Source organism: Ammospiza nelsoni, chromosome 1 (genome assembly GCF_027579445.1).
Source record: "Ammospiza nelsoni isolate bAmmNel1 chromosome 1, bAmmNel1.pri, whole genome shotgun sequence".
Lineage (NCBI taxonomy): Eukaryota > Metazoa > Chordata > Aves > Passeriformes > Passerellidae > Ammospiza > Ammospiza nelsoni.
The window spans coordinates 151,042,545-151,186,723 of NC_080633.1; positions in this window are offsets into that span (position 1 = coordinate 151,042,545).

Genomic DNA, 144,179 nt, shown 5'->3' on the forward strand with positions numbered 1-144,179 from the left:
TGATATAGACCTACACACAAATATGTTTATATATAAATATACAGACATATTGCTCTGCTGCAGGCCTGAAAAGTGAATGACACTGGTTTAAAGCTGTCACTGTTGCAACTCGAAGCTGTCACTGATTAGGAAGTTCTTTTCTACTCAGAGAGAGCAGAATGACTTCTTACTGGAAAAACAGGGCACCAAAATGAGGCCTTTCCCTGTGTATAATGACTTTTGTCTCTGTAAAGCAGGTTGCTATTTCTGTCCTCCTGCTACATTGGAAGCCAAAAGTATTGCCAGGCATTGGGCTTGGTGTTTTTTGTGTGTCCCCTCCAACTGTGGATATTCTATCCTCTGATTAAATGATCTTCTCTTTTGGAAGGCTGACAAGTGGAGCATCACAAAACCCAGAGAAAGATATACAGCCAAGGGTCAGACACCAGAACACAAGATATTTGCTGCGCTCTGGAAGCAGAACACAGAGAAAACCAGCCAAGTCATTGAGGGAAGGACTTTGTCATGGCTTGAGATGTTGAACTGGTGGTTCCTCCATTTTAGTCTTATTTAGCTGTGCAAGAGCATGTCACAATTGCCAATGGATGCAAAAATTACAAAAAGAATGTAGAATCACAATGGAGGTTGCCCTGGTGCTGTTTCTGTTGGTGGGTACCTCATACTTTTTCCTTTAGGACTTGCCACCAGTTTTCACATTTTTATTTCCCTCCTGGGGCACAACCCCAAACTTTTGCTGCCACCAGATCCAGGTTTGTTTGTGCTGCTGAGCAACTCTGATCTGTAAACAGCTCAGTCTGGGGAGAATCCAAGCTCAGCTGTGGTACCAGGCAGCCAAACCTCCACCAGAGGAACATGGCAGGTCGTGGTGGAAGATCTCAAGAGCAGGACAGGGCAGGGAAGTGAAGCAGTGGCTTTGAGTAGGCCAGCACTGCAGGACTGACAGACCTTTGGGAATATGCTGACTCACAGGATTGTGGTTTTACAAGGTCTTTTAGTTGCTCTCATCACTCTCACTTCCAGGAGATTCATGGATTTGTCCTCACAAACTCTCAGTGAAGGCTGTGGCATGTGCTGCTACCCCTATTCAGCAGGGGCACCAGGAGAGGCATTTTGTGGTGGAGAGATTTAACTGAGGTCACAAAATTCATTAAAGCCAAGCCCTGAGATAGAAGATGACGTTTTTGCATCCTTTTAAAATGATTCCTATAGGCTGACCCTGCAGAATGTGTTATCAAGGTTGTAAAATTATATATTTAAACTTTGTACTGAAATGTTCCTTAAAAAAGAGAATTGTCACCAATAAATAAATCATCTTTCACATCAAGACATGCACGGCTGAAGACACGGAGCTAGTGCAAACATCAGGTGCCCAGAATTTTGCAAATATAGGTACTTTAATAAACTGAAAAATATGTTCTCATTATAAACCTAGGTGTCTAAGAGTTTCAATGTACAAAATATTTCCTTTTGGGCAAAAAGAAATTTTATGAACAAAACCCCTTCCATTTTCAAGGCAGAATCTGATAGAGTTATGAGCAGGACAAAATGACCTGATGGCAGATTCAGTGGGCAAGGAGAACATTTCCACTTGGAATGATTCCTGTATCTGTGCATGCCTCCTACTGTTTCTGTGATTTGCAGAAAAATAAGGAGAGGTACTTATCCATTGGCACCCCAGTGCCTCCATTCTTAAAGATGAAAAAAAGAAAAAAATTTTGGAACCTTTAAAAAATGTATTGTGAAAAGTTGAGATTCACTTCTGTCTATTTTTTCATTCAGCTAATTTAGATGTTGGAAATTTCTGAGAAAAAAGCAGTTGTATGTGAATCCTATTCTAAAATAAAAATAAAAATAAAAATTTTAAAAGTACAGAATAGTGCACTTATTTCACTAGAAAAACACAAATTGTTTTAAAAGTAGTACTTTTTTTGAGTGTGTGTCAGCTTGAAGATGAGAAATGGAGAAATCTTTCCTCTTTCTTCTTTTGGGTAGCATGGAAAGCTCAACTCAACAAGACTGAGTGCAGTTCCCAGCTTTGTGCATCTTTTGACTCATCCCTTAGCACTTCTGGGTGTCTTTTCCCATCTAGGGAATTAGAAAAATACCCCCTACCCTTCTTTCCTTGATGTATTTTATCTGTAACCTCCTCCAGGCAGGAATTTTTCTTACTTCTGTGGTTAAGTAGGAAATGGGTGGAGTTGCTTTCCCAAAGAGACATTTTTAACCCAAAGATTTACCTTCCATTTTGTACATTTCAACTCTTTTATATAATTATTTGATGATATAATTCAAATATAAGTCCATGGGAGGAAAAGTCTGTGGTGGATGAGCCAGGCTGTAGCTGGAATTTGAGGGTATATTTACCAGTCTGTCCCAGCATGGCAGCACCAACTTTCTCCCAGTCCAAGATGTCAGGCATGAAATGGGCATTAACAATTTGAAGATGAAAAGCAGACAAAGCAAACCAACCAAAAATGTGGAATGAACACGGAACAGCCGGGTTACACTCCAGACTAAAATAAAATTTCACCTGCTTTTCAATGAATTACAAAGTCAAGCCATTCCAGTAGCAGTCAGGAGTGACAAAGAGAGAGCATCTCATGTTTGTCCAGCAATCTTGAATTTTATGACCACAGCAAATTTTTTTTTTTTTCCAGATGGAAAATGAATGTTTTTCCATAGAGCTGATGGGACCCATCCTTCCTGCAGAGATGCTGGGGGTGCACAAGAGGCTCTGAACACAACCATTCCCTGCTGATATACCCTCTGCTTCTTGCCATGCAGTGACTCACGCTGGGATTTGCACTCATCAGTCCTGGCTGGTTTCACATCCATCTCTGGATGGGAGAGGGAGGGATCCCTCTGACAGGTTGATTTTGAATTGCTTCCACAGCCTGGGCTGACACCCAGTTCCTGAGCTGATTTATACAGTAGCTCAGTGAGTGGAAGCAGGTTTATAATGCAATGTGGTCTAAAATGATTTTGCTGCATCTTGAGGTGAGCACCTGTCCATCAATGCACTCAGAGTCACTCTGCTGGCCACTAAAAGTGCTCCTGGCAGGTGTCTTTGCTATGAGGCTTCTCCATCCTGTTCATACATATTTTTTCTAAACTGTTGAACTAGAATTACTTAGAATGCCAAGTTTTCAGTTGAAAAAGCTCATCACAAAGGAGCTTGGCCTCTGAATCCTTCTGGAGATGCATATTTTCTTCTATGGAAATCACTGGAATGATATTTTTTTGAAGTGTTTTAAGATATCAAGGTGCCTCATGTTTGTACTAATTTCTCAGATGTTCTCACAGGGAGAGATGGGCACAGAGTGAGAGTGAGCAGGGACCTGGCTCTCAGAAGTGTTAAAACTTCTGCAAAGCCCAATGGATGTTTAACACTCGAGTCTATATTACATCTGAATGCATTTTTTACAGACTTCTCTTATATTTTTCTTCTTTCAAAGAAAGATAAAAGTGAAATCAATATGTCTGAGCATGAAGATTGTAAGGTTACTTCAAAATCAACCAATTTAGAGTGTGGTTGTTCTGCAATGATTACTGCCTGATGGAGTTCTTGTTGGCCATTGCTTTCAAGTAATTTGTGAGCATTTTCAAACTGAGTGTTTTCTAGGAAGGCATTGTCATGACAGAACATTGTCCTTGAACAGAATGACTTAGAGTTTAAAAAACAGTGATTAAAGGAGATGGAATAAAACAATAAATAAATATTCTCACTGTAAAGGCATCTTGTTTGAGCAAGTCCTGAGACTATAAAGATTAGAGGGGTCGAATTCCTTTCCCATGAGGAAAGACTCAGAGGTTTGGGGTTGTTCAGCCTGAAAAGGAAAAGGCTGTGGGGAGACCTTGGAACCCATTTCAGTGCCCAAAGGGTTTCGAGAGCTGGAGAGGCACTTTGGACAAGGGTCTGGAGTGACGGGAAAAGGGGCAATGGCTTTAAACTGACAGAGGACAGGTTTGGAATAAATATTGGGAAGAATTTCTCCCCTGTGAGAGTTGTGAGGCCCTGGCACAGGTTTCACAGAGAAGCTGTGTCTGCTCCATCCATGGAATTTTTCAGGGCTGGGTTGGATGGGGCTTGGAGCAACCTGGGATAGTGGAAGGTGTCCCTGTCCATGGCACGGGGTTGGAAATGGATGATCTTGAATGTCCCTTCCAACCCAAACCATTCTGTGACTCTGTTATTTCTATGGGACACCTGCCCTGCCAATGCTCATCTCACTGGTACGGGATGCAATGGAATTTCTCTTTCTATCACCAAGATCTGCACATGGCTCCAACCACAAATATCACAGATTCCTGTCATCCTCACTGGATTTCTCATGCCCACTGAAGACTGGCATGACTTTCTGATTCTTTGGGATCAAAATGCTCCTCCATACTTGGCACTGAGCACACTGAAACTCCACACTTTAACTTCAGTTTAAAATGTGATGGTGAAAAGGTGAGAGGGAACCTGGATAGTGTGAGATGAGTAGGAGAAAATTGTGCAGTATCTCAGTTTACCAAGAATTGTGGATGGGAGGAAATACAGATTAAAGCAAATATTTTTATAGTGCTTGAGAAATGTTAAAGCCCTTGTTGAGGCAGGTACTAATTTGCTGTGCGAGGCTCTAGTTAGGGCAGAATTACATCCTCTGACTGTGTGGAGAAGAAAGTCACTTTTCATGCTTGTGCATCAAGGGTTTCAGACTTGTGTGAGTAAGCACAGGAGGTTTACCTCTCTCACAGAGCTTATTTTGCACACAGAAATCCCTGGCTGGGGCTCAGTGCCTCCCTCCATTGTTACCTCAATGGGAAGAATCAGGGAAATATCCTTGTTCAGTTTTGTAGAGACTTTCACCAGATTGTAAGAAAACCTTTCTCAGGCCCTTTCTGAGCACTGTGGCTGTTCAGAGAGTTGATGATTCTTCCTGAGAGATGCTGCTCAGTTTATTTTGAAGATGAGGGGCATTTTATCTTTTATTTTTTACATTATTAGATATTGTTGGCTGGGGGCTATGTACAAATCATGAACAGGATGGGATTGCTGAGGAATGTGCCTTGAGCTGTTTTATTTTCTAGCATCAGTCTCATTACATGGTTATGACAATGGGAAGATGCCATCAGCTCACATCCCAGGCAGCAGACAAAGAACTTAATGTTATAACTTACTTTATAAGTTTTTTGACCAAATCACACAGAGCAAAAGCACATTGACAGTAGTTCTATCCAACCACTATAAGCACATGTACCTTTGGTTAAAACAATGCTTGCTTATTTCAAATATAATACCTGCTTGTAAGCCTTAAAACACCATGCACAGAGCTCTATTATTAAGCTTAGAACTTCCTAATATCTCACTAGATAAACTGTTCTGCACCCTAGGGATTTGTTCTAGACAAGCATTAATACACAGACCATTGTTCTATTTGTCCTTACTTTTCTACTTTTTAAATAATTTTTCTGCTGACCTATCTCATGGCTACTGCCTTAGCTCTAATCACAGTTCTGCTGTCTCTGAGTCCTGCCTTTTGCAGCTTTCCCAAAACCCTCTAATTTTATGGACTCTCACATTAGGAAGACTGGTGTCCATTCACACTTACAGGAGATAGTTTAATCAGCTGTTGTTGGCTGGGTAGGTAAGATTGACCAGGGTGTCTGGATGTCTTTCCCTAAATAAACTCAGATCCAGGGGAGGATGTGGCACAGTCACATTTTTCTCACTTCAGTGTTTCTGAATATAAGGTCACTGACCCCTTTAATTTATCTGTATTCTCCAAGGTGGGTAACCCCAGGGAGCTGTTTGTACTTCCCACAGACTGAACACACAACTGGAAATAGAAAAGACAAAAAAAAAAAAAAAAGGAAAAAGGAATAAACATCTCCCCACCAACACAACAAGACAGTCAGGAAAAGAAAAGTCAGGAACTCAAATTCATATGGCTAAAGCTCAGAGTCAGGACCATGTGTGGGAACAGACAAAATACTCAACTGCCTTGAGAAAACACTGCCAGAATGGCAGTGAAAATGAAATCTCTCCCTTTTTCTCCCTTGTGGGTGTCTGAAGGGGCCATTTCTGCAGCAGATGTCTTTTTAGTCTTCATAATTTATCCTGTTCCTGGTCCCTGTGTGGACACAGCTGGGAGGAAGCTGAGCTCAGTCCAGTTCCAGGGTAGAAAGGGCAGCTGTCACTTGGGATGATGCCTGCAATTATTCCTACCTCCACAGCTCTGTTTGCTCATGAAGAACTTGCTTGAAAAATAATTTGTAATTATTCTTCTCCTGGCTGCTTGCGCTGTAATTATTAATCAATCTTCATTTTTATGTGATCTGTTCTTGCTTCCTCGTTAATATTTTAAATTGATATTGTGTTGTTTTTGTAATTATTAATAATGATATTGTTATTTGAGCATGATGATTGTGAATAGAGGTAAATGCAATTTCCCAATGGAAAACTATTAGGCTAAAAATACCAGCTTCATCAATTTCTATAATTTACAGTGACATCTTTGCAATTAATTCAGAAAGCAATACTTCAGATTAAAATACAGAATTTATGTTCCAGCATTTTTCCAAGCACAAACCTCCCAATATATTCATAAAATCTGGAGGAATGGTTAAGTGCACTGTTTTAAAATCAGTTAATTGGTCAAACTTTGACTCACTGTTGTTAACTGATGTGCCTAATCATATTTCTTCTTCAACAAAATAAGTTTCTAAAAGAAGGATCAGCATAGAGAGCAGAAAACTTTGGTGCACACAGCTCAGGCTCCGCCTTCTTTCAAATTTTTTACCGCACTCTGGACCATCTCTGTGACACTCAGCATCAGGCAGTGACATCTCGTGTCTAGAACATGTACTGCAAACAAACCTCCGACAAATGTCTGCCCAGGACATCTGGAAAAGACCAGAATAATCACGAATCACAGGATGGTTTGGGTTGGAAGGGATTCCTTCAACAGAATCTTCTTCTATCTCTCTGTCATGGGCAGGGACAACTTCCACCATCCAGGTTGCTCCAAGCCCTGTCCAACCTGGCCTTGGACACTTCCAGGGATGGGGCAGCCACAGCTTCTCTAGGAAAGCTGTGCCAGAGCTTCCCCACCCTCACAGGGAAGAATTTTTTTCTATTATCTTACTTAACCCACTCTAATTTTAATGCTATTCCCCCTTATCCTTCCAGTTTGCATCAAACTTGCCATGAAAAAGGAGAAAAGCTCAGAGCTCAATGCTCTAAATTAATGTTGCCTCCTAATACTTCAAAACTTTTTGTAAAATACCTTCCACCCATTGCAGATGCTATTTCAGGTGCAATGATTTACTCACCTCTAAGTCTCTGAGATACACAAAATATGCTTCACATTTTTGGGTTAAAGTACCCAAAGCTGTGGACAGCCCACACTTGGAGGAGTAATTAAAAGTAATTTTGAAGAACCTTTCTGGGTTGCTTGGAAAAATGTGATTTAAAAGGAAGAAGAGATGCAATATCACAAAATTATGGAATCACAGAATCATTTAAATTGGAAAAGACCTCCAAGACCATCAAGTCCAACCTTGGACTGAACACTGTCAAAGCCCACTAAACCATACTGTGAAGTGCCACATTGTCACCATCGTATTTTCTGAAAAATCCTTTCACCAGGATTTCTTCTCCTGGGAAGCTGAGAAACCTCAGAGAAAAATGGAAACAATAATGATCCGATCTGCTTCTCCTGTGTTTTGCTGCTTTGGAATGTGGTTTGGACATTGTTTACCAACCGGTCATTGTTTGATTGGTTTAATGTGAATTGTTTTGACTTAATGACCAATCACTGTCCAGCTGTGTTGAGGCTCTGGAGACTCACGAGTTTTTCATTAATATCTTGTTAAGCCTTCTGTATGTATCCTTTCTCTATTCTTTAGTATAACTTTAGTATAATATAATGTAATATAATATAATAATAAATTAGCCTTCTAAGAACATGGAGTCAAATTCATTATTTCCTTCCTGCCACAGAGGACTCTGAAAATACCGCACCTCATCTACTCTTTTTTTGAATATTTCCAGAGTTGGTGACTTCACCACTTCCCTGTTCCAATGTTTAAATGTGGGATCTCAGCACCTCAGGACTGAGGTGCAGAATGACCGAGACCACCCTTGGGGGGCTCGGGAGTCCTGGAATGTTGCCAGAAGTGTCTGGTGGCTGGACTTTGATCCTACACGGGAGACGACACCTGTATGAGGATGGGAGGATTTCACTGGGGTGAATGGTGAAGGGATAAGTTAGTTAGAGTGAAACACAGGGTTTAAGATTTCTGTACAGGGGGGTCTAAAGAAGTAAGATGGAGGAATTGGGGTGTGTCCTGTCCTTCTTCTTCTTCTTCTTCTTGGCCTCCATCTTCTGTGGTGATGTTGGCACTTTGGGATTGGTTATTACTAAAAGTGCACTGGTTAATAAGGGTAAAAGGTATTGGGGAAAATTGATAAATATTGTATACGTAACTTCGAGTATAAAGATAGGTGACCGCCCCGGGGGCGCTCAGTGTGCTCATGGCTGGCTGCTGTGCAGACCTCTGTCAGGCCAAGAGAAAATCTTTTAGATAAACAATTAATAAACACCGAGAAAGAGAAAAGATCTGAAGCCTCTTCTCGTCCTTTGAAGCGTGGGCTGTCCAAGGCCACCCCGGGCCTTTCCAGGTCACCTAAACAGCCGAGAAACCAACATTTAAACACTTTTTCAGTGAAGAAAATGTTCCTAATAGCCAACTTGGACTTCCCCTGAAATATGTACACCCGTGAATATAATTTAAATATTTAGAAAGTAGCAAAGACATCTGGCTGTTCTTTATATTGTGGAGTAGTTCTGCTGCAATATGAAACAAAGATGAGGACTCACTTGGGACCTCTTGCGGAGACAACTACATGAGTACAATGTGCAGCTTTTCACATTCTCAGAGGAGTTTGGAATTGAAATGGTGAGACTTAATTAGTAGGCAAAGAGAAATCATGGTTCACAGCATAAATTATGTGCCACATATAGAACGGGCAGATTGTTTTTATCATTTGTGTGTAAAGATTAAAGTTTAGTTGATGTTTACTGGTAATTAGACTTAAAAAATTCTTACATATTTCAGATTTTGTGGTGTCTTTCATAACTCCCAGGCTCTAAGTGGCTATCTTGGCCCATTCCAGAGATCTGGTTCACTTGAAGATAATCCTTGTTCTCTTCTCCTTCTACTTCCATATTTGTGTTTAATATTTTACAACAATTGACTGTGAGCAAGTTTAATATTTCCCCCTGCCACCAGCAGAATATATTGTGTTTTCATTTAATGTGTCAATTAGCCAATTCTTTGCTTCATCAATATGCATTTGTCATCAGGGACGTTCATTGAGCCAGACCAAAACACAAGGACACCAAATGTCTAGAGAGTCTTTCAGCCTTGCAGCTGCTTGGGTTTTTTTTTTTTTTTTCAATTCCCCTGTAGGAAGCTTAGACAACATATTAGAGAAATTGGTTAATTAAAACATAATTCCCAGATCCATGGCAATAGATACTCAGCCTTGCTGTGCTACTTGTGCTCGTTGGGTTAATAAATCACTAAAATGATATAATTGTTTTCCTCAGCATGTGCAGAGCTGAAATGACTTCTGTGGTAGATTTGCTGAGAATTATTGCAGCAGAACACAACTCGCTTCCTTCAAATCCCAGGAACTTCCATTTCCAGGCACTGAACAGGAATAAAGGAAATTATGAATCTCATTTGGTCTTGTGAATGGAGGCAATATCTTGGAGAGGGGTTGAGGTTGAATTTATTGTGTATAACCGATTGTGTGATGCAACTACTGACACAATTGCTTTTTGTCAGGAGAGGGTGGTCTGGCTTTATCCACCTAATCTTCATTCAGAAACCTGCTGGAAGGATCCCCAGGATGCACAAGTAGCTTTTTACATGACACTTTCAATGTTTAAATCACTCATTTACAATTTATCATCTCCTTAACCCCCCCCAACAAGTGAGTAAAGACAACGTCCACCCTTACAGATGAGAGAAATTAGGGCATAGGAGGCAAAACAAGGACCCTAAAGTTGTTCACTGCTTAAGCAGGAGAAAAGAAAGCAACTTATTTTTCTTGCTAAAAAGTAAATTCTCCAAAACCCCCCACCTTTTGTGGTGACCATAATTATTAGTGAACAGATTGACTTCGGCAAACATTACAGCATTCAAAATGTCTAAGGAGTAAAATAGATAATACAAATAGATAATACATGTAATTTTCACAGCTCCTGAAAGAATCTTTACTCTTACTTTTTAGTCAAAAATTATGTTTTCTCTTAGGAATTGATTATTTTCTCTTAGAAAGAAAGGAAAACAGTAAAAAATAGTCTGAACATAAAATGCCATATTCCAATTTTGATCAAAAGGAACATCTTGTTCCTTCTGGCAGAAGAATATGTCATTTCATTTAGATTTTGTTAAGAAACAAAACAAAAGCTTTCTTATCCCTAAACATCAGCTTGAAAACAACATTTCATTATTTTTCTTCTTGTAACAACTCTTGCTCCATCAAAAGGATTGCTGAATTACAAGTTCAATGCTTGCTGCTAACAGCTGAAAAACAGATAATTCTCTTTTTATTGTAATCTTCAGCTTGCATCATAGAATCAGAGAATCATTAATGATGAAAAACCTCTAAGAGCACCGAGTCCAACCATTGACCCAGCACTGCCAAGCCCACCTCCAAATCATGTCCCCAAGTGCTGCATTTACATATTTTGTGAATGTTTCCAGGGATTGTGGTTCTGCCACTTCCCTGGTCAGCCTATTCCAATGTCTGACCAAACTTTAAGGGAAAAAAATTATCCTGATATCAAGAGAAGAAATTTTTTCTAATATCCCAAAGTTGAAATCTTCCATTGATGCAACTTGAGGCCATTTCCTCTTATCCTATTACTTGCTGCTTGAAAGAAAATACCAATTACCTGGCTAAAACCTCCTTTCAGGGAGTTGTAGAGAGCAATAAGATGCCCTCCAAGACTCCTTTTCTCCAGGCTGAACCCTCCCAGCTCCCTCAGTTGCTCCTCATCAAACTTGTGCTCCAGACCCTTTCCTGACTTTCCCCATTCTGAAATGCAGAAGTGGATAAATTATTTCCACCTCTATCCTGTCCAGATTATCAGTTTATAGAGATGGATAATTCCAAGTCCTTCCTCTTGGGTTGCTAACCCCTTAATTGCAAGCCATGTTTTTGTGTGCTGCCCTCACCAACCCCATTCCTGCCCTAGTCCACAGCAAGGTCTGTAATTCACAGATAAAGGTGTTCCATAATTCAGAGATAAAGATGTTCTATAATTCAGAGATAAAGGTGTTCAGCTGAGTTAATATCCATGAAGGAGGCAGCGGGCAGATATTCATCTTGGCACTGACCAAGTGTGCAGCTGGGCCTGGCTGATCCAGCAGCATGACACTTTATTATTATGGATGAAACATGAATTATCCATCTTTCCCCTTCCTTCTGGTTCACAATGCAGTAACAAGGCTAGTAATGTACTAGAAGGGCTTGTAATATTTGCATGACCAGATGCCTTAATAGCATTGTGTGCACCTGCCTGGATTTTATGTTCATCCTCTTTCCTCTGTGCACCTCTGGGGTATTGACCTAAAAATATATATCTTTCTCCATCTTCTTTTCACCCTTTCTTTCACCCATGCTTGGTTCTGCAAGAATGTGATTGTATGGGGAGATCTCTCCTGTAGATTAGTAAAGCTTTTCCAACATTTATTTATTGCCTATGACTAGAAGTTTCACAGATTAACCATGTGAAAAGCTATGTGTTGTTGTTGGATTTTTTATATGTATTTTTTTAAATCTTCCATTTACTATCTAAATTGGATGCTTCCTGTTGCTTTTACTGAAAAGAAAAGTGAACATCTCATCCTTGCTCTCCCTCCCCATGTCACCCCTGATTTGAGGGGCCTGCAAGCTGGTTGATTAGGAAAATAAGATTGGGTCTGTGTTGTTCTACACACAAGTGGTGTGTAATAGACCTATCATCCCAGGAGTGTGGATCTTACACCTCTAAACATCCTTTTAACCGTCGACATAAATAATGCAAAGCCTCAGAAGCTGCAGCCTGCTAAAGGAACAGCACAAGAAACTCTGTAAATACATTAATTACTGAGCTGTTTTGCTGATGTTATTCTTGACAGTGTGTTTTTTTCTGGGAGTTGCCACACGAGTGTGGCTGTGGCAGGGAGATGTACAGAATCCCTGCTAACCTGATTAATCTACCACGATTTTGTTGACAGGAGGTTTAGTTGATGCATTTCCTGTTTCTTCCTTTTCCATTCCCCAAAATGATAGATATAGAACTAACCCCATAGACTGATGGATGCTGTAACTATGGAGTGACCGTTGTTCATTTTGACAGACTTATTCTCAGTTTATTTTTATAAACTCACATTTCAAACCCATCAATTAAAACCTGCTCTGCCCAGGGAGCCCAGGTTTAGCACAGTGGGTTCAGATTTACCAGCCAGGCAAAAGGAGATGCAAGATGAAGAAAATGTTCCACAGATGAGCAGTGGCTTTGTGTGGTCAGAAGTTATAACAAACTTTGAGCAGCCATGCACAGCAGAGCTCCTTCACAGAAGCTAAGGGTGTAAAAAAGCCTCATGACTATGTTACAGATTACTGAGGGACAGGAGAGTTTTGAGCATTGGCCCAGTCCTCCCATATAAAAGATGGACTCTGGTTGTGATTTGCTCCTTTCTTGCCTTTGGGCATCACTTTTCTCTTCCTTGTAAGCTCTTCTTAGTTGTCAGAAGTTTTAGTCAAAACAGTTTCTGTATGATTTTGATTTTATATATCCCTTGCCTGCAATTTTCTCTGGGAGATTAAAAAAGGCCCATGGGAAATAACAATTCTGGTCACAGGCAGAGTGGTGGGGGAATTGCCAATATGAAGCTTCACCTTGAGTATGCAGATGACTAGGGGAGACATCACACTCTGTCTTACTACACAGAGTTTCAAAAGAACAGCAAAACTCCTTCTAAAATGAGGGAAATCCAGCAAATGGTTTTCTTTGGGCTAGGTGACATTTTCCAAAACAATGAAAAACTTCATGTTTGTGTTGTGCAAATGAGCCTCCATAGTGTTTCATTCTGAAGCAGCTCTTTTTCATGTGAAAATATATTGAAAAAAGAAAACAAAAGAAAGGGGAGGAGAAAAAAAGGAAGTGGCGGAAGGAAGTGGCGGAAGGAAGTGGAGGAAGGAAGTGGCGGAAGTGGCGGAAGTGGCAGAAGGAAGGAAGTGTCGGAAGGAAGGAAGTGTCGGAAGGAAGGAAGGAAGGAAGTGGCGAAAGGAAGGAAGGAAGTGGCGGAAGGAAGTGGCGGAAGGAAGTGGCGGAAGGAAGTGGCGGAAGGAAGTGGCGGAAGGAAGGAAGGAAGGAAGTGTCGGAAGGAAGGAAGGAAGTGTCGGAAGGAAGGAAGTGTCGGAAGGAAGGAAGGAAGGAAGGAAGGAAGGAAGGAAGGAAGGAAGGAAGGAAGGAAGTGTCGGAAAGAAGTGTCGGAAGGAAGTGTCGGAAGGAAGTGTCGGAAGGAAGGAAGGAAGGAAGGAAGGAAGGAAGGAAGGAAGGAAGGAAGGAAGGAAGGAAGGAAGGAAGGAAGTGTCGGAAGGAAGTGTCGGAAGGAAGTGTCGGAAGGAAGGAAGGAAGGAAGGAAGGAAGGAAGGAAGGAAGGAAGGAAGGAAGGAAGGAAGGAAGGAAGAGGAAGGAAGTGTCGGAAGGAAGTGTCGGAAGGAAGGAAGTGTCGGAAGGAAGTGTCGGAAGGAAGGAAGGAAGGAAGGAAGGAAGGAAGGAAGGAAGGAAGGAAGGAAGGAAGGAAGGAAGGAAGGAAGGAAGGAAGGGATTAGATGGGAAGGTGAAAATTTTGAAAGAGAATTGAATGAACTGAAAATTTTACTGTGAATGAATCAAAGAAGGACAGATCAGGTCTCTAAGCTGTCCATTGTCCCTTATTTTTCATTTGGCTCAATGAATTGCCCTTTCTCTTCTGCATCATCCTTTGCTCTTGGCCAAGGATCATGACATTGTTTCCATTCCTGCATGGCAGTGTGAAGACCCAGAACAGGACACAGAACTCAGCTAAAAAGCAAGACTCTGTGCATGATTTTGAGCTACAAACTTCTGTCTTTTTCTCCACTGTAACTCAGTGAGCCACCAGAGAATCTGATATCCAATATCAGCATATGATCTGACATTTGGCATCCCACCCACTGGAACTCCAGGAAGCTGAGAGGCATTTCCAGCTCTTCATTCTTCTCAAAAAGAGGTGCTAAAATCATAAATATGTGGTAAAGTCAGGGAAAATACAACCATGAAATGGCTGGGTTTGGGTTTGTAAGCCTGGGGGAAGGGTCATAACTTAATCCTGGAACATGATGCATATTGGAAGGTCCCCCAGATCCATCAGCAGAAAACACTCATGATGTTAATAAACTCCTGTTTTCTCCTTGTCAATATGGCTTCAGCAAAACCAACAGCATGGGGCATGGAGCTCCAACTGTAGTGTGTAATATGGGGGTTGTACATTGCATAAACATTATGATTTATTTTCAAAAGGAGAGAGATGCCACAGATCCTTGTGCTCTCAGGGACTCTAATTTATTGCCTAATTAAACACTTGCTGCCAAATTGTCCATCCTGTCATTTTTAATTCCTGGTCTAATATCCCAGACAAGAGAACACTTAAGGAGGCTCCCTTCTACAAGTGAGGCTTTAATGAGGAAAGATGTTGATGTGTGTTTCCTAATCAAAGTCAATAGGCTATCAGGAGCAATTATTCTTCAGCAGGTCTGTTCTTCTGACACCATGCAATGTGCATGAGTCTGCCAAGGTCTGGTGACACTTTATCCCCTTGCTGTGGAGGCAGAAGGCAAAGCCAGCAACTCAAAACTGAGAGAAACCCTTGGGAAGACATGAAGGCAACAGGGACAAGCAGAACATGCTTCTTTTTAGCCTAAAACTAGATTTTCTTCCTTCTAGAAGTGTTATTTGGAATGAATGCCAAAGCATCTTGTGGCAAGGGAGACCTGAGGACATTTTATCTTAGACTACCAAGTGCTCTCACTGCCTTGTACATTTTTCCCTTTCCTCATTCCTCTGAGATGGGAATGCTGGGCCCTGTTGCTGGTAAAATGGGGCCTAACCCTGAGTTTTACAGATTCACAGGTCTTCTCAAGGTCTGTCCTAGAAGTCTTACACAGGACTACAAAAAAGTAAAATTTGAGAGAGAAATAGATTTGAGAAATTCAGCCTCTCTTGATTGGAACCCCAGCTTTGTCCCTGTAGGTTGCTGACATGCTGCTTTTAAGTCCCCTCAAAGTCTTGATTTCTCCAGGATAAACCATCCCAGCTCTCTCACCCTCTCCTTAGCAGCATATGAAGATCTTTTCCTTTTGGTGCCTGGAAATAAATTATATGAAGCTTTATTAAGGAAATAATGCTGATCATCTTGTAATTCCCCGCATCCTCCTTCTTGCCTGTTTTGAAGGTGGACATAAGATTTGACAGCCTCTGGTCTTGGCCTTCCCTTCACTGCACATCCCTTTGCCTGGTGTCTCAGTGAGTAATTGGGTTGGATTTGCCATGGTTTTGGTGGGAGGGTGGCTGCTGTGGTGTCCTCCTTGAGAACCTTGCAGAAGCTTCCCTTTTGTCTGACATGGCCATGGAGAAAGGAGCCCATGCCAGGTTTGCTGGCAGAACTTGTGAATTTGTGATGGATCTGTGCTCCTGAAGGACTGATCCCATGGGAGGGACCCACAGGGCAGCAGTTTGGGAAGAACTGAAGCCCATGGAGAGGGCGTGTGTTGGAGAAGTTCCTGGAGGACTTTGTCCCATGGGAGGAACCCCACATGAGGCAGAGGAAGAGTGTGAGAAGTTCTCCCTCTGAGGAGGAAGCAATGGCAGAGAAAATGGGATGCGCTGACCATAACCCCCCTTTCCTTTCCTCTACAGCACTGAGGTGAGGTTAGGTAGAGAAATCAGGAGTGAAGCTAAGTCTGGGGAGAAGGGAGAGATAGGGGGAAGGAATTTTTAAGGTTTGGTTATACTCCTCTGCTCTGACTGATAATAAATTCAATTTCCTTGAGTGGACTCTGTTTTGCCCATGACAACAATTGCTGAGTGATCTCTGCCTGTCCTTAATCTGATCCAAAAGTCTTTGTTATAATTTCTCTCCCCTGTCGACCTGAAGAGGGAAGAGAGAGAAGTTTTGGTGAGTACCTGGCATCCAGCCAGGGTTCACCCAGCACAATACTGCCTCGAGGGTGTTGGAAAATGTGTGCTGAGTTTCTGTGCCTCCTGATGTTGGTTATCCACTGTGAAAACCTCTTCACAGATTCTCCCACCTGAGCAGGAAAGTCTGGCAAGGTCATGGCCATGGCCTCATTTCTGTTTGGATCCAGCAGAACGCAGCAACAGGGAAAAAAAAAATTGCAATGCTTATGAAACTGTCAGCAAGTTCAAGGACAGCAGAGTTGCAGGTAACTACTCAAATGTTAGGTTTTTGTGGGGCATTCATCTCCTCTCTCTTTTTTCTTATTCATTCCTCCCTTCCTATTTAGCTTTTGCTGTTTTATCCCCCAAATTAGTGACATGATGCTTCCTGTCTCTGCCTGACAAGCCAGCATGAAAGCTGAGAATATGTAGATGTGGTGTAAGCTGTTATTATCACCTTTAGATAATCACATGTCAGAATTTATATCCCTTTATAACCAATGTCTTTTCATAGTACCTCTTAGCAATTGCTGTCTGTAGATTTTTTTGTCAAAAAGGTAAGCAAAGGCATATTTATATATATATATATTTATATATGACACATATATAAATATATATATTTGTGTCTGTCTATGAATTGCATATGTGCACATAAATACAAGTTATTTATCAGGTTTTTCTTTCCTGTAATGACAATTCATTATATAATAAATTACCCCTAATATTTATGCTATTCTTTGTGACTTTCCCAATAAAAAATAGTCTCTTTTTTTAATCTTTTTTTTAAAGCAGTATCAGGAAAAGTCAATACCACCATTACCTTCCTCACTAATGTCATACAAGGAATTTTTGAAATAATTTTTCTTTAGCTGAGAACTTTGGACATCCCTTTAGGTTGTCAGTCTTGGTGGTCTCTTTCTGGAGTAGAACTCTGCAGTTTGTCCTGGCCCATCCTGTTACCCCACAACTCTCTCCACCCCTACAATATTTAGATACAGACCCTTGTGTTTGGACCTCTGTTTTATTTATGGATATAAGGTTTATGATTATGATGTTCTGTTCTACAGAGCTGTGGCACAGCAGAGCCTTGACTTTAGGTGACATTTCTGAAATAGACACTTCTGTGCCCAACTGAGTGTTTGTTCTTGCCTGTGTCTTCTCTGTCTCAGTGCAAGCTCCTCTGTTTACAATGAGGAGATCATGAAACAAGACTTGACTTTTCTGCCTTGGGGACAAAAAGGGTCTATTGAATGAAAAATAGATTTTCACAGGGAATTTGTTTTAGCTTACTTTGGGTCAAGTGAATAAAAAAAACCCAAACAAAAACTCTTTTCCCTCAGCCCTGAGGACCTCATCCAGCAAGTTATGGAGAGAGACCAACTCTAAGGACATGCAGAGGAATTAACTGGGGAATTGTAAGGGTCAAGGTGAAAGAAGGGGTGCACATGGGGTTGGAGATAACCAGAGGAAGGTTACTCTGTCACTGTGTGACTTTATAGGAGCATTTCCCTTTGGATCAGCCTGCCATTCATTGAAATTTCAGTAGCTGAGTGCTCTGTATGGTTTGATTGAACCATTGCCTGTGCATCCCAACCAGCCCCTTGGCAAATGCTCCCAAAGACACCTGTGAAGTTCAGATGTTTCCTTCTCACTCCTTTTTCATGATTGTTGCTGAGAAATGCACTGAGCAGACACAGAGGTCCAGCCCTAGGATGGATGGATGGATGGATGGATGGATGGATGGATGGATGGATGGATGGATGGACAGAAGACTTCTGTGCCAATTTTTGCATCTTGCTGAAATTCCAAGCTGCCTTTAAAGCTGTTCCTTTTCCCACAGATGGTTGTCTCTGTGTTTCCACTTGCTGTGACCTTCCTGCCTTCATCCTTCCCAAAAAGAGGTGGTAAAATCATAAATATATGGTAAAGTCAGGGAAAATACACCATGAAATGGCTGGGTAAGAATATTTGAGCAACCCCATCTGTGTCTGAAAGGTGCTGCATTACTCCATGAACACGAAGATGTGAATGTGATGACATTTATGTTCCCCAAATTCAGGTGCTTCCAAAGTGTACATCACATCATCCTAAATTGCCAGGGCTCCTGTTATAGTCAATAAAAGGACAGTTAAAATACTGAGTGGAGTTTACCAAAAAGTGTGTCAGTGTGAGGATCAGGGCTGATGTTACTCACTCTGCTGGATCTGTTGATTTGCTGTCAGATTTCCTCAGGTGGAGGAGCCAGCATTGCAGATCCCTGCTTTTAATCAGTCACATCTTTCATAATGAGCACACCCTGAGATTTGATTTAGAAGGTGATGAAGACGTGAATTCACCTGGAAAAGCCAGATGAATTTTCCTGATACCTGGATAAACCCTCACAAGAGGGCTTTTCCTTCCCTTTATTGCCAGGTTGTGCTGGAAGGCCAAGAAGATCTGCTCCTGCTGTGCAGTCCCTGGAGCAGAAAGAAATCCTTGCAGTGCACTGAGAAAACCATCTTTCTTCAATTTAGCCAACTCTTTATGGTGTAACTGTCTTTTTTCTTCATTCCTCAGACACAGCAGCTGGAAAAGGAATGCCTAAATTGCCACTAGAGCCTGAAGTTTGTTTTTGTCTGTGCAGAGACAGGGAATGCTGCAGGCACCAGTTTCACTGTCTTATAAATGATCACTATTGAGAACTACACATTTTCCCTTGATATTTTTACCTAAATGATGGTCTTGAGGATAGGGACAACAGTTAATATTCTGGTCTGTTCCTCTAATGGCAGAAACGATGCTCCATAGACTTACAAGAAATAGGATAACATGAATTTTATAAAACAGCCAGAGTGCATGAAAGAACTGTGAAAACAGGTACATTAGGAGTTGTGAGGTACTCAGGAAAGCAGCCATAGAAAGCCCCAAAGAAAGAAGGAGGAGGCTAAATTAGAATTGTGGTGAAACCTTTTTTTTATTTCAGGAACCCAACTGCCTAACAGTGAGAAAACTGGAGTTATTAGTTTAACTTACTTTTGTTTTATCTGTCCAAAGGCAATTCTTTTGTGCTAACAGATTGTTTACATTCGGGGCTGCTACAATAATTCACAAAAGTTTTAAGTATTAAAAAGTGATGATATAAATGAGATAATCAGAAATATTAATGGGGTCTAGAGATAGACATACAAAAGCAGGAAGGAAGGACTCAAGAGACAGAAATGTGACTGGAGAAATTAAGCAAGGGTATGGAAGTCTGCAGAAAGGGTAGAAAAGAAATTTGAAGCATTTGATTTAAGATGCAGAGTGAGTAGCAGTAAGTTAAAAAAAACAAAACAAAACAAAACAAAACCAAAACTGTGTGTAATTGATAATTTTCCTTGGGAAATGCTGATTCTCTGAGCCACCCCAAAGACTCTCTCCCTCCTTCCAGTGCACATTGAAGTCCATCATCATTGACATCTCCTCTCCTCCCCATGGAGTTTCTCTTTCAGGATTCCTTCCTGATCTATTTCTTCCCAACAGTTTGAATCACTTGGCCTTTAGAACTTGGTTCCATGCAGACTTTGGGGTGAATTTTTAAGGATGTAAGAATGGCACTCTCACACACTTCACATCTTTGCAGTGACATTTTTAGACAGAGCCTCTCCAGGAGCTTGGCCAGGCACACTTGCAGGGGTAATTAGCTGATAGCCAGGCTGGAGAGCTCAGGTGCTCATAAACTCTGTGCTGACACAGTTTTGCCTCTTCAAGTCTGGAGTTAATTGGCCAGACCTTTCCCAGTGTCCTTTGGATCCCAAGGCTCAGACATCTCTGCAGATTCCTTTGCAATTGAAATGACTGCATGGTGAAGATCTATTCCATCCCTTTTTCTTTGGTAGGAAACATCAGAGTGTGAGAAGTACCAGACTGGGCTTAAGGCAGTGGTAGTTTGTGCTGTGTCCTAGACACAGATTTCCTCCTAATTTCTAAACCAGGAGGTGGCCTTGTGTAGGCTCTTGATTTGTGGGCATTAATGATGATGATTTTCACTCATTAATTGAAGGACTCCTGAAGTACCTCCCAGAGTACTGCTAAGACAATAGAAAAACTTACATTTATTGTTTACAAATCAATGTAGAGAAATTTGAAACCTCAACTGGCACTGCAAGAGGAACAAAAAAGGCCTTCTGGCACTTTTCCTCCTGACTGGCAAGTGCAACTTTATGATTCTCCACACAATAACTCTGGATTTCTCAGTTTTAGCAAATTCTCAGTGAGATCTTTTTTTCCACCATGGACTTTTTCAGGTCACTCTTGAGCAGTGTTATATGAAGATCCTGACTTAAGAAAAAAATCTCTTTGTCAGTCTATTATGGAAGGAAAGCAGGTTTTGAGGCTTGTGGATTCAAACCACATCCTACCTTCACCTGAAAGCCCCATTTGGGAAAGCACCAGCTTGGCTCCCAGCAGCCCTGGGTGCAAGCAGCCTTTTGGACCTCTCCTGACAAGTGGAGGAGAGCAGATTTCTCAGGTCTAAACCCCATTTCTCTGAAATCACTGACACGACAGCCCTGTGATAGCTGAAATGATGGCTAACCCCAATTTTGCCATGAAAATGCCACTCATTACACTCTACCAACTTCAATTTTGTGCTTTGTTCTCAGAGGCACCATGTGCCAGGGTGCATCTCTGCTGTGAAGAGCAAACAGTGCCATTACCTCCTGGCTGAAAATGAGAAGAAAATGAATAGAGGCTGAAATATGAAGTGCCATTATAGGAAATTGGTTGGTTATTAGACTGTATTTGCTGCTGCAGTTGCAGAGCTCAGTTCTGTACAAAAACAAAACCGACAAAGCCCAGAAACAGCTCGTGGCTCGATTTTCAGATGCATGCTGGCCGCCTTTGGTACCCCTGTCATTGTCAGCCATGTCCCTGTGGACTTCCAGCCTTGGACTTCCTTGGCAATAACTTGGCTGACCTGCAGGCACTGTGGGTTGACTTTGATTTATGTGACTCTGGTTCAATCCTTAACTTCGTAAAATAAACATTTTCTTTCTTTTTCCTGCAAAGTTAAAAAGAAGCTCCCTCTTTTTTTCAGAAGTTTTTTGGGACAAAGAGTATTTCTCATTGTGTACTGAGTGCCACAGGCATTGATCTCAGATGCTGACTTGCTTTAATACAGTAATTAATGAAACAGTAACGATATTTCCTTTGTGCTGAGATCTGTGAGCAGGTTTCCCTGGCAACAGCCCATGCACAAGCTTCTTGCCTGTAGCAAATGTGAAGTTATTTGAATCATTCACATTTTTTTAAAGAAAGAGGGCTGCTGTGACTCAAATTAACTCAGATTTACTGCAAGATGAAAGTACACACAGGGGCAGCTACCTCAGGTCAGCTGATGCACAGGAACATTTTGCCCTGCACTAACTCACTCATGTGTTTGAACCTTCCATGCTACCATAGGAGCTTTTATCTCAGAATCATAAAATAGTTTTGGCTGGAATAAACTTTCAAGGTCATCAAGTGCAGTGCAGGAAATATATGTATTTTCACTAACTTTGTTTTTCTCTCTCCAGCCATTTTCTGCCAACAGAATCCGTTCCATTTTATACTAGGATAGCATCAGATCTTCGTCTTTATAGTCCTAAAGGGAAGGAGAACATATTCTGGCCTGTATTCTTTTACAGCCTTTATTTCCCATAGCCAGCTCCAGTGATAACAACCAGTGATGGAGGTTAGGGATGTGTCTGTGGTGATGGATCCAGCTCAGAGTGGCTTTGAGAGACACAGATAACAACACAACAGCCAAGGATTGGCAATGCTCCATCACCCTCCCAAACATTGTGCTGGTCAAGGTCTGGCTCAAGGCAAGCGTGGGAGAAACTAAATTCTGTAGTCAGTGTGCAAATGTGTAAATCAGTTATTTTCTGCCACAAATAGTGGACAGCTCAGAGCTTTTGGGGCTCTCCTGCACATCAGCAGGGTGCATGTCTTGACTTTCTCTTGAACAGGGACTCTTCTCAAGGTTACTCCCCCAAACTGGAGAATCTTAATTTTGTGAGACACTCAGTGAGTTCAAAATAAAAGCACTGAAACTTTGAAATCTTAGCTGAGTGATGTGAAGGCCTGATTATGCACAGGTAGTTCTTCAAATGTAAACAACTGATCCTTCTAGAACATAAGGGAGTCCTCTCTGAACCTCATGGTCCAAGGAGAGAGTGTCTCTCACAGTTTTGTCTGACCTTGTCCTCTGTGCTGTAAAAAATCAAGAATACCTCTTCGCCCAGTCTTGTTAAACCACCATCCCATTTACTATCAAGCTCTGTTAAATTTCTGGTTTATAAAGATAAATATATTGCTATTCCTGTTAGTGATGTGTGTCACAGCATCCATGACAAGGACACAGGACCCCAAGCAGCATGATCCTTTTTGGTTGCTGGTCCCACATTTCTCTTCTGCCAAAAGAGATGATCCTTTTGAGCACATGGTGGGGCAGTTCCAAAGGAGAAAGTTTGGAATGGAGAGAAAATATTCTAGACCAAAGCTTTTTATAATTTATTTGCTGTATCAGTGAATCCTTGAATAGTAAAAGAGAGTCAAAGAAGCAAAAGCCTTCTGGAGCAAAGGAAAAGTATTATTAATCTTGCAAATCTTTTAGGTTTGTTCTTTCTAATACAGGAGGAGGTGCCTCAGCAAATCAGGAGACAGACAATATCAATAATCCCTTGCCTTCCTTTCCAGGGGGAAGTTGTGGTGAATTAATCTTTAAAAGGCTTTGCTACCAATTTTTAAGGAAAAAGACTAGAGAAAATATTTTATTCCAATGATATTTGGAATATCAAGCAACACCCTAGAGCTGTTGCTTGGTTTTATGTTTAAGGCCTGTATGGACTTTACGTGATTCTTTGTGCAAATCCAAACTGCAAGGATGTGAAACATATTGGAAGTGGAATATTAACAAAATTCATAATTGGGACCTGGTCTGAAATAGAATATTAGACTTGGACAGTCTAATACTTTTCATTGGTATCTAAAACAATAATGTTGGTTTAACACCTCAGCAACTTGGTGGAAGAAGGTAGGGACATCTTCAGCTAGGTATTGAATTTAAAGACAGATTTAGAAGGGATCAGAGTGGGACTTTTGAGAGTATCAGTTGATTTCTCCTCTGTGAACTGTCAATGTCTCTTTTACACCTCTGTTGTCCCAATGTTTGAGTTCAGATCACTCCTAGGGACAAGGCAGTGGGATATAGAAGGACAGTGAAGCCAAACTATTGGTTTCCTTCTTCACCTATGCAGTCTGGAAATGTGGCCTACTAAATCTAGGCCTGGAGAAGATCCATGCTGCGGAACCCCTAAAAACCCCAGAAACCTGAGTTACTAAAAAGCTCAAGCATTCTTTGTTTTTCCAGTCTAAAAATACTTCTATATAAAAGACTTCAAACTGTTTTCTGTGCTAAACACACAAATGGAAATCTCACTGCACTGCACACATTATATCACTAAAATAAATATTGTTGTCTTTAATATTTAAAGAGATTTTTGAAACAGCCACTGAGGATGAAAAATACAAGCCAGCAAAACCTTTCTGTGTCTCGGCGCCCTACAGAGGCGTTATTTCAATTCTCCTGCTTTAATTTCTTTAGCTCTCAAGGAATTCCAAGGCCTCTGAAATGGCATGCTGGCCAGGGAAACAGAGCTGTTCTCCCCAGGGTTCCTGTGGCTCTTTATTATTCACCATCACAGGAATTTTTCTCCAGTATGGGTTGAGGACCTGCATCATGCCCACCTCAAAGCTGTTGGAGTGACAAATACACAGAGCCCAGTGCATCCCAAACACCATCAGGTACCTAACGTAGAACAGGGGACATGGGGTTTCCTTAATTCTGACCGTGCTACCAGGGCTGAGTTCAGCCTCTTTGGAAGTTTTAGTAGGAACTTTGCTGTTGGTTTTTTGGGATGAGGAGAATTGACGTGAGCAGAAACTCTTCCCTCTGATTCCAGATGAAGTTCCTTGCCTTGTCCCTGTCCCAGAGCTGCGTGTCTGACCCTGTTCCTCCATTACACTCAGGACGAAGTCCTGCCATAAACAGCAAACTTGTGTTCCAAACATCCCTCCCTCCTTCTAGGTGGATTCCCTGGGACACTCAGATTTTCTGAGTGTTGAATTTTACAGGTGCACGATGAGTTTAGAAAGTTGTGAAGGAAAAACACAAACTAATTCTCAAGCTGGAGATGTCAGGCCAAATCCAGAGTGATACCAAGTGCTTTTGGTCACAGTTAGTGGGACCAGAAGTATGAGGAGAAAAGCAGTCACTTGTTCTCTGTTGGATGCTTTTAATTCATTTAACCTCAGTAATTCTTTTGCCTGCAGTAAAGGGAGGGAGAAATTACCTAATGATGATTCTGGAGAGGGACTTATTGCAAGGACATGCAGTGACAGGACAAGGGGGAATGGTTTTAAGCTGGAAGAGGGTAGATGTGGCATTCACATTCTCTGAAAAATCCCTTCACCCAGGATTTTTCTCCTGGGAAGCTAAGAGGCCTCAGAGAAAAAGGAAAATAATTCTTATCTCATTTGCTTCTCCTGAGTTTTGCTCATGCGGGAGTGTGTTTGGAGATTGTCTACCCAAAGGTGATTGACTGAGTGGATTCTGGTGTGAGTTGTTTTGACTCTTCGGCCAATTGGGGCCAAACTGTGTTGAGACTCTGGAAAGACTCATGACATTTCATTATTATCTTTTTAGCATTCAGTAAGTATCCTTTCTGTATTATTTAGTTTAGTATAATATAGTATTCTTTAATATAATATAGTATCATAAAGTAATAAATTAGCCTTCTGAGAACATGGAGTCAGGTGCATCATTCCTGCCTTCATCATGGCATTTCCCTGCAAATACAATAGATAGATTTAGATTTGATATTAGGAAGAAATTCTTGCCTGTGAGGGTGGTGAGGCCCTGGCACAGAGAAGCTGTGGCTGCCCCATCCCTGGAATTGTCCAAAGTCACTCTGGATAGGTCTTGGAGAAATCTGATCAAGTGGGAAGTGTCCCTGCCCATGTCAAGGGTTTGGAACAACATGGTCTTGAAGATCCCTTCCAGCTAAAACAATTCTATGATTCTGAATAGGTGAACTATAACAGCTTCTAGCATCAGAAAAAATCTGTTATATTGGAGACTCATCAAGTCAGGAATACTCACATGGCTCAAGTTCATGGATACATCCACATTTCTACATGTGCCTGGCCATTTCTGAATTCTGCATTTCTGGATTAATATTTTGAGATCTGACTTTTCTCCTGCAGGTATCCCAATATAACACTGGAGTCATGCTGGGATCAATCAGATCCTTTCTGTGCACAACACACACAATCAAACATAATTCAGGTGTCATATCCAGTGGACTTAGGGCTGCAGTTCAATGCCCATTTAAAGCAGAATTCAGATGCCAGATGTTTATTCCCCAATTTTTGCATTTAATTGTAGCAGAGATTATGTATATTTCCTATGTCTGCCATCACAGTCATTCCTAAGGGTCATTTTGTATTTTCCTCTCCTATTCAACTGGGAAAGTTTTACTCTGTAGACCAGAGGAAAGATTGTCAACAAAGGCTCATGGGGACTGTTCTCCTTTATTTTCAGTGGATTTACACTTTTACAAAATCTTATCTTACAGCCAGAGAAAAGAGGGTTGACAGGCTCCCTCTGGCATGATTATCTGCTCCATCACCCTGCCCTAGGGCAGGGAAGACTCTTTATGGACTGGTTAACCACCCTTTAGTGTAAATTTTTCATAGAGCTTCATCACATGGAGCCAAGAGTGCCAAGCACACACTCCCTAAGTCATTCCACAGACACCTTCACCCTTTCCAACCCTTTGTAGGAGCTCCAGGCTACAGGAACACTCAGAAATCACACCTACCCTTCTAAAAGCACAGCTGGGCAATGGCTGATACCCTCACCATGACCTGTCCTGCTGCCCAAAACAGGGTTGATGCAGCCAAGCTGCCTGTTGGGAACACAGTCCCTGTCTTGTGCCAGTGCTTCTGAGCTGTTTGGGAATTGTGCAGGATAATGAGCTGCTCCAGCTGCAGCAGCACCAGGGGCTGGTTTAGCAGAATAGGTAATTAACTTCGAGTGTTTAGCAGTGGCTCTGCCACTATCTATTGCTAGTAGAGGTCCAGCTTTGGAATTTTCCTTCATTACATGCTGAGCTTGGTCCTCACATCATCATGCTTGGAGCAGTGCTGAGCTCACCCATATTAAGTCAGTGTGTGGCTTGGAAATGCTCAGATTTGATGGCTTCTCAGCTAATTTATGTTAAGAAATGCTAGTTTTCTTTATAGTTCTGGCCACGTTCAGCTGATCTGATTTTTGTTGTGGGGAAAAAAGGAGAGGTGTTCACTGTAAAGCACTGCTTGAAAGGAAATTCTGTGGTTAAAAATCTCCTGTTTATTGAGCTAATTGTGGCTGCCCTGTTCAATGGTACAACACAAAGTCTGATCTGATTACCCTGCAAAGGAGTATTTTTACTGAAGATGTGACAGAAAACCTGGCCTTTTTAGGGCTGGAGATGTCCAGGCTCTGTCCCTTGTGCTGCAGCAGCAGCAGCAGCAGCTCTCTGGCATGCAGGGTGCTCACTGAACCCTTTCTCAGTGCTTCCTGTATTACTATTTATGCTTTACTATTTATACAGCAGGCATGGCCCTGTCTCCTTGCCATTCTTCAATCCTGCTGCCACAAAATAATGCCAGAGTGGGGCTCAACTGGTTATTAAAAATCCACTTCCCAGTTTTTTCTTTCCCAGCCTTCACCTTTCGTGTTAAAGGGGCCCCTCTGCTCTTGCTGAAATGCAATTAAACCTCCTCAGCCATCTCCTGACTGGCCTCTTGGTGGTACTCTTAACTCAGCATATTCACCAGCTGCTCTGGCTGCCTTTAAAGGCGTCAATCCCCACCCTGCTCTAGGGAAGGTTTTTAAGTAGATACTAAATATATACAAACTTTATGGACACAAAGCAAGATTTTTTAAAGGATTTGCCAGAGATACAGAAGCTCAATTCACTGATCCACGCTGACCTACTTCAGGGGTTCACCTGTTACACAAAGCCCAGTGCTGAGATCTGATATCCCTGGAGCACAGATGTTTGGATCCAGTGCTTACACTGGGCAATGAAGGCAAAATGAAAAGGGAGGTTGTCATTTGCATTCCCAGCAGTTTTTCTGGTGCCAGGCAAAAGAAAAGGGTCTCACTGCTGTCAGGAATGTGCTACAGTGAATATTGAGGCAGGTTTAATTCAGTGTCCGTGCTCCCAAATGGCCAAGGAACATCCCCACAGAGGGAAACACTGTGTGGAGTCTGAGAAATTCAAGGTGCATGAGCTTTCCTGCAAAGAGTGACAAAACAGGGTTAAAACCTATCATCATATTTAGAAAATCCCCAAGAAGCACTTAATTAGGGGGAAACTAAGGATACTTTCAACTGGAGTGGTTAGAGTCTAAATCTAAGCCTGGGATCAAAAGTAAGAATCCCAGAATCATTAAGGGTGGAAAAGAGCTCTGAGATCATCCAGTCCATCCAATAACCCAGCACTGCCAAGCCACCACTAAACCCTGTTCAAAAGTGCCACATTTACACATCTTTTAAATACCTCCAAGGATGGTGATTCCTCCCCTCCCCTGTGCAGCCTGTTCCAACACTTGTCAAAAATTTAGATGCAGAATTTTCCCCCAATATCCAACCTAACTCTTCTTTGGCTTTATACAACTGACCCAAGCTTGGGCTCTCGATCACCAAGAAATTATTGGCAGATAAGCTGACCTCAAAGGTTAGTTCATTTGATCAGAAATAAGTAGAATTATGCATTGAAAATTAAATTTTCTAGTAGTCAGAATGAATTAATTTTCCCACTGTAGATCAGCCAATAAATTATCCTGCAAATAATTTATTTTGGTTTTGTCAATGGCTTTAGAGCCAATTCATAGCATGGATCTGCTGACAGCTCTCTTTGCTGACTGCCTTGGGTGCTCAGACTATACACAGATTCTGCTCTGCACTGGGTTGAATGAAGGATTTTTGAAACAGGAAACAGTTACTAAGGAGATAGCACATAAAAAAATATATACAGATATATTTGCTAAATACTTATCATGTACTGAAGATATTTATTGTAGCTGCATTTAGGCAAAGGGAAGAAGAATAAAAAGAAAGACAAGGTGGTGGCAAGAGAGAAAGGAATGAAGTAAAACATGACTGTAATGAAATAAAGTCTTCACAATTACAGAATTAGAAGCAGAGAACACTACAAATATACTGCAGTTATGTCCAACCCCTTCTCTATTCCCACTGTCCCCATCAGGCAGAGGTTTAAATGAAGATAAGTGGTTTTTATATCCTTTGCCATTCTCTGAGACCACTAAAAGAGAAAATGTCCAACACCTGCTGCAAGCATATTAATAATCAGATGAAAAATTAATGCCTGCAAATCCTCAGAGTTAACTCTTCCCTTCAGCCATCAGCAGTTAATAAGAAAAAAGAATGCTGCAGGAAGGAAACAGATACAAAATACCTGCTCTGGGAGGTCCCCTTAGGGATCAAAATTGCTGGGTAATGATTAGGACAGGTAGGGTAGTTAATAGGACATAAGGATTTTTGCTGGCTCCTCAGTGGAGCTTGGAGTGCTGTGTGTGAAAACACTGCCCTGTCCCTAGGAGAGGGACCAGAAGTGCAAAGGGGCTGCAGAGGGGCTGCAAAACCCCTTCTTCTTGGTGCATGGGAGGATAGGCCACCTCAGTGGCCCAGACATCACAAGGGGAAGCCAGGTGACCTGGTTCTTGTCCTTGTTTTGTCCCTGGCTGGGTCAGGTTGATCGGTTTGTCATTTTGTCACCTGGGTCAGGTTGATCAGTTGTCACATCCCATGTCTGTGCCTCAATTTCTTTTGCTGTAAATGCCTCAACGAGGACATAATTTACTGTAAATGTCTTGAGTAAGGGAGATTAAAACTGCTGTCTCTGAGGCTTTGCCTCTATTGTTTATCATAATCTATAAAAAGAAAATCAATATTTTTGCTGGTCTTCTGTTGATTCTTCATTCTTCAGCCCATCTGAGCTCACTCTTCAAGTCTGCAATGCTTTAGCATGAGGCCAGCCCAGAGAGTGGCTGTGCTGGTTCCAGGGAGGATCAGGCTCTGTCCCCCAGGTCTGTTGGACACAGCAGAACCCCAAACATCACCTCCCCGCTCAGGATCCTCTTTCCTTCCTCCCACATGATCGCTGGCTGCCCACATTTCCCCTTGGAGAGAGAAAGAACCATGGTGAGGAAGGAACAAAGCCACCAGGATTCCCCAAGGACCCTTCCTTATCTGCGGCCTGCAGTCTGCCTCTCCTGCCTTGGCACACCTCAGGCTGTCCAGAAATCAACAATGGCAGCAGGAGAAGGTGCCAGGGAGGCCTTAGAGCCCTTTCCCATTCCTGAAGAGATTCCAAGAGAGCTGGAGAGGGATCTTTTACAAGGGCATGGAGTGACAGAGCAAGGGGTATGGCTTCAAACTGTCAGAGGGGAGATTTAGATTGGATATTAGGAACAAATTCTTCCCTCAGAGGGTGGTGAGGAGCAGGCACAGGTTTCCCAGAAAAGCTGTGGCTGCTTCATCCTTGGAAATGTTCAAGGCCAGGTTGGAAGGGGCTTGGAGCAACCTGGGATGGTGAAAAGTGTCCCTGCCCATGGCAAGGGAGTGGATTAGATGGCCTTGAAGTTCCCGTCCAACCCAAACAATTCTAGGATTCTGTGATCCCATTGGAGAAAAAGAATAATTTTGACTCCATTTTTTTCTGAGATAAATCTCTTATTATCCTTTCTATGTCTCTGAAGCATAGAAACAGTTTGGAGAGGAGTTTAAAAGTACAGCCCAGCTTTCTTGGCTTTTCCCTTGCAAGGACAACAGGGCAGCAACTCTCTGGGGCATCACTGGGAGTGAGAAAGGGCCTTTTGCAGAACTGGTTTGTGAGCAATATGGGACAGGATGAAATCCAGGGACTTTGTCCAGTTGAACTGCTACAGAAATGAAAAGTTAATCACACCTTTTTTCTCGATTCTCCCCTTCCACTTCCTTCTGCTGAAACCTTGGAGCTGAAGAAAATTGGAGCTATTTTGTGCTTCAGGTGATTCACAGTGACAGAAAGGAAGGGAACTATCCATTAAGGGTTACAATTGCTGGAATAGCAGAATAACAAAATGTTATTTTGCTCAGGTACCTGCTATCCCTCACTTTGTGGCAGAGGTGATGTGGATATTTCTTTGCAGACTGTCCCATCAAACAGCCTTTCTTCTCCATGGGCTGCAGAATTTTGGTACAGGGGAGCCACAAACTGGCCCTGGCTGGCGTGGGATGCTGCTGAGAGCTGCCACTTGCATCTGGGCAAAATTTAAAAAAAAAAATTTAGAGTTTCTTTAATCAGTGGGTGACTGCTTTGCTGTCTGCAAATGGGATGAACTGTCCACATTTAGTTCTTGTCAGTCCTACAAAAATCTTCCTCCAACTTGGTAAAGGCAAGAGCCTCAGTTTCTGTCTTCTGCAGCACAGAAGTTCCTCCCTTAAAAAAAAAAAATGAAAAGAAAAAATGAAAAAAAGAAAAAAAAAAGAAAAAAAGAAAAAAGAAAAAAAGAAAAAAAGAAAAAAGAAAAAAAGAAGAAAAGAAAAAAGAAGAAAAGAAAAAAAGGCAATAGTTCCCCCACAATTTGTTGGAATGCTTTTGAAAATGGTTTCAGAGCATGAGCTGTGACTGTATTATCACAGGACTCCCTGTAACTGAGGATTTTTTGTTGGTTTGCTCTGTACTAGTTTTTGACTACAATAGTAGGAATTTCACATGAAGCCTGATTCCAAGAAAAGCATTATTCCAAGAAAAGCATTATCTGTGATTTAGTTCACATTGGTTGGAAATGCAGTCTTGGAAGGTTCTGCCAGCACTGTACAGTTTTTAAGTATTGTTATTTGGATGGATAAAAACTTTGCTGAAGGTAGGTGCAGCTCTGCCAGCAAGGTAGGGCCCTTAAACATTGCAACACTATTTTATTTATTGTTCCTCAGCAACACTTAAAATTTACATTTTGTGGCCTTGGTTATGAGCTGCTATTTGAAAGAAAAAAGAAAAATATTCTTATCCATGGAAATATAATTTAAAAAAAAATCAAAATTAAATAAAAAAATCAATAGCATAAAAAAATAAAATATGCAACAGACTAAAACATTCAACAGTGTCCCTGCTTAGTGATCAGCAGAGAAATCTCAGTGATGATAAGTCTTCCTTTTATGTTTGGTCTACTGCACTCACTGTATACACACACATAACTATTACCATCCAATTATAATCCATTAAATCAATTAAATCATCTTCTCTGGTATTTCCCATTCAGGGAAGTAAACCACTTAATCTGCCATGTTAACTCTTGAGAATATTGATCACCCTGTGCAGGGAAGACATTCCCTTATTTAAAAGATGGAAAGATTGTCACACTTCTGAGACTCACTCGCTTCTTTATCCCATTAATTCCCCCACTTTTGTGCCTCCAGAGGAGGAGGGTGAGTCCTTGCAGACTTCTAGGAAGGGATAGATCAGAAGAGCAATTTTGGCTAAGATTTGTGCTTTAGTGTGGGACGAGCCCTGTCTCAGTTGCTCGGTTGGTGATGCCCAGCCCAGCAGAGCAGTTCTTTCAGCAGGGTCCTGCTGCCTGATGTCAGAGGCAAACACAACGTCCTGGGCTTGGCTGGCAGTTCAGGAGAAGCAGAACTGAATGACATTCAGGTTTCTGATATCTGGCCCAGAGTGGGAGCAGCCAAACTTTCTTCTCCCATGCACATTCCAGTGACATTGACAGCCCTTCCTCCTGCAGACAGACCATGATGCCCAAACCTGTTCCTGCCACACTCTGTGACATTTCTGTCCATCTTGACTTTGACTGCAGTCAGGACTTCCTCTTTTAGGTGGAGGACTTTTGGATGAACCACGAAAAATTTTATTTTTCCTTAGTGACATTGTCAGCCCCTGCTGTCTCACAATGTGACCAAGAGGATCTGAGCCCTGTGATGTCTCCTGCTTCAGCTCTTTCTCTGTGCCCTTGTCCAGCCATGTGTGAGGGAACCTGGGTAAGAATTTTTTTGCAGGCTTGATGACCAACAAATTGGAGAATTGTCATCAATGGCACAGCAGCTCCTCTCTGCATGGGTGGTGAAAAAGTCACGGCAGAAGGTAATTTGGATTCCATCCAAGTGTCCCATGTGCTGTATGACCCTACAACCCTCAGAAGGAGCAACAACCTTTCTAGACCAAAGGTAAAGAAGATTATAAAGTGTTTCAACTCTAGCATGGAAGATTGAATGCAGCTTGGCCCAGAAATGCATGTCCTGGCAAATTGTTTCTTAGGATGGGTTGGGATTCCATGGAGATAATGAACTTTATGTTCATCCCTCATCCTGACTACTGCACGGACAATATCTGTTTTAAATTATGAGGGGTTCTGGGACCTCTCTTCCAAATATTTATCTGAAAAATTATCCCTGGGATGGCCCCACAGATTTAGCAGTGATGCAGTGACAAGCTGTATTTCTGTCCTTACAGAAAGAATTTTTGTGATCCAACATAAAGAGAGATCAGTATAAAGTGTGACCCAGTCTAAAGTGTCTCCTGTTGGACCAGAACATGGAAGGTGAATTCTTCACTTTAAAAGGCTGATTTGGCACGAGCCAGTTCAACTATATTGGACACAGGAGTTTTTTTTCTATAAAAATGTGATTATTTCTTCACCCAAAGATTCATAAAGATTTTAGAAGAGAATAATCTTCCCTGTGGAGACATCCACTTGTCTCACTGACCGTGGCAAGGAGCTGAGGGCAACTTTTCCAAGAGTATTTCAGGTGAACCCCCCTTGGATGGCAGGGTTAGATATGTGCTAAAATAACAATTTTAAAGCCTCATGGCCCCTAATTGTTGGTACTTCAGGTGATGTTTAGATGGCATCTTCTGAAGATAAAGTCTAGTTCCTCAGCTCTCTTCTTCAGGGTTCAGATAGGAGTGATTTGTTCCCTCTGCCCATTCTGATCTTCTTTTGGGTTAAGAAAAGCCTCCCCCTACAAGGAGCTGGGAAAATGTCTCTTCAATGCTCATGGCCACAGCATAGAGCCCGGGAAAAGGAAAAAACCCTTACTCTTGGCAAAATTACAAAATCTGGAAGGACAGGATTAGGTCTGTGTTAAGTAATGCAGGCCTGGGTCCAGCTGTCTCTCATGTGCTGCTTTAGCTGTTTCTGGGCTATTCTTTGCTTTTAGGTGGCATGCTGGTTATGACAAAGGTTTATCCTGTCAGCAGCAAGTAAAACTCCTGGAGCTTTTAAGTGCTTGGGTTTGAGCAACTACCAAGCTGCTCATTTGCTTATGTCCTTGTATTCTGCTATTTTTAAAAAATATTTCTGCAGTCTGATGAATCTGTTTTTATTGCAGATATCAGTGATTTCTGTGATAGTTGTGTGTCCTGTTTCCCCCTGAATACCACAAAGCCATGAAAAGTGGCTCCAATAAATTTTCCACATGACACATATGCAGATAAACTGGCCTGGCCTTCAACACAGGCAAGGAAAGATTGTGTAATTTAAAGGAAACTCTGAAGTTACTTGTAAACCCAGATGGATGCAATAACCACCAGCTAAAAGTTCATGTGCTGTTTGCACCTGGGAATTGTCAGTCACCACAGGCTGCTGGTGGGGTCACATGTAAGAGGGCTGTTTATATGCTATTTTCTTTTTATAGCTTAAATCAATAAGCTGATTGAGCTGAGCTGGATCGATCCTCTTGAGCTTTATTTACAATTATCCTCTAAGGGCTGATACAGTGGTGCTCTGCACATGCTACAGCAATTCTTTTTTGAGGCAATATATCTTCAGCTCAGTCTGAATCCTGCTGGACTCGAGGTGTTTGGACTACTGTAGCTGTGCTAAAGATCTTGCTAAACTGGGGCTGATGCAAGGATTTGCAAGATGATGAAGGTTAGTAACAAAGGCTGTGTTAGTCAAGGGTGAACAGAGACATGATGTTCCCCCAGTGGATGGAGAAACAGCCTCCTGCACAGGGCAAAGCAGTGCAAAAGTGGTTTTATGGAGGGAATTCCATTTGTTATTGTGTGACTCTCAGAAAAATCCCCTGCAGCCAAGCTTGGCCTTTTGTGATCATCCTTTTTACCAGGCAGCCTCTCTTTAACAGACAACCTCTCCCCACTTGCTGTGACCACCTGCCCCATTTACCATAGAATCCTAAACCAGTTTGAGTTGCAAGGGGTCTTTGAGATCATTTAGTTCCAAACCCCTGCCATGGGCAGGGACACCTTCCTCTAGACCAGGTCACTCAAAACCTTTTCCAACCTGGCTCTGAACACTTCCAGAGATGAGGTGTGACAGTGTTCACAGGGGTTCTTGGATGAGGGAAGAGACCAGAATGTTGACTCCATGTTCAGAAGGCTTGATTTATTATTTTATGATATATATATATATTACATTAGAACTATACTGAAAAGAATAGAAGGAAAGGTTTCCTCAGGAGCTAGCTAAGCTAAGAATGGAAAAGAATGATAACAAAGGCAGCTCTCTCAGACTCTGTCCGAGATAACTCTGTCCTTGATTGGCCATTAATTATAAACATCCAAAATGGGCCAATCACAGGTGGACCTGTTGCATTCCACAGCAGCAGATAATAATGTTTTACATTTTGTTGCTGAAATTGCAGCTTCTCAGAAGGAAAAATCCTAAGAAATGATTTTTCATAAAAGATGTCTGCTACTATGAGGATTTTCCCAAAGCCACCCATTCCTGCAGTGCTGTGTGGAGAAGACAGCAGTCAGGGACAAGAGTGCTGATGAGAGAAGGGCAGCAAGAAGTAGATGCCCTTTCCAAAGGTCCCCATTGCTCTTGGCACCACAGAAGAAGCTGTCCAGGATGTTTCTTGGAAAGGCTTTGGTGGAAGGTCTGGTGGAAGGTGTCCTTCCCCATGGCAGGGAATTGGAACAAGATGATCTTTGAGGTCCATTCCAACCCAAGCTATTCTATGGTTCTTCCCATCAGAGGTCTCTCTTTTAAAAATTATCTTAATGTAACCTTTATTTAGTAAAGTGCTAAGGCAGTAATATATTCCAAATTACAAAAAATTAGGTTCTGATCTCAGTTCTGTGCATTTAAATCAGAGATTCACCCACAGCTCTCAGTTCCATAACCATATCCTAGAGATGGGAACGGTGTCTGAACTCTCTAGAAGAGTGAGGAAGATAATGGCCTAATGAATTTAATTAATATGAAGGTTTAAACCAGTTTATTCACCCACGCTGTGAAAGCACAATAGCACTGAGATATCAGGTATCAGAACCAGAGGGTTCCCTCATCACAGAGAATGAAACTTCAGTCTAATGGAAATAAGAAACAAACCTCTTTAAGCTTCCACCTGGAATCATCTTCCAGGTCCTCCTGTTCCCTTTTCCCAGAGACTTTAAGCTCCTTGCCAGGTACAACTTACAAAACAATGTCAGCCAAGAAGAGACTCAGAAAGCCTAAATGTTGGGGTTTTTTTCCTTTTTTCATTAAATGTGATGTATCTCAGTAAAGGTGAAGCGATTCTTTATTTTTAGAGTGGCAAGAGAGATCAGTCAAAATTACAATTAAATCAAAAAAAGTCCAACACTCAGTGGAAAAGTTCCTGGTAAAGCCCAATCAAATCAACAGATGAGGTGGCTCACAGTGGCTAATTAATGTTTCTTGGCAAGTGTGAGGCCAGAACCAATCACACTTCATGGCTTTGTATAGGGGAGGACTAAAAGAAAATCAATCTTGGTCGTAGTCCTGATGAATTCAGTGAGGAGAAGAAAAATCCCACAAAGGAGAACTTTCCCTTCTGTTTCCTGAGAATCCTACAAGAGAATGTGTTAACTACATTAAAGTTTTCAGGATGTTAATAAAGATTTACAATAACACAGATACATTTAATTTTGTCTTCATCGTGCCATATAATACTTGAAACTACAAAATCAGGGCTAGAAAACAGCAACTCCTTTTTTTTAAAGAGTTGAAGCTTCACAGTTTGTTTTCAATTTTGCATCTGAACAGATGGCAACTTTTGCTGTTACAATTTTTCATCACAAAAGACTGATTGATTCTCTAGTTGTAGGGGCACTTACCTCTTATGGGGAAAACTTAAGTTCAGATTCCTGCTTTGAATCAAATATGGCAGTTTTTTTTCTATGCTAACTCTAACTATCATTTTTTAAAATGCTATTGATTTTTTTTTCTGAGCTGGCATCCATCTCTGTTAAAGTTCTGCCCTGCATGTGAAAAATATTTCTTGAGAAAAATTTGACTGAATGTTGTCATATGCAGTCTGAAATTCCAATAATGGCTTTTTCTGATGAGAGGGTTTTGTTTTGATGATTGTGATCCTCAGACCTCTCCACCTGTTTAATTGAAACAAAATCAAAATCAAAAGTCTGCTCAATTCTATCCCACTTTTCCTTTTCCAATATCCAGGAAATAATTGTTTTCAATAAAAATGAATTTAAACATGATAACTATATAGGAGGATTTCCCGGCAACAAGTAAGTTCCACTCCTTAATGTCTTCCAGATCCTAAACCAAGGTCTGGAACTTATTAAATTTGGCAACCGAAGCTGAAAGAAAAAAATGGAAAGACCATAGGCAGCAAAATCTACAAATGTGACTTTTTAATTTCACTCACTGTAACAGTTTCTTGGCTGTTATTTGGCTTTTAACATGTGAAATATCTGGTATTTAAGACCTAATATTACAAGAATACTTTTGTCTGATGTTATAGCAAGTATTGTTGTCCTGCTGATGTTTTTCCAATATTCCTCTACTCTTTCCCTAGAATTTCCTCAGCAAATACTGAATTTTCAATTATTATTGTGTGCATGTGTGCATGCAGTGACATTTTCACAGCTAAATATCAGAAATTTACTTCAGCTCTTTCTTCCAAATACACCAGGAAATATTGAAATCATTTGCACTTTCTATCTGCTTCATATTTAAGCAATTATTAATTCAATTTCTGAGTGTATTTGCAATCAGGAGAACTAGAAATAGATTTTTTTTCTTATTTGTAAAAGATGACAGAGATTCTTTTATAGCAATGTGGTTCATGGGGCCTGGCGTTTTATGAAAGTAATAAAGCCAAAGCCAACAAGGTAAGTCTTTCTACTGAGCTAAGAAAGATGCTAAAGCTGCAGGAATCTTTTCTTAACTGCCTTGTAATTCCTCAGTATGTTCAAGATCCACTCTTTCTAAGAGAAGTTGTGTTCTGTCTTCTGATGCCTTTTACATAAATTGTCTAAAAATCTCATCTATTGAGGAAGAGCCAATGGAAAAGCCATTGGCAAAATTAATCCTTAAGGTCTGCTTTTTATTTTATTTTATTTTATTTTATTTTATTTTATTTTATTTTATTTTATTTTATTTTATTTTATTTTATTTTATTTTATTTTATTTTATTTTATTTTATTTTATTTTATTTTATTTTAATTTTTCCCCATCCCTTTGCTTTCTGGTAGCACAAGGAGTAAGATACAAACTTTCCTTCTAGAAAACAGCATTTAAATCTTGGATCATGTTTTTAAACCACGGGGGACTGGTCTGACATGCTGAAGTCAGATTTTTCTTTGACTGAGCCCCTCATTGATGTGCAGTTGCTTAGAAGCTGAGCAAAGCAGAGTCTGCCTCAGAGCATCTCCAAGAGGATCCTATTTCCTGACAATCTTTCAGGACACTCTGGAGGAAGCAGTTTTCTTTTTGATATCCCTGTTTTCTGATATTTTCAACACCATGCATAAACTGCCATTTGCTTCCTTGTTTATTTTTGGAATCTCTTGATGCATAAACATGAAACAGGACTGAGCACATGTGCAGATAGAAACCCAGTGGGGTAAAAACCTGCCATTTTTGGCAAGTTTATCTAAGTTACTTTTCAAGAGATTTTACTGCTTCTGCACTGTTGGTTCAATGGTTGAAATATGGTTGTCCTAAAGAAAAAAAAAGAAAAAGGAAGGAAAATCTGTGCAGTCTGCAAGTAAACTCAGATGATTCTGTCCTGTTCAAATGGAGAAAAGGAACATTTTTACCCCTGGTTCCTGCCCTCTGATGAAATCTCCTTCAGTGAGCTGCAGTTTTCCTGTGTGGAAACAACCTCACTTCAGACAGCATGAAGCAACCTCTAATTCCGCCTGTTTAATTCTTGAGGAAAAAAAATAAATCTATATTTTTGTATTCCAGGAAGAAGGAAGGAAATTTGGGATGAACACATGCTTTTGATATGCAGAAACTGTAGGGAAGGCAGACCATTAGGTCAGGCACCAGAAAGATCTCAAATAGCACCAGAGAATAAAGGAAAGTAATTGAGTGATTCTGAAGGTGTTGTTTCCATAGTTCTTCCATCCAATGACTCTTTGAGGTGCTTTGGAGTTACAGCAATTCACCCGCCAGAGATTTGGGTTCAATACAGAATCACAGAATGGTTTGGGTCAGAAGGGACCTTAAAGATCATTTCCAAGCCCCTGCCATGGGCAGGGACACCTTTCCGTATTCCAGGTTGCTCCAAGCCCCATCCAGCCTGGCCTTGGACATTTCCAGAGGTCGGGCTTCCTTTTGGGAATCCCTCTTCTTCTGGGCCTCCTGGTATGTGAGTGAAACCAACAGACTACACCTTCAACCACAAATCTGCTGCCCCCACCAACAATGGGACATTTCCTTTTGTGAGTAAATGTGAACAATTGCAGGATAGAAATCTCGGCTCATTTTTAATAGAGTCAATAAATCCATCCCTACTGAATTTATTTTCTTCATCTTTACACATTCCTTGTGAAAGAGTTATAATCCCTGTTATTACTTTCATCTTGGTTTTCTGTGGGTTTAGATCTTGGTGTATGAGGAAGCAGAAGTGAATATAATTGACTGTACCAATAAATAGCAATATTATTTTTTTCCTGTGGCAGTATCTCTGGAAATAGTAAAAATGGTTGATCTGTATCAAAAATTCCCTGGAATTTTATCATTTGTTTGTAGTTTTTTTGACACTGATAATTGGAGATCTCAGATAATTTCTCACAGCAATAACTTTACATAGTGGAAGTTAAGGTGTTTCTTGGTACTAAAGAGTCTACTTTTAAATGCTTTTTTTCCCCACATTGGTGTTTTCCAAAGTGGAGACATAGCTGAAGTTCTCTCCTTGTTCCCTTCTTCTTCATTATTAGAGTTTAGTCTTTGATTTGGGTCTTTGCAGGTCTGGTCCCACATCTGACCTGCTTCTGCAATTGTGGTTTGTCATCCTTGAGGAACTCCTGACTGCATTAAAGGCGTCTCTGATCCTTTTGGGGCCAAGACTTTACCCTTTCTGCCCTGTGAATGATAAAGCATGTGGACCCTTTTATCTATTCACTCTTTCACTGCTATGTGTGTGAGACCAAGTTCTGAGTTTAAATGAATTTAAAACGGAAAAGTTACTTCTAAAAAGAAGAAAACAAAAAAAGAAGAAAACTTTGTGATGCTTTTTTTTTAATTCCCTGATTTCTAGAAATGATTTTCCACTTTTGCTCTTCTTAGCCTTTCTTCTTCTTTAAGTCTCCCAGTGCAGCCCTGTGAAGTGCCATATGCCATGTGCAGAGCCATCAAGTATCATGTATTTAGCATAAAGTGTCATAATTCTCACTTTACTTGCTTGCTAACTTAGTGAATACAGATGGCTAAGTATAAAAAAGTGAACCCTTGCTAGTGCTTCCCAAAGAAAACTGCAAAGTGAATTCAATGTGCATAAACCAGAAGAGAATCAAGGCAAGAGACACTTCTAACCCATGCATTCATTTTAAGGGACGTGAGAAAAATGTAACCACAGGACAGACATTTCTTTTTGAATCCCTTTCAATGAAACTTCTACTTTCATAGAAATATAAGGTTTTAGTTTTGCCTTTTTTTTTAATTCAAGAACATTGCTTGCTCTTGAACATTTTCTCAGTGTAAGTGTTGCAGTGTTTTACTCAGATTTTAGGAATTCTGAAATTGTTCTCTGGCTCCAGCTGCACCAGCTGAAGAGAAAATGCCTTCAGCTGCCCCTTCCCAGGGTTTTCCATCTCCTCTTTTCTGCCAGATGTGATGTCTGAATATTTGTAATCTTTTTCTAATAACATGTGCAGTGCAATAAAAGATGCTTTTAACCAGTCTAGGGCTTTTGAAACAAAAATTTGTAGAGGAACAGTCAAGTTAACTACTCCATCAAGAGGTGGCTGGGACATGGTATCATATGATATTTGGGACACCACAAGGAAAGCAAGAGACAAAAGTGTGAAATACATTCCCACATAACGAGTTTGTGGTACTCAGACTGAACTCACTGAGGGATTATGGCTGAATGTGTTCCGATATTGTGCTGAATATCACTGATTAATCCCATTTCTTCCCATTCACTACTGCAAGCAACTAAAAAAACAAAACAAAACAAAACAAAACAAAAGGGTTTGGATTATGATAATCCAGGTTGGAAACCAGGACAAAGTCGGGTGCAGAAGTGACAACTACTGTGAATATTTCTTATCAAATCCAGATTCCTACCCTATGCTGTTCTCAGAGCATCAGCAACAATAAAATTGAGCCAGACAAATCTTCTGTAGCTCTGGTAACTGTTTTCTACACTGGCCCTCAGAGAGCCCTTACTGGAAAGCACAAGGTGTGTTCATCCTCTTTCAAATCTATGGGGAGAAATCCTGCTGATCCCTTCAGGATGTGGCCTCCTTTTCCTGCCTGTGATGCTGTGTGAGACTTTCGATGTTGAAATAAAGGCTGCCTGTTGGATGCTGGCACAATCATCTTCAAAGACTGATCAAGCTTATTTGCCTCCTGCTTAGAGGCTTATCCAAAACTGCCAAGAATTAAATGCTGGGATTAGGAAATCTGCCATTTCCAAGATTTGTGGCACCAGCAATTGACTTCATGCCTTGGTGAGGAGCAGGCTGGAAAAGGATTCACTCATGTGTCTACTCTAATTGTTTGTCAGCGAAAGGATTGCCTCAAATCCCTGTGAAAACTAGACAAAATATCACAGTGGCCCAAAGCCTTGATTCAATCTGTGCCAAGGAATGCTTCAACATCCTCACTGATTATTGGATGCTCCCCATGCACATGGTGTTGTAAAATAACCAGTTTAATAACCTTCATGCCACATTTGTGAGACATCTTTTACAGTAATTTTTGAGAACCCATTTCCAGCACAGTGGGGCAGAGAGGTGCAGGATGAGGAAAGAGTGGGTTTAGCTGACAGGCAGTGGGTTTAGGTGCCATTGATGTGGTGACAGCCCTGGGCTGGGATTTAACTGCATTTCCTGCTAGGCCTTGCCAGCACAAGATACCCCCTGTCAGATTTTCATGGCAGCACTGCAGAGTTCCTTTGGGCAGGACACTGGGTAGGAATACCCAGAGGAATTTTGGAATACCTCCAACCCTGGAAGTTTTCACAGCCAGGATGAGGCTCTGAGCCTCCTGCTCTGGTAGTGGAAGGTGTCTCTGTCCATGGCAGGAGGGTGGAATGAAATCATCTTTAAGGCCCCTTCCAACCCAAATATTTTGTGATTTTATTCTCACATCTACAACTTCTTCTTGTCTTCTTCCTCCTTTTACTCAACTCCTGCTCCTGAATCTCTTAGGCCAATCCTTCCTGCTACCTTTGATTTCACCAAGGACTTGCTGGGAAAGGACATTTTGCTGACAGTTCCTCAGAGGAAGCTTTGTGCAGAGCTGACAAAGACACCATGGGTTTGGTGGGGCTCAGCAAACCACTGAAAAGGTGGGAGGTGTTTGATTGAGGAGTTATTCTGCTAAGACAGCCCTGGGGGAAACACATCTGAAGTCATATAAAGTCATGTATGAAGTCATATATGAACACAGAGGAAGGCAGCCTGCCCTTCTGCACAGGATTAGGCTGTGGAAAGAGGTTGGTGCAGCTGAATAACACCACAAGTATGGAGCCGGTTGCTATAATTAGCAATTTCTGACATAGGTTTCAACCCACCCTGCATAACAAGGACGGTGTGTATCTTTCAATGAGATTATCTTACAAGGAAATAACTTTTGCTTATGTTTGTTTGGCCCCCTGAGTTTTATTTTATAGCAGAACCTTAGCAGATAAAAGTTAGCATATTCCCACTGTGATGCTGGTTTACATGAAAAATTCTTTGCTCACATCCTCAGGGAAATATTTGTCCAAGGACAATAATACTCATCATTCTCAAGGTTATTTTGAGGTGGAAATCACTGATTGTAAAATTGTTTGAAGCTGTGGAGTGAATTAGTGATGTCTGATGTTATGCTGTTTATTACACCTTGCATCCATTCTCTCTTGAATTAATGCATTTTACTTTTTCCAGTGAAAGCAAAAGCTGTAGAAGGGGCTGAGGAGTGGGCTTGGATGTGGTGGTGGTAAAAATTGGACCAGAGTGAAGTCAAAGTGGACTTTAATAAATGATTTCAGTAAGAAACCATGAAAGGAAGGTTCGTTTGTGATATATGTGCCCAGTGTAGCCCAGCCTCCCTGTACATAGCTGTAGATGCACAAATCAATTTCTATTAATTTAATTGCTTTCTACAGAAAATTGAACAACAGCAGCAACAACAAAAAGAGTCAAAATGAAACAAACTACAAAGGAGGACAGAATAAATGTCTCCTAAACTGAGAGCCACTGAGAGTTTTTCTTCTTGTCTACACTGTGTGATATTTTTCTCCACGTTTTCTGCTCCGATTAAGAACAATTTCATCTTCTGTGAGGTCAGCAGTGCGTGGGTACAAAAGCTTGCACACAAATGAAGACTAAAGCTTCATCTCTGTTCTGCAGCACTGGCAATTTACCATCAATCCTGTTTCTGTATAACATAGAGAGAGGGACAAGAAGAGATGTATCTTAGCAGTTCAAGGCGTATGCTTTCAATGCTCAAGTTAAAAGAAAGGCAAAGACATAAAAATCCTGGATCAAAACAAAAAAGACTACAAGGAGAAATGCAATCCCAAATCTGTGCATTGAATACTCTCACTAAGGTACAGAATCATTGCAGTTTCCTGTCATTATATGATAATGTCTACAGCTACGTAAGTACCTGGAATTTTAATTTAGAGACATAATAAAACACTGCAGCATTGATGTGCTGTGTGCCTCATCCATCTGCTCACACTCATGACAAGTGGGACCTCAAGGGTGAGTGCTTTGCATCTTCACCTCGTGGGCGTCTGGGATTCCTCTTCTTGTGAGTCACTGGATGAAATAAGAGCAAGAACCAGGCTGGAAAGTCTTCCTAAACTCCTGCTTTTAGAGTGCTCACCCATTAAGAAGAAAACCAGCCTCTACCTTCACTCCAGCCTCCCAAGGGAGCACCTTACCAATGCTATAATTTAATTACTTGCCTCTTAGACACAGCTGATTAGGGAGAGAGAGGATTGTTCACACTGAAATTGCCAACCTGACTAGAGCTTCTTGTTTGCATCCCCTGCAGAAGATCAGCAGTTGTGATTGCTGAAGGCATGGTTGTACATCTAGGAGCAAAGAGGACATCCTGACCTACAAGTCAGGGGAAAGCACTGAAAAACACTTGCTTGGCATAGTAGATGAGCCACTTATTTAGTGTTCCCTGGGCTGCAGAGCTAATGGGGAAACATTGCTAAATGCGATCTTGGGTGCACAAAGACAAGCTGATGTTTTTTCCCCACCCACAGCTGTGCAATAAGGACACCATCTCTGGAAGTGATGTCCAGACATAATTTGTAGCCTGGGTATAAGACTGGGCACTGACCAATGTAAAGAACTCAATTTGTTTTAGTTTGTGAGAGGAAAAGAGGGTAAAAAAAAGCCTGGAAAGTGCTTTGTACACAAGGTATAAAAGGCTTTTGTAAAGACAAAATAGTGGATGGTAAAGAGTACCTTCAGCCTACCAGAAAAACACATTTCAAGAAGGAGCAACAGGCAGAGACAGACAAGCAAACACTAATAACTGGCATTTTTTAGCAGTAGGGGCTATTAGTCACTGCAACAAACAAGCAAGGGAAGCTGTGTGTTCCCTGTCTTTTAGTATTGTCAAATCAAGTTTGAACATTTTTGTGGAAAACACACTTTTGTCATGCAGAAGCACAAACCAGCTCAAGTTTAAAGAAAAAAATCCCAAATCAACAGCTAAAAAGGATGCAGAGGAGGACAACTTACACTGCTGATGGAAAGGAGAAGTTGCTTCATGAAGAGACAATATAAAGTTGGGAAATCTGCAGTTTGGAGAGGAAAAATGTGAGGGGGGTACCCTCAAGATTATTGTAATAAAAATGGGGTTGGATGAGACCAACTCAATCCAATGAATGGGGAAAACTCCCTGAAACTATAGGAGATGGATTTAAAACAAACAAACAAATAAACAAACAAAAGAAAGTACATAAATGATGTGATTCAGCTCCTCTACTGCACTCTGGTGAGACCCCACCTGCAGAGCTGCATCCATCTCTGGGATCCCCTACACAGAAAGGACATGGAGGTGTTGGAGCAAGTCCAGAGGAGGCCACCAAGGTGATCAGAGGGATGGAACATAGGCTGAGAGAACTGGGATTGTTCAGTCTGGAAAATAAAAGGTTTGGGGATGATTTAATTGTGATCTTCTGGTGCCTGAAGGGAGCAGACACAAAAAGATGGAGAGGGGCTATTTACAAGAGCCTGGAGTGACAGGACAAGGGGGAATGGCTTCAAACTGGTAGAGGGTAGGTTTAGATTGGATGTTAGGAAGAAATTCTTCCCTGTGAGGGTGATGAGAGACTGGAACAGATTTCCGAGAAGCTGTGGCTGCCCCATATCTGTAAGTGTCCAAGGCCAGGTTGGATGGGGCTTAGAGCAACCTGAGATAGGGAAAAGTGCTCTTGCCATGGCAGTGGGCTGGAATGAGATGATCTTTAAAATCTCTTTCAACCCAAGGTATTCTATGGTTCTATAACTCTATATGTATATTTAAACAGTGTGGCTGTGAATGCTGGGAGTTTTGTTGCCACAGAACTTGTGAAGACTGAAAATAGAAAAATAGCATGGCCAAAATCATGTCAGGGAATATTTGGGAATGCAGATGTTCTTTACCATCTCTAATGCATTAAGTATGGAATTTGTGACACTACAGAAGGAAAGGACTGCAGACAGTGGCCATGTTTGTGTTGCCTCCTTATTTGCATCTCTTGGTACAGGTTATTGGACCCAGTCTCTTTGATGGGTTTTATGTTCATATGTTCTTCTTTTAATTGGAGGACAAGGCAATTAGTAAGGGTGTGGCTTAATCCTATTTTCCTATTCCTACATTTCCATTCCTACATTTCCTATTCCTATTCCTACATGGGCTCAGATGATGCCAGACCTCTGGAAGTGCTGGTTTTTTGGCCAGATCAGCAGAGTGAGGCTGAAGCAGCCCACCTGCCTCCTCAGGCTGTGCCACTGGCCTTTGTGCTGGGAGAAATTTTCTCCATACTGGGGCAGACTGTGTCATTCAGAGCAGAAGTGGGAATACTGATGGCTTGGTGCATGGATTTGGGGGAAGCTGCATGATGTGCATCTTCTAAAGGCAGCAGTGAATCCTGTGACCACCATGGGCTCCATCTTCAGGTGTTTCCCTCCAGTGAATCTGCTTCAACTTCAGAGGAGCTGTGGGTTAAACGAGTCAAAGGGAGGGACCCATGTGGGAGGAGATCACTCCAGGACAATGAATTCAGGAGACAGAAGGAAGGAGGAGAGGGAGGCAAAAGCTCTATGAGGAACCACACTTCTGCTTGAGATGCCAAAACCTCTTTCCAGTAACTCATGCTGAGAAGCAGATTTATTCCCTCACGTCAGTCAGAACAGACTCTCGATTCCTTGCTGGTGTACAAAAGCTGTATCCTCATGTAAGGATTAAGGATTCCTTCTGATTTATAACTATACATTCTGTATCTCTATAGAACTGGGGAATGGAGAGCTTTGTTGTGTGTTGAAGTCAGATACAGCTGGGAAGAGTTAAGGCATTTCCAGGTATATTTCTTTTTTTCCTTAGAAAAACCCAAGTGTCCAAAAGAACCATGGAAGCAGAGGGTGGGCTTCTAGAAGTACCTACCCCTGCAAGATTACTATTATTCCTGCATGTTTTTTCTCTGTATTGTCTGAAGAATTTCAAGCACTGTTTCCTCTCAACTTTCTCATAAGTATCCAAACCCATTTGAATTTTGTTTCAAAGTCCATCAAATCCAAGATTCACTGATGTTGTACCAGCACTGTGACACGTGAGGTTGGGATTTTTCTCTTTTGTCTGCCACAGAGCCATCGTGTCACATTTTGCTTTATGTTAAATCACTGAGATGAAAAATGAATGTTCTCATGGATTAGAACAGGATGTAGCCCCAGGAAATGTTGGCTCAGTTCCCATCTTGGTCACATAAACAGCAAACCCATCACAAGCCCCTTGATCTATCTGGAATCAAACTCTCTGGCAGAAGAACAGTGAAACCTGCAGGTCTCATTTCCCTATTTGTTAATGAAATGGTCATAATATCCAAGTCTCCTGCAGAATTTGAGGATTATTTACCCAAACACCCAGAATACAATGATATTTCTCTATTGAGTATTATATAAGAGTCTGGAGGCAAAAGCTAATCATACATGAGGGAAACAAGTAGGCAATGGATTATATGAGAGTAATTCCATGTGCAGCATAGTCTAATAAAATTAACATTTGAGTGGTGACAAATAGGGAGCCTTTGGGGATGAGTGTGCTGGAAATAGGGAAATAATAAAGAGGTTTCTAAGAGGTGAGAAATAAAATGAGATCTGTTTTTGCTGCCCACCTGATGCTCTTACATTCAAGATTTCCTTTCAGGTGCTGAACAGTAAGTAATGCAGACAATACCATCTGTGTCTGTGCCAGATGTTATTAAATGCTGATAATAGAAATAAATAGACACATAAAGGAGACAGAATGGTAAACTAAATACAAATCCCTGAATAAAAGAAATGGCATTTTATCATTGGCCACATCACAAGAGGTTTCCTGTCTGGAGTGGTAATGAGAGCACTGACATCTTGACTTCAGATGTTTGTTTCAGTACAAAAATCCCACAAATTGACTTGTAGGGGAAGAGGGAGATTTCCTGGAGTCAGAGACCAACAAATACAGAAGGAGTTGTTGGAGGTTACTGGATGTGAGCTCATATTTGAGAATGGGTTTTGTGGGTATAGGAGAGGATAAACACTCCTTGCAGCAGTGTCAATTCTTGAAAAAAATTCCCTTAAAGACCTTCCTAGAAAGTTCTTGTCATGTGAAAATAATGTAGGGCACAGAATGAAGAGGTTAAGCCCTGATCCTACTTGAAGAAGAGCAGAACTTCCAGCGTGGTCAAGGCTGGCTGTGAAAATGGCTGTGCAAGGAACATTTCACAGAAACCATCTCCCCCCTATTCTGTACAAGGCCAGGTGCTGCCCAGAATGGAGAATTGTCTTCTGCAAAAAGATGAAGACATCAAGGTTTGGTTTTGTTCCATATTAAAAATAAAGGAGCACCATTTGAAGTCTTGGAGGGAAAGGACAGTTTGGCAAGAAAATGCCAGTTCCTGTCTCCTTGTTAGAACAGGAAAGTCTGCATTTCCTCCAGTGCTCAAACACTGTCTCTGACTAATCTAGAGTGCATTTAGACTCATTTTACAAAAAATAAATCCCTGAAACATAATCTTTTCCCATTTTCATATTTCATTAAAACATAACTATCTGAAGGAAGAAACAACCAAATAGACCTTTATGAAATTGCCATTTCTATCAAAGCAGAATTGACCAGTGCTGTACTGCCCTGTATCCTGCACTGACCTTGCGGTTTTGTCTTCACCTTAGTTAAGTCATCTTAATTTATCTAAGCTAAGCTACATGTCTTTAAGAAGCTCCCCTACTCCCTGTGCAGCTTTAAAAACCCTGAGGGGCTCCAGCAAGTCTCTGCTCCCTGCTGAGACATCTCTGAGCACAGAAGGAAAAATGCATTAGCTGATGGGAAGATATTAACAGTGCAGAAAAAGGTAAAATTCTTTCAGCTCTACCGTAACATATCCAGGCTGTTTGGAATATTTGGCTCTGTGTGTGTGTGCCCAGTGAAGCATTTACTTTGATCAAGTCATTATGGCAACAATCTTCACTGATAAAATGTGCTTCTGTTAATGAGATCACCTGGGCCAGTGACTGGAGAAATGACAACTGTGTATTCCTTTCTAGGCTGTTCAGATATTCCCTGCTTTGTGCTCTGCCTCCAGTCACAAAGTCAAAGTAAATATCCATCAACTCCACAACACTTCTTTGCTGACTTTCCCCTTGAAATCACAGTTTATTTGCATTGGACAACTTGGCAGCAAATAAGATATAAGAGAAGCCAGAGGAAGGAAATGTGCAATGCGCACTGTGCCTCAGATTTCTCTTTGTGACACATGGAATAAATGAACTTGAAACAATCACTTTGATTCAGATGCTGATAAAATTAAGGTCATTATTTTACCTTTCCAAGGGGTGGGGAAAAACGCAGGATATTCAGGACCAAGAGAAGCTAATTCCCCATAATCTCACTCCTGTACAGGTTACAGGCCAGTTGAGAGTGAGAACAGTTTGGATCATCATTTAGAGCTGCTCTGAATTATGTCAGCAGCCATCAGAAAACTCACCAGCTGCTGGGAATGAGACTGAAATAGAAATGCCCGTAGAACTCTGATTACAATGTTTACAGCAAGAAAATTGCCAGAAGGATGATGTTAGTAAAAGGTTTGACTCATGAAGTTAAACCCTTGGAAATCCATTCTGCTGCTTTAATGTTTGTGTAGTTACAACATCAGTACAACCCCTAGGAGTGTATTAAGGGATATAGTTCAGTATGAATAATATCTGTGGTGCTGGTTTCCTTCTTTCTATTGTCCTTTTCCAAGAAGAATTCTATAGGCAGCCCCGAATTTCCTCCAAAGGCTCAATTGATTTTCTCCTGTATTTTTGTGGAGGAGGTCTGTGTTTTGAGAACCCTGAAAGGTACTTGGGGATCCTTATGCCTTGGTGGAGATCATTCCACAGTCCTTGACCAGCTCTTCTGAAGCCTCTGACTTTATTTGCATGAGAAGGTGAATATTGACTCAGGTTTTCTCCACCTCATGCTGTGCCAAGCCAGCAGTCCAGGCTCCTGGTGCTGAGCTCCTGATGAGGATCAATAATCCTGGAAGGGAAGACAAAAAGCTTTGGTATAGCATGGCAGATAATAAGGATCTGATGTTTTCACCTCAGCACCGGGGTAGATTGAGCCCATTTCTGCCTGTGGGCTCTTCTCCCTAAGTAGAAATATTCTACATGGTGAAATCATAAAGTATTATATTCCCTTTTATCATGTACTGGATTTGCTGAGCTCCCTTCTGGAATTCTAGATATGAAGATAAAGACCTGGAAAGATGACAGCCTTTAATCTTATTCTATCTTATAAGAATAATGAGAATGCTGTGATAGTTTTGTGTTACACAGAATTAATGCTGCTGTGACTGAGTCTCCAAATCCATTTTCATTTCTCTCCTTATTTTTTTTCCAGGACTTCATGTTGGCAGAGATTTTCCATTCTAAACACTGATATTTGTTTATCTACAACAACGTCTTATTCTGAGGTTAACATTTCCCCCCAGCAGTTGCCTTAGCATATCGTGTCTTTATTTATAGAAAACTTAATCAAAGTGAGTTTGCTCATTTTCAGAAGTCAGGTTAGTAAAATATTTAAGTTGTTTCAGCATTTCTGAAAAATCATAGGGATTTTTTATTCCTTTTGCTTCCAGTGAGCATTCCAAAAGAGCTTTTCCATCCCTGGAAAACCAATTTCAATCTGAACAAAGTGCTGGTCCTTGGAGATTAGACTAACACTAAAATCAGAATTCCCAAATCAAAAGCTGAGCAGGATTTTCTTTGGACTAAGAGTTCTGGAATGTAGCAGGTTGAATATTGCAGATGGAGAGTTTTAGTTGTGGTTTAAAACATAGAATCTGTGGAATCTATAGGCCTGAGGAATGTGGGATCATGTTTTGCAGAATGGAAAGGGCTTACACAGCCTAACATCCTAATATGAAAAAAATATGGCTCAAAGTCTCACTGTTCTCCTCTCATCATCAAATAATACAAATGTTATCAAATACCAAGTTTCCTGGTGGAGTTTCCCAGAGATGAAAGCAAAAAGATATTTCTGTGGTTAAAAACTAGATGAATAAGAGCATAAGTGTATGTGGGGTCTAAATTATGTTGCCAGATTGGATTAATAAGTCACTAACAGTTAAAATCCATTGTAGCACTTCCAAAGCTGTGAGTGCTTGAGTTAGTAACTGTATCAATGTATTTTTATTGGGATCTTTTTGGTGTGTAATTATACTGTAGGCAGATGGGAAAACAGGAATAAATGGGAGTTGCTGGATGACTCTTGTTCCTGTTGACCTCATTGATTTGCTTCATGGTGAGCAGAAAAACAACAAGATTTCTGATCTACTATTTTAAATTATTTCCTAGCATATAAATATATTTTCTTACAGACATGTAAAGATTGTTCTTATTATTTGTATTTAGAAGACTCCTGATCAGGACAGAAATCTTACATTTTAATCATGTCAGACATTAACACAGAGTTTTCACTGTCTGTGTTAGGAAATGCAGTGAAGGACACAGAGAGATGGTGAGATATTTCCACAGTTGGGTTTTCAAAGCAGTGCCAGATCAGGAGGATAATTCAGGTGTCCTGTCTGCCACCCTCACCCATGTACCCATCACATGATCTGATGGAACTCTGAAAGTTTGTCTTCACTGGTTTCCTCCATCCCTGGGTGGTTGATGAATGCACTGCATTTGGGCAGACTAAAAACATCTCTGCTTTTGCAATAACAATTATTTCTTCACAGAAAGGGCTGTCAAGCACTGGAGCAAGCTGCCCAGGGCAGTGGTGGAGTCACCATCCCTGGAGGACCTTAAAAGACACAATGATGTGGCACTTGGGGACAAAGTTTTGTGGTGGTTTTGGCAGGCTTGGGCTAATGGCTGGACTAATTGACGCAGCCTAAATGGTTCTATGACAGTATTTCCCCCTCAAGTCACACCTTCCCCTCAAGATAATTCTTCTCAGGAGGCTGGTAGGTTACTGCCAGTCAAGTTGGAAGCCTTTGTTTCCTGGTCTGAGTCACCAGCAAAGCAGGTTTGGACTGTTCAAAAACCTCATCATTCTCACAGTGCTCATCATCATCATCCTCATCATCCTCATCATCCTTTTTTGCTGGGAAATTCAATAAGTGAATGTGATCCTGGGTCTCCTTCATGGGCAGATGTAGGAGGGAAAAGGATTTCTTGGATATTCTTGTGGCTCCTAGCCCTAAAATAACCCTGCTGAAGGAGGGGGGATGCAGGGAGAGGGGTCTGAGCATCCTGTCCTAAATATTTCTTCCATGTGTCCAGGGTGGTGAACTGCAAACTAAAGTTGGATGATGTGTTCATTTTGTAATATGAGAGAAGTAAAGTGATATTCCCTTGGCTTCTGGAGATAAAAGTCCTTGGGGGAGGATAAATCAGCCCTAGAAATGTTCTGTCTGCATATCAAAGTGAAACTATCACTGCTTCAACCAGTGGTGCTCCATCTGCATTTGTGGCAGACAGGAAGCAGCTGGAGAATTTTGCAGAAGGATAAGGTTTCCTAAACTACAAGAGAACCCGGGGAATCCTTAAAATCTGCTGAGAAGCTTCTGTAAAACTTAATCATAGATAGAAAAACCTTGAGTGTCAGTGGGAAAAAATGTTTAAGGAGGTTGTCAATTCTGAATAGAAACTGTCAGATGGGAGAAGGGCTCATGACCTTGGATCCCAACACAGTGGTGTCCCACAGAGCAATCCAAAGTGGCAGCTAGAAAAGGAGACGCTGTAATCTCACTTCACCTTTTATTGGGTTTTGTGTTTCTCTGGTTATTTCCAATTTTGCTATCATGTTCCTAAAGCTTTTTTTGGGGGGGGCTAAGATAAATCTCTTATCTTCCTTGTGTTTGTCTGCTGTCAGGAGCAATCTCAGGTGAATCTGAGAAGCTCAAGGCCCCTCAGGAACTAGGAAAAAAACCCAAGAACTGACTGAACAAACCCTCAAAGGAAGCCTTCTCCAAACCTTTCTGGTAGGATATGTTTGAGGCTGACAAATCTGGGGGAGAGATGTTCACTGCTGGGCATAAACCAATGGTTTTACAGTCAGTGCTGCTCTTATTGTAGTAGGCACATTCTAACCTAAGAAGAATTTCCAAGGCCTGAAGCATTAGATTCAGGGAATAATTTCCAGCTTAGGCAAAATCAGGAAACCCAGGAAATTATTGATTCATGGAAGCACTGCAACTTCAACATAACCACTTCAATAGATTTGCTTTTCATTCTCCACTTAAAATATTTTTTGTTCAGGTTTAATTGCAAACAAAGAATCAAGCTCTTGGTGTGGACTGAAGATGCCCTGCCTGTGTGTCTGCTTCTGAAAATAACTCCCAGAGCCCTGAGCTCCTTCAAAATGTGGGGACCAGAAGAATTTCTCTGGGGAATAAGGATCCCTGATTAAACACCCTGTCTCACCGGAGATTTGCAATGACCAGCAAGCCTTCAGGAAAACATGAATTCCCAGCAGTCAGACAATATATGAAAAATCAAGTGCTAGAATGATATAAGTGACACAAATAAGTAGAGTTATTCAGAAATTAGTTTCCCAGTGCTAATGGGGCAACAGATATTCCAGTTTAGCCTTATTTTTAGGGAAAGAGTGTTTCAGAGCTCTCTTTTTATCCCCACCCTCCCAGTGTGGTTTTTTTAACCTTCCTGTTGTTCTTTTCCCAATTTTTAGCTATTTTCCATTAGGACAAAAAAATCTACAAAAATAAGGAAGTGTTTTTCAAACTTTTTTTTTCATTGTTGCTCTTCTATCCATTAACTGTCTGTGCTGAGTGTCAGAGGTTTTATGTTGCGTATTGTTCCTTGATTTTCACCTGGACATCTTTTCTGTCATATCTTGATTCACTTCTTACCTTCTTACTTTGGGTTCTTGTCCATGCTTTGTTACAATGTGGTTTTTCTGTAAAATCAAAGCATCTCTGCCCTGGTTTTGTTTTACACAGAACAAGGATTGCACACAAAAAGGGGTATTTCAGTTCACTGACTGACCTACAAACAAATAAACAATTTCATTTCAAATTGACCAGAAATGAACAATTTTTCATCCCTGTGGAAATGTCTGTGTATCCTTATAATCGGGACAAAGTTAAGATAGGATCAGCACACAGGATAAATTCCCTGGATCAGACAAAGGGTTTTAATCCCTGTTTCACATCAACAAGCTTCACATCCTCTTGTTTTGAAGGATATAATTTTCCATCTGCATACATTAACTCAGCCATGCACATAATTTCTCCAGCCAATATTCCTGAAGAATTTAACCTAGAATCATAAGTAGTCTAACTTATCCATTCCCAAATATATTGAGTTAGAAAACCAAAGATACTGAGATGGTATTTGAGCTCAGTCAGAAGAGTTAGAAATTTAATTTCCAGAATGCCACTTGAATTGAACAGCTGTTGATTAACCTAATCATTTTTCTAATTAGTAAGTATGTTTTTTTCTACTTAAAATAAGTCTCAAGTTTGGAAAAATGAAAACAGAGTGATTTAAATAAGATAGAAGCAAAAAACACTTCAATTTTCAAGTCATGTGCTTAATGTTCATAAGCAAATCTGAAGATATGGCTTAAATTCACTCTTTCCATCTCTTTCTTTCCAGCTCTAAAGATGACAATTTCTTTTCAAGGTGGATATGGCACAACATTTCCATTTCACTGTGCCTAAGAGACTGGAAGAACAAGTCTGTGAACAAAGAAATAATTTGACTCTGAAATATGTAAGTATAATTTTTCAACAATCTGTGCATCAATTTCAGTTGTAGTACCATCCACACCAAGATGTGCAGTCTTTATCAGAATGATTTTTGAGGAGTAATTCAATGGAGAAGTTGGGAATATTGAGGATATGGTGTGTACTCAGCAGCATAAGGTGTCCAGATGGACGAGCTCCATCTCAGTTGCTCCTTGTCCTCATGTGCCACGTGCCCTTACAAGAGATGAATCACAGCCTGGTGACTCCTCAGCACCTTCTCTGACCACCTTCTCCTTTTACTCACACCACAGGGCACAATCAAACACTGCAGGGGACTTCTGAGGCGATTAAAAGATCACAGAATATGAGAATAGTTTTGCTTGGAAGCAACCTTAAAGATCATTTAGTTCCAGCCTCCAGCCATGGGTGGTACAACTGTCGCAAGACCAGGTTCCTCAAAGCCCAGTTCAACCTGGCTTTGAGCATTTCAAGGGATGGGGAATCCACAGCTCTTCTGGGCAAACAATTAGCTTGCTATCAAATCTCCCCAGATCCTCCTCTCCTCTCCTCTCCTCTCCTCTCCTCTCCTCTCCTCTCCTCTCCTCTCCTCTCCTCTCCTCTCCTCTCCTCTCCTCTCCTCTCCTCTCCTCTCCTCTCCTCTCCTCTCCTCTCCTCTCCTCTCCTCTCCTCTCCTCTCCTCTCCTCTCCTCTCCTCTCCTCTCCTCTCCTCTCCTCTCCTCTCCTCTCCTCTCCTCTCCTCTCCTCTCCTCTCCTCTCCTCTCCTCTCCTCTCCTCTCCTCTCCTCTCCTCTCCTCTCCTCTCCTCTCCTCTCCTCTCCTCTCCTCTCCTCTCCTCTCCTCTCCTCTCCTCTCCTCTCCTCTCCTCTCCTCTCCTCTCCTCTTTTTCTTTTTCTTATCACTGACAACAGCTCTGCAGAACAAAAGGAAAACTTCCACCCTTTTCATCTGCTTACGGAATCTGGCCGGTTCCTCCTCTATATTGGCAAATGAGGAGATCCTGGAGTGGAATTGCTCTGAGTTGTGAGTCAGCTCACAGCATAAATACAGCTGGAATATACACAAACGATTCTGCTCATTCCAGTGGTGCAATTTCCCATTATGCTAATTAAAGTTTCTTCTGAAGAGATGAAAGCTTGTGTTCCTCATTGCTACAAAGGAACAATGGGGGCTGCCCTGATCCCACTGAATATGTTATGTCAGGCACTTCCCTTGCACTGCACTGCTCCCTTTCCAGGGTCTTGCTTGCTCCATGGGAGCAGTTCTTCCTCACATCACTTGTGTGCAGTGGAATTCCTTAGGTGAGTCCTTGTGTACCGTAAGGTTTGCAGCATTTCCTTTCCAAAGTGTGATCTGGTGTGGGGATAAAGCCAGAAGAGAGAGAGGTTATGACTGGGACTTCTGATGTATCTCTTGCTAAACAAGAAACCCCAAATACTTCTCTAGCAAGACATTCCTTGATTCTTGGTGTTGTATGAAATTGACTCCTTCAGAGAAGCTGACTTTCTTCATCCAGGTCTGTTTCTCATGATACACTTGGAATCAGTTCAACTGTTTTTGCTCATTCCTCTCCTTTCCAACACAGAAATACCAGACTTAGAAGCACAGAATGGTTTGGGCTGGAAAGGACCTTAAAGATCATCCAGCTCCAACCGCCTGCCATGGGCAGGGACACCTTCCACTATTCCAAGCCCTGTCCACACAGCCTTGAACAATTCCAGGGATTGGGCAGCCACAGCTTCTCTGGGCAACCTGTGCCAGGGCCTCATCACCCTCACAGAGCAGAATTCCTTCCTAACATCCAATCTAACCCTGCCCTCTATCAGTTTACAAACATTCCCTGTTGTCCTGCCTTGAGCTCCTTGTGCAAAGTCCCTCAGCAGCTCTTTTGGAGCTCTTTTAGACACTGGATGGGGCTCTGAGGTCCTCCTGGAGCCTTCTCTTCTCCAGGCTGAGCAGCCCCAACTGTCCCAGCCTGGCTCAGAGCATCATCATGGCCTCCCACACTCATCCTCATTCTGTGAAGGTTCTGTGCTCTGTCCTGCCTTTACAAGACCCACTGAGGCCTTACATTTTCCACACTGTCCATGAGAGCAGGAGACATGGCCTCAAGATTCCCAATGGCCACTACTACAATGCCTCCCTCGGATTATTTCTGAGGACAAGGATATAATTTTCACCATTATTGGCAGAAACAGACTCTGTCCAGGTTTTACCTTTCATTTTCTACTTGGGATAAAAACCCCAAGGAAAAGCCAAGGAAAAATTATTGCCCTTTCTTCAAGCATTAAAGTAATAATGATATTTTTTTTTCTGTGAGGAGCTGTTGAGCATCTTGCTGATTGAAGTGAGAGCATTAAGAGATGAAAGTGTGATGTGCTGTTTCTGCCTTGCCAGGGCAATAACAGATCAAACTCTGCAAATCAGGAACACAAAGAAAGGTTTTGCAGAGCAATCCGCGGCAGGGACTGCAGGAGGGCTTAGCTTGCTGTGCATATCAAAGTTTCCCTGGTTTATGCCTTGTCTCAGTTGCAGCTTTAAGAAATTCCTGAGGAAGAGCCTCTGCCTTAATAAGAAGTTGTACCACTTTTAAAGCTGCATTTGTATCGCTCACACAGCAAGAGCTCTTGTCACATGGAAGCCATCGAATCAAAACACTGACATGGCAAGAGAATAAGACAAGATAATGAAATGAGAAATTAAGAGCATGAAAAGTAAATGCTGTGGAAAAGCTGACACTTCATAATACTCCTACTGAACACTTGCCTGTATTTCAAAGTCAACCGATAAGAAATTATTTGCTTTTCTTATATAACAGAAATAGATAAAGGATTCCTTTTGGATAGGAGAAGATTCCACTAGGCTGCAATTTACGTATGAATGCTCAATATTTAAAGGAATTGCTTCTTTCACTTTGTCAACTGGCATAAATGTATGCTAAAGAGGGATTCATTAGAAAAAGCCGTGCAATGCATGAGCTTAGCTCCAATAATCCTGATCTTGCCAGGCAGGTGTTTTGCATCCTATTAAGATGTGGCACGTGGAGCTGCCAGGCAGGAGGCTTGCCACATGGGTTCTGATGTTCCTTCCTGGAAACACAGCAAGAGGATCTCACCTCTCTCCCTTAATGCAAAACTCCATTTACTCTCTGTGTGCCCATAGTAGAGATGGTCCAGTGGGTTATCCAGAGGGAAATGCCTTCAGTTTGTACCCTGAGAATGAGAGACGGGCAGTGGGCTCCTCTCCTGCATTCTGACCTTCTCTGCCACAGAGGGACTCAGCCATGCTGGGTCTGCCTGCAAAGCTGGGGCATCACAGACCTGCACTTTGTCATGGCTGGATTGCAGCAAATCTGCACCTGAGAGCAACACAACACCTCCACCACTGAGCTTGCCATGGCAAATGCATTTACTGACCTGCTGTCCTTGTTTAGCCCAGCTCAGGGTTTGCACTGTGCTGAACAAACACACCTCCCAGCACCCTGGCTGTAAATCAGTGGTAATTCTTCCTTATCTTGCTAGAGAAGTGCAAAAAATAATGAGATATTTTCTGTAATGTCCCTTGTGCTAATATGCTTGTCGTCTGCTTTCCCATGGGTGCTTTGATATAACAATTAACCCATTTTAAATCTCAGAATAAGTATTCCCCAAAACATGCTTATTTTGAAGGGATGTAGAAGTGAGTAAAACTCAAACCCAAAGGATACATCTACTTTTCTTCCAGGAACAACCATAAGAGAGACTGTGTGCTGCCTAGGTTGGTTAACCAAAAGACCCAAGAACTTTTCCCTTCTTCTTTTCCTCGTGTCCTTGCTTTCTCAAGTGAAGTTTATCATTCATGCTTACTTGGGATTTGACCTGCTACATCCCTTGACAGTTGAAATACAAAAATTTCCATTAAAACCCCAATAAAAATTTCCAGCCATTCAAGGCAGCTGGAACTCAAGGTGTGGGATTTGAAGAACGAATATATATACATAAATATATATGTTATCATGTTACTTATTTGTTGTGTGTTTTTCTTCTATATTTAGCACACATACTGCATTGCCAGGTAAAGAATAATTATGTTTAGTTTTTGGCTGCTTTCCTCTATATTTAGCATAGATACTGGCTTGCCAGGTAAAGTATAATGCCCTTCTCATCACCCAATCTCAACTGCAAGCTACCTGAAAAAGAAAAAACATTTATCCTTTTGCTTGGTTTTCATGGTATTTTGGTGATGGCGGTGGTGCATGGTTTGTTGTTTGTTTGGGTTTTTTGGTTTTTTTTTTGTTTTGTTTTGTTTGTTTCTTAGTTTCTTGTTTGTTTTTGTGGTTTTTTGTTGCTATTTTTGTTGTTGTTGTGTTGTTGTTGTGTTGTTGTTGTTGTTGTTGTGTGAATTTTTTTTGGTTGGTTGTTTTTTATTATTCCATGCTTGCTTTGCCAGCTTTGGAAGCTGAAGATAATGACAAGGCATAAAACTTCCCATTTACTCCAAAGCTTCATGTTCTTCTTAATTGGTTTAGTATGTTCTGGGTTGGTTGACAGGGAGAGAGAGAAGCTGAAAGGGTGCCTTGCATGTTGGTTTATATTTTTCTTTATTACACAGCCTTTCCTGGAGTTGTTCTCCAAGGCATCTGAGTGCTTGTTTACCAAGAGGCAGCTTTCCCCCATTGTAAGGAAAAGCAAGTGAGAGACTACTTTAAATTCATTCATTTCCAACAGAAAGGACACAAAAAAAGGATAGAAAGAAGTTCTACCCTGCTGGTACACCTGTTTGCAAACAAAGAGCCACTTTTCAGAAATACCTGGAAAGTGGGTACATTGCTCTGAGAAAGTCAAGCAGTTGTGCTACAAAACAGAGTTGTTTATGTACTGTATTAGTATTGAGAAGAATTGAGTAGCAAAGCAGGTAGGAGTGAATTTTTAAAGGTGGTATTTCTAAAAGAATAACATGCAGAAAATCCTAGTTATCAATAAATAATATTCCCATGTCTGTTGTTATGCATTCAAGTGGGCTGCAGGATAAATGAGCATAGGAAGGCTGTTTTGAATGCTGCTACCAGCTTAATATATAAAAGTCTCCCAGGATGAAGTGTCCCCTTGGTTTGACTATTCCTGAGCAAAACAGGAATTCTCTTCCTTCCAATCTAAGAAGCTGCAAATAACCTGTGTACACTTGGAGTGCTGCAAACAGGAGGAATTAAAAATAAACAGAGATCATAGAATCATGGAATAGTTTGGGTTGGAAGGGACCCCAAAAAATCATATAGAGATGTTGGAATAGATGCAGCATTTCGAGCAATCATCTCATTGGAAAAAAAAATCTTGAAATTATTTAGTTATTTGACAGTTTATTTTTAATCTGAGTTTCTATTCATTATTTCAGGTTCTTTTCTCTTTTTTTGCTTTCATCTTCTCTCTCTGTTTATTATCTGGATGTCATGCTTTGCACTGTGCTGGGAAGTGAGAAAGCTGTATTTGACAGACCTTTCCAAGTGTGTGTGTTTGCAGCTGATGAAGATTTTTGAGGAAAACTATTTCCCCTCATTCATTCTCTCTCAGAGTTAGATCCAATATCACTTTCCAGCTCTCAGTCTTCAGGAGAAGTAACATCTCTTTGAATTTCTGATGGCTGTCAGCTTTGTGTAGATGCTGAGAAAATGAACACTGGGAAGTCAATGAGGGAATCATTTAAAGGTCTTGAAAACGAGAGACGTGTGAGTGTCAGGAAGTAATTTGTTTTCTCAAAGCATAATAAACCTGCAGGATAAACTTTCATCTCCAGTGATCACAGCAAGGTGGTGGTGGTGATATCTAAGAATAGACAAGCAGATTTCAGTGTAACAGCATTGCTGGGAAAGCTAAATAAAAAGAAATACTTGGCATTACCACTGAGGCCAAATTACAGGCCAGATCTTCACTCAGCTGCAAAGGCAGCAGAAGCTTTGACAGCTACAACTGGAGCTAAAGCTGTATATTTATGTGTTTTATTCAGTTTTATTCACTGCATCTCTCTGGTTTGCAAAAGCCGTGGCTGAACTCCTAAAGGAGGCCTACATATACCATATAAAGGCCCTCATGCACATTTCTAGGGCTTCTACTAAGATGTTTCAGGGAAAATACCAATTCATCAGCCCTGAAGTGTTTCTTCTAAATCTTGTTAGGCTTGATAAACTTAGCTGAATTCATGACAGGGTTTCCATGGAAACTTCTCAGTTTTATTTTTCATCTGTGCTGCTGAGGAGCAAAACTCTGAGGGAAATCATCCCTGTGGTTTAACCAAGGGCTCTTTCCCAGAATCAAGGAATGGTTTGGATTGGAATGCATTCTTAAAGATCATCTTTGACCCTCCCTGCCATAGGCAGGGACAAGTTCCACTACCCCAGGTTACTCCAAGCCCCATCCAAACTGCCTTGAACTCTTCCAGGGTGAGGCATCCAAAAAGTCTCTGGGCAACTTTTCCAGTGCATCATCATCCTCACAGGGGAGAATTTCTTCCTAATATCTCATCTAAACCTGCCCTCAGTCAGCTTAAAATTTTTTGACCCTTATCCTTGTCTTTACAGGCCTTTTTGAAAAGTCTCTTCATCAAAAAGTCTTTTCCTTCAGGGTCTGAGGCTCAGGGAGATGCCATCCCTCATGGAGGGTCTTGGGATGGAGAAACCAACTTTTTCTGGGGCATTGAGCTGTTGCAAAGTGTTGGGAAGGCATTTTTACTGAGTATAAGTATAGATATGGGAGTCAGGTCACACTTGTGGACTGGAAATAAAGTGAAAAATTACAGTCCCAGATCACCTTTGCATCCATAAACTTTACTGAGACATCTAAAATTTCACTTAGGTCATTCAGTACACGCAGTGAAGTCCTGCTCTCATCCAAATTTCCACAAGGTTGATTTTCCCAAGCAGTGTTTGTCCTGGTGACTTTTCTCAATATTGAGCTTTCCAAATGAAAGCACAGACTCTGAAAATAATGATTAAAAGTATTAGTGATTATAGGTCAACTACATTTGCAAATATGTACTTATTCTATGTATGTGTTCAAAACCAAAAATCCCATTTTTATCAGGCTATAATTGTTTTACTCATTGATAGTCAACTTCTCAATTTTTAGTTGAATTGTACTATGTTAGGGAGATTACTGCTGGCTGACATTTTCACAAAGTAAAATCATGGATTTATGGCTGAAGTGCAGGGAAAAAAAGGATTCTGAGGACTCTTCCACCTGAGTGATCACCCCAGGGGATGAAGAGAGGGTTAAAGAAAATGAGCAAATCAAAAGGGAAATGGTTTTGTGATGGGACCAGTGAGTGTTTGCAGAGCATTTTCTGATGTAGTTGGTACATACAAATGACAAAATTCTTGATGTCACCAGGAGACTCTAGGGACACTCCATCATAATCTGATAGGGACAATGCATATGTGTGTGAAATGAACTAGAAGACAGAAGAGACTAAATCCATTGAAAAGCATTTTTTTTTTTTAAATTTTGGCTGGAAGGATAACCTGTAAAGAAAATTATTACAAAACACAAGTAGAGTCCTGGTATTTATACAGAGTAAAACCAAAATTCCATGGTAGAAATGTATTTCAATTTCCTCAGGAGAATTCTTCCTATAAAGTCTTTCATTTGATGAAAAACTTTGAAGACTCCAATGAAAAAGAGCAAAAAACCAAAATCTGCAGGGACAAAACACTTCTTGAAAAACAACATTAAATCTTTGTATCAAAGACAATAATTAGAATAAAGTGTCTGATCTGGGAAAATGAAAGTAAATGAAAACTGCCCCAAATATTTCTGTGCTTAATTTTTTTCTCATTTTCACTGTGAAGATAAAGAACTAATATCACATTTTACTCCTCAGTTATTAATGTGCTTTAAAATCTTTTAGATAATAGAATTTTTATGTAAATATATAATATATATATATATATTTATTTCTCCTCATCAACTTATAAACATTTCATAGTTTCAGTAGAATTGTGTCTACTTTGGATCTCCTGATATTGTACAAAACTCTATTGTTATTATATTTGCACCAAAGAAATTTTGAGGATGAGATTACAGTGATTTTGTTTTTTCATCCAGTTTAACCTGGGTACCTCTCTAAGGAACATGGACATCCAAGGATCCTCAGGAGTCAGTGAAAGCAAATATTTCCAGTGATTGTAATGTCTGTCTACTGCCCAAATCACAGACCAGGAGCTGACCCTGCCTCTCATAGACAGAATAAATTCAGGATATATTTTAAAGGATCAACAGTGCTTAATGATATGTTACTCCATGTGGAAATTTTAATCAGATTGTGTAAGTCCCCCCAAAACTCACAATATTCCATTTGCTATGACATTCTTATGCTCCACTGGAAAGTGAATGATGACACTCTCAAACTGAAAGAGAAAAAGAAACCTTTGAGTCTCCCTTGAACTATTTTTCCTGCTAGAAACAATGCCAGTGGCTGGCAGGGGAGTGATGAAAATTCTATTGATGTTCATTAAAATTGAATGTTAGAAGGATTCTCTTTATCTTCTGAAAAAGGAGGGGACATGATTTGAATACAAAAAAAAGCCACACTGACTCAGGAAGTTCATTTTGCTGTTGGAGATATTGCACTCAGTAGCGTAGAGGAGCGTTACTGGAGCAAGAGAGATTTTTGAGGATTCATTTTTCCATTGAGGCTGCCATATATTGTCTCTTGGTCCAGTTCACTAAGAGCTAAAAACTGTTGGTTTGGCAAAGCTAAAAAGCTGCTGTGTGTCAGTGGGGTGGAAGGAGAAGTAAAAAGTGGGGTCAAGAAAAATCTGAGTTTCACAAGATGTGAGGGTGGTGAGACCCTGGGACAGATTCCCAGAGAAGCTGCGGCCGCCCCATCCCTGGAAGTGTCCAAGGCCAGTTTGGACAGAGCTTGGAGCAACCTGGGATAGTGGAAGTTGTCCCTGCTTGCAGCGGGTTGGAATGAGATATTTTAAAGTCCATTCCAGCCCCAATTATTCCATGACTCTCTGATATGTTTCCATGTTGCTATGATGCAAGAAAACACAATTACTCTTTTTCATTTTTATATATATACACATCAAAGTTCTACTGTCAGAAAGTAAATTGATGTGTATACTACAGGTACATCGGACTTTGAATTTCTGAAGATTTCTACTTTTTAATACAATGTCCTAAAAGTAATAGTAAAAAGGGAAAAAAATGGACTAAAACCTGTCATCTGATTCAATTGACGTCAGAGACATTTTCCCAAGAGGGTAAAGCTCACCACAAGGCCAAAAGCCAGCTGAAGGCTTAGCATCACTTCAAATCCCTCCAGAAAATGAAATTTCACTGATGGGTAAGTCTCAGAGCAGGCTTTTACACAGTGGGGATTTTCACAAATGTGGAGATTTTTATTCTTTTGTGCTTTCTCGGTGACCTTTGACTAAATGTGTCTTTTCTGCAGCAATCAAGCAACATTAGGAATAAAACAAGGAAGACAAAAAGCACCTTGAGAACATTTGTTTTTATTGCAATGTGTCCCATTCCCTGCCATCCTGGGAAAATGAAGCCTGGGAGGGATAGCAGTAGAAACAGCACTTTACTGAATTGGCTATTCCCACTCCCATTTCATAACAATGAGGGATGAGACACAAATTTTTAATACCTAGACAATTCATTTTGGCATAAGTACACAGCTTTAAAAATTAATAACAAAGCTATATCAATTATAAAAGTGATTTACCAAGCACAATAAATTTTGTCACCTGTCACTTTTATGCTTGCATACCTGCTCTCTCTCTCTCTCTCATTGACTTTTATGCTTCCTATATGCTTAATACTCTCATGATACTGCAATAGACTTCACAGGGTTTGACAGCCAGAGAATTTTATTGCATTTTTTCATTTTTTTCTCTTTTTTTTGGGTTGCTGTTTAGGGAAATAATTAAACTCTCCGTTTTATTCTGCATTTATTTACTTACATTCACAGTCAGTCACCTTGGATACTTGTCTTGTTTATTATTTATCATCACATGTGTGGTGATGTCTAATGCCAGAAGCAGAGATGGGCTCTCATTTGCCTTTTTCACACACAGAATAAAATATTTTAGTTCTTTTTCCATGAATACTGTGAATTTGAAGCTAGATTGAATTCCTGCATGACAAAATTCATCTTTATACGGCTTGAGCATTCTGTAATACTCCTCAATCTCAGCACAAATGATTTTGATCTTAAATTTTTGCAAATGGCTGCCATTTTTGGTTTTTTTTGCATTTATTTCAGTTTTGCAAAAAAGAGGAATTTGGGGTGTTAATATTACATTGAGAGCTATTTTTTTCCCCAATAACGGAGCTAAGTGGTTTTGATGCTGGAAACTATTCTCACTGCCAGTCAAAGCTTTAGTGGAATTCACTAGGGAAATACTATATTTTTAAAATTAAAAAAAAAACTCTAGAAAAGCATCAGATAAGCTTCTAAAAAATAATCCCCCTGCCATTGAACAGTGTGATGTTGAAATAAAAATCATATGTTATAAAAATTACAGAGACTTTGACAGAAGTCACATTCATGGACATTCCCTCACTCAGTTATGTCAAATATTATTTAAACTATGCAAGCCCAAACTCTAACTTTCTCTTTTGAGAAAACAATTTAGGAGCAGCAGCAGCCTCTCTACTGCCTGTTAGGGATTTCTCAGCCAGCCTTGGCTGATGTCTCAGTGCCATTCCCCAGGATCTTGTTACCCAAAAGGGAAAAGTTCCATATGGAACAAAGGTGCAGCAAGCCCCCCTTTGATGAAAATCTCATCTGAAATGCAGAAAACTCATGGAAAAGTGTTGATAAGTCACAGGATTACCAATTTATGAATATTATGAATTCCAAAAACTCTGTAAGGATCACAATTGCTGGATGAGCCAGTGAACTAATGGAGGCTTTTCCCAAGGTGGTACTCTCAGTACTCCAGAAAACATTGATATATTGGGTTCTCCAGGCTGTGCTTGGAGCTGGAATCTGCTTTCACCCTTGGATGCACCGTTTTAGCTTAGATGTAGTCAGGTGGTTTGGCAGCAGGAGTGCAAGGGTGTCTTCATGTTGACCATTCTCACCCACTCCTGCATTTTGGCTCCCCCTCCACACTGTATTGCACCCCTGCATGAGAATTGTGCATCACAATTCCAGCCAAAATCCTTGGTTTTTGTTTAAAAAAATACCTGAAAGAAAATGTGAGATCCTGGAATCATAGAATGGTTTGGGTTGGAAGGGACCCTAAATATCATTTAATTCCAACTCCTCTGCCATGTGCCTCATCCAACCTGGCCTTGAACACTTCCAAGGATTGGGAATCCACAGCTTCTCTGGCCAACCTGTTCCAGCTCAGTTCAACCACTGCTAAGTAAATCTCCTCCTCAGCTTTTGTCTGTGCAGAGGTTTTCTGCCACAGAAGTTTGGCAACCAAAAATTAGTCTCTAAACCTCCTCAAAGGCAGCTTGATGCAGTGCGAACTTTGTCTGTTTGGTGTCAGCTGCCTGCTTAATCCTAAGAGAGGCTGGGAAAATGTGTATCTCATGATATTGCCTCCCTGTAGTGACTCTAATTGTACCAAACCTCAAGGGATTCGGCCCTAAATACTGAGTGCTGGAAGGAGACATTGACTGAAGGCAGGGAATCTGTATAAAACAAATATATCCCCCTCATAAAAAGCACTCAAGTCAATTAAATGTTGTCATCACAGTTAGAGCTAAATTGCTCATGTCCAACATATATTTTTGAGTCATTAACTTAAAAGAGATGGAGCAGGAAAGAGAAGATCATTTAGTCCTGGAGATAAAGGAAAATATTTCAGGACATGCTAACAGCAAAGAAGATGCTGGTCTTTGCATCTTTCTATTATCATTTAGGCATTAAAATTGGCTAAAATTCAGGCACTGAGGCTGATGAGGTCTGAACTTGGTATTTTAGCCATTGAAGAAGATAGTGCTGCAGTGGAGTGGGAGAGACCTAAATCCTTAAGCTTGCAGCACTGCCATCAATTAGCCTCAGGGGATGAGATTAAAATTTAGGAAACTCTGGAAATTAGGTATTTTCCTCCCAAACTTCACTGCAACTGCTCTTTGGAGGAGAGCAGTGAAGGGCAGTGATGGCTCCCTGTGTGTTCTGAGGACAGGGATGAGGGGTGACAAGGATAGGGGTGAGGGGTACCCTGCACATGTCCTCAGACCCCAACTATCTTCACCACCTGTGGTGAAATTGTGAGTTTAGAAAACTTGTGTGATCCTATTGGCTTGGATTCAATTGGTCTAACATTAACCATTTACAAAACTTACATTCAGTTACCAATAGCTTTCATACAGGTCTTTGTTTGGAAATTACAACTTCTTTATTGAGCAAGACAAATAGAGAACTAAGGAAGCAAAACACAACCCCTGTTTTTTTCCAGTTTTATATTTATAGATGTAATATATAATAATGGGAACAGTTCTCTGAAAGCTGACACCTGAATCTAGTGCACATCTGTGCTGAGATTTTCAATTTCCATAATATTTCAGACAAAATAAATTTTGCATGGGACTGTGGTAACCACTACAGCAGGAGCAGGAAGGTGTTATAACAGGTGATTTTTTTCAGGATTTTTATTTCTTAGTGATATTTAAGAACCCAAATATTTAAAAATGGGATGCTATTACAGTCTAGATTGGAATTTTTGTAGGACTTCTCTTTTTCAGCCCAAGATATCTAGTGTTTTTACTCTGGACATATTTCATGGATGACATTAGTACTGCTTAGGGTACAAGACTCTCCAAAATGTTGTATTTATTCTAGTGATAGACTGTAGATTTTCCATTAGTATCAACATATAATGAACAATAAACACCTAGAACTTACCTGAAGAGCAGGCAGGGTCAAAGATTAGATGCCTTTACAGGTGATTAACTCATGATGAAATCATGAGCAGCTCAGGTCTCACTATTTTACACGTTGTCCCTTTTTTTTCTTTCCTGAAATAAACATTGTGGATTTTTAATTCCTCAAAATAAGTCAGTGTGACAGTCAACTGCAGACTTCAAGCCAAAAATATTTTTGGTTTCTGTGGGTGTAGCCCCTGCTTTGGGGGCTGTAAAAGAACTTTAAGGCTGGTCCTGATCTCCTGAATAATTTTCTCTGTGGTATTTTGCCAGACAGACTGCGGACCGTGGCTTGTGTCACAATAATAAATGCCAGACATTTCTCGTGCAGATAATGTCTCATGGGAGCTCTTTAACAGGAAAAATGAAAGTCTAAATGCATGGGCACTTCAGCTGGGGGCAGGGGTGTTGATCTCCAGCAGAATACAAGGTGACTCTGCTTGTCTGATGGAAGTGGAGATTGGAGGGAAGCAAAGTGCTTTTCTCTTGGTTTTACCCTTTTCTCTGATTTTTGATCTGTGTTTTAAGGCTGCAGTTCCAAGGCAGAAATGTAATTCTTGTGCATTTCCCACATGATTATGTGCTTCAATATAACCACAGATTTCATTAAATGGAAGCCATGTTCTTCAAATTGCAGCAATTTGGCAACCTTTCCCAAAATACTTTCTGGCAAGGATGAAGCAGAGGCTTTTAAGATTTATTATGAAATGTATTACCAAAAGGCACTTAGTACTGTAGAGTTTTGCTCCAGGCACACCTGAATCTGTGGAAAAATAAGACTACTATGAGGCTTTTATGATCTCAGAGGACAGAAGAAACTACAGCCTTGACTGTAGTTTCTACAGTGACTACAGGTGCCTTGAAAAGTAAATACCCCAATAAATACCATCAAGGTTTGTACTTTGTAAACATGTGCCACATTTTGTAACACATATTGACACCATTTATTTATATTTTCTATAGTTTAATGGTCTTAGAGGAAGTTTTTTTGATCAAGATACTAAGGTATCTTGATGAGGTCCAGTACTGTGAATTATTTTACTCTACTGTAGTTCCTGTAGGCAATCTAGGGGATTGTTGTCATCTTTGAGTAAATACTTTTTCAAGTTTGAAAAACTCTGCTATGTAATATAGAGGAGTTTAATGGTTTCACATTCAGCCCATGGACAGACATTACACAGCCACAGGAAAAAACAGTGTCTAAGATTATAATAAGAGGAAGACATAAAAGAAGGATTCAAGCAAAAGGAAAAATGTTTAGCGTAGACACCAACATAATGATTACAATACCTACAAGAATGGTTCCTACCTACAAGTCATTTGAGTTATATTTCAAAGAAAATTGCATTTCTCCTCCTCCCTCAAAGCAGAGCTAGGCAGGGAAAGAAATTCCACTTAGAGGAATTCCATAATTTCCAACCATTTTACTATTTGGAAATGCATCAAATATATTCAATTTCAATAAAACTTCCAAGGAAAAGAAATTGTAAAAGAAAAAACTTTGGTTCAATATATGCTAACTTTTGGAATTGCTTTTTAAAAAATTCATTTCTTCTGCACCAAAAGTGCATTTCCAACTGTTTCATTTTCCCTTTCCAAACAGAATTTTAACTTTGTTTTTTTAATTTCAAAATGTTTTCATTTAAATGAAAATGAAAGTATATGATGAAAACATCTTATGACTAAACAGGCTAACCAACTTTTCCCGAGAACCTCGTTAAGGCTTTTGAAGGTTTTGTTCCAGCCCACACACTTGAGGAGCTTTGTATGAGCTCCATTTAGAGGAAGAAATGAAGAGCTTGGGTGAATAAAAATAAATGAGATTTCTAAACCCACATGTTTGCATCTTTCTCAGTAGGTAGAAACGATTTCTTTCAGAACCTGGTCCTTTCAGTCAGATCTCGGTTGTTGCAAAATGCTGTCTGGAGAGTTTCACCTTCAAATTAGCCAGAAAGTGAATCTCTTTTGAAGGAAACATAAAACTCGTGGTTGAAATGCAAGGCTACATCAGGATAATTGGAGGACTGTGAGTGCAAAAGTCTCTTCTGCAGTTGGAGATTCCTGGTCCCTGTCTGAGCCACAGCCTTATTTTATCACAGGGTTGTAGACACGAGTAACTTCCATGTGTTTGAAACAAATCATAGAAGTACAGAGAGGTTTGGATTGAAAAGGACTTTCAAGCTTATCTCATTCCTACCCCCTTCCATGGGCAGGGACCCCTTCCACTGTTCCAGGTTACTCCAAGCCCCATCCAACCTGGCCTTGGACACTTCCAGGGATGGGGCAGCCGCAGCTTCTCTGGGCAACCTGTGCCAGGGCCTCACCACCCCAAAATACTTCTTCCTATCATTTAATTTAAATCCCTCCTCTTTTAATTGAAAAACCATGCTAAAAAGAGAGGTGTAGTAATCCAAACAAGGTCAGTGTGTCTTTTTTAGGAAAGTGTTACTTGTTATTAGACCTTGTGAGGTTGAGCCCTACCAGACACACAGTGGCCATCAAAGCTGCTCCATCACCTCTCTCCTCAGCTGGACAGGGGAGAGGAAGAATTTTGAAAGGCTTGTGGGGTGAGATAAGGACATTGAGAGATCACTCATTGATTGCTGTCATAGGCTAGACTTGGGGAAATTTATTTAAATTATTACCATTCAGATCAGACTGGGAAAATGAGAAATAAAACCAAATCTTAAAAAGTCTTTTCCTCTTCCGTTTTCTTCTTCCTGGTCTCACCTTCATTCCAGATTTTCCCTATCTCCTCCTCCCTGGTGGCTCAAGGGGGCAGGGAATGGGGGTTACAGTAAGTTCATCCCACATTGTCTCTTCTGCAGTTGGCTCCATCTCTCTTGGTAAGGGTGAAATGAAGTTTATGGGTTCTTGGATGTCTGGAATCGTGTGTGAGGGTTGAGATGCTCAAGCATCACTGACATAAGATGGAAAGTATAATGAGGAGTGATTCCATTTAAAGTTGCCATCATGCACAAGAGCAAAATTATACATTAAGCAAAATCTGAACTCCACATTTATTTCAAGATGCTGACCTGCAGTGAATCTGGCTGCAATATCTTGGATTTGTTGACCCTCCATTAAATAGAAAAAGCATGACATGGAAATTTAGTTCCCAGATGGTCAGTGAAGAGAAAGCCCAAATAGAAACTTATTTTTTTATAAATTGTTGTTGCTTCCATTGGTGAAAGTGGTGTAGGTCATTTAACCTTCAGAACAGGAACTACTGGCCGAACTACTCAGGAGTTTTTTTAATCATATGCAAAATTTTTGAAAGTAGCGATTTATCAGAATGGAGACAAATGAAAATTCTCGGAATATATATCTTTAATCTGGGATACAATAAAACTCCATTAAGAGAGAGAGAAAACCATTGAAGGAAAAAATGAAGGTATATTTATATCTGGGTTCTAAGCCCATTCCCTGTATTTGTATAAAATAGAATGTGTGAGACAGAAAACAATCAGGAAAAAAAATCCAGGGAAGCTGGGTTGCCTTTCCTCTCAAAACCAGCTCAGAGGGTGTCTAAATGAGGATTTGAAATCAAACCCCTCGCAATCCAAGTAATTTAACAAGAAGTTCTCTTAAGCAGGACAGTGGCATTTTCTCATCTCTTATGTTCTAAACAGCAGATTGACAGATATAAAGTCAGTGAGCCACACCTAATCTCATCTTGTTTTCCAGTCTAATTTTTGCCTTCTTTGATGTATCCAGGACTATTTTTATCTTTTTCCTCTGCAAAAGTATAATCCTGCCTGGCTCTGGGTCTGGAATGACACCCTGTAAAACAAAATAACGAGGCACTTCCTTCCTCTGCAAACTGCGCCCCAGTGGGAAACTCTTCTGCTATTTAAAAAGATTGAAATACTGGAACAGTATTATTTTTCTCATACCTTTGTATGAGCCAGAGACTCTGTTTTAGGGACTTAAGCCCAAATGCTGCTCTCCTCAGTCAATCTAATGATAGCTTCAAGTTCAAAGAGAGTTGCTCATTTTATTACCAGTCTTACTGCCACTGTTGTAATTATTTTGTTCATCTCACAGTCTCTAGAAAAATTCTGACTAGTTATTAATATTTCAGAACATATCTAAAACTTCCATCAGCTTCATTTGAGAGGAAAAGTGAAGTTTTTGTTTTGCAACTGAGCCTGCCATCCTTTTCCATTTGGGTTTTAATTTCACTAGAAGGTGTTGGGTTGCCATGGCAAAGCTCGTATCTTCCCGTGCCTCTCTCAGTAGGTGTTTTGGAGGGGGAGGTGGTCAGAACAAGAGGTAATTTGTGCTAACAAATAGCTGTGTCCCAAGAACGTGCTCATACAGTGCTCACTTTAAAGTTCCTCTAGAAAACACCCCCACAATTAATCTGGCAAATTCGCAGCTAAGGGGATGTACAGAATTTTATAGAAACTAAAGCCAGGCAGTAAAAGTCTTGGATTTGCTTTTCCATGTTCCAAGCTGTTAATGGGAGCAATGAACATGAGAATCAACAGACCAAACCCTTAAATCCTCACTGGTCTTTCCCTGAAATTAGGGGAAGAACTTGTGCAGGACACTGAGCCATGCCAGTGATCTGAGTTTAATGGTTCAATGATGCAAAGGAGAAAATCCTTGGTGGTACTGGGTTCATGTGGAGTCCTTCTTGGCAGAAGTTTTGGAGTGAATTACATTTTTCAGTGTAACTTCCAGGATGCAGCTGAAAAGAGAAAAGCATCAAACAACTTCTTTCTTACTTAGGAAGTACATCTGGGTAATGATTCAACTTATCATGTGAAAACGTTCTGTGCTACTATTAGGTTATAAACTCTTGAAGGCACAGAATTGCATTTAGAACAAGGAACACAGAAATTTATGTGTTTTTTCATAGAATGGTTTGGATTGGAAGGGACCTTGAAGATCATCTAGTTCCATTCCCCCACACCATGGACAGGGAATATTTTGCTTTCTTTCAATAAAAATTTCCACAGTCTTGTTTTGGTCATTCAAAACCATGGAAAATGAGGAGGCTCCAATAAGTCATAGGTTGGATTTGATGATCTCAAAGGTCTTTTCTAACCTGGTTAATTCTGTGACTCTGTGATATAAATTGATGCCCGTTCTGAGGATAACTTTAGGAGGATTTTAGAGGTAAAATGGGAATCTTTAGCAAAACTTTCTATTTAGACATATTTTTCTCCACTTCCTGGGTTGCCTGTGTTTTATTCACTGCTACAAGTATTGGGATTCTGAGCAGAAAAATATGTTGAGGGAGCTTTCAGACAAGTGTTGCCACTGCTATGAATGAAGTGCCAAATTCTAAGTAATGTTTATTTGCTGACTTACTCTGCAGGCCAGTGAGGAATCAAAGAATCACTTTGGTTGGAACGGGTATCTGGAGCTCCCTAATTGAAACTTCTGCTGAAGACAGGGCTGATTTCCAAGGTAAACCTCCTTCCCCTTGGCTGTGCAGCAAATCTACAAGTATTTGAAATGTCACAGGCTCTCCAGCCCCTAAATGTGTACTTAAACATTCTGCTGATGAAGAATTTTTTAATGTATTTCCAAACAACCAAAATTTGTGACTATTGCCTTTAGTGAGGCACCTCTGAAAAAAGCCCTTATCTACCTTTGCTCTAATACTACTAAATTTTGGGGAGATTGGAGTGAGTTACACCTTAGCCTTCCCTTCTGTCTAAACAGGTCAAAATGTAAAAAAGTCATCACTATATATGAAGAATATTAAGCTATTAGAGTTTGCCTGAAGGAGGGTAAAGAAAATGATGAAGGGTTTGGAGGTGAAACCACAGAAGGAGCAGCTGAGGTCTGTTCAGTCTGGAGAAGAAGAGATTGAGACCTCACTGCAGTTGCAATTTCCTCCTGAGGGGAAGAAGAGGGGCAGGCACTGATCTCTGCTCTGCGGTGACAGTGACACAACTCAAGAGAATGGCCTGGGGATGTTTAGGTTGGACATTACAATAAAAGTTCTTCATCCAGAAGATGGTCAAACCATGGAATGGGCCCCCAGGGAAGTGATCACAGCGCCAAGCCTGACAGAGTCCAAGAAGAGTTTGGAAAACGCTCTCAGGTACATGGTGGGATGTGGTATTTTTGGGGTCCCCCACAGTGGGGAGGAAAGATGAATCTGACTCCATGTTCTTAGAAGGGTAATTTATTTTTTTATGATATGATATGATACATGGTATGATATTGTATGATATTAAAGAATACTATACTAAACTATACTAAAGAATAGAGAAAGGATGCAGACAGAGGGCTGGAAGATAATACTGTAAAACTCATGACTCTCCCTTCAGAGTCCGACACAGTTTGGCCCTCATTGGCCAATAAGTAAAAACAATTCACATGTTGGATAAACAATCTCCAACCACATTCCAAAGCAGCAAAACACAGGAGAAGCAAATGAAATATATTGTTTTCCTTTTTCTCTGGGGCTTCTCAGCTTCCCAGGAGAGCAATCCTGGGCAAAGAGGATTTTTTCAGAAAATAAGATGGTGACAGTGTGACTCTTGGAGTTGTCCTGTGCAGGGCCAGGAGTTGGACCCGATGATCCCTGAGGGGATCACTTCCCACTCAGATATTTTGTGATTCTCTAAGTCTCTTTTAGCTTCTCCTCATAAGGGAGCTCTGCTGGCCCATCTGCAGCTTTTTCACCAGCCAAATCAGGTGAGAGAAAACAACCCTGCTGCCATCCTCCCTTCCTCACCATAAAAAATGCTCTGTCCATCACAGTGAGTTTTCTCCGAATCCCTGTAATTCCAGTGCCACAGCTCTGCACCTGCACATGGCTTTCTCATTCCTCCTGTGTGTTTGGTGTGCTGGGTGTGTTCAGGTACTCAGAGGAGACTCTCATCCTCCTCTGCCCTGTGCTTTGCTTGCTTCCTCTCATCCATGGTTTCTGATTACCCCAGGGTGCTGCTGTCCCCAACCCAGCAAGCTGAGTTCAAACTCCTCCTTGCCAGGTTAGCAAGTTCCTTTTCAGAATTGCTCTGCTCTGTCCTCACTTAAGCAGACCCAGTTACCACAGACTCTCAGCTGTTTAAGGAAGATTTTTTACTCTATCTTTTTATAATTAAGCCTCTCTAAAGTGCCCATGCAATTTCAGACAGTGGGGCTGAAGTGCAGTCATTAATGACTAATGAGGAACTGAGGGCTGACCTGCAGGAAACCTCCAAATTGAATATTTTCTTTTCAGATTTAGCACGATTAAACAAATTGCTTTTGTGTCCAATCACTAGCTTTATGAGAGAATTATTTTCCTGCTGCTCTGTCCAAACCCACAGAGACTAATTTAGATAACATTAATTGGTAATCTCAGATCAAAGCCTTTAATCAAATCAATAAGGATACACACTCTGCAGTGTGCTGATTATCATTCATAGACATAAAATATTATTTGTCATGTCTACCTTGATAATGACATCAGAGGAATACCAAGACCTACAAGGATAGATGTCCTGATACCTTATAATATGTTAATTATGCAAATAGTTTTTCAAAATTATTTGCTTGCCAGGGCATGGGGGTTGTCCTTGCTGTAGGCTTCCTTTAACTCCAAGATTTATTGGTAGCCTAAACATGTATAAATTACTGTCAACACCCTCAGTGATTTTTTTTGTAAAAGTTGCAATTCCTATGGAGACATTTTAGGAATGACATTAATAATTATACCATTGTGGAGAAAGGAGGGGGGCTAAAAGGCTCAAGAAGTAATCATTGTTTATTTTAAGAGTGGTGTGAAAAGTGACCCAATTTACATGGCAGGACCAGCTCTATAGCTACATGGTTTTCCCATGTCAATTCCAAATCCTGATTTTTTCCTTTTCAAAGGAGAAAATTTGATCTAAAAGCTTTTGGTTTACTGCTTCTTGATATAAACAGCAAACAGTTAATGCAATGAATCCAACCCTCTAAGCCTTTTAGAGGAAAGTGAGCAGATCTGTAGAGAAGAAAACAGATGAAAGCCATGTTTGCAATTGACCTGCCTTTTCTGACCCCTTAGACCTCTATTTTCCCACATTTATTCTTCCCAAACCACCTTTCCATGCCATAGGATGTTCCTCACCTCTAACACACTGTGACACAGCAGTGGAAGTTGTCCCTGCCCAGGGCAGGAGGGATGGAATGGGGAGATCTTTAAGGTCCCTTCCAACCCAGGCCATTCTATGATTATATGACTCTGTAATTCTATTATAACTTCCTTTTCTAGACCCATGGCATCTGCCATAATTCCTAGGGAATTATCCCATAATTCCTAGGTCCCAGACATTGCTTTTCACCTGTGGATCTCAAAGCACATCCAGAAAACCCCAACATCCAGAAACCAAGGGAGGGAAGGAGGGTATCTCATCCATGACACAAATCCTTAGATCCCAGCTCAACAAACCCACTCACACTTTTCATCATCCAGTTATCCATTTTTTTTTTATTTCTAGTCTATGTTCACATTTGTGAACATGTCAGTGAAATTCCCTGTTCCTTTGGCAAACCTGCACCAGTGGAATGAAATGTATTTTCTGCTTTGTTTTGCTTTGTTTGTGCACTCTACATTTGGGAACAGGGTGGGGAGAGCAGGGAATAAACAGCTCTGTGAAGACCAGCTGCTTGCAACATGCTTCCCTTGCAGCTTTCCATCAGGAATCTGACAGCTTTAGTTATTGTGATGGAGAAATAATGAGGTGAGAAAAGAGCTGTCAAAAAAAAGACCGGATCTCTCCTTCTAAAGAAGTAATTTACTTTTTGTGTGTTCTGTGGTTCTCAGAGACAAGAAGATTTAAGGACACCAGTTTTAGGGAAAAAAAAACTTGTGTTTTCCTAAACCAAGGAAATTACCAAAATCAATCAGAAAAAAATGATAAATTGTCTACAAAAAAAGGAGAGGCCTATTAGTTTTGTTATGATTAATTTAATTAAACGTGGGTATTAACAGTGCTTGGGATGGGTGATTAAATGTGATGAGATCACCATTGGCTGCTTTTATGGTGAAAGGGGAGGAAAGAATTAGCAGTGTTAATGGATTTTAAGGCTAATTCACCTCATCCTAAAACAAATTCCTGTACTTGGCTGGGTGAATTTCCCTCTAAATTAATCACCATATTAATCACCTCTATTAATCACCATAGATATCTGGTGCCAACTAAGTCCTTTCATTGGGAAACTGGCAGATCTGGCATAGGATTTCTGCACTACTAACTGGATCCAGGAGGGATACCCTAACACATCAAAAATGGAACTAAAACTTGTGGTTTTGTAGCTGAAACATGCACAAGTTCAGGTTGTAAAGAAACCTGATACTGTCTAGAATATATATATTTCTTTATCCATCCAGCCTGGCACCACAAGGACAGAAGCTTCAGGACTTGGGATATTTCCTGTGGATGTTTTTTATACCTCAGACATCCATAAGAGGAACCTCAGGGCATCTTACAGATAACCAGGTCACCTTTGCTGAGAAAACTGAATCTCCCTCAGCTGATGCAGAGTTGCGTTGGAGAACATTTCAGGTGCAGCAAGGCAGGTGGGGTCTGAGCATAGCAGAGCAGAGGGGAGGAATCATCTCAAAGGCATATTTTTAGACACATTTATTATGTCCCTAGTGGTTTTCCAGATTACTGGATGCAGTGGACTGCTCTGACTGATTAGTTCTCCACTGGCTACAAAAGACATTTAAGCACTGATGCATGTGTACAGGTCAACATTTAAATTTCAGCTAAGTGGGTTTCACTTAAGGTGAATTTAAACATTGAAAATTAGTTGAGATCACCCACACCATACATGACTGGACCGGCTGATTCACCTACACTTCACTTGGCTGAAGAATTGTGAAATGCTTTAAAATTCCAGGACTAAATTTTAGACATAGTCAAGTTAGTAAAACAGTCCCTTGATAAATCTGGTCATTTACATGTCTTAACTCTGGGATTCTCCCTTGAGAAGATGGAAATATAATTTTAAAGAAATAAGTCATGATCTTAAATGGTGCTTGAATGTTGAGTCACCCTCCATTTCATCATTACTACTCCATGAAATGATGATGATGCTGAAGGTACTTAGAGCCACATTTGAATAGAAAGTTCAACTCTTTTTTAGATTTTGCAGCATTGGAAGCGCAAGACAGGCAGAGTTTTGGGGATTTTTTGGATCGTCTCAATTTGACATGTTGCATATGGAAAGAAGATGCACTTTTCATTTGCAAATGAAGCACAGGCACCTTTGAACGTGCACGTTCTCCTACATATGTGCCTGATTTTTGCACGAGCATGATTAGCAGAACCAATGCACGTTCCTTATGCTTTGCACACAAACCTGAGGCTCCCTCTTGAACTGCAAATATTCCCTGAAGCAGTATTTACACTTGTAAGACAAGGGAATCGTCACTCTCCTACAAGCCTTATCCACAGCCAAGGGATCATGGCCAGTGGAAAGAATAAAATTGCTTCCTGTGCTCCACTTGCATGATAAATTCTGACTTGTATTTTCAGCTTCCTCCTCTATTTGTTCCCACACCCTTGAACTTTGTTTGTAAGCAAAATTCTACCCCTTTTTCTATTTTATTATCTTTTTCCTTCTTCAGATATAATGTAGCAAAACAAAACATTGGTACCTATCCATTGGAAAGCCACTTGTGTGGACAATTGGTGGCACTGCTGGAGACATTTTTATCTCCAGTTTTTGCTTTTGCTCCTCCCCAGGTTCACTTAACTGCATTTTTGGAATATGTGGAATGAGCACAGGAGTGAGAGATGCCCTTAATATTCCAGCATCCTGCCTCACCACCCAGCAGCACAGCTTTAAGTGATATGACACTGTAATCACATTAGCAGCTGTATTAGATGCTCATTATCATGCCTTAATTGTTCAATAATTTTGATCAATGCCTGATTTCCATGGTGCTGGCTGTTGTGACTGCAAAATAAAAACAAAGTTTAGGAGCTGTTGTGAGTACATCTGCTAAGTGATTCCTTCACTTGTGCACAAATGTGTGTTAGTGTGTGAGAGGCAGCATGAGCAGTCAGGGCAGCTGCCTGCCAAAATGTTCCCTGCTTGCAGCTGCAGGGAGCTGACAAAGGAGCCCTGGATAATCTTGCCTCAGTGGTTTAAGAAGTCACCTCTGTCAGTCACCAGCCTGTGATCAGATCTATCCCCTGGCTGGCAGCCTGGGGGATGGATACCTGTGTCAGTGTGAAATCTGGTGATTTTGCTTTGCTCCCTCTGAAGGGCTGCAGGATGGGCTCTGGCAGAGGCTTGTACTGCAAACCTGTGCTCCTCCTTGTCAGCCCTGCTCTGGGTGCAGAGTGGCAGAGCAAAGGAGTGACAATCTGGTGCAGGAACAGCTGCCAGGACTAATCTGTCAGTGTCTGTGGCCTTCCCAGGGAAAGGACTCTGTTCATTTGCTGTGCTTACATCCAAGGAAAACCACCGACAAGCCAAGGGAGGAATGGGTGGCAATCACAGAATAATTAATGTTGGAGAAGACCTCCATGGTCATTGAGTCCAACCTTTGTCTGACCCCCAACTTCTCAACCAGAGCAGAACACTGCATGCCACCTCCAGCTGTTTCTTCTACATCTCCAGGGATGGGGACTCCACCACCTCCCTGGGCAGCCCCTTCCAATGCCTGAACACCCTTTTTGTGAATAAGTTCTTCCTGATGCCCAACATGAACCTCCTCTGGAGAAGCCTGAGGCCATTTCCTCTCATCCTGTTGCTTGCTGCCTGGGAGAAGAGGCCAAGCCTCACCTGGCTACAACCTCCTGTCAGGCAGTTTTGCAGAGGGGTAAGATCTCTGAGTCCTCTTTTTAGGCTAAACAAACCCAGCTCCCTCAGCTGCTCCTCATAGAAGTTACTCTTCAGACCCTTCACCAGATTTGTAATGAAGAATAAATGAAAGTAGAGTCTAATAGGATAGACAGAGGACATTGACCTGGAAGGACAAGAGAACCAAGCGGGAAAATTGGTTCAGATTGGTTTACACTCTTTCAAAGGTGAAGCACACAGTGAATGCACCAATTGTCACCTGTTACATACAGAAAATCAGTGGTATCCACTCCATTGCAGGATATTCAATGACAACAGAGAGTGAATGTAGTTTAAAAATCATTCTTTCTTTCACAGCAGCACCTAAATACAGCTCAGGGTGATGTTTGGCAAAGGAATACCACACCTTGATTAAAAGATCCCACTTCCCTTTAAACTGAGGAATCACCACCAACTTCTCAATCCACTTGTTAGAGCTGAGAAAAAATTCAGAATATCCCTTGTATGATCAATGATTATTTGCTTTGAAGAAAAACATCATTCCAGACGTGAATGAATATTTACAATGAGAAGTAAAAAATCCACGAGGAAAAAGAAAGTTTTGAAACTGTATGGCTTTTAATTTTTTTTTCAATTTCAACATTCCAACATGATAAATTATATCCTTACATGTGATAGATTATAACGAGCAGCACACATTTCAAAATGAGAAGTAATTAAAAAACAAAAACAAACAAGCCCTGCAATGAGCTGTTAAAGCTGAAAATCTCCCAGCACAGCGTTTTCAAACAGCTGTACTGCTAAATTGCCTGTTCCCTTGATAGCAAAGAACAGACAGAAAACTCCTGCTAGAGAGTTCAACTAGTACACCCTCAGGTAATGTGCAACCACCAGAGAGAAAGTGGGAGAGACAGAGCTGCAGGACACAGGGCAGGCTGTTCAAAACATGGATTTAGGTTCAGGTGCATGGGGATTTCTGGAGAAGTGCAATTCAGCACAACAAATGGAGCCATGAAGGAAATCCTTTCAGGGAGGACATTACTGATATGCATCCAAAGATAAAAACAGCAGCTGATATTATAATTTTCGTCCAAGAATCAGACATTTCTGGGTCTGTATTATCAATGACTGTTTCTCTGTGGGAAGGATTTGATTTTCAGACCTCAGGCAGGTGTGCACCACCATAGCTGAGGATAAATCCCATGTTGGATATCCTGTTGCAATGACCTCATTTACCACAGGCCAGGAGTCTGAGCATCCTCCCTCATTCCAGAGTTCCCAGAGAACTCTGCTCAGGCACCACAGCTGTGTTTGCACCATCAGGATTTGTTCTTGTGTACACAATCCAGAAAATGCGGCACAATTTGGAGCACAGGTCTGATGAGGAGTGGCTGAGGGAGCTGGAGGGGCTCAGGCCAGAGAAAAGAGGCTCAGGGGGAACTTATCACTCTCTAAACCTACCTGAGAGGAAGTTATAACCAGACGAGGGTCAGTCCCAGGTAAGAAGTGAAAGGGCAAGAGGAAAGAGCCTCAAATATTGCCAGGGGAAATTAAGATTGGATATTAAAATTTAAAACAAATCATCACTGGAAGGGTGGTCAAGCATTGGCACAGTTGCCCAGGGCAGAGTCACCATCCCTGGAAGTGTTCAAAGAATGTGTAGATGAGGTGTTTGGGGACATGGTTTAGTGTTGGACCTGGCAGTGCTGGGTTAATGATTGGTTTTGTTGCCCTTATAGTTCTTTCCAACCTCAGTGATTCTGGGTTCCTGTGATCAGAACAAGTTTGATATGAAGTTTGGTGGAAAACACTGAAGCCAATAAATGAGGGAGAATTAATTATGCAAAGACACCTGAGCTGGAATAGCTTCCATCAAAAACAGAGAGGGAGAGAGAGGGAAATCAAATCTTTCATTTCTATTGTCTCCCTTGGCAGAACCTCAGTTTTCAGCATGGGTTAATGTGACAGGCAATCGATGTAATGACTTCCTGGAAGATTATTTTCTTTACAACAACAACAATAAAAAAGAGGAATGTACAAAGAATGAGGGCTAAATTTTGCACAAAGACTCTTTGATTCATTTGCTGTTCAGGTTGTATTCCTTCTTCTCCTCCATGAAATCCTGACACCTTTTAGGTCTTGCAATTCCTTCTCACAAGTCTGTTCATAATTTTCTGGTTTGTTTTTGATAGATTCATCCTTTGTTCTTCAGGGGTTCTCCCAAGTCTCCAAATGAGTTCACAGGATTCATCTGGCCTCTCTTTCCTTGGTCATTTCCACACCCAGTCACAGGAATCTCTTCTCTTTTTTTGGATTATTTGAAATTTATTACTCAAAAGATCATCCCCATGCTGTCACACAGCTTGACACATCCTTAACCCAGCCCATCCTTGACATTTCCCTTTCAATTTCCAGCAACTACATTAAAATCACCAATCTCAGTTCTTTATTTATTTTATATTTTTTTTCACTTCTACTACTGATAAAAAATGACATTAAAGTTACCCAAGACAACAAATCAATTATTTGGGTTCTGATTTTCTAGGAAAAGAAAAATGAAAATCTCACAGTTATTTCCTCTGTTGCACTTTCATTAACTGCCTTTCTTATGTGTCTATATATCCTCATTTATTTTCCCACCATAGCAACATTTTGCCCATTACAAACAAATCTCAGTGGAAAAAAATTCTGGGGAATTAAATTTTCAGCCTAAAAATAATCAAGTTGAAGGTATTAATCTGGACTTTCCATCATTTCCTTGTGATTGATGTATTATTTTTGATATAATTATAATGGTCTATTTATAGATTGTATTGAGACCAATGTACATTAGTGCATTATCAGAACAGGTTCACTTCTTTCCTGACCAAGTGAAAAGAAAATTGATCTGCCTTTATCTCTTTATAGGGTTTCATATTTCCCTTAGGTCACACTCCTCCCTCCCTAACTTTGTCCATATTTTCAGTACTTTGCATATTCTGGTCTCCAGCCAGGACAGATGGCAAGGTCTTGGAGCTCCTTGTGATATGAAGATTCAGTTTTGCCACCTCATAAAATTACAGTCTTCTCCTTGACCTAACTATGTGGCACTTTGTCCTTTCAGCTTTCCTTAGACCCTACAACACCTCATTGCTCTGGGTTTCTAACCTCATTAATGGGGGTTATGAACGACCCCTACAATGTCCCCTGACTGTTTTCTCTCCATATCATTTCACCTTCTATTTGTCTTTGTCTCCAGTCATTTTCCATAAGAGTCTCACCCCAATACTGACAATAATCTCCCAGGTTACTTTTGAGGTCTTTTAATTTTTGTACTTTTGCCTTTAGGTATTTACTCCTATGGGAAAAAATAATAAATATCTCAAGTACAACAAACAAAGAAAAACATGACTGGGATCACATTTTGAGGTAGTCTTTAATTGTTTGATCCCATTCACCCTCAGATTCATACTTTATTTTGTGCCCAGAACATAATGATAATTTAGGAAGAATACAGGCAATATGTTGTTTCTGTTTTCCTGTTCAGTGACTGCAGCAAGTTTATCCCAGTTTATCCTTGAACCTTACTCAACCCTGTAATAAAGATAAAACTAAAAATACCTTTTTGGGCTCTTGTTTTATGCTGAATACTGTTTCTTCTGAGGGTTATTCAAATTTTTAGGAGCCAATTTTCAAAATGTTTCAGTTTCTGGGATCATGCTGACTGGAGAGGGAGATATCTGATTCACATAATTAAAGGCAAATGTTTCCTCTAATTTTTGGGTGCTGAATTTCAGTGGCCCTGTTTTGACAATAAATGCAGCTGGGAACACAAATTGAGAGGATTTCCAGAAGAGCCTTATGGTGCCCCAGTGATAAAACAGTTGCTTCCTCCTGGATTTGTAGGATCCATGTAGAAAGCTGGCCCCAGAACCAGAGGTTAAGGACATTGGATGCGTCCCTTCCAATGAAGATCTCTTCCACTTGCTGGAACATCTCTGATATGCAGAAAATATGAGATTACATCCACGAAACTCACAAACAGTGGGAAGGGTTTATTATACTGGGAATGAAAAATCACCAGCACCTTGCTATTTGCCACGTCAAACTTTGGTCAAGACCTTGACATTTAAGGGCAGGTGAACCTTTCTCTGTCCTGAGCAGCTGAGCAGCATTTCAGATAAATGTCCCTGTCTGACCTCTGCAGGTATGGTTTTGCCCTAGTTGGTTTATTGATCCCAGATGGGTGATGAATGAATGTTCACAGTGGCAGCATTTTGGTGCTGGTGTTCAGAAAGTTCATCCTTGGAATTTCTGGGTTAGCTTTCTTCACGGGAAGCTAGAATCACAGTCTCACATTCTTGGGAAGAGGGGTTGGAATGCCATTTGTGGATTTACACTCTCTTGTCTTCAATGGATTCTAATGGATCATACACAAAATTTGGGCCCAGGCATATAGCTTCTTCATCCAATGACAAATCTAGAGCTTGAAATTTTCTTTTTTCAAATCACAGTCTGAGGAACACTATAACGGGGAAGCCTCTGAGAAAATTCTCCTGATTTTTATGCCATTTTCTTTTCTGGAGGAGGTCCCCACTACCTTGTATCCCACATTGGTAAATCCAGAGGAAATTTCCCTAAACTTCAGTGCCATTCTTCAACCCCTGAGAAAGCTGAACTTTTCATAGTTCCAGTCCTTTGATATTCTAAGTGCAACAGCTCTGCTGTGGTTTCAGTAACTGATGAAAATAGACAATTTGCAGCTTCTTGAGAGAACAATAGAAGGAATGAAAAGACTAATGACAACAGCCAAGCTTTGTGGCCCAGGGAAAGGAGGGTGACATCATTTTCCCATATTCAATGTTAGAAAACATGAATCCAATTTTCTTCTTTTCATCATCAGCAAATAATTTGGATGTTTCCCGTCCCTTCATTGTGCCTCTGTTTCAGTGATGAGGGGAAATCATTACCGTGAAAATCTATTGGCTAAATTTTCCCCACATCTGTGGAGTTTTTCACCAAGCGAGCCATTTGTCCATTTGCAGGCTAATGAACAGGAGGAATTTCAGATTCCTGAGATGGAGCCTACACTGGGAGGTTGGGAAGCATCATATTTCAGAAAACAGCTTGGGCTGGGCTAGGAGAAAGATTTTACAGATTCTGACAAAATATAGGCAAATGATGACAGACTCAGTCTTTGTGAATTCTGGGTGGGGGAAAAATCATGTGTTTTCAGGACCATGAGATCTTTTTGTTCCAGTTTTCACAACAGGTCATGGCACCATTGCCTGTTGGAATAAAAGCCCTGAGGATTTCACTTGGCTGTCGCTTTCTTAAGGCTGAGAGCCCCACTCAGAAAATCTTTTAACAGCCAGCACTGTAAAATATTTTCACAGCATCTTCTGCACTGGTGGTATCCCAAACAAACCTCTCCAGGTTTCGTTTTGTTCACCGAGGTGTGTGCACACAATAGTCTCTCATTTCTCTCCTCTGTGACAAAAAGCTGCCTCAAGGTGAAATTTTGGGGAGCTGAACCCTGCAGGCCTTTGATTTTTATTCTCAGAGCTGCTGGAGAGACTTAGGAGAACACAGTATGAAAAAAAATGAAAAATCCATAACCAAGAAGACTCGGGGAATTTGCTGTTGAATGTTCTTTAAGGAGTTGAAGCTGTTCACATCCCAGACTTCAGGAGAAGGAGTGTGGGATGAAATTGGGCCACTGGCCAGGCAGAGGGGTCACAGCCTGGGTGATGGGTGAGACACATCCCTGTGGAGAGGAGGGAAGCACAGCCCTGGCAGCTCTGTGGCCCTTTACTGGCCAACATGGGGATTACACATTCATCGCAGCCTCTTTTACAATTTTGGAACAAAATAACTCCTGATATATTTTGGTTACTGGCCAAATTAGAGCTTCAGTGAGAAGGTCCCTTTCAGTCTTATTCTCTTATCTGTCCACAAGCACTTCCATATTGCAATCCATGTTGTGGGTTGCAAATAAATCACCGAGATATGCATCAGTGTGCTAAAATTGGAGGGATCAGGTCAGTCTCTGGACCAGACTGATACAGGGATAGAGAAAACCAAGATCCTCTCTGGGATTGCTTAAAGCAGACAGAATTTGGTCAGTCTTTTAAACTGTTTCCAAACCTGAATCAAAACCCATCATGGTTGAAAACCAAGGGAATAAACAAACTCTGTGTGAATTATATTGTTCTGTGTTCTCTTTAGGGTGGTAGGTGGCTTTGAAGTCATAATAACAGGAATTAAGAGTTCAAATGGCAAATACTCAAAAAACATCATCTCCGTCTCCAAATGCCTGTATTTGTGTTCTGGTCCTGGGAGAAAAAGGAGTATTTTCTGCAAGAAGATATTATGCCAGCCCCCTGCATGTGGCGTTGCAGCTTGGGTTACACACAATGATGTTATATTCTGATATTCTCTACAGGATATTGCAAATGTTTCCTGCTAGGTTTTTAATATACTAGGATATCTTGTATATGATTTCCCCCTCCTCTTTATAGATGTTGGGTATGTGTTTTCTCATCTCAGAGACTTGGATTGACATTTCAGCCAGGAGGGAAAAGTCATTGGAAGTCATTCATTCCACAAGGGAGAAAACTAATTTCCTTGCTGTTTTAAATTTCTGAGGCTCTTTTCAAGAAACCTCCCAGCTGATGCGCCATTTTTCAGGCTGCAACAATTCCTTTCAGGCATGTCTGGTCTCAGATTTGCATCTTGATCAGAATTTGAATCTGGATGCCTTGACTGCATCACTGCCATAAAATTGAGAGAGCTGCTTTGCTCCTGTGGCTCACAGGCTGTTGTCCTCCAGCAGATTGATCACCAGAACTAAATATGCCACTCCCTCTCATCATCTGCACTCAAATATACATCCATCCTGATAAATCTCTTAGTGTTTATCTTTAAATTTAGAAATGGCAATAGTAAGATCCTGATTAGCAAAGTTTATAACAGAAAAAGAGAGGTAGAATTCAAGATTCGGTTCAGCATCCAAGAGGAAATTTCATTTCACTATAAAAAGTACCATTGCAATTTGAATGTGTCTTCCTGCATTTAGAAAAAGGAAGTCACAACTGTTTGAAGTAGCCTAACACACAGAAATCTGAACTTGGTGGTACTGGGTTTTGTGGATCCAAGCAGAAATGGGAACATTTCAAGTATAAAGAATTTTTATTCCTCTTCTTCTCAGGACACCTCAGTTCATCACAACTGGCATTATACAGAGTGTGAACACAGCCAAATGGCATCAGAACTGCTCAGCATGTCTCCAAATGGTTCTATTCCCAAAAATCTGTCCCAAATGGAGGTCCTCAGATGACATTTCATTCTAAGGAAAATTATGAAAGAGTTTAGAATCTTGTTTTTTTCTCATATTTAAAAAGAGACAATTGGAAAGGACATGATTAATGAATGATGTGACAGAGTTTTATAAGCTTATGAATGATGGACAGAGTTATGATCAGGAAATAATTATTCACTGTCTTGCTCATTGCAAGTGGTGGAGTCACCATGCCTGGGAGCGTTCAAAGCACTGAGGAGATGAGGCATTTTGTGGTATGGTTTAGTGAGAATGGTGTTTTTTTTGGTTAAAGGTTGGACCTGATGACCTTTAAGGTCTTTTCCAACCTTAATGATTCAGTGATTCTAATTTACGTCTGGGCAGTGGAACACTCAGACCAAGCAATGTCTCAGGCAGTGACTTTATGCATTTTTACTCCCCAAAATACAGAGAAATAAAAAAAAAAACTCTAACCATTTTGAAGGGGAGTGAACAGACTCATAATAGATAAATCTCTGACTGGCTGCTAAACACTGAAATCTCCATGTGACTTGTGCATGCAGGAGTGACCTGCCAGAAGGTAAGAATTATCCTGTTATTTGCCTGTTTACTGTGTGTTTTATCAAAACAGCCGTTCCTGCCTTGTTGAAAGCATCCTGCCTAGCTGGACCATTGGCCTGTGAAATAATTTTATTTTTTTATGAGATTCATCTTGCCCAATGTGAATGTCTCATACAGACAGGGATCTTCAGGAGCCACTGATGGGAAGTGTTGGACATCCACAACAACTGAGCCATTAAATTGTTCTGCTCTCTGGGGGTGAAGAGGCCAAACTTTCATTTCCATGACCTCAAAACGCTTGGAAAATATTCTGATGTGTAAAAGAGGGGGAAAGAAATGAGGCTGAGGAAAACAAAACTCGAGTTCCTCTGTCACTGGGAGCTAAATCATAATCATTACCATTAATTATCACTACTTACTAAGTACTTAGTAATGAATCATTTTATCAGGAGTGTTAGTGGGATGAATGGCTCAATGGTAACAGATCTTAAATGTGTACATCTCCACCTGTTCTGCAGTTGTTCCTTCCAGATTAGGCTGGGCTGCAGCTCCTGGCCGTGCACCTTTGCTGCTGATAAACAGCAGAATTCTCCCTTTAGGGCTGTCAGTCCCAGGTCTTTTAAGCAGCATTGTATTAATTTAAATAAAAAAAAAATAAAAAAGCCTAGAAGCTAAATCATGAAAGATAACAGAGAGGAAATATATGTTTGGAGATGAGATGATTAAGTCAGGAAAGAAGAAGCTTTGTGAATGTGTAGCCACCACTGGAAAAATACATGCACAAACACACAAACACACAAATAAATCTGAATTGCTTAAGGAATATGAGTGTTAATAAATGATATTTTACAGTGCACCAAACCAGACATGCCATAACCCTGTGAAAATCACTTAGGCTTTAATGGCTGAAAGGAATAAAGCTGACAGAAGAATAAATTCGTGGTGCACTCTGACACCCAAATCCATCTCCTATGGAAATGGTGATGTTTTCCTCATTGACTTCAAAAAGCCACAGTATAGGGATACTTTGTGTAGAAAAGTTTGGTTTGCAGGTTCCTGGGATAAAATCTGAAAATGTAGAAGCTGAAATTTGAATTTATTCACACCAAAATAGTAGAGGGGACTGTGCTGCTTACTGTGTTCAACCTCCTCTGCTTAATGGAAATTCTGCCATGGATGTTGGGTCCTAGAAAATTCACTGTGTGAACCCCTACATGCCATAATACATGAAGTAGAACTTCCAGTGCTTATTACAATCTAAAAAATGATACATTTAAATATTTTAAAAGACAAAACCCAACATAAAACCAAAATGTCTAAGGGAGCAAGAAAGAGAGACTGAGCATGTTGGTTTTGTACCCTCATTTTCAATAACTGGAAATTTGTAGGGTGGAAAATGGCCAGGTGGTCCCAGAATGTGGCTCTTGTCCTAAGGAAGAAGGTCACTCCTTCTTTCCATTTGTTCCTCAAAACTCAGTGTTCTTTGGTGTATGGTATGGACTTGAGGTCATAACAATATGGGCAGAGGAACAAAGGACATCTCTGCTTAGAAAAGAATATTCTTCAAATCATTAAACGTTGACATCCCCATTAACCTAAGCTCTCCTGACAGACAGGGGAGTGATAATGAATATAATCCCTTGAGCTAAGGATGAGAGTCCTGTCTTCCTGAGGTCTAACACAGATCACAGGACAGATGAATGGAACCCTTAAAACCCCTATTTCTGTCCATTTAGTACAGAAGTCGTCGAGGGTGATAAGCTCAGCAATAGATTCAATAATCCAGGCATCTAAACTTAGGTGAGATGAATCATGCAGTAAATGCCCTAACAGTGAGGACACTCATTATTCTTACATGGAATAATTGACCATGGAAATGGGGAGAAACATACCCATTGCTTCTCACCTTTCCTGGCAATAAAGCTGCAGACATCTACTGTACCATCAAGGTTTCCTTGATCTCTCATTTTTATTCCACTGTCAAAGCAGGTGAGACACTGTGTTGGCATTATGTGAGCCCTACACATTGTTCTTCATATTTCCATCATTCTTGTGTCAGCTGAACCAGTGCTGACAGGACCTGAATAAAAGGCATAACACAGTGTCAATTCACACTCAGGTAAACCAGCTGTAAAAATGTTTATATATGTTTATACTTGCAGTGCTTCTTTGATCATCATGAGCCCTTGAATGTTTCTGTCACTGGGAAGATCTTATTTGGGATTATTTTATACCGTTCTATGTGAGGGCAGACTTCCTAAGCAATCCTGCCTGAAGTAAGAGTGTGTAAAATCTTGGCCTCACACATTCCCTGGCAGAGGTATCAGGGCTGCAGACAGGGAGGAGCAGCAACAAAGCAGGAGGTGTGTTTTCTTCACCAGAAATGCACATCCCAGTCCCTCTTCTGGTGAAAGGTGCGGAGCCAGCACATCAGCACCTGCATGGCTCCAGGGCTCTCCTCCTGCAGTGCCATTCAGACTCATTGAGATTAAGATCACTGCCAAAAAAACCTCCAAACCAAAGGCTTAAAACAGCCTTCAAGGGACCTAGCACACTTCTTTAATCAGCCCTTTTTGCCTTTGTCTTTCTAGCTGCAGGTATTACCCCTTTATTCATCTGTTCTCCTGCCAGCTTCAGGATGCTCACATCCCAGACTGATGCATTTCTGTGGAATGGCTGTATGGATATCATGATTGGTAGAATAAAGCTTGATTTTAAGCACAAGACAGGAGACCTCAAACACATACCACCCCTTCCTTTTCAGTCTCTGATGGGAAATATGGTTTAACCTAAGAGAACCAGGTGGGAATTGCAGGAGGAACAGTCTGGATGCATCATTATTGAATTACAGAGATGAGGGAGCTGAGCTGTTGGTGCAAATCAGCCTGAAAAAGGGATAAGATGCTGCTGGAGGCTGGGCCAGCTGGGCAAACTGGTCTCCCAAGGTTTCAGGTGGATCCTTCCCCTGGCAGAGATGCCCAGGATAGATCTATGCTGAAGATGGGGCAACACTTTTGGATAGGTAATCAAAAATCACTAAAATCCAGTCAAATATGGAAGAAAAATCCTAAAGTATCACCACATGTTGCTTTGTAATTGTGAATTCTGCTAGTCCAAAGACTGTAAACCTGTACATTTCTACATGAACATGTTGTATTATAACCCTGATCACCTTATCAGTGTAAGGTAGAACTGGCAAAGACAGCTTGAAAATTGCAAGGGACCCAGGACCAAACAAAAGTGAAAATATGGCTTTTCTACAAAGCAAATATTTTTACTTTTTTTGGAGATATGGACACTTGAGGTAGGTTAAGGGCAAAAAGGAATGAGGGAAAGGAATAAGGAAAATTTTCCCATTTAGTCAAGGTTCAGAACGGATCCTCTTGCCAGACTTAGCCCCAGACTTGGGTTTAGACTAAAAGTTTAGTCCTAAAGGTTTTAACAGCACTTAAACTCAACAACAGTTAATTGAGAGCTTAAACCAAACAATTTAGCACAATATTCTACAGATTTTACTATAAGCACAACAGGAACTCACAAATCTAATGTGCTCAAGAGTCTATGAGAACATTCACTGTAATTTGCTATAGCATATTCACACTGCATGCACACAGACCTTAAGGAGTATATACAAGATACAAACCTGTGAATAATACCTCTCAAAGTCAGGGAAGGACACACATTTGATGCTTTTAAATCTTCTCAATAGGTGAAGAGTTGAGCCTTGGAGAGTGAGAGGCATCAGGCCGGGATCCATCATGTTCACTGGTCTTCTAAGTACAGCAAACCTGAGAATTCACTGGCTTTGAGAGGTGCCCACTCAGATGGAGATGCTGGTCACAGCCCTCTGTGGCCCAGGAGAACTCAAAAGGTCTCACTCTGAACCTCTGTTTATAGGGCTGCAAGAGAGTGGGGCTTTAGCCACAGCAATTTCCCATCCTGGCCATAATTTTCCATCCTGGCCATAACTCACGTCAGCAACTTTTCAAAGTTCCATAAGAAAAATGCCGTTCCACTCAGGTTGTTACTCAGGCAAGAAAAATAAGTTTCCAAGGCAGTTCATTAAAAAGCAGAGCTCATTAGGCAGCACAAGTTCCTAGGAGCAGTCTGTGTTTCTGATAAGCTCAAGAGAAGCTCAGCCCAGGTGCTGTTTGTCAGTGCCAGAGCCTAATGAGAATTTCAGATCACTTTGGTCTGAGGAGGGTGGGATGCACCACCACAGCTACATTCTTGCCTTTTAAAATTATTTTTTATTTTATTTTGAAAGATCTAAACTCACATACAAAAAGCAGGGTGGGGAAATAAAATGTTATAAGAGGACCTGGCAGATAAATAGGATTGAACAAATGAGATATTCTGGAAGCAATTGAGATTGAAAGCAGGTTTGATATAAAAAAAAACCCAGACTATACTGTTACAGTAATCACTCAGACCTGAGAAATGGTACCAGAATACTTTAAGGGAGATTTCTTTATAAAAGCAAACACTGAAACCTTAGAAAGGTTTTTCCTTCTTTCCTGATCTCTTGGAAGAAGAATCTTGTAATGAGAACTGAACCTCAAAGAGATCTTGGCTGAGTTATGTCGCTGTGAGTTCCCACAGTAATTAGGGCTTTATGAACTTTCAGAAGTAAGACCCAGCTCACCTTTAATTTTCCTTTCCTCCTATGCAGTACCATTGCTACCCATGCTCCTAAACTTTATCCTTTTTTTTTTATCTGTCAGAGAGCTCTGATGAATTCAGTGACATAAAATAAGTGTCTGAGTGAAGACTGAAGGAACCAGAGAAATTTAAGGTTTCATTGAGGCAAGTTTCCACAGTTATTGAGATACATTATGGTATTTTTGTGTTAGTGAGGCTCCTTCCCTCTCAGTTTTTCCCACTCAATTTTCCTCTCCATTTACTAAAAGGCTGTATTTTCAGACTTCTTTAAGAAGCTAAGACTGTTAGAATGTCAACATCTCTTGATTCAGTGTAAGCTAGAGATCCATGGAACAGTTTCCTGGTGGAGAGCTCTGCCTGCTGCAAATGATACTTCATGATAATACAATCCTCAAAAACCAGTTATGTCCATTCTGTAACTTTACTTCTGTAAGAAAACCTGGATTTTTCAGAGAGAATGCTTGTTCAGTGTATTGGGAAGAGTAGTGAACTGACACTTTTACACTTGCTGAAATATTGCAAGACTTGGTCTTATACAGAAAATCATTGTGGTATGAAGACGCATCCTGTTTTCCTCCTGCATGAAATGTGTCTTGCTCTGAGATAACAGGTTAATTCCATTCCTGAGCCCATGTTTGTCTGGAGAGCAGTGAGGAAGGCACTGGCTTGGAGAACAGGCTGGAGCATTTCCCTGTGTGGCTGCATTGACAGAGCCAGAGAGGCTGGATAATGGGATGATGCTGTCTCTGAGGATACCCAGAGAATGACAGAAGGGTGAGAGAGCTCATGCATCACTGTCCCCTCAATGACAAACAAAGCCCTGCTCCAGAATTAGTCAGGAATACTTGTTTTTAGTGTGGGTGACAGAAAGAAATATGGTTTGCTTTTATTCAGCCTCATGAATAGCAGTGGTGAGGATGACAGCCAGGACCAGGGCAGATCCCTGTGTGACGTGTCCCTCTGCCTCCCTACTGTGCTCAGCCATCCAGCAGCTAAATGAGTGTGGAGGAGGAGGGAAATCCTGCCTTGTTGAGTCTTTTACCTTCTCAGGGTCATGGGCTGCACACCACTCTTCCCTCTGAGGTGTTTGGTGTTGAGCAGAGCTCAGCTTTTGTCAAGGCTGTTTCAGACTGTGACAAATTTGTTCCCTGGATCCACACTCTTTTTAATCTAAATGTCAGGTAGGAAATTAAAGCCCTGCTGAAACGGAGTGTATTACCAGCATTTTATTAGATCACAAACAATTTAATAACCAGATAGAGGGAGAAGGTCATTTTGTTGTCAGTCCAGCTTATCTCATAAATTAGGCATCAAGTTTTGCACAAAAGCATCTCTCAGCAAATAAAATTATCTGGTTTGATGAAGAACCTCTGTCCATGGAAAACACATAACCCAGATTAAAGAGGGAGCCCTGTAACAAAATTATGATCCAGAAATGTATGAAAGGGAATGGGTTCTTCAGAATAACTTTTCACACATTTGCCCTATTAACAGCAAATAAATGCCAAAGCAGCAAAGGACGTGCCTTCCTGATGAATCCATGTGAAATTCTTTCAAGGTCAGTAAACAAAAGGTTTGGCAGATGAAATATGGATGATAAATAGGGTAGCTCTTAGTGACCTCAGTGGCTGAAAAGGGAAGAAATCCAGAACATTATCTCTTCACTAGAAATATTTATAGCCTAGAAATTACACTTTTCTGAGCAGGAGCAGGGCAATGAGTGATGCAAAGCAACATGGCATCGATTCCAACATATCACTCCACAAATCTCTCTCTGGGATGAGGGAAAGGAGTGACAAGGAAATGGCTTGGTTGGAGCAAAATTTATTTCTGAGAATATTATGAATGTCTGGTCTTGCTGGGATTTGTCTTCCTGCAGCTCTCTGAGGCAAAGTGATTTCTACACCCCTTCCTGTCTCCAGCTGTGTTTTTTTTGTTTAGCCCTCATTAAAATGAAATTAGATTTGTGCATTAAAAGTCCCACTGCAGTGAGGGCAAATTGTGGGGCTTTATGTCCTGAGAGATGCTGACTCCTGAGACAAATGTGCAATGGCAGCAGCAGAAGCTTCATCAAAGCATTCATAGAATCATTGAAGTTGAAAAGGACCTTTAAGATCATCAAGTCCAACCATCAACACAAACCCACCACCACATTCCTCACTATACCATGTTCTCAAGCGCCACGTTTTTTTAGTACTTTCAGGGATGGTGGCTCTACCAATTCCTTGGGCAGCCTGTTCCAGGTCTTGACAATGATTTCCATGAAAAAAATTTTTCTGATATCCAATCTCAATCTCCTGTGGCTCAGTATGAGGCCTTGTCCTCTCATTCTGTCACTTGTTCCCTGGGACAAGAGACTGACACCCACCAACTTCCCATCTAAATTCTGCTGCCACCATCCAGCTGGAGAAACCAGCATAGTGAGAGTTAAATGGAGCCTTTCCCTTGTGTGAGAGGAGTTGACTTGTGTCTCATTTCTCCTTTTCTGTACACAATGTGACATTGACCTCTCCTCAAAACGCAGCCGCACAAATCTTCTGCCCCTTTTCCATGTGTGCATGGGGATGCTTAAAAAATGAGTGATTGAAACAAAGTTCTGCAGAAGAATGAGTTTTTAAGGATTCTATCACCCCAGTGGGTGGGTGGCAGCATTTCAGCAAAGCAGTGTTTGTGTTGGAAGGTTCATGGTGTCTGTTTCAAAGAGCCAGGTCTGGTTCATGTCTGCACGGACCAGTCTTGGTCATGGTCTCTAAAACTCCCTGACAGGAGTTGTAACCAGGTGGGAGTCAGCCTCTTCTCCCAGATAATAGGCAGCAAAACATAAGGAAATGGCCTTAAGTTGTGCCAGGAGAGGTTCAGGTTGGATATTAAGAAAAACTTCTTTACTGAAAGAGTGATTAAGCATTGGAAGAGGCTGGCCAAGGAGGTGGTGGAGTCACCATCCCTGAAAGTTCTCAAACAAATGAGTAGACATGACACTTCCTGGCATTATGGTATTTTGTTAATCATTGAACTTGATGGTCTTTAAGGTCTTTTCCAACCTTAGTTGTTCTGTGTGTGCCAAAGCTCACAGCTCCCTTGATAATGCCAATAGAACAGCCCATCCTTCTTGTTACTCTGCCTCACACAAAATTATTCTGATTAATACCTACTCTGCTGTGATTTTATCTGCCCAAACTAAAGCTCTGACCATACCTGGGAGTCTAGCCTCATGCAATAAACTGGTTCAGCCTCAGTTGCTACTCCTCTGTTAATGAACTGCCTCTATTCCTCTTTCTAATTCTGCATGTATTCCTGGCCATCCTTGCCTAATAATCACTTAAAACAGATTAAAGAGACACACACAGAGTCAGAGAAATGTTATAAAGAAAAAGATGGAGAAGCTTTTCCAGTGCATCAGTATGAAACCAAAGTGTTCTAAACTTTCTGACTCTTTGCTTGTGCAGACAAATGTGGGACATAAATGCATGTGGTATTTTATGGGGTCTCCCGTGGCAGGAAGGAATGAATCTGACTCCATGTTCTTAGAAGGCTAATTTATTACTCTATGATCCATATTATATTAAAGAATGCTAAACTAAATTGTACTAAAGAATAGAGAAAGGATACAGACAGAAGGCTAAAAGATAATAATGAAAACCCATGACTCCTTCCAGAGTCCTGACACAGCCTGACTGTGATTGGTCATCAAGTAAAAAGAATTCACATGTTGGATAAACAATCTCCAACCACATTCCAAAGCAGCAAAACACAGAAGAAGCAAATGAGATAATATTGTTTTCCTTTTTTCTCTGAGGCTTCTCAGCTTCCCAGGAGAGAAATCCTGGCAAAGGGATTTTTCAGAAAATATGATGGTGACAAATGCATTCCTAGAATCAGAGAATCACAGAATGGTTTGAGGTTGGAAGGGAACTTAAAATCATCCTCTTCCAATACTCCTGCCATAGACAAGGGTGAGAGATGAACTTGTTGGTTTAACTTTCTGGTTTGGAGAAATAAAGCAGAATATTTTTTTTTTAGAGAGGAAGTAAGAATATTGTTAATTATGATATGATAAGGGCATACAGACTACTTGATGAATAAATGGGAGCGCTTAACTTACCCCTTCTTCTTTGAGTAGTGGATTTCCAGTTTGTCTCCTGGCTGAGGAAACAGGAGCTGGACCTACAGCTACCACTGGGTTTCTAATGCTGTTAACCCAATGCCATCCTAATTTTGTGCTGCTAGTAAATTACAGCCTTGCTCCTCATAATAGTTTGGACATGATGGATGGATTAATGGGGTGCAGAATACCAGACTGTTTATTCACAGAATATGGGATCTCTCTACATGGGTACCATTAGTCAAGGACAGGATTTTTATTGCCAAATGAAAAGGGATGTGCATTCCCAGGACATGGAATGGTTTGCCATCTTAAAACGAAAGGAAAGCCATGTCTCAAGAGAGATTTATGGACCATTCAAGGTTAAAACCAAGAAGAGCACACAGCATGGTTTTACAGCTAAACATCTAATCCAATGTTTGGATTTATTTACTGTCTTTGTATAGATTATTTTAGCACTAGTGTCAGCAAGGCTCTAGACTTCCACAAGACTTTATAAGCCTATTGCTGATGAAGTGAGTGGTTTAAAAAAAGACATTAAGAAAAAAGTAAAAATTAGGATAAGACACTTGTGCAGTCTGGATCCATTGGTAAGTAGAGCTCATATAAAAGTGATTTAAGATCTCCAAATGGTGAATCCTGCATGTTGGCAACACAAATACAACCCTTCCTGGATGGACAGGGGTCAGTACAGTTTCCCAGGAGAGACTGAGACAGTTTGCTGTGGTTTAACCTGGAACACAGCTAAACACCACAGAGCTGTTCACTCACCCTCCCCTAGAGAGAACAGGGAGAGAAGTGAGAGGGAAAAAACGGTGAAACTTGTGGGTTGAGAAAAAGACAGTCTGATAGGACAGGGAAGGAAGGGGAAATGATAATAATAATGATGAAAGAATATAAAAAATAAGAGATGCATAATGCAATTGCTCATCACCTGCTGACTGATGCCCAGCCAGTCCCTGAGCAGTGTCTGCCACCTGAGTCCTGCCAGTTTTATTGATTAACACGAGATCACATGGTTTGGAATGTCCCTTGGCTCACTTGGGGTCACATGAACCAGCTCTGTCCCCTCCCAGTTTCTTATGCACCCCCAGCCTTCCTCTCCAGAGTAGTGTGAGAAGTCCTTGATTTAGTGTAACCACCAGCAATGTGTCTTGAGCATTATTCTCATCCTAAATCCAAACCACAGCACTCTACCAATCACTAGGGAAAAAATTTAACTCTATCCCAGCTAAAATATATAAATGCACATGAGAAATTATTAATATATAACATTAATTATATATTAATAATATATAATATGCATCCCACATTTTGGAATAATGTGGCTAGCACATTATATATTAATAATTACCATAATTATGGATATGGTATTTCTAAAAATAACCCAAATACAGTAAAAACAACAACAAAACACTGAAAAATCCCCTAAAAAAATCAGCTGCTGTAAATAAAAATGTGGAACAAAATATGTTCCCAATCAGATGATGATCAAAAGATAACATCACCCATGGGTTTACTGAAAAAGTTTGCTTAGCTGAGGTAGAGAGGGGACTTTACCTGTGTTCTATGAAGTTGCAGGTGCTGGAATGTTACAATTCTGGGTTTCCAGGCAGTCATAAAGGATGTGTAATCGTGGAGAAAGTGCATGGAGGAGTCACAAGGTGTTTTTCTCCAAGTGGACACCAGTTAATACTTGTAAATACCAGTTGGCTTATTGCAAAGCTGGTGAGAACTGACTTGATGGTACTGGGCAGAAAACAGCAGGCTTAATAGGGATGCTTAAGCCATGGAAAAATCCACAATTTTCATATCAGATGGCTTCAACAGAGGGATACACTTCTTTTTATAAAGCGAGGAGGATTTGTTCCAGTGGTTAAACCACTACAGAAAGCAATAAAATTTCCATTTCTTGATATCTTTTCAAAAAGAGTGCAGCTTTCCTACGGGGCTGTGCTGCAGCTAAACACCCACTTGCTTTTCTGCAGGAGAAACTTGGCAAATAGCTGTGCACGGTGTGATATGTGAGGTTAGATTATGTTGTCAATGTGTGCTCCTTCTGGCATTAAAATCTCTGCTTCTAAAATCATTGTCTGATCCAGGACTACTGACTCTACATCCCACAGAGCGTGGTGCAGCAGGAAACATCCCCAGAAGCTCATCTTGTGTGAAACAACTCCTGTTTTTCCCCATGTTATCACCTTGGCAGGACATCATACAGTTCTATTATCCTAGGTTTACTCATATTTTCCTTTATCCCCACATTTTCCTTTATTCCTTCCTAGTTTTTAAAATAATTTTTTAAAATTTATTTCTCTGTTGGATAGAGCCATAAGGATGGTAGATATTAAGGTATTTAAGCAGATGACTAAGCTCTAGTCTGGCATTAACTGAACAGACTAGAATATTTGGGCATGACATGAGAAACTGCAAAAAAACAGAGTGAGAAACTTATAAAAGTTACAGGGAGCATCATGATGAATGGCCAGGTTTCACAGGTGGAGTTAAGTAAAGGACAATCTAAGTTCAGCACTAATTGGAATAGAATTCTGGAGACCTTTGGGACCTTACAAGGCCGAGAGATCCGTATCAGTAATATTAAAGAAGGCTGGGATTATACAGGTGAGGGTATCAGAAATATCAAATTTGAGTGTGGCTTTGGTCAAACTGGGACAAATGGAGAAAAAAACCCTTAAGGGTGAGTTGTTTATCTGTGAGGGCACAAGGGCAGAGAGAAGAAGGGATCAGGATGGATTAGGAAGAAAAAACATTGGAGAAAGGAGAAGTGGTGAGGGTGAAGCGCTGTCATCTCTCCTCTTGTCCATCACAGTCTGTTCCTGATTGTTTTCCTCTCTGAAGATGCATTTGAGGGAAGCAGTCAATAGAGACAGAAGTCTCAGAGTACTAGAGAAACCTGGGTACTAGAGAAACCAGGGGTCTTGGAGTGCATATTTTCTGGGGTTGTTTCAAGGACATCAAGCTGGGTCACTGAATTCAGCCCTCAGCTTTCATCTAGAACAGGAAATGTAAAGAAAAAAATCCTGTGAAAAATGGGAATTCCTGTATTCTGAACATGAAATCAGATGCGTTGACAGAAATCTGCATCAGTCTTTTTTACTGATGGAAGAATTCAAATAAAACCCAGCCATGAGGTCACCTAGAGCCAGTTATAACCACAAATAATCTTCAAGTTAGATGCCAATATCCAAACCCTGACAGTTTGGGAGAATTTTAATCCATTAAGCAATTAGGTCATTTCTCTAATTGAAACCAGGCCAAGATCCAGTCTCTGACATTGCATAATATTGGGGAAGGCTGTGTTCTGACCAGTCACAAGGGCCATCTAATTAAAGGCTAATCAAAGTAATACTGATGAAAAGTTTTTTATTTGTTCTACGACTTTGGGCAGCACATTGATTCAGCATAGTTCCAGTAGTGGAACTGGTTAATCACCGGGGTTATTGCTAAAAATGCTTGATGGAAACAGAAGGCCGAACTTGTGCTGTATTTATGAATTACTCCTTCACTGTTTTTGAAAGATAAATACAGGAAAAGATAAGGAAAATATGGCTGGATGATATTTAATAAAAGAGCCTTTTCAGAGATCTGAATATCCATTACAGTGAAGGCAAGAGTTAACAGGATCAACAATTCAATCCATCTCAATCTGTGCACTTAGGCAGAGCCATATCCCTGTCACTATTTACCTGCTCAAATTTATCTTCTCATTTGCCTTCTTATTGATACATAAATCTCTCTCTCTCTCATGTTTCCAGAGCTCTTGGCACCCTGTGGTCTGATTGCTCAGCTTCTGGTTTTATGGTCATCCTGTGCAAAAGGGACACAGAGGCTCTGGAAGTGATGGCTGGAAGGGAAAGCTCCATGATGCCAGTGGAGATGAATCTTCAAAAGAGAGTTCTGAGGGTGTTTTAAGCTTGGGATCCACAGGATTAAAGGAAGGTGTGAACCCTGGGGTCATGTTCAATCCTTTCTGTGGCAAACACAGCAGAGAAACCCCTCCAAAAGTGAGCAAGCACCAGCAGAAAACTGGGAGCTGGGGACTGGAAATCTACAGAGAAGCTTTGCTTTAATATTCAAAAACATGACCTGTGCAGTGTGCTCAGGCAGCAGCTCTCTACTTTTGTCTATCTCCACTCTCTTATAATCTTATCTGTCTAGTTATGCATTCATCTATTTGGTTTTTTTAAATCGCCTCAGCAATTGTATTCTCCTGTGATCTCATGACTGTTTTTCTTTTCTTTAAATACTTTCTTCCACTACAGAGGCAACTATTTATCCACACAAGTACAGCTCAAGGAGGAGGGAAGTTTCTTTCCGCATTTATTTGCCTAAAGAGTTTGCTTCAACTATCAAGTGAAAAAACTTTACAGGTTGGTTAATGGGATAAGTAGATGAAGCCATCAGGCATCTCACTGGTGTTTTGTAGCAGAAAAGGCACTTTATAGTCATGGGAGCTTCTTAATTTGCCTCACTATGGCAGGCTGCAGTATTCACCTCCAAAATGACATTTTTGTGCATCTGAATCTCAAAAGATAACCCAGAGGAGGTCTAGATTCTTTATAAAAGGTTTATGGTCATCATTGCCTACTGCAACTTCCCTTTGGGGTCTCCTTTTATCACTCAACCCAGGCACCAGATTAATTCTCTCCTAAATGTAAAATCTGATTATATTTTTTCCATAAATCAAGACAGAGGATTTACTCCAGGGCAATGTCTTTCTCATTTTACAAAGATTTTAGTTTAGAAAGGGTCCTAGCAGAACCTGACTCTGCCCCCCAAACCTTTCAGCTGCTGGAAGGCAGTGCCAGTGAGATGCTGTGCATGGCAGTTTCTGCACAGCTGTTTTTAAGGTTAGAAATGAGAACAGATGGAGCAGCTGTGGCAGAAACAAAATCTCCAGGGTGGCAAACTCATGTCTTCTCAGTGAGAGATGATGAGCTGAAGCTGATGTTTGTGAGGGATTTTTATCTGCTGCATAGGTAGAATCAAGCAGGGGATATAAATATGCAGTTTCCCAAGGAAACCACTGAAGTACCAGATAAAAAAATGAAGATGGAGCAATGGATTCAGATGGTGTGGTAAATATCACTTTTAGGCAGTGTCCTAAATACTTGAGAGGGTTTTTGTGGATTTATATGGATGTCCTCACCTTGGAGCCTCAGCATTGCTGTCACTGTGTTCATCCTCACTTGTAGAAAGTGTAAACACATGAATGCTTTATTGAGCATGAAGGTTTTACAAGAAACATGCCTCCTGAAACATTCCATTTGATAAAAAAGACATGATGGACAAGTTTTCAGTGACTCCAATCTTCTGCTATCATTGTTCTGAAGGACAGATCTCCTCTAGGAATTGCTGCAGCTGTGAGGACAAGCACAGCTGGGGAATATCCTGGTGGCTGCCTGTCTCCATCTGAGGAGAACCAGTTTTGCAACATTGCAGCTCTCACCCAGGAGGAGCAGAGTGCCTGGGACAAGGAATTATTCAGCCTGACAGCCTGCAGAAACTAATTAACTCAGACAAATCTTTGAAATTACATTTGTTATGGTCAAATCCATTAATGCCCTATGTACTTCCATCTTACCCTGTACAAAAGAAGCTGCACAGCAGCATCACCCCAGGAGAGCAAAGCTGGCATCCTCACCATCATACAATCATTGCTTTTTGTTTCCCCCAGCTGACACTTACTCCCCACTCTTTTCTGGTTTATGAGTGATGGAAAAATTGAAAAGAAGCAGAGATGTACCAAGCAGAAAGAAACCCCCTGTTTTCTCTAGCTGGGCTGCTGTCCCATGAGGGCGTCCCTGGGTTTGAAAGGCTGGGCTTCATCAGCTGACTGTGTCACTGAGAGTAGAGTTAGGATTGTAGTGAGTTATTTCTGGGGTATATTTCATCCAGAATAGGTAAATATCCTCCCAGAGCCACCATTACTCAATATTCTGACATCACACAAAGCTGTGTTCAAGCTACCACCAGTACTGAAGCAAAAATTGAAGAAACACAAGAAGAACTATTTGAGGAGGAGGAAGATTTCTGACTCTTGCTTGAGGTCAGCAGCAAATAAGAGTGTCTGTAATGAGCCAGAATGCCACAGGACAGGAATGGGAGCTGAAATGTGATTGCCAGAGTAGGTTGTGTCTGGTTGCTTCAAGTTCTCATGACTCCTACAAGCAAAGCTGAATTGTCACTAGCCCAGCTACCAAAACTCATGGCCAGGGAACCTGATAATTCAGTGTATTTTGCTGAAGAACAGCTGACATGAAGGGATCTTAAGGCAAATTAGTGTTCAAATACAAATCTCGACAATTTCAGAACTAAAACGAAGTTTTGTCTGTTTCAACTCTGCCATAAACAAAAAAGAGGAAGTGCCTGCAGTTATAAGGCATTTTTTATTTTTATGGTTGCTAGAGAAGGATAAATGTTTCTTTCTGGATATATTAAATGTTATTTTAAACTGATGAAGTTAAGGAAGGTAGTTAAAGAGAAGGATTTATTTCCAAAAAATGAAGAAAGTCAACCTCCTTAATAATTTTTACAAGTATGTTACAAAGATCTAGAACAAATGCAGTAGAATGAACATTTTCTAGAATATCACTGAAAGCACAAGCAAAATATCTGGGATATGATCTTAAGTACAAAGTAATTATCAATTCCTTTTATGTTTCAGTTATCTCAGACTCATTTTCTCCATGATGCCTTTAGAATAAATGTACTAGGTGAAAGTCTTCTGGGATTTAATGAATCTTGAGATCAACTAATGTCTGTAATGAGTGTTTTCCTTTCAGGACCACTACCATTGGCAAAATTCATAGAACTGAAGAAGGGAAACTGAGTTTTGTTAGAGGAACTGGTCAAAGAAGATAACACACTCACTTGCAAAAGCAATGAGGAAATTAAATAATTAGTGGTATGTGGAAATTGAGGAAGTTACACAAGTTCAAGTGTAACCACTTGCAAATGACATTTCCCTAGAAGGATTTAGATGTGCAGATAGAACAGTGTTGAGGTGGAAGGAAAGCAGGTTGCTTTCAGAGATGCTGGTGGAAGCATCATTGGTGGATGGATTCATGGATTCGTCTCTGATTTCTGTTAGTGTGACAAATAAGATACCCTCGCATGGTCACAAAATTATAGAATGAGTTGGGTTGGAAGGGATTTAAAGATCTCATTCCAAACCCATGCTATGGGCAGGGACACCTTCCACTATCCCAGGTTGTTCCAAGCCCTCTCCAAGCTGGCCTTGGACACTCCCAGGGATGGGGCAGGCACAGCTTCTATGGGGAACCAGGGCCTCACCACCCTCACAGTAAAGAATTTCTTTGTAACACCCATTCCAAATCTACCCTCTTTTAGCTTAAAACCCTTCCCCTTTGTCCTATCACTGTGCGTCCTTGTACTTAGTTGCTGAAACTAAACTTGTGCCCAGCTTCTGCATCGTGTCTGTCCAAGGCAGCAATCCATCTTTGCGGGCTCTGCTGGATTAGAGTTTGTGATTCCCACATGAAAAGCACCAAATGAAAAATTTGTTACATGAACTGTCACAGTGTAAACTCCCATAATTATATCAATCAAGAATTTACAGCTTTGTTACACCCCAGCTTCATGTAGGACTTTTAATCACATCCAGGGAAACTTTCAAGGTTTCTTCATCACCGTGTGTTTAGAGAAACATTTATTTGGTACTTGGTGGGAAAAAGAAGACAGAGACTCTAAAACTCAGGACTTTTCCAAACGGCAGATTGATGACAACTTGTCCATAAATGGGCAAAAGCTTCTCTTGAATTAAAAACACAGACAAAGGTAGGAATTAAGAGATGCTGCTTTTCTTGGATGCCTTCAGAGGGTATTTTATGTATTTAAAATCTACCATTTACAGCAGGACACCGGCACTAGCTTTCATAACTTGGGATCAGGGAGCAGATGCAGGATGCAAGCTAATGGAAAGAAGCAGTATGAAAATAAGTAGTAATTAACTTTCCACTTGGGCAGTGCTGTTTGGACTAATCTGTGGTACTGGGGAATTTTTTCCTGTCCCAAGTATTGCTGTAATGGATGTAAATAACAGGAACTAAACTCCTTCTCCATATTTGTGAAGTATTCCCTGGTAATGTGTTTCTCCTGCTACCCTCAGAACCAGGATGGTTTCTTTGAAAATCTAAAATGGAGCTAATGATGCAAGCTTGATTTCTCAGGCTCCTTATGAGAAAGAAAGAAAGAAAGAAAGAAAGAAAGAAAGAAAGAAAGAAAGAAAGAAAGAAAGAAAGAAAGAAAGAAAGAAAGAAAGAAAGAAAGAAAGAAAGAAAGAAAGAAAGAAAGAAAGAAAGAAAGAAAGAAAGAAAGAAAGAAAGAAAGAAAGAAAGAAAGAAAGAAAGAAAGAAAGAAAGAAAGAAAGAAAGAAAGAAAGAAAGAAAGAAAGAAAGAAAGAAAGAAGAAAAGAGAAAAGAAAAAAGAAAAAAGAAAAGAAAGAAAATTATTTCCATTCCCATGACAAACTATAAAATACCAGTCATTGAGGCAGACAGAATACACTTGGGAACAATTTGGATAAAATCTTAAAGCTTGGCAGTCCATGTACTCTCCATTTCCTACCTCAACTGAAATACACACATTGAAGGAGAAGGGGTTAAATCTTATAAAAATAAATGAATATGATCTCAATATATTTTTTATCCCACCAAAGTGGATAACTGGATGGGAAATGAATTTGCAAAGGGTTGCAACAAAAGAGCTTTTTGGTTGAGGATTTTGTGGAGTCCAGAAAAGCTGGGGTCTTTTCTGAGATCTACCTCTTGAACCAATTTTATTTCTTTTTTGGAAAAGTAGTATTCCTTGATTTATCTTTTTATTATCTCTCTCTTTACTGAAATTGTAAAAGATGCATTCTGCTTAAAACTTATGAACCACAGCATAGATGATTTAAAGACAGACTTTGATGTTTGGAATGAGTGTGATTGTTACAGCTCAGGGATGGAAATTTTATTCCAGTCTTCCCCTCCCAACATGGACTATGTACTAAGAAAACCCCTCATGCTTTTGTGTTCTTTGAGAAAACTTTACAGAAGCAAAATAAATGTGTGTCATGATAATAATAAGTAAACAAAGAAAATGAAACATCTGACAACTATGCACCATGGCTTTTGAAAATAAAAAAATGCCTTCAAATAGCCCAGGCTTCAGCTGCATTATTTCTGTCAAGAAAAATTCTGCCCTTCTTTTTCACCTTTCTTTTATTAAAAGGAAACTGAAGAGCATATACACCCAGATAAACATTTTCAAAAATCTTTGTCTTGCTAACTCAGTTTTTTAAGGTTTTTCTTCTCTGTCCCACATGCAACAAAGTGCTTTGAGAGACTTAAGTATGTTCTTGAAGTTAAGTGTGTCTTAAACGGAATTGTGCTCAAAGGAAGGGAAATAAACTTGTGTTCATGCTGTCTTGAATTGGATCTTTGACTATCCATACAGCAGTGTAAAGTAAAAATGTCATTTTTTACAGAGTGCCAAATGATTAACAATTGGGAAGAGGGTAAGGATAGGACAGGGGATCTGTTATAAATCACCAGTACATAGGAAATAACACATTCCTTTAAAACATTTGCCTCTAAGGTGACTCCAGCTTCTCATTTTCTAAGAATCTAAAAGGGAAAAAAGCCTACTTGAAAAACAACAGAAGCAGAAAGAAATGGAAAGAGGAAAATAAAGATCTCCTTTTAGATTATTAATGTTAGTAGGATAAAAAAGTGCTTGAAGACATGCTTTGAAATGCTGTTTCACTACCTGCACTGCCTGCTTATTACCTAATCCATGTAGCTATTTATCTGGATTTGAAAGAAGCTGACAAACTTGAGGCAATATTAGAATGCAACAGCCCTCCAATTAGCCCTGACAACATTAATAACAATGATGTGCCACCCATATCTGTTAAATATTTTGCCATTTTAGATTAAGTTAATTGAAATTAATCAGCAGCACAGTAAGGTTAGCAAAAGCTGTGAGAGATTTTTAAGGTCTGTGATGGATTCATGCACTCATAGACTTCACCCAAGAACAAAACACACATCTACATTTACATTTACATGAAGTGACCCAAGACAATTAAGAGCCAGGAGGATGTTTTATTTTCCACTTTTTTAATAAGATGTAGAAAGAAACATGGATAAATTGTGCAAGAATTGGATTGATTGCTCCCATGCAGCATCCCAAGGGAGCTGACTATAATATCTTTCTATCCAACTGCATAAATATAAATATCCAGTAAAGAAAAAAACATTTGTCTGTGTCAAAACTTAATTAATGTCAGCCCTGGATAGCAAAATAGACTGCTTTGTTCTCCAGGTTTTACTGGGCTGTGCATTTTGAGCAGGGATTTTCTTCCCCATCTTTCTCAGTGGCTGACATGTGCTGAAAAGGGATGCAATTTGCATGATCTCTCTCTTCCATTCAGAAAGAACATCTCTTGGCTGAGAAGATCTCTTAGATCATAAATCCCAACCATTAACTCAGCACTGCCCAGTCCAGCACTAAATCATGTCCACAACCACAACAACCACATGGATTTTTAATTAGGGATGGAGATTCCACCACTTTCCTGGGCAGCCTCTCCCTCATTTTGCATATGGCAGTTCCTAGACTCAGCATTATCTGTCTTAATTAAATTACATAAGATGCTGGACCACAACCTTTATAGGTGGAACGGGAGTTTTTCAACCCCTTTTAACCTGTTATGCCAGGACACTGATCCTAACCTAAAAATACCAGGCCAAAATACCCCTAAAGAGTGACTGAAAAAGAGAAATTAGAATTGCAGTAACATTCTTATTGGCTTTATCCCCGATGCCTCTTATTCCTCTGTCTCCATTTCATCTATTTTAAAAAGCTGCTCATGAACTTTGGCTCGGTCTATTTTAAGCAGCCACGTGTGCCAGCAGTGTGAGTACTCAGGTCAGCAGAGGAGCCTTTCAAAGCTGACATGGTGAACTCTAATGAGACCATCAGAAGCAGCTCCACTCTCTCCTGCTGATGGACATCGTGCTCAGCGGAACTCGACACGGATTACCAGGTTGTAATTCATTTTGGTGTTGATCGAGGGGTGATTTCCGACATTTAGAGAAATAAATCTTCAGAAATTTGAAAAAATATCTAACATAAAGCCAGCAAGGCATGAAAGAATGTTAACACGTGTGTGTGTGTGAGTGGATATAGTTTAATCACGGTGGAGGTGCCAAATATCCAACTGGCCTGGAGCAACAGTACACTCTAACTTGGTGTGACTTCAGGGAAAGAGTAAAAAAATATCCATATTGATTTTTAATAAACCCTGTGAAAGATGTTCTTGGAGCTCCATCCCTCAGCACGCTTTCCCAGAAATAGATTCAGATGTTGGGGTTTCACTTGTTTGTGTCTGAAGGCCAATATGTTCTTGAGCTAAAAATGAAACACTGAGCAGATGCTGACTCGAAGTGACGTGTTCCTAAAATCAGGAGAGTTGAATGTTGTCAACATTCACTAAAACATGCAAACAAAAAAAGCAAAAAAAAATATATGAAGGAAAAAGGAAAAACACTAAATAGACATAGCACTGTCTGACAGGCCATTTATGAACATGATTGATTAAACAGATATTATTAACTCCTCACACCCAGTTCCCATTTCCAATTTAGAGGTGCAGGAAGCACAGCACTAATCCGTGTCACCACATCCCCACTTGGGGGTTGAGATGTTTGCCCTCAACCTCCTCCTCTGTACACCCAAGTTCTATAGGGATTTTCTTCCTTTCCACTGAGCAATCTCCGGATTTACAGAATTATAGAATCACAGAATGGTTTGGGTTGGAAGGGACCTTAAAGATCATCTTGTTTCAAACCCCTGCCATGGACAGGGACACCTTCCACTATCCCAGGTTGTTCCAAGCCCCATCCAACCTGGCCTTGAACACTTCCAGAGATGGGGAGCCCACAACCTTTCTAGACAACCTGTGCCAGTGTCTTACCACGCTTGCAAAGTATTTCTTCCTAATATACAATCTAAATCCTTCTCCAATTTAAAGCCATTCCTCCTTGCCCTTCCTTGTCCTTGTGAAAAGTCCCTGTCCAGCCCTGGGTGTTGCAAACCTGTGGCTGATGCATGTCAGGGAGTCAGAAATCAGATCCAAAATACAGCATGAGTCCATTGTATAAATAGACATGGGAGAGAAATGGAAAGAAAGCAAAAAAACAAAATTAAACCAGGGAATGATTGTTTCTGTTCCTTTCCTTTCTGCTGGGTTTTCTTCTCATTTCTGTCTTGATGGGAGGATATTTTTTTGGAGACAAGACCTTTCTCCTTTTCCTTTTTCTGAGCAGTGAACTGTACAGGAACAGTGTGGGCACAGGGCATCAAGGACCAGGTGGTGTGAAATAATCTCCTAATTATGAGATTTTAGAAAAGTTAGTATCAGAGGGACAAAAAAAGGGACATGAATATCATAAAAGCAGATTTTGTAAAAATTCATATTGTTAAGGATACCCAATAGGAAAATTGGAAGGTATGTGAAGCTCTCTTGCTTTTTTCCCTTTATACTCTTGCAAATTTTGTTGATGCAATAATTTCAGACCAAAATACATCACCTGTGTGAAAATCACCTGACATCTCACCTATTATACACTTCTAAAGGAATTTTCTTCCAGGGACTGCTATTAGTTATTTTTAAAGGTTAGTTTTCCCCTTTTTCAGGAAAAATCTTTTGCTTAGGTGGTTACTATATTTTCTTACCTGCTCAGTATAGTTTTTATGTAAGCTTTATATAAGCTGTATAGTTTTATATAAGGAAGACATTGTACCTTCAAGGAAGTTAAAATTTTTATGAACTTTTGTGCTTTTTAAAATCTATTTCTATTGCAATATAAATTCTTCCCTTTTTGTTTGTGCCTTAGAAGGTAAGTGAATCAGAAGAACTCTGATTAGTCTGAAATTTGTTTATTCCCTGAATCTCATCACTATAGCATTTTCTAGCAAATGTGTATATACAGAGAAGTTATTTTTCTTTGTGCTTTTTTTTTAATTACTTCAGCATTGTTAGTGTTTTGTGTCCCCATGACTTCCTGTAATTATACCAAGCAAATTTAATTCCATGATCTTTTTTTTAAAGAAGGTATTTATATAATTTGAAACAACAGCCATCTTTACTTGAAAGAAGAAAACTCTACAATTCCTGACTGATTTTCTCAAAATCTTTAACATCTCTCAAAATCCTCTGTAAACCTAATTCTGATATGTTGAATTTTGGACTCTTCTCTAAGGAAAGAAAAGGATCAGAACTGATAGATTAATTTTGAAAACAAAGATACTCTTATATAAGCTGGCAAGAAATTATCACAAATTTCTTTTGAATTCATTGTCAAAAGTGAAATCCAGCAGAAAAACTTTAATGTTCTGGGCATCTTTAGAGAAAAGGAACAACAAGGTGTGAGATAAATATGTCCTAGGATCAGACATGCTTAACTCCTCTGTGTAAAATTTATCCACTTTCTTCAGTTCTTGCTCACTCAGAAACATTTTGGATATATTTGGGCATAGATTGAGCAGTTTGTAGCTTGCTTACAACAGCAACAACAGAATTTCAAGGATTGCACATATAAGTAAATACAGAATCACACAACGGTTTGGGTTGGAAGGGACTTTAAACATCTTCCATTTCCACCCCCTTTCCATGGGCAGGGACGTGTTCCTCTAGAAAATCATACTTGACCTGTTTATCATGGTCAGTCGTTCTCTTTTGTACTGGGGCTGGTGCTGCAGAAAGGAGTTTGGGGAATCCTGGATGATGGAAAGTTGAATGTGAGTTAGCAGTGGCCTGGCAACCAGGAGCAACCCTGTCCTGGGGCCATCAGGCACAACATCACCAGCTGGGCAAGGGAGGGCATTGTTCTGCTCTGCTCTGCTCTGCTCTGCTCTGCTCTGCTCTGCGGTGGCCTCACCTTGAATATTCTGTGTGGGTTTGGGTACCACAATATAAAATAGAAAGCTATCAGAGAGCAACCAAAGGAGGGAAATAAAGATGCTGAAGGGCTTTGAGGAGACAAGGAATAGGAGAAATGGCTGAGGACACTTGGTCTGTTCACCCTGGGAGTGACTGAGGGGAGACCTCATTGCAGTCTACACCTTGGGGATGGGTATCTCAGGATAGTGCCTGAGATGGCTTTGGGATGGAGATGTGTGTCAGCCCAGAGGGATTTGTCATGATTGCTGATTCAACAGCAGAACATCCTCCTTTATATGCCTTGGTTTCCAGCTTCTGTGTGTGGTTTATCAGCTCCCTCTCCTGCAAGGGAACGGAGTCTGGCTGTGGTGTCTCCACTCTGCTCCACCTCTTGTTGAGGATTGTGTTCTTCCCCCTTAGACTGTGTTTGTGGGAGGTTGGGTGTGCTGGCCCTGTGCCATGCAGGGAATACAAACTCTGTTTTTCAATATATATTCTTCTCTTTTTATCTCCTGTCCTTTTGCCACATTCTTCATGGCTGAAGGAGCCTATGGTATCCAGACCAATGCTTTATATTCTTATATAAAATATTTGTCTTTACATTAAATTTCCTCCATGGCTTTTTGGAGACAGGTGGGTGGCAGGAGAGGAAGAGACAGCAGGAAGGAGGTGAAGTCAGGAGACACACACAGACAGTGAGGAGAACAGGATTATACTGATTTGGCAGCAGAGAGTGAATTGAAAGAAATGGCATTAAGCACGGATTGATTAATGGCAATGACAATAGAGACAAACAGCTTACAGGCTAAATCCTCTCCTCTGTGCATTTCACTGCTCTGTGCTTCACCGAGCAGGGATGTCACTGCTTCTGCCTGGTGGCTCTTTTTTGCCTTCTTTTCAGCTGAAGGGATAGCAGCTGTGGGAAGAGACAAAGTGGCAGCAGTCACTCAGCAACAGCTCCAATGGCCATGTCACCATCAGAAGGATTTTGAAGGGCTGGAGTGTGTCCAGAGAAAGGGTCTGGAGCACAGGATTGATGAGAAGCAGCTGAGGGAGCTGGGGGGGCTCAGCCTTGAGGAAAGGAGGCTCAAGAGGGACCTTGTCACTCTACAGGTGACAGGAGGGTGCAGCCTGGTGAGGGTCTGTGGGATTCACATTCTCTGAACCTGAGAGAAGCAGTGAAAAGAATGATCAAAACAATTCTTATCTCATTTGCTGCTCCTGTGTTGTGCCAAAGCAGAATGCAATGTGGGAATTGTTTACCCCAAGTGATGGTGTTTTGTTTCCTTGGCCTATCAGGGCCAAGTGCATGTCCAGACTGTCGGTCAGGAGACAATCATGAGATTTGTTCAGTTGAGTGCTTGTGCAGTTTCAATTTAAATGTAATGCAATATGGTGTAATATGATATAAACTAATATAGTGTAATAAAGTAATTAATTAACCTTCTGAAATCATAGAGTCCTCCTCATCATTCCTCCCACCAATCAAGTGAAACTTCACCGGTAGGGATCAGACTCCTCTCCCAGGTAACAAGAGATGAACAAAAGGACAAGACCCTAAGTTGTACAAAGAGGGATTTAGATTGGTTGTCAGGAAAAAATTCCTCACTGAAGGATGATCAAGCATTGGAACAGGCTGCCAAAGAATGTGGTGGAATCACCACACCTGGAAAAGTTCAAAAAACATGTGGATGTGTCCATGTGGATGGTTTATTGGTGAGCATGGTGCTGGGTTGACAGTTGGACTTGATGTTCTTAAAGGATTTTTCCCAACCTTAACAATTATGATTCTGTGATTCTATTCCTTCCTCCTACACAACCACCTCCACATCCAAAGGAGTGGTGGAAGAGGATAAATAAAGACATAAATGGGAAAAAACACATGGGGCCACCAGTGCCACCCTACTACAAATATCTTTCTGTTGCACTTGGATTTTGTCTTTTTAATTTATGATGCAGTAGCTTGGAAAAAAAGAGAAAACATTCTCTAAACAAAAGAATGTATTAGAGGAAGGAGATACGTCCAGCTTTTCGGCCCACCTGCAGGTGGAAATGTATCTCTGCCTGCATCAGACACATACATGTCCATGTTTATATTCATAACTGCATTAGATACTTATAAGTAATAGTATTATGTGAAATATACTATACAATGTAGAGGATACGAGCTATATACACCTAATGCAGTTGTTAAAATTATTGTCAATAAATATCAATATATAAACATTTTCCTTATTCTTGAATTCCTGCACCCATAATGCATTTCACAGGAGTTTAGTTAGAGTGTGTTGCATTTTTCAATCTAAAACCCACTAATACTAATATTGAATCAGGGGCTATTTATCACAAAGTAGTCTGGATAGCTATAACTGTTTATTACATTTGTGGTATTGTGGCTTATAAAAAAAATAGTTAATATCAAGTCAGGATAATATTTAGAAATGAAATTATTCATTAGAAGTCAGCAGAATATTTAAAATCCTTGAGAATTCTAATTATGGGCAAGATCTCTCAGTAGGATTCATTTAATTAATTTTGGCAATTGAAAAGTAGAGTGTCTCTTGCAGCTACTTGTCCTCACACCTTTGGTAAAGAGACATAGAGATCTACGGATCAAATTCTGCTGTGTCCTTTCTGTGGTGATAATGTAAAAATTAATTAATTTTCAAGGTTACATTAGTTGTAGTATCTCATTTTCAGAGTGTTAAGTAGTGGTCAGAAAAATCCTACCACAAATGAGGAAAATAAAAAAACCAAACACCAAAACACCCAACCCCTCAAGTTTTAAGTTCTATCTAAAGAAATTATTTGAAGTCATAACAATTTTCTCTTAATAAAGTAGTTGAATTTATGTATCTGGAGTTCAGTTTTCTCAGCACTTACTCTGTATTTACTGTGAGTCTCCCACAGTTTAAAGAACTGCCATTTTCCATGGCCATTTATGGAAGTATGTGGAGATTTTTCTTAAGAATAAATTTTCTTAAGAAAAAATAATTAAAAAGGAAAAAGGAAATTTAAAATTCATCTGGCCTTATTGCCTCCTGGAGCTCCTGTGAGCTAAGAAACATTTCTGCTTTGTTTAGGAGCTTTAGACTTTAACTATTTAGAGGTCCATGGAAAAAGGACAACAGAGTTAGACAAATGCCAAACCCTAAATGCTTTAATGTTGAAAACACTGTAAAAATAAAATTATGCTGAAGAGAAAAAAATAAAAAACCACAACGTATTTTTGGACATTCTAAATATTTTAAATATCTATAAATATTCATTATGCATCCATCCCCAACACATGTTTTAAACCCAAAGTCTCTGCTTTCATTAAGTGAATGTGACTGGAAATAAAAGTATGCTTAAAAGAAACAGGACAATTATCATTGGACCAGCTGTGGTGATAAATCACAGCCAGCCAGAGAGATTACGTTCCAAAAATGGAAATAAATGCACATTCACACTGGAGTTCCTATGGAGAAAGGAAAGAAAGGCAGAGAACAGAGGTTTGAAATCCAGTGCTGCTCAGCTAAAGAAAAGAAAGCAGAATTGCAAAATGATGGACAGATTCTCCTTCAGGCTGCTTTGGACTTTGACATTTTTGCAAACAGAAAGAGAGGACAACAGTTTAAATTAATTAGCCCTTTAAATTACAATAGCAGCTCAGGGCTGCAGGCTATGCACTGTGAATCCCTTTCTTGTGACATGTTTTTTTTTTCCCTTTCCTGCCAACCACTGTCTCTTGTGGGAAAGTAATTTGCTGGCAGAGCCCTTTGTTCTGTGTTAGAAAAGAAAACTTTCCAATCCACTCATGATTTTCTGAGTAATCACCACTTAGTAAACTTTTCACCACTTTCACAATACTGATTAAAAGTATGATATTTGTAAAAAGAAGAAAAAAAACAAGCCCCTGATGCAAGCAGCAATACAGCTGCTAGACATGGTTGGAAACCATGGAAATTTGTCTTAAAATCATGATTCCTCCTGATCTTCTTCTCTGCCAAAGTTTCCACTTCCCATGAGCTCCTTTAGCCTTTTTCATGGTGATTCCTGGTTTGTGTTTCATAAGGTGCAGGATGTTTGATGTTCACATTATCTAAACCTAACTCTGGTCATAATATGTATAAAGCAGGTACAGCAAGGTACAGAGTTGTCCAAATAATGATCATGTCTATATCAAAGAAAAAACAACAGTCAAAAATAAAATGAGATGGAGAATTTATGGATTTGATCCACTGGACCTTCCAAAAGAGGCAGCCAACAGATGCAGAATTTTGTGCCAAAGGACACAAAGAAGAGGGCTTTAATTGATTGTGATGGCTGGGAGCTGTGCTGAAAGACCAGGAAAGAAAATATCATGCTCGCCTTCAAAAAGGGCTAAAAAAGGAGGACCCAGGGAGCATCAGGCAGGTCAGCCTCACCCCAGTTCCTGGGAATGTGGTGGAGAAGTTGATCCTGAAAAGCATTTCAGGCAGATGAAGGAGGAGGAAATTATGAGGGGGAGAGCATGGCTTCACCAGGGAGAAGTCATGCTTGATAAAGCTCTGTGATGAAGAGGCTGCCTGAGGAGCTGAGGGGAGAGCAGTGAACAGAGGAGGGAGGAGAAGAGGACATTGCCTACCTGGGCTGCAGGAAGGCCAGTGAATCTATCTCACACCAGATCCTCCCAATAAAGGTGTTGATACATGGGCAGAGAGGTGGATTGGAAACTGGCTGGGTGGATGTGAAGGATGGTGGTCACTGGGGTAAAATCTCATTGGATTGTGGGTCCAGTCTTGTTTAACAGCTTCATTAATTACCTGGAGGATGAGGAAGTGTCAGTCAGCACATTCAACAGTGACACCAAACTATGGAGTTCACTATTTAGTTTCTATTCATACCTAATAATAAATACCTAGAGAAACATATATAAAGTCATACTTCTCTCTATACTCCAGCAGTTTCTTGACACCTGCAACTATGACATTGCTTATTTTGGTGAAATCCAGATTTCCTTTAAATCTGGGCTTCGTTGGTTTCTTGAAAACCATGACTTTCTTTGACCATGATTTTTGATTCAGGACTATGAGTTGGAGAGGCTCAAAATGACACAGTGCAGATTTATCAGCTCACCTCCACTTCTGGGGATCTCCATCATTTATGGGATCACTATGGGAACTGACAAGTTTAGGAAGTGCCAGAGAAGCAAATGACTGTGAAGAAAAATCTCAGCTGGAAAAGTACTTTTCAAACTCTCTTGGCACCTGGATTTCCAAGTTACAAATTTTATTAAGACACAGTGAAATGCTGTCACAGAGGATTAAAAATAAATAGCAGTTTTCATCAGGGCAGTTCTCTCTCAGAAGTTATGATTCAGATGGACTGATGTTTCTTTTCTAGAACCTAATTACTATCATTAATGCTAACAATGATAATTAACAAGCAATTTTCTCATCTATCTAATAGATTTTTGCTGCATCTGGAGATACTGTGAAAAAATCAAACCAGTTGTTCAAAGCAGACAAAGGTCATCTGTAACTCAAAAGTACATGTTTAATCAGAGTATTTGGGATTTTTGTCCTGATCAGACATTTTTAAAACACTTGATAGTATTAAAGGCTTATGATAAGCACCTTAAAAGTTGTGGCAAATGGATTGGATTCTGAATATTATATTAGGCATGTGATAGGTCAGTAAATAATTATATTAAGAAATATAATCAAGTAAATGTTACTGTAAAGAAAAGAGATGTTGAACAGCTTGTTAGAGAAGTACAGGCTGATGGTTTCTTTATGGAAAAAGCACTGAGCAATATTTTTTCATGTTAAAAAATAAATTTTCAGCTCCCAAACCAAATGGAAGCAATTCCAGGAGATTCATTTTCTTATGTCAAGAATGGATTGAAAGCTAGAAAGTTAGTAATGCTTGAGTTCCTTTTTTATTTTCTTGATATGATAAGAATCCTCTATTTGCCATAGTTTAATATCTTTCTCTTCAGAGATTTGTTCCTGACACAGATAATGGAGACCTTGAGAATTACTGTCATGGACAGTAGGGTTAAAAAGTGAAATAAGGTGTCTCTGCACACCGTGCTAGGAAATGAGTGAGTCCAATTTCCCTTAATGAGAATGTTCTTTTTATGCCATAAAATCAACACCTGCTGCCAGGTGTGACTCTAGCATCATCAAAAATGATGGAACATCTTGTTGGCTTCCAGTGGTCCCTGTGGTGCTGGCCACGGGTCATGTGGGACAGGGGAATTGGATTGGCAGTGCTGGCCATGGGTCACAGACTTTGGGCAGCCTCGGTTTAGGTCCTTTAGGTCTAACACCAATTTTTACCTGGCCAGGTGTCTGTGGCTGGTCTGATCTTCAAGTGTTTGTCTCTGCGTGGAGCAACCTCACTTCTGAGCTTGGTGATGTTCTGACAGGCTGGTCAACGTCCCTCTGGATGCCATCACTTCCCTCAAATCCCCTGCTCCAGCTGTTGTTTGCAGGGCTCTAACGTGCTGGATTTACTCCCAACAAATAGAAATTTGTGGTTCTGTTTTGTTGGGTTCTGGAGGAAACTTGTAGGTGCCTCTTTTCTCTGAGGATTGTTCATTTTGGGTGATGTGAATCCTCTGCAATGAGACCACTCACTGAAAGGTGAGACTAACCTTTACTGAAAAGAATGTGAACAAAGATATTCTAGAGCTTTCATTACAGAAATAAAAGCAAAGCCCAACCAGTCCTGGACTGTTAGCAAATATGGCAACAAAAAAATCTGCTGCCTTTGCTGAATTTTCCCATCCCCAAATATATTTCTGTCAGCTTTGGGGTATATTTTAATTTATACATCTGTTCTCTCTCAGAAGTACTTGTGGAACTGCAGAAGTTGGCTCCTTCTAATGATCTACAGTTGCACCTTGTGAAAATACATTTTCAATTTGGCTCCTGAAACATGGATCAAGTGATCCTGCCAACACAAATATCCTTTGCTGTCAAACATTTTCATCCTCTGGAGGGTGGAACACCTGCAGAGCCACTCAGGGGGGGAAAAAAAAAGCTTTGTAGTGGTGTTGCCTTTTGCTTTCAGTTTTTCCCTTGAATTTCATTTAGCAATTAGTTGAGACAGCCATAAAATACTTTTAAATATTGGCATTATGTATTAATTTGTGCATTCAGGGGCAAATTCCCAGCTGGTGATTTACACCTGCTTGATGAGTGGCTTTGGGCATTGCCTTATTAAAAGGATCTTGTCATCTATTTCTAGATCTGTGGTCTAGAAAGGGATGACAAGAGACTTTTAATAAAGTCCTTTGACATAAGGACTGTCAATGTGCCTCCTCCTGGCTTTGTGCTGAACCAGAGACTCAGGTTAGCGACAGAAACCAGGAATGTTCAGAAATACTGTGAGAATTGCAAGTGATAGTTGTGAATTGCCAATTTTTTTTCAAAATTAAACCTTAGGGCAGCCATATGTAAAATCTTGATATGTGAGTTGTAACTAGTGCACCACTCAGCTCTCAGACTTGGAGTGCTCTTCAGTTTCTTCATGAAAAAAATATTAAAACAGGTGAAAAGAAGGGATTATGAAATATGATAGATCAAAAGCCACCATGGTGAGAAAATATTGGTTTATTCTCATGAAGAATTCCTTATTTTGCTGGAGTATTTTTTATTGAGGTGTTATGCATGATACATATATCTACATATGCCCACAGAGACACATAATTAGTATATTATATAATGCAATATAATAAATCATTTAGTATGTTATGTGTATCTTATGGTATATATATGGTATATATATATGACAGAATCACAGAATAACAGAATCACAGAATAATGCAATGTTTTGGATTGTAAGGGACCTGAAAAATTATCTTATTTCAACCCTCCTCTATAAGCAGGGATGTCACCAACTTGATCAGATTGCTCAGGGACCCAAACAACCTGGACTTGAACACCTCCATAGTGGAGGTGCATCCACAGCTTCTCTGTTCCAATGTCTCACTGCCTTTCTGCTCTAGGACTGCAGGGAACAGATCCAGAGCTGTTGGTGAAACTGGAGCCAATATCCAAAGGAGCACCAGAATCTGGAAGGAGTGGATTATCCATAAGGATCTACACAGAACTATTTTTTCCACAACCATCTCTAAATTGGGTAGGATGAAGCAGGCTGGGGGGTTGCAGGACAATATCACAACTCATAAACCTTTAAATTACATGGGAGCAGGGCTGTACACACATAACCAAAACATGACTTTATTAAGAGATTGGTGAGGGGTGGTGGCTATTGTTCCTTCAGTTTCCTTGACAAGGAGACAGGAGTTGGATTTTGATGGTTCCTGTGGGTCCCTTCCAACTCAGGAAACTCTGTGATTCTGTGATTACATGAAAATGTTTGTCTTGAAAGCTTATTTGGCCATCAGGAAAGACAGAATAGCACTTTGCTATAATATCATGTAAACGTTGAAGACTAAATTCTCAACTCATGAATATTTTGTTAGGTTCTCTTCCATGCCTGAAAGTTCTCTGTGGCAAAGTGGATTTAAGTGATTTCCAGCTTTCCCACTCCCAATAATTTCTTCCTGTCCAGGACTGTATTTTTCAAACTTATGACTTTTGTCAATGCAGCTATAAAACAAGTCAATGAAATAAGCTGGCTCTGAAAATCAGAGACTGCTGCATTTGTAGGGAATATGTGGGTGGGTATTTTGCTTGTTTTTCCTCCCTTGCAGATGTTTAGTCAACTCAGTTTGCAACATGGCTCCATGAAGAATGAGAATTAATGTGCTGCCTGCTGTCTGAAGAGACAATAAATTCTGCCCTGTGAGGGTGGTGAGGAGAAGCTGTGGCTGTCCCATCCCTGGAAGTGTCCAAGGTCAGGTTGGATGGGGCTTGGAGCAACCTGGGATGGTGGAAAGGGTCCGTGCCCATGGCAGGGTGTTGGGATGAGATGATTTTTAAGGTCCCTGCCAACCTAAACCATTCTGCGATTTTAGGTTTCTCTGTAGAGACATGGGTAGGATTTTTTAAGATGTTGTTCACGTCTCCTTTCTGCCCTTTACTCCAGCTTTTGAACCACAGTCACAATCCAGCCCCTTCAGCAGGAAGATCTACCCCAATAACCTTTGGCTTTTCAAATCCAGCAGTGATGATCTGTTCCTGTTGGAATCAGGTGCTGCAGGCTTCAAGTCTTCACTAAACTTGTTCTGCTTGGTTTCATTATCTCTATCTGATTTCTCATCTCTTGTTATAACACCATAAAAATGTTCAAAATTATTCCTCATCTCCTATTCAAGCTGTGCCGTGGCATTACTGACTGCCCAAAACATCCTGCAGAACTAATAGAGAAAAATCAACATTACACCCAATCTGTTGGTGTTGGGAAGTAACATAAAAATATTGAGTGACACTATTGGATCTTGGCCTTCAGCATCCTGCTCCTGAAGCTGACCAGTGGCAGTGGGTTGGGCAGGAATTTAGGGAGAAATTAGTCCTTAGAAAGTGCTGGTTTTCTATACATTTCCTCCCTGTTTCTAGTGGCTTGTAGCTCTTAGACTGCCTGAGGAGAGGCCTCCTGTGGATCTTGGTAGATTTATTTTTCATAAAATAGATTCACAGAAAGCAATCATAGAATCCCTGGAGTTCGAAAAGACCTCCAAGATCATCAAGTCCAATGTTTTTATTAATTTCTCCTTCTTTCTGTTAAAGAAGGCAAAAAGGACATTCATCTGTGTACACAGCAGAAACTTTCATTTGATGGAAGGTGACTGAAATAAAACTGAAGTTTAAATTATTTTTCTTGAGTTTTTCTCTGTCTTCACTAGTTATTTCCTTGCTTAGGGAACAGACAATTCCCTTTCAAAGACAGGGTTTAGTTGTCACAAAAGCATCATCCTGACTGTTCTGGCTGCTCAGGCTGACCTAGAGCAGAAGCAGTGGATTTCAGGGGGAAGTGAGAGGGAAGGTGAGCCTTTCATGCTCATTAAACTTCCCCCAGCCTCCTGGATCTGACATAAAATCCCATTAAGAGGCACCCTACACACAACAAACCAGGAAATCAGCATCCCTGCTCCCTCCTGCATCCAGGTGTCCTTGAGGAAGGTCATGGCTTTAAACACTCATTTAAAGCTGTTTTAATGATATTTTGTGCTCCAGCAGCCCAGGAAAGCTGCACCCTCTCTGCTCTTCCCAGCAGCTCCCAGTGGTGAGGAACATTTTGCTGAATAAACACCAAGGATGGATTCCTGTTAAACACAAAGACTGTCTCAAGAAGAGGAGATCAAACCCAGCTTCTTCAGCTCATGACTGGATACAGACTGATAAGCGTGAGCAGTAAGGAGAAATATTATAATTTGCAATAGATTTCTCCTTCCCTTTACCCTGTAGCTTGGAGATATATTTAAAAACAATAAATTTTTGTTGTTGTTGTTGTTGTTGTCTTTAATTACACTGATTCCCAAGGGCTTCAGTTTTACTGAAAAATGGCCCTGCTTTGACAATGGAAGCTTAAGAGACTGGTGGAACAGATTGCAAACCTTTTCCATGCCTGGTTTAACTGCTTGACTGCCAGCCTGTGGAACTAATTTTCAGGAGAATTACTTGTACAACTCTCTAGTTTCCCCTTGCTATTGGGCTACAATGACATCAAAGGAAATGTCTTGGTTATTGCTCTGCACAGGCACAGATGAGACACAGGGAGAGGGTAAGTGACTGCAGAGAGGATGGTTTTGGCACTCCTCAAGTGGAAAAAGTGTGAAAAGATAAGAGTTCAAACATAATAATACCAATAAAACACCAAAGCAAAACATGTTGTCTTAATTAATCACTCACACTTCCACACTGAAGGAGGTGGTAGAAGCAAAATGCCAGTTATAAAGAACAAGTTTCATGCAAATCTCTTGAATTTAGGTTCATTACACTGAACTTTGGTCAGGTGAAAGATACATGGTCTGATTTAATCCTTAATTTAGGCCTCAGCAGCAGCTCACTGAAGCCGAGAAGGTTTCCATGGGGGAAATGATGTGTTTACTGCTGTCTCTCTGCTCCAGAAGTGACCCTCTCTCCCCACTGACATTTGTGGGAGTTTCAGCTGCCCAAACACTTTGTATGAACTGCTTTGGTTCTGCTGAAGTGAAGGGAGCTGAAAGTTTCTGAAAGGTTTTTTGATGATCTTGTGCAGCTGGGTAAGGGAGAGTGAACTGGCAGCAATAGCCCAGCCTGCTCCTGGAGAAGCACCAAACTTCATCTTCACTGCTGTGCTGTGGAAATTGTGTCTGCCTGTTGATTTCAGAGAGAAAGATCAGAAACAGGTTGACATGGTGGTGGGGCAGTTATTCTGGCTGGGCTGGATATGTCAAGAAACTGATATTTGGTTTATTATCATAAAAGCAGGGCTGACGTCAGGGCTGGTTTAAGAGTATGTAAAACTTCTAAACTCTGCCATGTTCTGTCTGCTACAGAACTTTTTATTTTTAAAAAGTATGTATGGATGTATGGGTGTGGCTTAGATGTGGACAGAGGCCACACTCATGAAAACCTTACACAGTACTACAGCAACTTGATGGAGACAACAATGAGAGGGATTCTGTGAAACTATTGCTTTTGAGGAGGAAAATAAAGTTGCTTATGGGTTTGTCATCCTCTCTCACTGTTCTTCTCTTCAACTCTTTTTTCTTTTGTCTTCTCAAGGACAGTAAAGTTGAAGTCAGAGGAGGTAAGAAAATCTAACTGCTGTACTAATGAATGAGGTGATACTAATACAGATTTCATTTGGTTTTTAAATAAAAGAAAATATTCTCATTCTATTCTACTTTCCTCAGCATCACAATACCTCTGGACCTTTATCAAGGGTGGCAGAATGCTGGTCCCTGAGCAGACATCACTGAAACATGATATAAAATTTTGAACCTCACAAGTTCTTAAATCCTTTAGCAATTTGTTTCAAACCCTCCAGCATGCAAAGTGTGAGCACATGAAGCAGGAAGAACAATAATTTCTAGTGTAAAATTACTCAGAAACAAGGTGAAAATGAACAAGAGCAGTGCAGAAGTGTACAAGCAAAGAAAAAATTTCTGCCTTCTGATACCAGCCCCAAACAATCCATTCTTTAGCTGTAAACACTCACCAGCTCCAACAACTCTCGGTCTGCATGTTTTTCTTTTCATTCTTCCTTGTGCCCAGAACTAGGAGAATATAAATGCAGCATGTCCTTTTCCTGGGGTTTTCCCAGTGCAAAGCTGCTTTCTGGTTTATTTTCTTTTTTATTTTCTTTACCTAGATACTTGATTTATCTTCAATAACCTCTTTAGTATTCACGGCTTTTTTCAGGACTATAACAGGCTTTAAAAAAAACCTGCATCATGAGAAGATACCACTGGACATGACATGCACAACTATCTTTGACTCATGGATTTAAGCTGAAGGAGGGTAGATTAAGATCAGATTTTAGGAAGAAACTCTTCCCTGTGAGGGTGGTGAGGCCCTGGCACAGACTGCCCAGAAAAGCTGTGACTGTCCCATCCCTGAAAATGTCCAAGGCCAGGTTGGATGGGGCTGTGAGCACCCTGGAACACTGGAAGCTGTCCCTGCCTATGGATGGGAGTTGGAATGGGATGATCTTTAAAGTTCTTTCCAACTTAAACCATTTTATGATTCCAATTCATCACCAGTTTCCAGAGACTGAACATATCATAAAAGCAGGGCTGATATCAGGGCTGCCTTAAGAGTGTGAAAAACTTTCACTAGCCTCTTTTATGTTCTGTGTATCACAGAATTTTTATGATAGATAAATAGATAGATAGATAGATAGATAGATAGATAGATAGATAGATAGATATGCATGCATATAGGGCTGTGGTTTTGATATGAATCTGTTTGTCTGGAAATTTAAATAGGCTCCTAACTCCTAAAGAAATGAGATTTTAAAAGGACTATCCGGATCCTATGAGTTGAACAATGAACTTTCATATATCCTCAGGAAAATCTAGAACTCCCCAAGGATATAAATTATTGTCATTGTCTGCCTTTGTTACATCCCTGGCTGCAGGGCTCAGGTGAGCTGCTGCACTTCTCTTAGCTTGCACACACAAAACTTCAGAAGGCTACTGCCTCAACTTCTTACTTTTAAAACTTGCAAGAAATTATAAATGAAGATGACAATATCTCTTCCTCAAAGGATTATATATTTCTCGTTAAACTTTAACTTCATTTAAAATCCATCCTTGATCCTCTTAAAGTATTTGTGTAAGTGAATGAGGGCTGTAAAACACGACTGAAGCTTTCCTCCTTGGGGAAGCAGCTTGACCAATTTACATATTTATTAAATATTTTATATTTTACCAGATTGTATGCACTTCGAAATGTCACATCTTATTTTTGGTCTGAGCACTGCATAACCATAATGGCTATTTCCAGTCCCAGAAGAGAAAAAGAAAATAATCTGCATCTCTTAATTTGACCACTTCTTAAGGATTTAAGTTTTTTATTTCAATGTTTTATTCTGTTCTGCAAAATTTTAACTTATACTGTTATGAAGTTTTACTAGTTCTGTGCAAATTAATCTCCTGTGAGGCTACATGACCAACCTCTCATTTTTCCTCTGGAATGAAATTCAGCTTTCTAAGCATCCAAACTGAACTTCTGAACCTGTTTGATGGTTCTTTTAGCTTTAAAGAAAATAAATACAAGGCTGTTGCAAACCAGAAATGTATATGAAGTGCTTTCCTTCATGGTACAAGGATCTATCAAAGCAGAGTTGATATTTCTGGTGTAATTCCTCCCCTCCTTCACCCTCACAGTTCAGTCCCCAGCATGTGGAGCAGAGATTTTTCCTTTATAATGATGCACAAGACCAGGGTATGCACGAGATGTCATTGCTGGGGTTTCCTGTGAGCACTTTGGATCTGGAGACTGAATGGATTAAGGCTCCAACAGGATGCACAAGATGAAAGCACTTGGCCAGTGCTGGATTCCTGAGTACTGTGAACAAACCCCTTTCCTCTGCATGTCCCCATTTCTGATGGAGCCAGCCTCCCTCACAGGATGCTTTGGGGTCAGGCTGCTGAGAAAAGAGTTGGAAAAAGCCCCAATTTGATTTAGAAGCCATGGAGAATGTCCATTACTCTCTTTTCTTGTCACCTCTAAAATGCATGACTTCCATGGACAGAACTCTGAACCACAGAATCATTGAGTCATAGAGTCATAGGTTCATAGAAACATAGAATAGTTTGAGTTGAAAGAGACTTTCCAGATCAGATTGTTCCAACCCTCTGCTACAGGCAGGGAGCCTTCCACTGTCCCAGGCTGCTCCAAGCCTTGTCCAATCTGGCCTTGAACATTTCCAGGAATGGGCCAGCCACACCTTCTCTGGGAAATCTGTGCCAGGGCCTCACCACCCCCAAAGGGAAGAATTTCTTTCTATTATCGAATTTAAATTTACTTTTTTTCAGTTTAAAGCCATTTTCCTTTGTCCTTTCAGGCCATGCCCTTGTCTAAAGCTCCTCTCCAGCTCTCTTAGACCTTTAGGCACTGGAAGGGTCTCTAAGGTCTTCCTGGAGCCCTGGAGCCTTCTCTTCTCCAGACTGAACATCCCAAACTTTCCCAACCTGTTTGCATAGCAGAGGAATCCCAGTCATTGGACCCACCTCCTGTATCTTCTCTGGACTCACTCCAACAGATCCATGTCTTTCTTGTGCTGGGGATCCCAGAACTGGGTGCAGGGCATTATTTTTTCAGGATACATTCTTTAGGGAAAAGGAAATAAAACCCAAAACCACAACACACCAATAAACAGATTTGTAGATGAAAATGTCTGACAAGAGAGAGCCTGCCACGCTGTCCAAGTGATCAATTATAGTAATACCACACTGCCCTTGTCTACATTTTCAGGCAATGGTTTTTTTGCATTATCCTCCCTGCAGAAGTCAGCATTACTATCATAATTTTTGGCCCCATTTGAATTTTTGCATGGCCTTGTTATGCCATTTCTTTCCTTTTCTTGATAAAATAAAAAGACCAAGTTGCTCTTTGAAGGAAAAGCCAGGCAAGGGTGAGACCCCATAACTGTTTCTTTGGCCTGGGTGAAGTAGGGACAAATCTTTTTCAGAGTCATATCTTCCCTGGGGAAAGTCCACATTATTCATCCTTTCCTCTTCATAGGTCCTCTGACAGCCTTATCAGTAAGAATTTCTTCCAGGTCACTGCACAATAAGCACAAGAGACAATCTTTAAGACTCCACTAGAAGCAGACCATACTAAAAACAATCCTGCATCCTAATTGCTGGTGGGAACAATCTACTGACCAACAATTGCTCCATCTGATCTGTGCCGTGTTGATTTCTTATTAAAATGTTAAATATCTTACAGGAGTTAGATAGAGATGTGCAAAAACTCCTGAGGGCTGATATCAGTGTGCATTCAGCCCAGGAGTGTGTCTTTAACAGAGGCTGGTGTTATTTCAACACCTATTGGAGATTAAGCTCTATTATTTTTCTTGGGTTATGACCTCACATTAAATTGATGGTATTTCTTTTCCATAGATTTATAACCTTGTTATGGCTCATTTTTAGCTACAGATGCTGCATGACTGTGACTGGAGCTGACATGCATCTTTTAGTGCCAGAGTTAGCCAGATGTGGATACACACCCATAGCTTCTTCCAGCAATAAAGGAAAATTATATCCAACTAGGCACAACTGGACACTCTCACAACACCAGAGCAAGTAAAAGGAAAGAGTATTTCAGCTGTTTCTTTGCACCACCCCTTAATTTCCTTCAAGCTGATATGATGTGTTGATTCCAGGAGATGGCAAAGGACAGGATGAAAATTTACATCCCTTTTGAGGGCATGAAGTAATGAAGCAATTTTTGTAATGAGGAGCCATGCAGGTACTTGAAGGGCCTTGTGAGTAGTTAGAAATGTTGTTTTCTAAATGCCATCTCTGTTTCCAAGTCAGTATAGAGAGAAGCACAGTCAGAAGGGGATATTGGCAAAGATGTCCTCCTGGGCAGCACCTGTGTGGGAAAGGCTTAGAGGAAAACTGCTGCCTTCCTGTTTGGAGGAGAGACCACTGCTGTTCTGAGGTTAAATTACCCTGTAATTGTGCCCTGCACCCTCCAAATACATCAATAAGTTTCACCATGGAGATTTATTGTTTTGGGTTTTTGTTTTGTTTTGAGGTCTTTGTTTAGTTGGGTTTTTTTTTTGGGTTGTTTGTTTGTTTTGGTTTTTTGTTGTTGTTTGTGTGCATTTGGTTTTTTTTGTTTGTTTGTTTGTTTGTTTTTTGTTTTTTTGGTTGGTTGGTTGTTTTTTTTTTTGTTTGGTTGTTTGGTTGGTTGATATTTCTTTGTCTGTGGCCATTCCAAAAATGTCTCTTCCAACAAATCTGTCCACCATGCCTAATAATCCTTCACATATAATCATTCCAGCCCCACATCATGGGCAGGGATGACCAGGTTGCTGAGGGCCTCATTTGACCCAATCCTTCATTGTTGTGGAGCTGAAAAAATCATGGGCAGGATGTGGATAAATGGAATTTATGAATCTTTGGCCTCCCCTCTCTGACAGAGGAACAGCCTCAGCCTGTGGGCTCAGGACAGGCACCACAGCACTGCTGGAGTTAATGGAGCTTCCCCTGGTGCTCTCTGAGAGTTTTTCTCTTTGCACATAATGTCAGTAAAAGAGGTGTAAAGATGGATTTTCTTTAATTGCTAAGCCTACAGACAACACAGTGTCTCAGTGAGCTGTCATTGACCTTGTCCCTGTCCATAACAGGGACAAGGTCACATCTGAATTGGGATCCTCCCTGGTGCTACATTTGGCACCCAACACTGACAAAAAGGGGGGAATTTGTCTCTGATGGATTTTTTATGGCTCCCATACAGGATTATTTGTGCCTCTTACTCAGAAGATCCTCAAAAGGTCCTGACCTACCAGCCTTTGTGTGTGGAGTGTTACTGATTTTTCTGAAAATCAGCATATATTGAGTCACATTTGGATATTTGAGACATCTCTGTAAGGTGGAACAAGGGATGCAAGAGAGAAAAATCCTTCCAGAGCACCAGTAGGAAGAGAATCAGGAAAGCTGGAGAGTAGATACGAAAATAGTGTATAAAACATAGAATTATTGAGATTGGAAAAGATCTCCAAGACCATGGCACCATTAACCCAACACTGTTAGGTCAACCACTAAATAATTTCTCAAGGCACCCTACTTGGATGTTTTTTAACATTTCCAGGTTGGTGATTCCATCTCTTGCCTAGGCAGCCTGTTCCAATGCCTGATCACCCTTCCAGTGAAGAAATTTTTCCTGATATCCATTCAAAACCTTCCCTGGTTCAAATGGAATCTATTTCCTCCAATCCTATCTCATGTTACCTGGGAGAAAAGACTGACTCCCACCTGTCTATGAACTCCTTTCAGGTTAATTGTAGCAATAGGAGTTGTAACCATACCCAGATGGGATGAAAATCAGTGCAGAATAATATTTGCACCACTTTGTACACCTGTGATGGGATTAATTTCAAAATGAGGGTGTCAGTAGTTTATTATTTCCACCATCTACTTCTTCAAAATGACTAAAGCCTCTTGTGAACTTGATCCAGAGCTTAATCTTAGTACCCAAAACTCAGCACCATTGTGTGGCTGATGAACCCAAAGTGCTGCCTTTACTGGAAATAACATAAAACTTTGCAACCTCAGGAATGATAAAGTGATCAGAGCAAGTACTTAAGGTTGTTGCTGTGATTCATGGCTCCCTCTTCATTTACAGCAGCAGAAACCTAACTCAGGTTTTAGATTTTACACAGCTGGCATTGAAACTGTTCTGACTAGCAGTGACCACAGGCTTTAAAAGCAGAAAAAGCAGAAGAAAGCCCACAGAGGTACAATATATCAATACTAAATTAAATTATATCCTGAGTTAGGAGACCATTTATACACTTGTGTGACAACAACCGTGCTGAAATGCCTGAAAGAGCTGAATTAATCTAAACACTGTAAAAGCATGATCAGCATTAGTTAGGTAAACTATCTTCTCTACTCTCAGAAGCTTTATTTGACTTGCATTTCTCCTGCAGACATCAGATTTCTCAGATTCTTTTCCTGACTGAGAGGTTTAATTAAACTTTGCCATGTTTTCCAGTAGAACAATGACACATTTACACCCAATGGTGGAAGATACAAACTCCCTTTAAGTTCCCCAGGTATTTCTGGATAAATAATACAAAGAGATCTTGTATTTCCTCTGGCCCTGGAGAGCACATGAATCAAATGTCAGTACATCATTTGATATTTCTTCATGCCCAACAGAAGGAGAGAAAAGGCTTTGATAAAGAGATCATTGTCTTCTGTATGAGGCCTCTTCAAACACTTCAACCATGAAGTCAGAGGATATAAACAGCATGAACTATTTATCAAACCTCATTATTGGCCTTGAGAAGCAAAAGAAACCTGTGAATATTAGGGGTGAAAATGTTCTTGCCTTCATAGCAGCTCTCAGGTTCTATGGTGCTGTCCTGAGGTGCCCCCAGGCTAAATCAGATTTCCTTCACAAGCAGCTCCTCACCAAATAAACCCTTCTGCCTGGTTCATTTTGCCTTTCTTTCAGGCAATGAAGTAGAGATCAACAAAATAGGACTGGGAACTTGATCCTGTTACAGCTAGATTTGGGACAACTGGTTCTTCTAGGACTCTCTTTAAAGTAATCACAATATTCTTGAAAAATGCAGTGCCCTGGTAGCTGTTCTTACCTAGAATGTTTTAAGGTACCAGCATCAATTATTCCTGTGTATCTGTGTCTTTTTTTTTTGTAGGCTAAATCCAAAATTTGCATCCCAGTTTCATTGCAAGGAGTGCGTTTTGTGCCTGGAAAGACCATGATGTGGAGGTGTTAATGCTCAGAAAATGTGCATGCAGGGTTTTTTATGTGTATGTTCAGAAAACTGGCCCCAGATATTCTCAGAGTGATTAATCTGCCTGCTCTTCTCAGTTTCTTTAGTAAATGTTCTGTGACACACTCAATTAAATCTGGTGATAAAACATCTTCCACTGGGATGTCTGACATGTTTGAAGTTAACCCCACACTGGAGGGTTTCTTCAGCTCATGGACCTGTTACAAATTCATGGTGCTGAGAGTTTTTCTGTAATAGGTGCAGGAGCTCAGTATTTCTTCTCATGTGGCTCCTGGCATTTAGAGATGCACATAAAACACCCCTAAAAATGAAACAGAAGCCACCCCATAGCAAAACACCCCCCTCACTAACATCACTAAGCCACGTATTTTAATCCTCAGTCTAGTCTGGGATTGTTTCTGCCAGAATATCCCCTGGGCTGTGTCCAGATCAGTTTTAAATGCTTTAAGTGGTGACTGCTCACTGCTTCCATGGGACCATCATCATTCAGGCTGATAGATCAGTCTAATAGTGCCTAATGCCATCCAGCATAAGCCTTGCTCTCAGTTTCTCAGCCTTATCTCTGCTGGGAAGAAAAAAAAAAAAAAAAGTACTTTTCCTTTTGCCTTGCTAGTGGTTGACAGAAAGTTAATTAGAGCAAGGAAAAAAAAAAACTTTTCACCCAAAAAGTTCTACCAGAAGTGGTTTTGGCTGAGGAGTCAGGCTAAAAAGCACTTTTAACACTGTCCACACAGGCAGAAGTGCTGAAGTTTCTGATTCACATATTTTTGAAGGAAAGCTTCCCTTTCAATATTAAAATGTGCATGAAATTGCACTTAGCACCTCGAGTGCCCAGGGAAAGCAGGACTCTGCAGAATCACTCTTCACAGAGCAGCATGGCTGAGGCTCAGGTTATTTCATGTCTCTTCCAGCTGCTTAATTACATTTTTAAACTGTACCTTCAACTCTTCAACTCCAACCAGCTGGGTTGTGAGCTTCATGCTGACACTGTAAGTTGTGGATGAGGAACTCCGCATGACCTGGCTGTGTGCACTTGCAGCCCAGGAAGCCAAAAATGTCCTGGGCTGCACCCAAGGCAGGGTGGGCAGCAGCTGAGGGGGGATTCTGCCCCTCTGCTCTGCTCTGGTAAAACCCCAAACAGCCCTGGGGCTCCCAACACTGGAAGGATGTGGAATTGTTTGAGCAGAAGGGCCACAAAGATTTTCAGAGGGATGGAGCAGCTCTCTGGAGACTGAGACAGCTGGGGCTGCTCATTAGTTGGTCATGCACAGAGGATGGATCCATTTTCATGAAATTACCTAAACTTTTCATAGACTTGGAGCTTGCCCAAGTCACTCAGTACCTGGAGTTGTATCCCATCAAAGGTACAGCAACAAGGTAATTTTCTTCTTGTCTGTTTTAAATGGTTTCAAAGTATTGTGTCCCAAATAGGGTTTTACACTAGATACTTTCAACATGGATGTTGTCACAAAGCAGAACAGAGAGCACCTCTCTCCTAGGCACTGAAACGACCCTGATGCAACACCACCTCCACTTTTGGGGACAATGTACACCCTCACTGGAGATATTCCAGAACTGTGTGGACACAATGCTGTGTCTGTGCTCTGGGATGGCCCTGCTTGAGCAGAGAGGTGGGACCAGATGACCCCACTGTGGTGCCTTTCAAATTGGATCATTTTGTGGTTCTGTGATCCTGCAGCTGGGAATAGTTCTGACAAACTGAAAAAACCATAATGTGATAGGTAGAAAATAGGCAAAATTCCCATGAATTAGTATTGTATTTACTGGGACCCCTGTGGCAGGAAGGAAGGATGAATATGTCTCCATGTTGTCAGAAGGCTAATTTATTACTTTATTATACTATATTATATTAAAGAATACTTTACTAAACTATACTAAAGAACACAGAAAGGATAATAACAGAAAGCTAAAAAGATGATAATGAAAACTTGTGACTCTTTCCAGAGTCCTGACACAGCTTGGCAGTGATTGGCCAAAGAATGAAAACAACTCATAGCAAAAACCAATCAAACAATCATCTGTTGGATAAACAATCTCCAAACAGATTTCACATGAGCAAAACAGAGGAGAAGCAAATGAGATAATCCTTGTTTTCATTTTTCTCTGAGGCTTCTCAGCTTCCCAGGAGAAAAATCCTGGGCAAAGAGGTTTTTCAAAAAATGTGAATGTGACAAATTAGGAGAGTGTATGAAGTCCTAATCACACAGAGATGCCACCCCAGGGTACATTCAGAGGTGATATGCAGCACTCTGGGTTGCCTCTCACCCAACAGATTCCAGCTGCTTCCATTATTTGCACCAAGGGGAAATGAGCTGCATTCCCTCCACTTTCTCCTGAGGAAGCCTGGATCACCTGTGGGGACAGGATATTTCTGACAAAGAGAAGAAAATTACTTATAAAATAAAAAAAATGTCATGACAGAGGCATCAAAATGACCTTCTCCATGAAGTGGTCTAATGTCACCTCCATGCCTGATGACCTTCTACATGAAGTGGTCTAATGCAACCTCCATGCCTGAGGAAATGCCACTGGTACCTGCTCTGATTTTAGAGGCAGGGATTAATACCTTACAGCATCAGTCACTCTACCCCAGTCTGGACTCAGTTTAGACCAAAAAGGACTGTTGGGGATTTTTTCCCCCATTCTGAGATTTAAAGCCTTTTTTTAGCTCTTTGTCACTTTCCCAGACAGAAGGAATATTAAAGTAATTATAACATAACGCTCTGAAAAAAATATTTAGGTCAGCTCCTGATAAGCACCTGACAATGGACTTGTTCCCTAACGGGTGGTGTTTGAAGCAGGTTTCCAGTAGATTTCCTGAGTTTCAAATAAGATACTGGACAAATTTAGTACTGTAGATTACTTTCTGTGCTGGTTTGGAAAGAGAATGCAGATTGGTGTGTGGTTGAATAACCCAGATCCAACTGATGGATTCACTGGTGACCCAGAGAGAGCCACGGCATTGACACTGATATTTAGAAGTCCAGGATGAAAAAAAAAAAAAAAGGGACAAAAGAAGACATGAGTCTTCCATGTGTTGTGGCCGGAGATGAAGCTTCAAGAAAGTTTATTAAAGAAGCTCTGATGCTGAGTTATGAGTTGTAGAGAGGATTCCCTGGCTTCCTAAACTCCTCCCCAGAGAGAGGAACCTGGGGGCTGCTGGATCTTGTCTTGGCCTCAGACTGTCAATGGTTGAAGTTTTGAAACTTTGTCCCACAGGTTTTAAGGATGGCAGATCAGATAAATTAGTATAAAAATGAATTATCATGATAAATTATTAGACAAAAAAGATCTCAATCAGAATTATTTACAACACAGTACGAAAACTAAAACTACCAGTAGAGAATAGCATAATATAATGAACTATATTAAAACAATTATATTGAAGCAACTATATTAAAGCTAGCAAAAGAACTATATTAAAGCTAGCAAAATTAGGTAGAGATTGATTTAACTCACCATATCAACACTTGTGGGCAGGTCTCTTCACTTTGAGAAGTATCCCTGGTAGATGTCTCCAAAATCCAAGAGAAGTATGTCGACACATTCCAAGGAGGAATATGTTAGAAGAACCTAACAGGATGAAAGAGGACCAGAATTCAGTAGTCTAGAGAAGTTGACTGCCAGTCATGTGTCCCCAGGTCAGTTTAGCAGCCCGTCTGCCAGATCTTTGCCTTTTTATCAGGATATTCATTCAGGGTTCGTTATCAGAATTTTAGAATGATCAACACCAAGCCCAGCTCATGGTGCCCCTGCTCAATCCAGACCTGCAGACAGGACATTGTCTGAGCTGCTTTATCACATTCCAGAGCATCCAGGGTGAAGCATCCTGACACACCTGTGCAGGGCCAGGAGCTGGACTGGATGGTCCCTGTGTGTCCCTTCCAGCTCAGGATATTCTGGAATTCTGCAACTCTCTGCATGTGACTGTCTCATTTTAACACAGGTTTATTTGCCTTTTGGTCCCCATGCAGACAGGCAGAGATTGGTGAAAAGTTTCTGTTCAAGCATTTTTTCTTACATTTAAAAAGCACTTTTGTTGAAACACTGCAATTTTGAACTGTAAAAACAGATCAAACCCTGACACTATTTATTTTTATAAGGGTTGTTTCATTTTGCTAAATGATTTTAATTGTTCTAAATTTGTCTCAAAATTATATTTAACATAATTTCTTTTTCTGGATTAGCTGTAATATTCAATTTTGCAAATTGAAATGTTTGAAGGTTGAAACATTTTGGATGGGCAATTTAGACCATGTGGTAAATTTTGAAATTTTTTTTGACAAATGAAAACTGCTTTCTGAGAGGATAAAACTTCCCAGAGGACAAAAATTCTATTTCCCAGAAACCTCTGGAGGAAAATTCATGTGAAAATGACATCTTTCCCTGCACTGTAATAAAACATGGTCTCAGCTGAGTGCTATTTATGGCCAAGCCTACAAATTATAATTATTTGAAAAGCATACATAGCATCAAACAAAAAAACATCTCTCATTTCCTTAAAAGTGGAAAATTTACATCCAAGTGTTTTGTGGTTTTTAATAGTTCTTTTTTTTTTTTTTTAATCTTGCTCTGATATGAATTGAATTTTAATTCCCCTGTATCAGGTTTAAATGTGTGAGCTGATCATCGAATCATAGAATGGTTTGGGTTGGAAGGGACCTTCAAGATCATCTAGATCATCAAGATCATTTAGACTTTCAAGATCACCTTCAAGATCATCATTCCAATTCCCCTGGAATGGGCAGGGACACCTTCCACTAGACTGGGTTGCTGACACAAATTAATTTCACCAAAATGGCCTTAGGTGAGATCATGGACCTAAGGTTTGTCCAGTCTTGCAACTTTTCTCTGACGTGGGCCAGTAGTAGCAGCTCCAGTACAGCATGGAGCTGGAGATCTTAGAATCACAGCATGGTTTGGGTTGGAAAGGACTTTAAAGATGATCCAGTTCCAACCTCTGCCATGGGCAGGGACACCTTCCACTGTCCCAGGTTGCTCCAAGCCCTGTCCAACCTGTCCTTGGACACTTCCAGGGATGGGGCAGCCACAGCTTCTCTGGGCAACCTGTGCCAGGGCCTCAGCCTCTTCACAAAGAAGTATTTAATACTAATATCCAATCTAAGCCTTTTATCTGCCCCTTTGAAGCCATTTCCCCATTGTTCTCTTACTCCAGGACCTTGTAAATAGTCTCTCCCCACTTTTCCTGCTGGCTCCCTCAGGTACTGGCAGATGGCACTTATGTCTCCCCAAAGCTTCTCTTCTCCAGGCTGAGCAATCCCAATTTTCTCACCCTGTGCCCATAGCAGGGCTGATCCATCCCTCTGATCAGCTTAGTGGCCTCCTGTGCACTTGCTCAAACAGGTCCATGTCCTTTCTGTGCTAGGCACCCCAGAGATGGATGATAAAAGCTTTTCAACCTTCTAGCAACAGCCAGTGACTTGTACCAAAGTTAAACTAAGAGAAGTTAGAAAGAACATCAGGAAACTCTGTATCTTCTTCCTTTCCCCAAGCTCCAGTTGCTTTATTTCACTTTTTTACACTCTTTTGGGGTGAAACACTTAGTGGAGAACATTTTCTTGCCTTTATTGGTACAACCCTACCATTTAAGGCTTCACTTCAGAAGGTGCCTAAGCACCTACTGAGGTCCCAGTTGTGTGCTCAGAGTGGAGCTCCTGCTCAGAGGACGTTTCTCTAAATGCTGCTCAAAACAGAGGGAGTGTTCATTACAATCTCTGAACTAAATACAAAGTCAAGAAGGGATAATAACAAGAAAATAAATGCAGAGACAATGTTTGTAGAGGAACAAACAATGACTAAACTGCCCATGAATAAATTTAGGCTGGCAATTAGAAGAACATTGTTAATCATTAACACTCTCATGTTCTGGAAACTAATTTTCGGTGGGAACAATGAGGTAAAAAGGGGCGAAAATGGGGCTTCCTGAGGCTTGATAAATATATACAACAGGTTGGGGAATACAGGCTTGCACCATCAGAATTAGATTGTGCTACCCTGAGGGTTTCAGGAAACTGCCAGGAATTCACACTAAAGCAACTCTTGAAGCAAATCAAGGTGGTGCAATGAGGTGCCTTGGTATTTGTCACAGACATCCTTTATGAAAAATCACTTTCTTAGGATTTTTTTCTCTTGAGAATATGAGAGGCCTCAGGAACAAAACATAAACAATGATTATCTGCTGCTGTGGAATGCAACAGGTAGATCTGTGATTGGTCTCATAGAGCTGTTTCTAATTAATCACCAATCACAGTTAGCTGGCTCAGACTCTCTGTCCAAGACAGAAGCTTTTGTTATCATTCTTTCTTTTTCTATTCTTAGCTGGCCTTCTGATGAAATATTTCTTCTATTCTTTTAGTATAGTTTTAATATAATATATATCATAAAACAATAAATCAAGCCTTCTGAAACATGGAGTCAAATTCTCATCTCTTCCCTCATCCTTGTACCCCGTGTGAACATTGTCACAGGTATTGAATGTGCATCAGGTGAACCAAATCTCAGTGGAGCTTGAAGTGGTGACAAGTCACACAACTTACAACAGCTGAGAGTCTGATTCTACAACTCAAGAGCTTACAGATCCAGTAACAAGTGCATTGAAGAAGAAATATGGGGAACATATTTTGAATCTTTATTGATCTGCAATGTTGCTAAATTCAGTGGTCAGTAGAAATAGCTCCTTATTGGCAAACACAGAAGAAATCAAAGGTAGTTTCTTGCTCAGCTGCACTTTCTTAGCTCTGTATGACAAACCTTTGAATCCCATAATTTACTTCCCAGGTTGGCTGTCTCCGATGTCAATGATTTTTTTTGGTCAGTGTCTTCTTTCCCCAGGTATGGGACTGTAAGGGAGAAAAAGTGTCTTCAAATGGCTTCATTTGTCATATACCCTTAAGAATTGAACAAGGATTTTCAAAGCATAAAGATAAAACACTGGGATTGGAGGTTTGCCTAATGACCTGTCAAAAATCAGCCCACACCTGTTTCCTCATGAAGGGGAAACAAAATAAGGGTGGTTGCATGATTTCCATTAACAGTAGAGTTTACAAAGCTAGAAAAGAATGGGCAGATTGAGTAAAATCTGTTCAGCTTGTTCCTTTGTCTCTGACAGCATCAGAGGAGCACAAGCTCTAAGCTCTTTCCTCTCAGGGAATAACATTCAGGTTTCATGGAATGTTGGAACAAGTCCAGAAGAGGCCATGAGGATGCTCAGAGGGCTGGAGCACCTCTGCTATGGAGACAGGATGGGAGATTTGGGGGTGTTCAGCCTGAACTGAAGAGCATCTTCCAGTACCTAGAGAGCTCCAAGGGAGATGGAGAGATGGATAGAAGGGTGTGGACAGAGAAAATGGGGGGAATGGCTTAAACCTGACAGACAGTAGGTTTAGATTGGATATTAGGAAGAAATTCTTTACTCAGAGGGTGGTGAGGCCCTGGCACACGTTGCCCAGAGAAGCTGGGCATGTCCCATCCCTGGAAGTGTTAAAGGCCATGCTGGATGTGGCTCTGAGCACCCTGGGGTAGTGGCAGCTGTCCCTGCTCATGGCAGGGCTGGAACCAGATGGTCTTGAAGGTCCCTTCCAACCTAAACCATTCCATGATTCTATGATTTGCCATATGGAATGTGGTTTCTATTATATATGCACTGTTTCAAAATTGATTTCATAAACCTTTTGCAGTGACATCCTATGTCAAGTCATTCCTTTGAAGAACGAGGTATGTGTGTAAAGAGGGCAGTGTCTGTTAAATTGACACAGTGCCCCAGTCCCAAACTCAATCTCTGACCTGAATTTCTCAGTGTGAATCTCCCAACAAAATTTTTTCTAGTCGTTCAGCATTAGAGAGTTTGTAAAGATTCATTTATGTTACCCTTCAGAGAGTCATAGAATCATCAAGGTTGAAAAAGACCTGCAAGATCATCAAGTACAACTTTCAAAGTTTTATGTGCGACATTCCTGGGGTCCAGATGTCTTAATGATGCTGTTTTAGATTCTCTACATTTTCACAACCCATGTAGTCAAATGTCTGGTAAAAGGGAGTATGGAGAGATTTTAGGAGCATCTGATCACACTGCCATCAAAGTGACTGGAGATCCATTATAAAATCTACCACAGAGGGTCCTGCCCCAAGTCACTTAATGAGCCTGAGGAAAAATCCTGCTGCAGGCCAGGGCTTTGTCCTCATTGCTGCAGCCTCTTTCTCTGCCATGAAAAATCATTTTGTTCAGGATTAGAACTAAATCCCAGGGTTGTGTGGAATAAAGCTGTCAGAATCACAAAATGAACACCACCCTTGCTTAAAATCAAAACCATAGCAGGTTTCCCCAGAATGGAATTATTTCACAGGAAAACACAGTACTGGATAAAACTTAGAAATCCCTGTAGCCTCCCCAGCTTAGTTTATATATAATTCCTCTGCTGATTAGTAGAGTTAATAAAAAATAAAAAAATGTCTCCTTTAATGCAGTGAGAGACTCACATACTTAAATATACCTATCTCCAGGAAAAAGTTTTAATTACCTTGAGAAAAAGCTGGAAGAAGGATGAAACTCAGGCACCTGTTACAGCTGGGAAGAAGGCAAAGAGGGCCAGCATGCAGTAATTAAATCTTTATCACCCAGAAAGGAGCCTGCATCCTGCGGTGTCTTCCTGGTGAATATCACCATGTTTATTTTTAAAACTGCTCCCTGCCAGCATGTCCCAAAGTTATTCCAACTACACAGCTGGCTGGGAAGAGGCGGGCTGGAGCTGGGAAAAGCAAGATCTAAAAGGAGAAAGACAGAGGCTAGCAAAAAAATTAGCAGAAAAAGGGCTGGGATGGAAACCCTTCCAAGTCCAGCAATAGGTGACCTACATTTACAAATCTCTTTGAAAAAGCCAGATCTTGGTGTCTCTCTTTCCTGTACATGCTGTGTTTACTTACTCTGTGCTTTTCAGTTCTGGAAATCTTACTTTTCTAGATATAGTGATAAAATATGGATTTAAGGACTGAATCCTCCCAAAGGAGAAACAACATGGCCACAGCTGGTGAGTTTTGTGAATGGTGGAAAACCGAGACCTTTAGCACAACTTTGAGGGATGGCAGTGGCAGCTCAGTGCTGTCTTCCCCAACCCACACAGGCCACCCCTAAAAATCCACAGGGTTTTGGTCTGTTGGTGACTCTGGGCCATCCCAGTCTGTCTGGGTTTCATTTGTAAAGAAAACCAAACTGTGTCAAATTATTGTGCTGATGTGTGTAAGGATAAGTGAACAGGCATCACATTTATTTATTCATTTATTTATGCAGATGTGTCCATCCATCCTCAGATGTATGAATTTACGTCTGTGTGTACATTGATGTGTGAAACTATTTATTAACTTAAAATCACTGCTGCAGAAGTCAATGAGCTGCAATAAATAACCAAATACCTCTCCAAAGGGACAGAGTATTCCCTTCTGCCTGTATTTAGGTCTTCTCATACAATCAAAATGTAGCAAAGAGGGATTTGAGCTGCATAAAACCTCAGTGGTGTCCCAACTCCATGTGACACGTTGAACCAGAAACTTCCAGAAATCCCTCACAACTCAAGCAATTTGAGTTTCTGGCTGTTTTTTGATCAAAGAACTCTGTAATAATCACAAAAGGGACCCTCGTGAACCTTCATGAGCTGGAGAGATTGCAGAATAGCTCAGGGCTTCCTCGGAGAAAGATGCACCCATGGCCTGAGCATTGGATTATCAGCCAAGAAATCAAACCCAAACCCTAATTCCTTCCTTCCTTCCTTCCTTCCTTCCTTCCTTCCTTCCTTCCTTCCTTCCTTCCTTCCTTCCTTCCTTCCTTCCTTCCTTCCTTCCTTCCTTCCTTCCTTCCTTCCTTCCTTCCTTCCGACACTTCCTTCCGACACTTCCTTCCGACACTTCCTTCCGACACTTCCTTCCGACACTTCCTTCCTTCCGACACTTCCTTCCTTCCTTCCGACACTTCCTTCCTTCCAACACTTCCTTCCTTCCTTCCTTCCTTCCTTCCGACACTTCCTTCCTTCCGACACTTCCTTCCGACACTTCCTTCCGACACTTCCTTCCTTCCGACACTTCCTTCCTTCCTTCCTTCCTTCCTTCCTTCCTTCCTTCCTTCCTTCCTTCCTTCCTTCCTTCCTTCCTTCCTTCCTTCCTTCCTTCCTTCCTTCCTTCCTTCCTTCCTTCCTTCCTTCCTTCCTTCCTTCCTTCCTTCTGACACTTCCTTCCGACACTTCCTTCCGACACTTCCTTCCTTCCTTCCTTCCTTCCTTCCTTCCTTCCTTCCTTCCTTCCTTCCTTCCTTCCTTCCTTCCTTCCTTCCTTCCTTCCTTCCTTCCTTCCTTCCTTCCTTCCGCCACTTCCTTCCTTCCGCCACTTCCTTCCGCCACTTCCTTCCGCCACTTCCTTCCGCCACTTCCTTCCGCCACTTCCTTCCTTCCGCCACTTCCTTCCTTCCGCCACTTCCTTCCTTCCGCCACTTCCTTCCGCCACTTCCTTCCTTCCTTCCTTCCTTCCTTCCTTCCTTCCTTCCTTCCTTCCTTCCTTCCTTCCTTCCTTCCTTCCTTCCTTCCTTCCTTCCGACACTTCCTTCCGACACTTCCTTCCGACACTTCCTTCCGACACTTCCTTCCGACACTTCCTTCCGACACTTCCTTCCTTCCGCCACTTCCTTCCGCCACTTCCTTCCGCCACTTCCTTCCGCCACTTCCTTCCTTCCGCCACTTCCTTCCTTCCTTCCTTCCTTCCTTCCTTCCTTCCTTCCTTCCTTCCTTCCTTCCTTCCTTCCTTCCTTCCTTCCTTCCTTCCTTCCTTCCTTCCTTCCTTCCTTCCTTCCTTCCGACACTTCCTTCCGACACTTCCTTCCGACACTTCCTTCCGACACTTCCTTCCGACACTTCCTTCCGACACTTCCTTCCTTCCGACACTTCCTTCCTTCCGACACTTCCTTCCTTCCTTCCGACACTTCCTTCCTTCCAACACTTCCTTCCTTCCTTCCTTCCTTCCTTCCTTCCTTCCTTCCTTCCTTCCTTCCTTCCTTCCTTCCTTCCTTCCTTCCTTCCTTCCTTCCTTCCTTCCGACACTTCCTTCCTTCCTTCCTTCCTTCCTTCCTTCCTTCCTTCCTTCCTTCCTTCCTTCCTTCCTTCCTTCCTTCCTTCCTTCCTTCCTTCCTTCCGACACTTCCTTCCGACACTTCCTTCCGACACTTCCTTCCGACACTTCCTTCCGACACTTCCTTCCGACACTTCCTTCCTTCCTTCCTTCCTTCCTTCCGACACTTCCTTCCGACACTTCCTTCCGACACTTCCTTCCGACACTTCCTTCCGACACTTCCTTCCTTCCTTCCGACACTTCCTTCCGACACTTCCTTCCGACACTTCCTTCCGACACTTCCTTCCGACACTTCCTTCCGACACTTCCTTCCTTCCAACACTTCCTTCCGACACTTCCTTCCTTCCGACACTTCCTTCCTTCCGACACTTCCTTCCTTCTTTTTAGCTCACAGCTCCACCACAAGATGCCTGTGTTGGGTTTTGGTGGGATTTGGTCAACCATTTCTTTTTCTTCCAAACACAGTGATAAAATAGATGATTTTAAAATGTATTTTAAAACACAATGGGCAATTTACAACCCAGAGGGGTTTGCTGCAATTCTGAGTGTACATGTCAAGAATTCAGTATGTTTTTAAGTGTAGCTATGTTCCTTCATTCTTTATCTTTCACTGTGTGTGTTTTGCACGGATTAGTCATGGATTCACAAAATGAATTTTCTCAGAAAAAATTATTTTTGAGACTTATTCTTTTGATACAACTTCAACATCTTTTTCAGTATAATTTTTTCTCCTCCTCCTCTCTGTACATTCATGTGTCTGTGCTGTGGGTGTGTATAAATATGTACATATATTCTGGTTTGCTGGAAGTAGAAAAATTCATTTTCTTTAACAGTCATATCTCTGAGAAGCAGACTCACAGGAATGCTTTTAAATACTAAATTAAAATACTTTAACTGCTTGGCTTTTCTGGTCAGCTTCTCCTTAATTCTTTTCTCTCTCCCTCTTGCTCTCTCTCTCCCATTCTTACCCCTGTGCTGAATTTTTTTTTTAATTAAAGGGAAAGGAAATAGTGACATCAAGTCAAGGACATAATCTCTTTCCAAACAGGCAAAGTCAGAGTTTAATCCTCCTGGCATAGTCCTGTCCAGGAAAAGGAAAAGTCTCTCCTAAAATATGAAGCTGAGCTAGGTCCTGATGCAGCACCTGTTGAAAACTGAAAATTTTTCCTGCTGTTTCTCTATTTTGCTTTGGTGCTGGATCCCTTTGTCTGTGGTAAAAGTGTCTGGAGGCTGAGGATTGCCACAGTCAGAGGTTTTTGCTGAGCTGTCTGCAGGACCTTGGAATCAGAGAGCACATTTCTGACTCAGGAGATGATTTCCCTTAAGTAGACTGATAAAATGCTCCATGATTCAGCCACCCAGGGCAGGAACATAATTCTGTGTGGTTCCCTGTCTGCAGGGTGAGAGATAGCTTTCATCACCATTTACTCATGCTGTCCTACAGCACAACCTTTATTTCATTTTAACACCCCATTTATTTCATTTTAATGTTTTGATTCACGTTCTAATTTTCTCCATTCTGACTTTAACTCACTTCAGCTGAGTCCAGCTTCTTGCATAATTTATCTACAATAACTTCAAGGATATTCATATATTCATGTTCTTAGAGACCCCTTTTTAGGAAGGAATGCTTTGCTGATGGAGTTTTGCTCTCCACTGATAGCAGACTAGGTCTTCAAAACTATTTTAGATGTAGATCTTTTAATTGTTTACCACCAGACATGGTGCTGCCAGTCTCTGAGAGAAAAAACTGTGCAGATGAGGAATAGAACTTGCAGCTTGAATCCCATGGAGACAATCTGAAAAGACACAGGGAGAGCTCCTCTCATCCTGTTCAATGTGAAGAGGATTCAGTGATCAAAGATAACATCATGATGCACCTTATATTTATAGAAAAACATTTTTCTGAAGTCTCAAGGCCACTTTGCATTTTTGAATCATTCATTATAACGTTTTATCCTAGAGGAAATTTGTGATGTAAGCTGTCAACTCTATTTACCTCTAAATTCCTTGCTGCAAATTGTGGCAACCATCAGATGCCCACCTACAACAAATGACTGCAGTCGCTGTTTTGTGAAATGCAGTACATTATTCCTCATTCTTCCTATAGAAATCACCTTTTTTTGGCATATTGAGGGCTTCACCCGGGTGCACACTGGGAGCAGCTTTTGGAGTGTGGATTGTCCTCAGGTGTGCAGTGGGGAGGCTGAATGACAGGGAGTCTACAGAAAACACTCACTTGCACTAAAATGCAGCTATTTCCTGCCTGCAGTGTGGCAGCTGAGATCATGGAGCAATTGTTTCCAGGCAGGGAAGTGTGGAGCAGTGTCTCCAAATGAAATTATAGCTTGAGGAAAAGATTTCTTTGAGGCAAGACGGAATGTAATTACCCAAGTTGGACTTCTGCCAGGACAGTGATGTTTAAAACACTTCCAGCTCTTGTGGAAAGTGCCACAGGACCTTTTAATGACTGCAAAGGAATGGGCTTTGGAATTTATTTTTTAAATTTTTTTTTCTGTTTGAGTATCTCATCCAAAAGGCAGGATAATAAAATGAGAAAGAAAAAACTATCAAAGAAAGAGCTAATCTTTGCAAAGTGTTGGAATATGTAAATCATACTTTGAAATGGTAATTTATTAACTTCTTTTTAAGATAAAAATGCAATTAGTTCATTCTTTCATTTCCCTCATCCCCGAAAAATGCACATATATTGTTATCATGTCTTTTGCTCGTGTGTCAAATCTGTATCATTTAATTTTGTTGCAGTGAAACTCGTGGGTTTTATAAAAGATTTTGGTGAGGGTTTTTTCCTGCCTTGTTTCAATCCTGACTGTAAATAAAAGAATACATTACTATATTCAGAAACAATTGCTGTCAAAAATCTTCACTTTGTTGAATTTTATAAAAGCTATGGGCTATTTTTGTATTAGATGCCATATCAGTAAAGAATAATCAGAGAGTGAAAGGGACTTTTTATCATTCTCAGTTTATTCCCAGAAATACTCTCTTGAGCTCTGAAGGAAAAGAAATTATATATTATCTGTGATAGAATTGTAAGCTTGCCTTTTTTTCCACTTGATCATTTTTGGTAAGGGAATGAATGTAGCTGCATGTCTATCTATGCATCTCTATCCCCAGCACGTGATTATTCCTGGCTAGGCAATCCAGCATAACTTTTCTGATTCCATGGCATTTTTATCACATTTAATTAAGATTATGTAAAGCTGGATTTAACTGGCTGGTCATCTAAATTTAGGTAAGTACCTGTAAATGTCAAGCACAATATAGAAATAAATAAATGTTAAGTGAAAGAATTATTGTAGCTGTGGCAGACTTTATTTGATACCAGTGAAATCTGGATATGGCAGTGCATATTAATACACAAATTTGGATCTTCATGGAGGGTGTTCATGGAATTCAAACTGTTCAAAACACCCCATGCTACTCCAGCTCTCAAGAAACTTGGCAGAGCTGCTTCATGTTGCTTAAAATATTTAAATATGTACGAGTCTAAGAGAAACAGAGTGAGAAGGAGTCACTTGTAAAGAATGAATAAGATACTTTGGCAGTGAAGATGAGAGGGTGGGATTCACCTCCCGTTTTTAGGTGCCTTTGGAGTAAATGCCTCCATCTGGATTATGTGGGAATCATAAAATTATGGAATATTCTGAGTTGGAAGGGATCCACAAGGATCATCGAGTCCAGCTCCTGGCTCTGCACCGGACAGCTCCAAAAATCCCAACATTTGGATTTTAAAAGCACCAACGGGTGCTCCAAAAATCCCAGAATTTGGAATTTAAAAGAACCAGTGGGTGCTTTAAATTCATTGCAAAGATAGATTTGGATGTTGTATGTGGTGATGGAACTGTGGTGATGGAGCTAAAGCTGGAGATGTGTCTGTGGTCAGAAAGAAACAACTCATTGAGGTACAAATTAAAGATTTCTTCCCTTTCCTCTGGAGGTGTTGTGTCATCTCATGAGCAAAGAAACCCCTGGAGGATGGTTTAGGATGCACAACACCTCTCAGGAAGCAACCACACCAGCTTCAAGTCTGTAGAGTCTATTCCCTCAATTTCCCTCCATGAAGTGGAAAATCTACACCCTCCAATCCATCGTGCTGCTGCTGGAATTTCCTGATCCTTCCAACCTAACACATCCTCATTGCCATTTCACAGGCAGGATTTTTATCTTTCCTCACGATCTCAGCACCTTGCTGGCTTTCAGTGCTGAATTTCAGGCAGCAGAGGAGGAGTCAGGGCATGGAGTGTGCAGTGATGATCCCCAAACCAGGAGTGAATCAGCTCCACTCCAAGGGCTGTGCTGGTATTTCAGCAGTTGCCTCACTGAACTGGAGATGGAAGCACACTTCTAGAGCAAGGATACAAATCACTGATTATCCCTCCAGCCCTGGTGATGATGAAATCCTGGAGTTTGGGCTCGCCATGCCCATGCCCAGCACTCCTGGTAACCATGGTGCCCAAATGTGTGCATCCAGAGCTCCTGACACGCTGCCTGCAGCACCAGCAGCCTCACCAATTAAGGATTTGCCGTGGTGAGCAGGGATTAAACACTTTTCATTAGCAAGGTTAGAGATTCTAGAGCCCTGTTACAGACATCTGCCACCCACACTGAGAGGGGAACAGCTGTACAATGAGTGATTATAAAGCAGGAAGATGAAGTGACATTTTGGAACTTTATTGTCTCCATACCCTGAGCCCTAAAATCCCATGGAAACAATTTTGTTTAATATGAAGCATTGCTGTTTCCTTCT